This window comes from Anopheles stephensi, chromosome 3 (assembly GCF_013141755.1).
Source record: "Anopheles stephensi strain Indian chromosome 3, UCI_ANSTEP_V1.0, whole genome shotgun sequence".
NCBI classification, from domain to species: Eukaryota; Metazoa; Arthropoda; class Insecta; order Diptera; family Culicidae; genus Anopheles; species Anopheles stephensi.
In genome coordinates, this window is record NC_050203.1 from 69,290,940 (window position 1) to 69,419,084 (window position 128,145).

The 128,145-nt window shown below is 43.3% G+C and overlaps 6 protein-coding genes across 11 annotated transcripts; 1 reads left to right on the plus strand and 5 right to left on the minus strand.

The window, feature by feature from the left end:
* Nucleotides 1-16,076: 16,076 nt before the first annotated feature.
* LOC118512500 (apolipoprotein D-like) lies at nt 16,077-17,112 on the minus strand. Its single transcript, XM_036057009.1, has 5 exons — nt 16,945-17,112; nt 16,655-16,883; nt 16,492-16,587; nt 16,298-16,430; nt 16,077-16,217 (listed from the first exon to the last, which is right to left on the minus strand). The coding sequence occupies exons 1-5, from the start codon at nt 17,062-17,064 to the stop codon at nt 16,187-16,189; spliced, it is 609 nt and encodes a 202-aa protein (XP_035912902.1). The 5' UTR covers nt 17,065-17,112; the 3' UTR covers nt 16,077-16,186.
* Nucleotides 17,113-20,706: 3,594 nt separating this feature from the next.
* LOC118512501 (ubiquitin-conjugating enzyme E2Q-like protein CG4502) lies at nt 20,707-53,438 on the minus strand. Of its 3 annotated transcripts, XM_036057012.1 has the most exons (6): nt 51,969-52,939; nt 25,152-25,233; nt 23,470-24,478; nt 23,034-23,175; nt 22,578-22,927; nt 20,707-21,741 (listed from the first exon to the last, which is right to left on the minus strand). In XM_036057012.1, the coding sequence occupies exons 3-6, from the start codon at nt 23,856-23,858 to the stop codon at nt 21,657-21,659; spliced, it is 966 nt and encodes a 321-aa protein (XP_035912905.1). In that variant the 5' UTR covers nt 23,859-24,478; nt 25,152-25,233; nt 51,969-52,939; the 3' UTR covers nt 20,707-21,656. The 3 variants fall into 3 exon arrangements, with proteins under 3 accessions (XP_035912905.1, XP_035912904.1, XP_035912903.1); XM_036057011.1 differs by lacking the exons at nt 25,152-25,233; nt 51,969-52,939 and adding an exon at nt 53,264-53,438; XM_036057010.1 differs by lacking the exons at nt 25,152-25,233; nt 51,969-52,939 and adding an exon at nt 53,247-53,438.
* Nucleotides 53,439-54,527: 1,089 nt separating this feature from the next.
* On the minus strand, nt 54,528-81,409 carry LOC118512503 (solute carrier family 66 member 2). 2 transcript variants are annotated; one of them, XM_036057013.1, is made up of 6 exons: nt 79,412-81,409; nt 67,596-67,732; nt 65,851-66,105; nt 59,396-59,560; nt 59,163-59,317; nt 54,528-59,066 (listed from the first exon to the last, which is right to left on the minus strand). In XM_036057013.1, exons 1-6 carry the CDS (start codon nt 79,612-79,614, stop codon nt 58,983-58,985), a joined length of 999 nt encoding a protein of 332 aa, XP_035912906.1. In that variant the 5' UTR covers nt 79,615-81,409; the 3' UTR covers nt 54,528-58,982. The 2 variants fall into 2 exon arrangements, with proteins under 2 accessions (XP_035912906.1, XP_035912907.1); XM_036057014.1 differs by lacking the exon at nt 65,851-66,105 and having other exon boundaries at nt 58,716-59,066; nt 79,412-81,394.
* A 542-nt stretch (nt 81,410-81,951) lies between these two features.
* On the plus strand, nt 81,952-83,017 carry LOC118512506 (mitochondrial import inner membrane translocase subunit Tim21). 3 transcript variants are annotated; one of them, XM_036057018.1, is made up of 2 exons: nt 81,952-82,141; nt 82,275-83,017. In XM_036057018.1, exon 2 carries the CDS (start codon nt 82,276-82,278, stop codon nt 82,957-82,959), a length of 684 nt encoding a protein of 227 aa, XP_035912911.1. In that variant the 5' UTR covers nt 81,952-82,141; nt 82,275; the 3' UTR covers nt 82,960-83,017. The 3 variants fall into 3 exon arrangements, with proteins under 3 accessions (XP_035912911.1, XP_035912912.1, XP_035912913.1); XM_036057019.1 differs by having other exon boundaries at nt 81,965-82,111; XM_036057020.1 differs by having other exon boundaries at nt 81,965-82,107.
* Nucleotides 82,995-84,124, minus strand: LOC118512505. The gene is made up of 2 exons (XM_036057017.1): nt 83,602-84,124; nt 82,995-83,539 (listed from the first exon to the last, which is right to left on the minus strand). Exons 1-2 carry the CDS (start codon nt 84,055-84,057, stop codon nt 83,009-83,011), a joined length of 987 nt encoding a protein of 328 aa, XP_035912910.1. The 5' UTR covers nt 84,058-84,124; the 3' UTR covers nt 82,995-83,008.
* Nucleotides 84,125-84,251: 127 nt separating this feature from the next.
* Nucleotides 84,252-90,274, minus strand: LOC118512504 (inactive hydroxysteroid dehydrogenase-like protein 1). Its single transcript, XM_036057015.1, has 5 exons — nt 89,368-90,274; nt 89,005-89,238; nt 88,486-88,706; nt 88,307-88,402; nt 84,252-84,781 (listed from the first exon to the last, which is right to left on the minus strand). Exons 1-5 carry the CDS (start codon nt 89,543-89,545, stop codon nt 84,524-84,526), a joined length of 987 nt encoding a protein of 328 aa, XP_035912908.1. The 5' UTR covers nt 89,546-90,274; the 3' UTR covers nt 84,252-84,523.
* Nucleotides 90,275-128,145: the final 37,871 nt, after the last annotated feature.

The following is a 128,145-nucleotide window of genomic DNA, read 5'->3' on the forward strand; positions in this document are numbered from 1 at the left end:
TCTTGGTTGAACTGTTATACTGTTGATCACATATAGCCAACTACTGCAAGGCTATTAGAGTTAAAATAGAAGATTTTAGAGTCAGACACTTCTAAGGGCCTTATTAGCCTTCAACTATTCCTTGTTTGTGTGATTAGTTAAATATTTATTTGTCCCTTTCAATCTTGATTATATTAAGCTTTGATACCGCATCTCATCGTGACAATAAAGGTCAAATTTAACGTTGTGACAGCTGAACTATATTTCAATTTCCCTGAAAGCATTTAAACCATCCAGACTTCGAAGGACTGAGAGGACTGAGCCATCAGCGTGCTCGGAACGCGAAACACGGCCAAACCGCTGCTTACATTAGAAATTGCGCTGAAAAGTAGGTCACTTATGCAGCCCTTCTTCGAACAACGGACCGGGGACCGTAAAACAAGAAACAACAATAAAGATGTCGTTCCGCCGTCGAGACTGCATTGCATCACGATGGCAGCGTTTGCCCCCTTTTTCCCGTGGTCGCTTCGAGACGCCGAAACAACTGATGCACTGTGACGCTGAATAATGTATTGCATGTATATATTTTCCACGCCCTGGGGATGACGTAGGTTAGGCTGTAGCGTTCGCTACCAGCCTGCCTTGATTGCAAAAGCATTGCTCGCCGGGGTTCCTTATAGTGGTAGCCTGATTGCGTGGCACGATGTCGCGTAATAATGCAAGCAAGCGGATGCAATGAGATGCACCCTCACGACGAACGCGTTACGCGACCTGATTGATCCAATGATGATCGTTGAGTTAATGTTATAATAATTGTACATACATAACATGCTAATGAATTGGATGTGATTCGTAAAGCAAGAGATGCTATAATTCGAAGTTCCTCAAGTGCTACCAATTGAAGCAACTTTTCTTTGATGTAGGAAAATCCCTCAAGCATTCCTTAAATGATTTTGCTGAATTGCAAGGACTGTACTTAATAAAAGCAAAGTACGTGAATCACAGCCCTCTCAGGGGATAAATAAATTTAAAACAATATTTACCCTTTTTTCGCCGGCATTCTTCGGCACATCTTTATTCCTGCCAATCCATCAGCAACAAAAACACACACACACACATGATCTTTGTGCCTTATCTTTTTTGGTGACAATTTGATGGAAGAGTAAGGTTTCGTTCGCTGGTGTTTGTTTCATTTCATTTCACGTTCCCATTCGTAACCTTCTTCGCTAGAAGACCGTATGCGGTACGTGATTTATTTAGGGAACGTGTCATGAATTTATTTTTCGGCAAGTACCGTGTATAGACTCGCAATTTCAAAGGTTCGGTGGGATAATAAAGGTTAGACGAAACAGTCAAACAACAGCAGAGTAGCAGTACAGTATGGGGTTGTCAGAGCCTATCAACATCCACAACAACTGTCGGGAATGACGGGGTGGGCTTTCGCACATCTTTTCCCAGAACAATCGCCAAAAGACAGGATGCTTCCGGTACGTGCCGTTTCGTGCGTACATTATCTATCAATAAGACTTTTGGTTTGGTGTTTTAATTTACTAGGTGGTTGTATGATACCAAGTGGGATTTTCTAAATGCAATGTGTAGGGAGTACTTTTGACTGGTGTTCAGTATTGGTTAGACAATGTATAATTAGTTTCATGGATTAGCGTCCCTTACCAGAAATAATCCACATCACGCTGGTAGCTTCTTGTGTGTCGGAAAGTTTTATTGTGGTTTTTTACAACTAAAACTTCACTTGTGGGATTTTATGTATGTGTCAGAATGTGATGTGCGAATAATTTAATCTGGTTTTACCATGAAATGTTCAGGGAATCACAGTGAATGACAAGTTAATTTCTGTGCTGGTTTGAAGCTGGAGCTCAGTTTGCTCCAAAGAAAGCCATTCTATTTTAGCTCACAGAATTGGTCTACCAAATATTAATTTGGGTACTTATTCTGGCTATCACGAAGAATCTAACGAAATCCGGTCAGGCTTAATGGATGTTCGGTATCATTTTTATGATATGCCAAAAAATTCTACTCATAAAAATTCCTTTTTTGTAGAAAATAGCAAAACAGCTTTATACAAAACTTTACACAAAACCCCCAATGAGCCTATTTTATCGGCGACTTTACCAGCCTAACACACAAACATACATCAAACTAGGCTTTGCTCCTGGCTCTTCGGCTAAATGAAACAAACATTCGTCCGTGCAAAGGCAAAACTAAACAAATGTGCTCAACAAACGTTATCGTGCAGCGTAAAACAAAACAGCAACCGCCGCTGTATTTGTTGACTGGCCGAGTAATAAAGAAAAACGTAGTGGCAAAGAAAAACAGTCCGTCCGGATGGCTTTCGGACACAACGGCGAACACACACACACACAGAGAAAAGCTTTTTCTGCACGATGGCCACGATTCCGGTGGGAATTTGGCTGACCAGCACAGAAGAACCGTGTGTGTTCCGTGTGTGAGATTGTACTGTTTGCGTTGTTGGCTGGTGCGTATGATACGTACAAGCCGTACAGCCGAGCAAGGTGCCGGCAGATGGAGGCGCCCAGTACTTGGTGCGGAACGCGTGGATCCGCAGTGAGTTGCGGTTGTGACTGTTCAAATAAAAATGTGACGCACCACGTGTCTGGCGAGAATCTTGAGTAAGCGCCACTACTGGCATATGGCTGGCAATGATGGTGCTAATAAAACAACAGCACAGAAGGTTGCTAAAGTGACTGCGTCGCACAGGGTGACGCATCGTTTCGTTGCCTGCCCGCGACAAACCTTCATTAGACGAATTTGTTGAAGGTTCTTTCTATCAGTTGTTAGGCATTTGGGTGAGAAAAAAACATTGGCGTCCTCACTTTTGGGAGTTTGGGAATTTGTGTGAGGAAAAATTGTTGCTCTTCGGCCTATTTTTCGCCCAGCAAAGCCTGCTATTCAAGAAGCTGGTGCTTGCTTTCTCTGTGTAACAGACAAGGCTTCTGTTTCTTCGATCAAGATCGGTGCAGACCAGCTAAAGCTAAAACATACGGGAGCAGTCCGCATAGCTTGCAACCATGTCTTTGGAAGAAAAGAATAAATCAAACGAACCAGGGATCAGGGCTAATGATCGCTGTGCCACATCAACCCGGCACTGCCTTCTGGGAAAATTGTGGGCCCCCCAGTGACTGCCGGCTGTGAAATTGAATAACCAGCTTCTACGGGTTCGGTCGGCTGAATGGATTTCACGGGAAACACGACATTGTGTTGCCGTGTTTTCCACCGAATTGCTGGCGATCGACGTCTCGGGAGCAAAAAAAGGTTACCACTACTGTTTCCTCTTTACTGAGCCCTATCCTGGCTGGGGGGGGGGGGGGGGAATTATTGACATTGACAATTTGCGTGCGTCTTGGTAGAAAAAGTTGCTCCGTGGAAAATCACAACATCTCGTCTTTCTCGGTTTCTTGTGTTTCACCACTTCAGGCAAGGTAGCGCGTGCCTGATGCGTGCACGAGCGCATACAAATTTGCTACCCCTGTGATAAGGACGCTATGATGAAATCGAAGAAATACACACACACACACTCGGCTACAAATTTCCGGCAAGATATTTTGTTCGTCGCAGCGCCTCAGGTGTAGTCGGTGGGGAGGATGTGAATTAAGGATCAGCCAGGACACGTCGCACATCGTTGACGTCATGGTGCGTCATTCGGTGGAAATATGTTAATATACAAACATGACAATCATCGTCCGTTGCGTAAGGGAGAAAATCCGACACTCCATCGTATTCGGGGACCGCCCGGGATGCTGTCGACGGAAGCACGGAACGGGACGGTGATTTGTCCTTGTCTTCACGTATCCGGGCGGGAGAAAATGAGGAGAAAAATTGGAATAATCGACGGTGAGCGTTAGATGAAGTTGTGAGAACAATTTTACGAAAAGAAAATGGTGGCAGTTTGGTAGGGATGAGGATTAGTAGAATATGGAGAATCGTCTGAAAATTTGAACTTGTGAGGCATTCTTTGTAAGGAAATGCTTTCGAATTTCTGTTGATCTTTCACAAAAGCAGTGAAGCTCTTGTGATAACAATTTATTCCTTAATTAATTATTTGTACACTTTCTCGTAAGTTAAATTGAACTTTCCTGATTGGTTTTTATTCTCTGGAAATCATTTAAAAACACAATTCCAAAAACATCCCACCCAACGCTTCTAACCTTAAGCTCAGATTTTCACAGCACCTTTCAGCTTTAATTGGTTTGTTTACCATTTGATGAATGTTAGGGGATGAGGCAGCATGATCTTGATCGTCACTCATTTACACTCCATTCAGCGTACGTGCCGGCAGTGTTAATGAGAACTTTGATTGATACTTCTTCTAATCTCTTCTCCATTTTCATCAACACAGCACACACACACACACACACAGAAGTACACGTGACAAGGAAAAGCCCTTGCAGTTCGCTAAATTACGCACGAAGAAGCACTACCTTCGTTAGCATTCAAATCAAGTGCTATCAATTAAGTTTAGAGTTTCTCCCTGAGACGTACCACAAAGCCGGGCTTGGGAAGCCAGCCTTCTCTTTAGATACATTTTAATGGTTTTTCGATGAAATCTATCATCCATGATCGGGGTTAGAGCTGTGTTAGGGGTTCGAGGGAATCGCTGGAAACGGATTAAAGCGCTTGGTTGGCCAGAGTCGGGAGTTTGTTAAGCGATCAATAATAAGGTCAATCTCGATAGCTAAGTAGGAAATTATTGCCTGTGATTAATTTGATGACGCAGAATTGGAACTTCGATATGAAACTTTGCTATGTTGATCGTTAAGTCTCAAAAAAATAACTTTGAACGATAAAAACTTTCCTGCAATATTTTAGCAGATTTACAAAAGATTGTTGGAATAATTTAAAACAAATGAATACTTCATAAATTGCTTGTTAAACTATTCAATCAGCAGTGAAATTTGACGCATAAACTTTCTCACCTTTATCGAAAATGTTTCCAAATAGTGCCCGATGAATAATGTAACTCCCTTTTCCATCACCGCACGCTCGACTGACTGTTAAGCGTATTTCCACCACAAAGCCACACACACACCGTTAGCTAAGCGAAAGCAAAAACATTCAACTTTGCCACTTTGGTCGGCGTAACAACACCAATCCTTCCATGTTGGCATGTTGGCATCGCCGGCTCTCGCCTTCAACGACATCATCATCATCGACATCCCGGCGTCGTGCGGAATCACGTTTGATCTGCTGGGCAAATATTATTCTCCCTCCGCCTCAAAAGCTTACATTTCTCCACGCTTACGATTTCTCTTGGGGGAAAGTTTTTGCGTGCGCGCGTGTGTGTGTGTGAGTGAAGGCAAGAGCTAACCCTGTCCCTTTCATTTCGATATCCATTTGCCGCCCCTATTCAGTGTATTGCACAGTCGGTAATGATGAGGAGAAAACTGGTTCTGGCTGCCCTTTTTCGGTTTCAGACCATTTGTGGATGGAAATCGCGAATGACAAATCTGACATACACGCACACATACAGACACACACCAATGGCTGCTCCGTGCCGTGGCAGTGTTTGTATCGGATTTGTTGTTTTTGAAGTACGATGAAACGAACATCGAAATGAGTTCGTGGAAAAATCTCGCCCGAAGTTAAATGGTCCACCTGACAGGCGTATGACGCAAGGAACGTGAGTCGTTCTACTCATTTATTAAATATGTCGCAAACTTTGTCTTTTTGATGGATTGCAAATTGAATTATGACTTTTAATACTTTTTTTGGCTGAACATGTCTTCTAAACGGCTTTAAAAGTTGTTAAACAAATTATTTAAATGATAATGAGCACCTTTATTCTAATCTACGCTAATCCAATTTAGTCTGTAAAACAACATTCATTTCACTGCTGAGCCGTTAAATCAAACGAGCTTGTGACAATTATGCTACACGTCCAACAGCTTTTAAGAGCAATTCCCTGGTACATTCTTCTAATCTTATCATACCCGACCATCGCCATCCATACAGATGTGAGCCGTTTTGTGTTCAGGGCATTGTCGCCGGCAAAGCTGGTGACCACCTTCGGCATACGCTCAGTCCAGAACGCGCTCACGGGAGTATGGAACCGGGTACGATGATTCCTTAACCGCAGAACCGCACCCTGCTAACGAACGAGCAATTATTGCTGAGTTAATGTCTTCGCCCAACCTCAACTCGACTGCCCATCTCTTGTACCCCTTGCGTGTGTGTGTGCGTGGATTATATAGTCTAGCATATCGTCCCAACCGGCAGCTACTGCTTGCTAGCCCAACGCGCTGTGGAAAATCCACAAAGTTAGACGCGGTGGACGAGGACAGAGCCGGATTTGTGAACTCACACTAATTGAGATCAAACAATATTCCGACATGCGGGGTTACAGAACGTGGTAGGTTCATTTAATTGAAAATAGTGGAAGATGGCAGGACGGGCTTATATTTACTGTGACTTGACAAAGTCAAATCAGGAAACTATTAGGAAAGTGTAGAGTCAACATAAGCTTGAGAGAGCGGATACTTAACACGAATGAAATCAATGGAATGGTGTGATTGTAGTGCATGTGAGTGGTTGTCAATACAATCTACATTCCATATTTTTCATACGATAAAAGGAGCTTTTATTATGGATCGAAACAACCTATTATGACGATCATTCTTATTCGTCAGCTCTTCAGACTTTAAAATATTTAGAGCAAATTATTGCTGTCAGTGGCATCTCTGAGCCCCAACTCTCTTTCCTTTCTTTGACAGTCCAGAATTCTTGATTTTGTAGATTTATTTTGAAGTTACTTTCAGTTTTTTTGTCTGAGACACACGATAAATTCCTCAAGATGATCTTCCGACGACAAGCTATACTTGTTGATTTGTTGTTCCCAAAGAAGTTCATCATCAGAAATATTATTCTGAGCAGTGTAGGACGGTGCAGTTTGGTGACACTTCCTGAGTGACTCTGGGTTTTTATACACATCCTATCCTAGTCGAAAATATCGGATCGCTGGACCTAAAAGCTACGAGTAAATTGAAGTCATATAACTAAGCCCTTAATTATTGTAGAGCATGGGATGAAAACAGTTGAAGGAGAATTTATTCTATAAAGACTCATCGAACTGGACCCAAGATCATTTTAACAAAGTTGTAAAAAGCCACGATCACAAATCAATCTATTCGAAACTGTGAGTATTCCATGGTTTCACATAGAACTCTTTCGTGAAAGAATCTTAGAGAAAGGAGCGATCGCTCCAATGATTTCACCTATTGTAAATATTTGTTGGGACTAGAGACATATCAGTTAGAAAAAGCGAAAGTGACAGTGTCCCTGAGTCATTTTCAAATTGATTGAGGACATAGACTTGTTTGAGGAATTTATATTACAAGTCTTTATAGAATTGATATTTACGACTCATTACTATTAATAATGAAAACTATAAGTCTAGGACAGTAATAAAATCGTGTGATACGATATTCAAAACAATTTCTTCAAGTCCTACAGTTTAAGAACATTGTTATCTGTGATGATAAGAGTAAATGGCTGGTAAATTATTAGTGTTGGAACTTTTGCAGAAAATAAACGTTCGTCGTACGCCGATAGTGATCTACAGCTCAGCAGCACCTCCCATCCAAAACCATGTCCTGGGACAGGAAACGTACCAGACGGCCAACTTTATACACCATTTAATCAAGATGAAGCACATTCAAGGACGACAAGGAATCAGCGGTTTTCTTTGTTCTTCTCTTTCCTCCCCTTAACCAGTTTCGCACAGCAAAAGGATAACCTCGCAGCCTGGAGGTTGGAGCGTAGGCAAATTGCAAGAAACAACTAGCAGGAAGTGCAAACTTTCCTCAAGGGTTCATTAATTAACATTCGTGGCCGGCAGCGGGCGGCCTATGCCGAAAGTCCGAAGCACTTTCGCTACCGGAAGTACGACGGTGTACGAGCGCGTGTTTTGATGCCTCTCACTGCATTGTGTGAGAGTGTGCAGGGGGTTGCAGCCCGAGAACCGGAACCTCCTGATATCCGGCCTCCGTGAAGCCGTGATTAAAGTACGGTGCTCCAAAGTTTTGCCATCGCCAGGTCAGGGAGAGGTCATCGGTAACAATCGCGTAAGGACAACAACAGTGAAGCGATTTTCCTTCGTCACTTGCGGTAATTTGTCTCGCAGTAATTATTATCGATCCCTTCCTTCGAGCTCGGTGCAGAGTAAGGCCGCAGTAAGGACTTCTTCGAGCGCACGGTAGCTTACTGCAGCATCACGGCGATGATGGGCAAACGGCTGCGAAAAAGTGCTTTATTTTTAATGGTGGTAATTTACGAGCTGATTCATCCAACCGGGGCCACTATCGTATCGGGTTTATCTCCTTGCGAGTGTGTGTGTGTGTGTGCTGCTCGGTAGGGAAATATTTCAGCCCAGTTTTCCCAAAGTCTGCTGTATCGTTGGCAGGGTGACGCCATCTTTCGAGGACACCCATTCGAGGACACCCAGACACCGCAGAAGAGCGCCCTGATGATGAGCAACGGCTCGCAACGGTTTGTCGCAAGATGGAAAGTAATCAAATATTGGGTTTTCCACTGGCTTGCACGAGACGAGGGCGAAAGTCGCTTTTCCGAGTCGGTAAGTGAAACAGAAGCGAAAATTAATTGAACCTGTATTTATGTTCCACCATGTATGGGTGTGTGTGTGTGGGCGTTGGGTTGGTCCGTATTTTTGTGTGCCCGTGCTTCGGGTGTGTGTGTGAGTGTATATTTATGTGTCCATTTGTTTCAATCACCGTCCGTACGTATTATGGCGGATGATAAACGAGTACAAATCGAGCGGAAAATTAAACAAATGGTTTCGCAGGGCAGAAAAGCTAGAAAAGCGATAATGTCCACAACCATCACCATCACCACCGGAAACCACCACCACCACCATCCGGGATCGTGAAGCAGGAAGTGAAGTGAGTGACTGCGGAGCGTGTCTCTGTCCTTTGGGCTGATGGGTTTCTAATGTTATTCGTGCGCCATCCCTGACTGTCACGTTTTGATGGGTGTGGAAGGTTTTTTGTTCCCCGTATTGGGCTCCCCCAACGAATGATGGCATCGATATCGTCATCTTGGCGGCGTTGAAGGTGACCTTTGGTCGCAATTTATAGGCCGAACGAGTGGGAAAGAGAGAGAGTGAGAGAGAGATGGCGAGTGTTGCTTGTTACCGTGGGCTGCACTGGAAGTTTGTAATTTGTAAAAGTCAATTAATTTTCTGCTGCTGATGGTTTTCGTATCGGCTGGTCATTTAATCAGTTCATCGATCGTCCAGCGTGACTGATGTGTGTTGGAATCTCACCTGCAATCTTAATATTGATTACGGATTGTTTAATATGATTTAATAATATTTTTTCTATTGAAATATCGTTCTTTGACCATTGCTCTCCACAGTTCGTTCGTACTAAAGGAAGACTTTTAGGCTTATAATGTCTCTCGAATTTTTGTCTAGAATCTCTGATGGTTTATCTTACCTTCATTTTCTTCACCAATTACGCTGTAATTTAATCTTCACAGCGAGCCAAGCTTTCAAATTTCAAAGTATGCTAATGAGGCAAACATCTCTTACAGCACGCTGTACGCTGTCTACCTCTCCAAACATATGGCCAACGTCTGGCTAGAATCAGAGCTGACATGTTGCCAAATAAGTTAGCGGCTCCATGCCTCTAGTGACGGGGCTTTGAAAACCGGTAAAGACAGCTCGGCAAAAGTAGAGAAGCTTCGGTAAGCCGTTTGGTAAACGTGGCACGTTTTTCTTCGCCATCATGCATTAACATTTCATCGCGATTTTATTGCACTCCTGGCCTGGCACTAGATGGGAAGCGCGATGCTTCAACCGACGTGTGCTCAGCTTTACATAAGCGTAGTATCGGTGTAATGCTCGTTGACGAGTTTCGGTGGATATAAATTTTCCCGGAAAATAGTGACGTTAAATAAATGGGTTTGTTGGTGGATTTTCTTACTACCACTTGAAGAATGTTACTGATCTTTTCGTGGAACAAATTTTCATTATTTTCAACTTTTTATAGAAAAAGGGACACATTTTGAAGGTATTTATACAGCTTTGATGACTTCAAAATTAAAACACTATTAAGCCAGCTAGTAATAACTCATTTGGTCTTAAAAAATAATATCATTCACCCGCAAGTAAAGACTCGGAAACGTCCGCAATATAATACGCGCCTTCATCCTGCTTGAACGAAACCCGGTGAAGCGAAACAAAAGATCGCTGCCGAACCCGGCAAGTGGAAATGTGATCCGGACGAAATTGGAACGAATTTTCGATAATCATGCCCGAAAGTCGTTCAGGAAAATGAATCCATTTATCAAGCGAATTGACGGATCATAAATCCGGCGAACGCGGAAAGTCAGACCCACTGCGCCAGTGCTTCGGAAGGGATATCTGTTTCCGTTGGGTTCTGATTGTGGCAAGAATGTGACAGTTTTTTATTTTTGTGTTTTCAGAATTCATTTTAATCATTTGAAAGTCGGGTGGAATTGACAGTAGCTCGTGAGATTATGTTTTGGGGTGGATAATTTTACTGCAATTATTTTGATCAAAATATAATTTATCTTACTAAAGTTTAAATTTTACACTAACTTGTGTTTTACACTAACTTCTTTGAAGCCATTTTAATTCAATAGTAGCAGCCTTGAGTGTAATAAAATAATTGTCACACAAAACCAGATTAAAATCCCCCAAGAGACCATCATTTCCAGTGCAGCTGAGCTCTGTTCGTTTGGAGGATTCGTTTCATTGCTACTGATAAAACTGCCCAGTTCGCTTCAGTTTCGCAATGACACAACATCAAAGTATCAACACCGATCGAATAGTTAAATGCACACAAAATGACCAACGAGCTAGTGCATCAGTCGGTGTGGGAAATGGAAAATCCTGGGTGCAAAAAAAAGGCAAATAAAACCGTCCATAAATGTCACTGTCAGTGTTGATGCCCAGGGAAATGCATCGCATACATGGGAGTGTGTGGGAATGACGCACAACAGAAGCGAAAGGAAAAAAATGTACATCAGTTTTATTTCGATGAATGTATAAAACGAGATTGAATGAACAGGAAAAAAAGGGAAAGTGAAAAGCACAGAAAATGGCCGTGTGCTTGATAGAACCACATACACACACCGAAATGCTACACCATTATCCATTCACCACCATTTTGCCAAATGGAACTGATTTGATTGGAGATATTGCACGTTTGGTTGGTGAGTTATCTTTTTGTTTCCCCTTTTTTGGGACAGAACATTTTTATTCTGTCTCTGGCTGTCAGGCATTTCGTTATTGCTGGCGGAATGATATGGCGTGCAGAATTTTAGCCATAACGGTTGAATGTTCCGATCGAACAGGAATTCTCTGTATCATTTTCACGTACAGCCGTACGTTTGGGTTGGGTATTTTGTTTCATAATTGTGATGAATTCTTTAATGTTTGGATGTGATATTTTTGACTCACTGATTTTTGGCTCTAAAATTTTGCTTGTTTCAAATATTTACAGTCATAAATAATGCTTTTTGGAAACACAACATCAATTTATACATTTTTCAATAAAAAAAACAGAGACAGCTATGGGGTTCTTTTTACTTTTAGACATATTTGTTCAAATATTTGTCTGATTAATTTCTACATCCTCGAGAAGAATTGTATCGTTTAGAACACAAGAGTCATTTTACTAGTCATCGAAAATGAACAATTACCTGTTATTTAATATAGTTTGAAGCCATGAAAATGAAAAGCTCTACGAGCTGTAAGATTATCTCACAATTGTGCAGCGAATTGGAAGGCTCCATCTCACAAGGCTCCAGTGGGCTAGTCATGTCATGAGAATGGCACCGAACGACCCAGCCCGTAAAAACCAACCACGTAGACAGAGGAGGCATGATAGAACCGCAAATTGAAGTGACGGCGTTTCAACTATTTCAGTCATGGTCTAAACAAGTCCTGTTTGGGATGCAGTGCGCGGACTAGGAAACGGTTTGCATAATCTACAGTTTCATCAGAGGTTCCCGGCTAATATCTGATATATTTAGCACCAGTTTAATTTTAAATTCGTTAATGATTATACTGCGTTTAAGGGTTGTTAGATAAAAGACCAGAATGATGAATAACAGAGTCCTAGTCCTAGCCGCAAAGTCATACCAAGGAAATTTAAAGCAAAGGCGATAAAGAGCCTTTGTACCCCAAATATATTGGAAGACACCAAATTTTTACGATAGCAGTAGTGATAAGTAGAATCGGATTGTTGGAGATAGAGAGTTCAATCTGAAACTTCTGAGATCTCTCCAGGATTTCTAGACGAAGTATCTCCGGACGGTAAAGCAGAGTAATGTGTCAAAAAGATTTTCTCTAATAGACAGTAAATTGCCGATGCGACAGCGTCGCAGGCCGCTACACGATAGGACCGGGGCTCCAATCCCATCTGAGCCGTTCCCCCATAGTGAGGACTTGACTATCCAACTATGTGGTATCTATAAGTTTAGCAAGCCAGAAATGGCAGCCATGACCTAAGAGGCAAAGAAAGAGGAAGAAGACTTAATGAGAACTGCTGTCGTAATACCTGATGGAGAAATTGGGTAGATACTAGCTAGAGGTCCTCGAGCGTTCTGGCTTAGTAAATAGACAAATTAAACGATCTCCTAATATTTAATGTAATGGGTCACGATCAGGAGACAACCCTTATTTAGCTTCTCTTGAAACAATTACAGCTGAGAGTCCTCAGAGACTTGCACGACTTGATCATCGTTCTCGGTTGATGACCCTCGATCGCTCCCTTCAATTTCTCATAACTAATTGGGCAACTTATTTGTAGCAATTTAAATCCTACACTTTTATTATTAAAAATCTCACAGATTCAAATCCTTTCCTTCCGCTGTAATTACTTTCCTGTTTCTACAATACCATTGATATCACAACCGCTCGAAACTAAACCCCTCCGCATCACAATGTCTTTGGTGTCTTCGACGCGCGAACAAAGGTATAAACGATGATTATTTCATAAGTCTCTTTTCATTAGTGCTTACACCATTTAGCGGGCGCATTTAGTCATCAACGGCATCTAGGCAAACCATCACACGTCGTCAATTATCATTTTCCGCCGTGTGGTCGTCGGAGCGGTCGTCCCGGGTCAGGAAAATACTGCGCTCGCCCGAAAAGCACCGATCGTCCCCCGCTAATTAAAGCACCGCAACGCTAATGACTATTCTCGCGGACCAAACTGTGCCCTTAGCAAACCGGGCTAAAACCCGGCAGCTTTTTACACGCCGAAGTAAGGTAGAAAGCATTCAGTGTACCCCACCGAGCTATCCCTTCGCACAAACTAAAGAGACATTCTCGTCCCTTTTCGCGTTACCGGCGGCGTTCTTAAGCTTGGGTAAGTGCAAAACGGTGCCACAAAATGCTTCCTTACCGATGGTTGGGAAAAAGAGAGAGAATAAAAATAATAAAAAAAGAATGTAAAATGCGCCGAAAAGAATCTCCGATCAGAGTGGGACCGGAATGGGTGGGCAGTAAAAAAAAATGCCCCAAAAAACCCCAAAAAGTAATTAATCTTCTAGTGAGTTAATGCAAAATGGTGGTCCTTACTTAAGGAGAGTGAATCGGGGAAGAAATGTGGATATATAGCGTTTAATAACATTTTTTAATGTATAGTCCAAACCCCTCTAAGGCACCCAAGACCAATGGGGTTTTTTTTTGTCTTGAGAAGCACAAAGCAAACTGTCGTCCTATTCTATTATTTATGGCGTGGGTAATGTAGCAAAAAGCGCGGATGTGCCAAAAAGCTGTATCACGTCAAATCCTGGAAAAGAGCTGACAGCATTATTATCTCTTGTTATGCTTTTTACGTTAGTAACGTTCGCGTTTAGTACCTTTTTTCTTCAATTTAAATAGCCAGAACATTATCCTGGGCCATATTAAAAGTGACCAACAGAACATCAGGTAAAGGGTTTAGGATAGTGTTAAGGTTTTGACATGAAAGGTCATTCATTCTAAACCCTTTTCTTATTAAACCTTATTTATATTTAAAAAAATGTTATATAAATCCTACTGAAGCACTACTTCAACTGAGGAATCTCGACTAGTTCCTTGGAGTTCTTGGTACTGTTGAGTCTACTTGTTCCTGGGAGAACTTTGAGGGAAGAATTGCCTTTTTAACAGACTTAAATAAAATTTAAATTAAATGTTTTTAAATAACTCTTTAAGGTTTAAAATACGTAAGAAGTGTATTTAATAATTATTTATTAATTTCATCTTAAGCTGCAATAATCTTCAACTTAAAGTTCTTCTCAACGTCTGCCATATTCTTACCACCTATTACAATCAGGCGTTGTCCATACAGTGCAGTGCAAAAAAAAGACCCCCCTGACCAGTGCTGCAGTTGAAAAAACAAATTTCCTAACAATTAACCAATTCATTACCAACTCGCTACCATAAGCTTCTTTACGGTGTTATGCAAACTGCCGACCCGGAAAGGAACCATCACCAAACGTACGCCTAGACCAAAATTTCACCAGGGAAAACTTTCCCCATAAGCTGGCCACGTCTCGCCTCGGCCTCGACGAGGTCCACCATGCCCCATGGCAACAGGTAAGAGAGGTTCGTTTACGGGAAAAAAAAACTGTTTCCTCCCTCCCCAAAGTAGGCAAGTTCCGGGGCTCATTATAGTCGCGCGGACGCTCGAAGCTTTCGGGCAACGTAACCCGCTAACCTTTGGGCATTGTGATTCGTTCCTGGAACTTGGGACCGGTAACTGTTTTTCCCCGGTCGTAGGAAAAACGACCACAACGGTTAGTTTTGCGTGCTGCTCCCTGAGACTGATTACATCTAATTGCATGTTTTCGTACGGTTAGTGTGTATGTGTGTGTTTTTTTATTTAATTCTGAACACAGTAATGCTTCATACGGTTGCATATCGCGAACCGAGTGGAATGATTTATTCAAGCTAACATGCACGCCATTTTTTTTCGCTCCCAGTTCCTGGTTTTGTGCAACGGTTGCAAGTGCCGGGTGGAAAAACAGGCATACAGCACGAGTGTGTATGTGTGAGTATGGAGTTTATTAAATATTAGTGGCCTAGAGATGTTGAGCAGCTTGCAACGCGCAAGAAGCGTCCTGTGCTGTGCCTTCTGGAAATGGGGAGGAAAAAAAAGGTGCGATAATAGGAAGTAAGTAACAATAATTTGAAAGCTTAAGCGTTCCTTGCCGTGTATTCCGGCGGACGGACGGACGGATTTTTGGTACGAACGGTGTGAAGTGCGATTAGTAACTCATTAAAAAGGCATTTTCTTTTCCGGGGAAATTTGTGCAACATATCTTTCGGCTTGTGGATTTTGTTTTTTTTAGCTTGTACATCTCATTCAAATTTGAGCCCTTTTTCGCTGCAAATGTCTTCTTGGATTTTGTTTTATTCTTTCCCCAATTTTTGTGTTCGGTACTTGTATTCATTGGGGCGGTCCGGTGGCCGAGGCGATAACGGCGCCGGTCTTCACACGGCAGGGCCGGGGTTCAACTCCCATCCAGACCGCCTCCCCGTACGCAGGGCTGACTACTTTGCTACGGGTAAAATTAAGTCACAGAAAGCCAGAAATGGCAGGCCGAGACCTCTCGAGGTTGTAGTGCCAAGGAAGAAGAAGAAGAACTTGTATTCATTAATTTATTACTGGTATTATAAAGAACATATTTGTATAAATTGTGATAGATGTGATAGCGACGCCAGTGTTCACACGGCAGGATCGGGGTTCAAATTTCATCTGGCAGTCGTTCCGCCATAGTCAGGACTGACTAGTGACTTATTAGCGAGTCAGAAAAATCACATGGAGATTGACAGTTTATCTTTGATGCATATTCAAAAAGCAAAATACTTGAAATATTTTGTCCTTCAAGCATATATCACCATTAAATGATATGCCCTTCGCCCTTCACATATTTTCTATCACCATTAAAAGACACGTCCACTGTACCGAACGCTTTACGCCACTGTGCACCAACCGTGTAATGCGGATTGCATACTAGCGGGGGCTTAATTTGAATTTGAAATCATGTGTTTTGCCGCAACGAACGCTAGAATAGATTTTTAATTATTTTTTCTACACTTTAAAGTTATAAGTTGGAAACGAATAACTGTTTTTATTCACTTTTGGTAATAATTTTCATTTACTTATAGTTAAAACATTTTAGGCGTGACACTATTTTACAATAGACTGTGACGCTTGTTGTTGCATCTGTGGGAGGTTTAAAGCAGACAAAAAGACTTATTACACACACAAACAAAAGGAAAAATCAATTCCAACACCATCCTTACCCTTCGGCAAACTGTTCCGTAATGACGAGCTCATCATCAACGATTCCGTTCTGCTTCTTGAGCGTATCGATTGTTTTCCTCAGTTCGCCATCGTCCGGCAGGGATGGAGTGCGGGACAGTAGCCCGTAGGATTCTGTGGAGGAGAAAAATCAAACCATCAAATGTTATGTCACCATCGAAGGATCGTTCCTTACCGCGTGATCGTTCCTCGCCGATCGGTCGGCAGCTCCAGACAACCGCGTAATTCTCGTAATCCGTATCCAGCACCCAATAGTTAGATTCATCATTCGCTACTCAAAGGCGGAAAAGGTGAGATAAGTTATTGTTAGGCAGAAAACAAAGGTCATCACTACTCACGTGTTCCGTAGAACGACACGTTTAGCTTAGCCTCAAGGACCTGCGCTTCCGGATAGCTCAACAGGGCCACCCCGTCCACCGCGTACAGCAGTCCATCGGAGAGCCGGACGGCGGTATTAAACACCCGGATCGAACCGTCCTCATAGAGACTGTACTCGGCCGTTATGCAATCCGTGTTCTGCTCGAAGTTTGCCTCGTAGTGCTCGAGATCGTACCACAGACCGAGATACTGGAACGCATGCGTGAAGGGTGAATGTTTAGTTGGCAATCCGCACGGTTCAAACACTTACCTTCTCGACCTGGAAGTCTTGCACGACCGACACATCCGAACGGCACGGTCGCTCGAAGATCGTACCCTGGACCAGCGTGGCCAGGAAGAAGAGCGCACAGCACACCGATTGTTGCAACATTTTCACTCGCACTGTCGAACGCCCGTACTGTGTCGATGTTAACCCGCGAAAGCATCTCTTTTTATATCATTTGCATAGATAAGAAGAGTCGGTGGGTTTTTGGAAGACGAATCGAAGGTGATAAGAAGATTTTGTTCCAATCATTCGACCGGAAGCCACGTGTGACCATAGAGAGGAGGTTGAGGTGTTGCGAGGGCGAACGTTACATAAAATCAACAACAACCTTCCGTGTGGCCATCTTTATCTACTCACCCTCTGTGTGTGCCAAGGGTTCTTATCGATAGACGCCACGGTTTGGGGTTGGGTTGGGTTTGGGATCGCACCAACCGTGGGCATGGGTTGCTGTGTTTTCGTGACGCACGGTAGAATATGTGTTCGGTGTCATCGTATTTGTCCGTGCCTGTCCGACGTGAATCATGTCGTACTTCTCGGTCGAAAGCTATGTCGGGCAAGTGGTACGAGATCTAGCGCTATGACAGTTAGCTCGAGCTGAACTTTGACTGCGTTCAGATGCGCTACACGCTCAACGAAGTTCGTAAGCCAGAAATGGCAGGCATGACCTTATAGGTCGTTCGTTAAGCCAAAAAAGAAGAAGAAGTTTATAAATTAATAACAATTATTTACTTATAATTCCAATATGACGGCTTAACGCCGTATTATCAAATTAAAAAAATTAATGAAATAATTAATAACTACATAAATAACACAATTTATGAACGGAAAAAGGCACATGAAGCCCTCAAAGGCTTCAGCTTCATGATTTAATTGCAAAGGGTCTCAATCCCTTCTTCTTTTTCGTAGGCACTACAACCTCGAGAGGTCTTGTTATTACTGGCTTCCGGTGACTTGATTGTACCCGTTGCATGTCATGCATACGAGGAGGCGATTGGGATGGGATTAGAAACCCCATTCCTTTCTTCACAATTCCAGAAGTCACACAATCATTTAAACAGTTGTTAAAATCTTCCTTTATTACTACAGTCTTAGCACTGATAATATATTTTTTTTAAATAAGAATTTAATTTAAATAATTGATATGTTGGAATGGATCAAACTATTTGCGCCTAAAGCTAGGCAATACTCAACACAAAGAACATTTTGATCATTAGCGTTAAAATCAGATTATAATAAGCATTAGTATAATGCAAAAATCATATCCAAAAACTTTAAAAAATTGTAAGTAAATCTTAAAGTGAATCCCAGAATCAGAGTGAGAGATAAAGTGGAACAATAATAATTCTTGGAGCTTCTATGGAGCTGTTAGAGATAGCCGATTCGAAAGAAACCAAAACACAAAGTAATTTAATAAATTTTAATTTAATTTAATAAATTTTAAATAAACCCAGCTTTGAGAAAATTTCTTTAAAATATTTTTAAACAATTTCATGGTTAATCTTGGTATTTTTAAAACCATTTATAATCGGATGTTTCGAACATTTTCATGGACGAGTGTCAACATCCATATGTATCGGACTGTAACAGTATCGGGTCCGTAAACATAATTTAAAAATTTAACTATAATGCACTGATTTGGTCATTTCATTAATTTATCAATAAAATATATATTTTTAAATTTAAAAAAATTGCTGAAAGTTATATTTTTGACTTAAAACCCTTTTTGATCCGCAATATAAAAATGATGAAACCTGCTTAATTCGTTTTATATCTACTTTCGGAAATAAATAATGGATGACTTTCTCCCGAAACACAATAGCAAAACCCAGTGCTTGCGTCCGGTGATGTGATTCTACTCCAAAGAAAACACTGATTGAGATGTTGTTAGCGTGGTATCTCGACCACAATATCTAACAATGTCTGTAACATAATCAACCTTGTGTCTAGCCTGCAGCGAGGATATGCGAGATGCTTTGGAAAAATAAAATCTTCACCAAGCGCTCGCTGCCACATGTCAAACAAACTTTGCGATGGGCGCAAACGTTGCGTAGGAGATTTTTAACACCCACGCTGGCATTGCTGGCCATTGGCAGTAACAAAAGAGCATGCTGAGAAACTGTGCAAACAGTGGAAAAAAACGTGGTAACATTCACGATTGTAAGACTGAAATAGATTTCCAAAAAAAAGTCAAGTTTTATGTGCTAAATGATCGATGGAAGGAACAATCCCCAAGGTGGTCATTTGAATAATATTCAGACAAAAATAAATGCACATCCGATTTATCTTCGTACGATATGAAATTGTTCTTAAGCTTAGCACCTATTTCCCGTAGCTTGGTAAATGGAAGAATCACTAACTTGAATTCAAAATGTACACACTGTTCAAACTTGGTCTAGTATAACCGTGGTGAAAAGCGATGTGAAAACGTTACTAACGTTGCTTAAAGAACATGAAAACGAAACACGATACAAATCTGACATTGAAAAATCTTGCGTCTACCTGTACAACGAGCCGCATTCCTTCCACTACATGGTAAAATGAAGCTTATAGAAGGAGGAAGAATGAAAATTATGTCTTCCATGTACTGGCGAACCCGTAGCTTGTACGTAATTCGTGAAAATTAGGCATTCATTAAATACCACCCAGGCAAAACCGATCCTCCCATTTTCCTGCGATGCTGAGTATGCACCCGTACAGGCACGCTTTCCACTGGTACAATCCCCTTACGGTCCCAGCTTTTTTTTTTCTCGGAAAGATAGTGCACAATGTGTGTGCACCATACAAGCATGTTGGTTGGTGACTGAATTATGATGCGAGAATTAAACCATTTTCCAGGTAACATATTTTCCTGGAGCGCAAGCTCCATGCACTCGAAATTTCATAGAAAATCTTGCATTTGAGAGAACCCTTGTAGCTTGGATTCGAAGCGATTCGTCGTGGTGAAAAGACTGCTTGAAGGGCGAGCATAACGAGAAAAAGGATTTAACAGACCCGGAGCTTGTTCGTTTTCGTGCTCGGGGGGGTCTTTTTTCTTGGTTCAATACCTACTGACGTTACGTATCTAAATAGGTAAATTTCGCCGGTATAAAAAAGGGTTGTATGAACGGAGAAATACCGAGCCAATTGCAGCCGAGTCGCCTTTCTGCACTGGAAGATTGTTGGAGACAAATTTATGCTCGTAACGTAACGACTCGCTGCGGAACGAGGCGAAAACCGGAAATACTGGGAATTTACAGCAGTAGAGCTGTGAAATCTCTTCTGCAATTCGAAACGTTTGCAACGACCTGCGAAAGACTGCTGGGACCATATGCCACACGTACGGTGAGATTATTTCTCAACCGATGCAGCCTGGTAAGGAAGCGAACATTCGAAAAGAAAGCGTCATGCAACGGAATGAGCAGTAAGAGGATGAGTCCTTCCGATGTGGACGAGAATTTTATTCCCTCACAACTTATTACGCTTCGACGTGGGCTTGCTGTGGTGGGACAGCTGGGAAAACTGGTGCACATTTTGTGATATGCAATAATGTTGCAATCAGGCGAAACCGTGCCGTGCCGTCCCCATTTCCAATCGAATTATGCTAACAAAGGCAGCTGACAATGAGGTGTGACACACGGCGAGATGATTGTAAATTTAAATTAAGAAAGTAAAATAAGAATGTGAAATTGAACGAATAATTTCTTTCGATAACATCTTTTACGTTAAAGTAAAAACACTTATTTTGTCGATTTTTTCGAATACATCTCGTACCATTTAAAATATGCCGTTTATTTACAAAAATCTTATACCATTATACGTGTGGTGAACAATTTCATAAACAAAGCCACATTTTTTTTTCTCTTAGTTTAAAGTCGATTCCGCCGCGCTAAAGTCATCCAGCCACATAACACACAATACTAACTCATTCAATCACAAAAAGCGAAGAACGGGCTGTGTTCTGTAAAGGATCCGTTGCTGCTGCTGTTTGCATATGTGTATAGCACTAATACTTTGAGCACACGAGCCAGTAGTTGTTTGTCGTCGGTTTCACGTGCTTACCGTCAGAGTTTGGGAGGATGGGCGCAGCACGCGGTGTTGAGCACTCCAATTTGTTTACAATTTCCTGTTTCTAGGGCATATCTCGGTCGGTACGCTTGACACAGTTAAATACGTCCTGATCTGATTTTTCCGAACTAGTTTTATCTGCGTTTACGTTTTACTAATCTTTTGCTTTGTACATTGCTTCGGGAGGGAATAACGGTCTTTTGTTTGGAGGGGGGATTGGGCTTGTAAAATACGGACCCTACTGTCTCTCGAACGGAATCGGAAAAGCTCTGAAAACTTAACTTACTTTTTTGTATAACTCACTTTTCGATTACTTAGTTACTTATGGTAAGATATTCGGGATGTTGGCGTCATCGATATCTAAAGGGACAAAATTATCACCAGTGTTTTGATATAGGGATAGAATTTACGGCGATTCTATTCGGTCTGTTTTGCTCGTTTCTAAGCTTAAAGCATGGGTCAAGAGATGGAATTTGTTTAAGGAGTTGATGGAGCAATGTATGGGAGGTTTTAGGAGATCATCAGAAAAAACCGATACATTGAATTAGCTACGGGATGTACAAGGGTTTGTCACATGAAATGATACCGAGTTTCGGGAACTACACTGCCACGCGTTTCTCCTAATACATTTTCTTAAGGGGTAGCTTAGTGCTTTAACCATCGTTGAGGGCCGGCGTTACCCAACCATACTTTTCGTGCGTTTTCACCAGCGATCGGAAAGCTTCCTCGGCGGACCGTCTGTTTGGAGAGGGAAAGAAGATGAATATAGTTTATAAAATTATGAAATTGATTTTGAATTACTAAATCTTTGGTTAAAATGGTAAATGTCATAAAGAGTTCTAGATTTGTTATGAAATTTGGGCCTTATTCCAAGTTCTGGAGAAGGGTTATTGTCAAGTGGCTAGATATTTTCGGAAAGACTAGGGGATATCCAATCTTAATTATAGTTTTCTGGCATCAGAACAATTCTTGATCTTCTAAATGTGTTCTCCCAAATGTCTTCAATGTATCACATCACCAAAAAATTGGTACCAAGAATCTCCCTTTGACCAAAGAGAGCATCGACGTCTCCCTGATCTTCTGGAAGATTTATTCTACAGATTGTACAGAAGGTCTTACAGTTATAAATAAAACAAAGGATCGTCCAAGACCTCCTCAAGATTAAATCTTTCCTAGTCTGCTTTCCAAAACTCTTGATGAGGGTTTATGAAACCATTTATCCTCACTGATTGTATCGAGAGAGACGTATAATGTCAGGTTGCTCCTCGAGGCATGTGTTTCAAGTACATCTGTGTGCATAAGGCCTTCCAATCATACCATTTTTATCAAGCAGATTATACGTTGACGTATCTTCTGGAGTAGCTCTAAACGATGTTGCTTGACGATGTAAAGCCTAGCCCCCTTTTCATCTTGTGTCTAATGAAATTTCCATGTTTTAAGCTCCTACGCAATCTCCAAAATCTTTAATTTCATAGATAAAATGAAGCTTGAAAATCACCCCTGGCTCGAAATTATACTTAGTAAATTTAAACATCACGCAGTTCGAAAGCGAGTGATCGCCGAGTGACACTTACCGACTGAAATCCTTGGCCGATTTCGGTTTCCGCGACACGCGTCCCTGCCCCTTCACTAAGCTCGCCGCAAACTGCATCAGTATCGCTTCCACCGTGTAGGCACTCGCCCAACCGCGCGGCGTCAGCAGTTCCATACAGATCGCACCGCCCTCCATCACGAACCCCTTCTCGATCCGTGGCTCCACGACACGCATAAACGGTGGTGCGAACGGGAAATTTTCTGGAAACACCAGATGCAGCAGGATGAACGGTATGTTCAGCTCGACCAGATCTTCGGCCAACGGTGAGTCGGGATCGATCCGGAACAATCGGGCGTGCCACTCGTACAGATTATCGTTGATCAGCTCCACCTGGTGGAAGGCATTTGAAGGAGATATTTTTGTGGTAAATACATTCGGATGCGCACTCCGGATTGGAGTGTGAATTCCGATGCAGGGAATTATTATTTGTACTAACCGTAAAGCATGGATCCGTCCGGGAGTGTTGTAACCGTTCGATTTCCTTCAGCTCTTTCATGAGTCGCCTCGAACGGATGGTGGTGTCGAGGGGTTTGGAAGGAGGAACATTCACCATGGGAGTGGTAGTTGGGGCCACAACACTATAAATAGATGGAATAATGGAAGTTGTACCTTGTTGATATGAACCTTGTTAGACAAAATTATGAATTTGGAACCAAAGAATCCATCATCTTTTAACATTCGACAGGACTTCAGGATATCTGTTATTAATCTTGTGGATGTTTCAAGATCGATTTAAGTAAGACCAACACGATTCAATTCTTAGTATAATCATGGAAAAACATAAAGAAGGCAAAGATAAAAAAGCAAAATAAAACAACTCTCACAAACAAACATACTAAACTACTACAAGCGACCTTAAGCTAGCCACTCACCATCGTAATCGCCGCATGGGGCTATCGGTGGTAGCTTTACTGTTGCCACTGTTGCTCCCATTACTGCCACCGTTACCATTCGACACTGCGCTTCCGCACCCGTTCGTCCCGCTGCCCGCCACACCTCCCGCACTCGGCCCACCCGGTCCACTGGCGGCACTTGCTGCTGCCTGTCCGGTGTGAACCGTCCCCGCCGCAGACGAATGGTGCGGATGGTGGTGGTGGCCGTGGGGTAGGTGCAGGTGGTTCGAATCTGTAGCATCTGTCGGTCCCTGGACCGTGTGGGTGCCGTTACCATCCTTGTCCTTACTTTCCTTGCTCTTGCTTTCCGAGCTTTTGAAGAACTTCCTAATGGCGGCCGTTACTTTCTCCTTTGATCTGGACGACATTTTTCGTGCGACGACTTTTTCGGCCCCCGGAGTTTGGTGAACGGTTTTCGTCCGTTAGCGTTTTCTTTTATCTCCCCCTCCTCTCTAGCGTCTCAATTTTCTGTCGGTAGGCGTCGTTGTAATGCTACGGAGCAGTTCGACGTGCGGGCCCGTTTTCGCTGACGTGATGTTTGGATAGGGGGCGAGAAAATGGGCTGAAGCCGAAAGCCTGCCCACACCGGGACGTGACCGGCAAGATGAAAAGCGCTACCAGCGAGCAGGGGCAAAAACAGTCACCGCAAGACACAACGAAGCTTTACACTTTTCTTCTTTAAATGTTTCCTCAGCAGCTATGATGGCCGGTAAAAAGACGCCAAAGATCACCCGAACCGTTTGCGTGTGTTTGGCTCAGATCAAATATTGTTATAAACTTTTCGATTTTTCTTTTAGGGTGTAACGGTTTCGATCTTCGTGGGGCAGTTGAGCATCGAACTGAAGGAATCGTGCTTTCACTTCCTTCGACACTGGCACGGTTTGGAGCTTTTTGATTTGGTTATCTTTATTTCAACATTTCCCGCCGCCGCTCGTTCCTTCGTTGCTTCGAGCTTTCGTCACGGTGCTGCTTTTTTTTGCCGGATGTCCTGGTGAAGAGAAGACGTACCATAAAGTCCTACTGTCATGGATATTGATTTCACTTTAGAGTAAGGAAAGGATTGGAAAACATCAACCGACAAAGGTGCAAGACAAACAGAATGCTTATGTTTATGTTTTTCTCGATTCGGTTGGTTGCATGTGTGTCGTTTTATTCGCTTTTAGAAGGTTTCCTTTTGTGGTTAGTATTTTTACCATAAGAACCTGGCAGCTAAAGCGTCATTTCTGATAAAACAATAAAATAACGTGCATAGAGGTGAGCGGCCAGAAAGGGGCTTCGTCGTACAGGAGACTTTGGGAGGACTTTGTGGTAGAAGGTTTACTAAAAAACCTCACCAGCTGAAAGGTAGTTCAAGAATGAAACCTTAATGGAGGGACCTCATATTCTGGGTCATGGCGCTCCTTCCAAGAGGTCTCATAATCTAAGTTTTCACCATCAAGAGGCCTCACCTCTACGTCCAATGAGCCTCGTTTGCCAGGAGACCTCTACAGAGGCCCTTTCCAAAGAGCCTTGTATTGTAGACCAAAGGATCGTACAGTCTTCGAGACTCAAAAGGCATCACGAATCATTTTCAAAATATTTTCCTCTACAAGCCTCTTCAAAGTTGAAACTACCTCTGATAATATAAATTAGAAAAGGACTACAAAGACCCTCAAACCCACAAAGAGTAATAGAGACATCCGAGCCAGAGTATTGCATTTCTTCCATCGAAATAAATTTTTCCCGATTGCCGGATGAAAATGCCTGCAAATGAAAAGAGAAGAAAAAACAGGAAAATTTATTAGAACATATTTATTAGAATATTTGTAAACTATCATAAATCAATGGTGACTGTTCCTTTTCAACCAGTAGCCAAGCCAGTAGTAGCAAATTCCCTTCTTGCCAATTATCTTCTAACCATAACTCAACTAGCCCTGCTGCAATCATGCTAGGAAGGATTCCCGTATCCCGTGACGCAAAAGACAATGCCCAAGCCAAAGACAGGCGACCGAGAAGAGACCATTCCATTGGCGACCACTGACGTCGCTTCTGCCGTAAATTACGATTCCAATTAAGGCTTAATTCAATACATCTAAAGGTAGAGTAAATGTTGCAATCATAACGTGGATGGAACGTGGTATGCAAGCCTAGAATATATTATTCAGTGGCCACGTGACCCAGTTTGCGTGTGGCATCCGGGTCGGACGGTGGCGCTGTGGTACGGATGTTCCCTAGGCCTAGATTAAACATCAATTTAATCGGTTTTTGATTTAAATGAATAGTTGTAGAGATACCGTGTGGATTAGGTATTGAGATCGTGTGTGTGTGCGTCTGCAGTCTCTCGTTTGATGGAGGGTATGATTAGATTGTGATGTGGTTTTACATAAACATTATCGTACTGTGCTGTGGCTGATGGTTTTCATCCGTGATTTTAAGTGTCATGGTGATAGGGTAATTCTTATAAATTTATAAATCAATTATTTTGTTACGTTTGGCTTATGGAAACTATCTAATCCATATTATAGCATGATTCCCCCAGGAGACTTATTTATACGATCAATTACGATAAATATTTTCAATTGAAATACATTAAGAATCCTTTACTCAGCTCGTCAAGCTCGGAATTGAATTGTAAACAAAATTAATGCCCTAATATATGTCCTTCTAGTTCCCCACCGTGCGTGATTTACGGTGTGATAAAATTTATTTATAAAACAACAAACTACTCTTTAAGCGATCGCCAAGACACTTGCCCGTGACGGGAGCGGACAAATGCTGGCTCCCATTCGTACCGTGAGCGCGACAATGTGAAACTTTTTGCCGGATCATGATCACATTCATCACTCATCAGATTGACGTAGACAAATGCCGGCAAAACTTTATCCCAGCTCACAACCAAGCGAACCTAGTTGCAATGTTTTACCGTTTACCCTTAAAGTGTGTCCACAACAAAAAAGCAACAGCAGGGCACTGTGCAAGCCTGCAAGTATCGTTCCTGGGCAGGACCGGCTCCAGACCAAGCTGCCAGTTCTGCTAACGTTAGCAGAAACGCTGATGAACGTTATGTGGCAGCTGCAGTTGCTGCTGCGGATACGGGATGCGGCAAGAATAAAGCTATTTATGCAAAAACTAATAAACTGCAGGTAGCCATAGCTTCTGGAAAAAAGGAAGCAGGAGAAAACACAACCGGCGAATGGGAACGGCGCTCAAACACTAACTGAGCCGAACGAGAGCATGAAACACATCCTTCGCTCGGTTGTCGTTCATGTTTCATATCAAATTAGTGGGCTTCCCAGTGTCTGCCCCGGGACAAGGTTAACGAATGCGGTCAACCTTTGCGTCGCCACGGTGTAGACATTTTGGGATCGTTCTCTTTCCGTTGGAGTCACACACACACACACACAAAGAAAAAAAGTGTGCACTCAAATGTTTTTCGTTTGCAAATATACGTTCAAGCTGTTTGGTTTCTACTATTTATTCCGTCAACAAACGGCTCGTTTTTGTAAGGTTGGTTTTGAAGGGCTCGGTAAGCTTTGCGTGTTAGACACCACCAAAGAGAAACGATTTTTGACTTTCCGCTTTGCAGAGTCATAATAACAGCTTTAATATAAAATGATTAGAAACTTCCTTCACCATCATTATAGAAAGCTCCAAACACACGCACACACACAAATGGTAGACTCATCTCATTAGGGATTTTAATCGGACGCTTTAATATCCAATTTCGAAACAGATGCCCGTGCTAAACAGTGATAATGTGAAACTATTTTCTAACCATTAAGCACGCAACGCAGACCATCTGGGGATGTTTATCGAAGACGTTTAACGCAGCAGACAACAGCACCATGACCATTAAAGGTTTGTGTTTAAGGTTAGGCAGGCAGAAACAGAAGGCAAGATCGGCGATTCAGATGGATCGGCTGGCTGCCGGCAGGGTCAGAATTGCCATTTTTATTGCTCAATTTAGTGTTTCATTGGGCATGTTTATCTTTTCGCATTTGAAAACACGATAAAGTGAAAGTCCCGGTGGGCGTGAAAGCAAACTGGACGAACGATTAGCTTTTGATGCGCGTGGCATTATGGGAGATTATGGTTTAGCATTAATTTTTCAACTGTCATTTAAAGTTTTGTAAGAATGTTTTGGGGGAAAATCGATTACTTTAGAGAAAATTTTAGATTTTTTTGTAAGAAAATGTAAGGTAGTACTGTTTACTAAATGAGTTTTATTTAGTATAATATACTACTGTGCTTAGGTGATCATTTATGAAGGGCTAGCAGCTCATGGTTTGTGTGCACTTTCCAGTATTGCTCAAGTCATTTAGATGTTGTAAAAATCAATTCTTACAAAAAATATGGGAAGTGAGTACAATTTTACTGAAAAAATAAAAAAATACCACTAAATCCCATTAAATATAAAAAATAATAAAATAATTTTATATAAAGAAGGTTTAAATGCTCCAAAACTAGATAAAAACTGGAACAAAATAGAACCAATATAAGCTTACATCGCCGTTACATTAAAATCAACAAATCGACTAACCGGATTAAAAACAAACAAAGTAAAAACAGAGGATTTGTCATCTCCACTAGAAAACTTTAACCAATTTCCATTAGCAAATAAAATCACACACACTCACACAAACACCATCATCACATTCTCATTCGTATGATACAACTGTGATTCAATCCTGTGACATTTGCAGCAGCTTTATGCATGTCAGTGCAGCGGGAGGGATGACCCGTAAATTTAACTTTTTTGTTTTTGCTGCTGTACCACCATAAAAGCCTAGCTGTTCGCTGTCTAGCGTTTTCGCTGCTCACGCTTTTTCCATTTCCTCCCCTCCCTGTACCTGTGTTTGCTTTATGGGGTTTGATGCTGTGTTCATCTCGTTACAAAAAGCAAAAAAAAAACGCTCGCGAATATGGAACAAACCTTAAAAAATTGATTCAGACACTCGAAAGAAACGAGACACTCGACAGCTAATGGAAACCATCCATCATGGAACTTATACACCCGTGGGTGGAATGGGCAATGGCTGCAGCTGAAATAGGGCGCACAAACACACGCGCGTTTGCTTACTCAACGCATACGCAAAGGTCAGAAAGGAGTAGACAGTCTAATATCGCACGATGTGAGGACGATGGACAAATAAAAACAGGATTGCACCTAACGGGCGCTAGTGCAGGAACAAAGCAACAAAGCGTGCACCGTACAACATAGTGCATGGCGATTTTTTTCACGGTTTTCCTTTATCGCATGCACCCGATCAAGCTCAATTGAATGTGAGCATTGGTGCTTTTTTTTTCGAGCGCGCGTCTGTGCTAAGGAAAAGAGGCTAGGGCCATACCATTCAGTAGATCGATGACGTGAAGAATAATGGCAGCCGCTTCAACGCGGTTTATTGTGTAGCGAAAGGCTAAAGGAGCGCTTGTCTTCCTCGAAGGAAATTGGTACGGTTCGCCTGCTTTGAAAAGCTTTGTCAACGAGCCTCAATTCACGTGGCTGGGATGGTTGGTGGGGGTGCGCGTGCTGCCTGTCAATAGTGATGTAATAAATATTTAGATTAATGACTGCAGCTATACACTTGTACACAAGTGCCTTCGGTGTGTTGGGGACGATACAGCAAAACTTTATGCTTCATAAAATAAATCATTCCAGTCTGGGGAAGGGCGCACTTAAAAACGGTCACATGTGTGTGTGCGTGTTCTTGTTCGCGTCTATTGTTGTAGCGTATGTCGAAAATTGATTTAATGATCAGATATGCTACACAAACGCTATCACAAAAATGCTACAAACTGAAAGAAATGTGCTCAAATTTGCATATGAATGCCAAATAACGTCAAATCAGCTCAGACACACACGCGCAATAAAAAATGGAATGAAAAATGCACTTAATTATTCATCACTTTTATGTGGTGAATCTGTGGTTAGGAACAGTTTGTATAGTTTATGCCCTCGAAAGCATTGTCAGTGGCAGTATTTGTGGCTGCTTCAATTATTAGTGTTGGTGTGTTTTGTGGTTTTCTTTTAAATGGGTATATTTTTTACCTCATAATGAGATATTTTATATTGGATCAGTAGATGGACAAAGAAGAGTTGTCGAAATTCTCTCGTAAAGGTTGTCAAATAGTTCGTGAATTTAAATAATTACAGTCTTATGTCTTGTTTTATATTTTCATATATTTTAATATTGTCAAGGGCGAGGAATTGAAATAAATAATTTGATCTTCCAATAAGTTTTGACTGTGAGCGAAAAAGTATAGTATTTAGGAACGGTGTATCAATTGTTTAGGAAATTCATTCTTACGTCCATATTATCAGTCATAATCGCAAACATTTTTCTTTGTTACGTGACTGTCAACATTGATTGACAGAAATTGATGCAGAAATCAAAGCTTTACCGAAAGCTCACCTTTTAATCATGAGCCTCGGATTCAGTTGTCGGAGCATTAGTCTAAATATTTAATATTCAGAAATATTTCTTGGATATGAAAGACATCTTCTTCTTCTTCTTAGGCACTACAACCTCTAGAGGTCTCGGCCTGCCATTTCTGGCTTTCTGTGACTTAATTTTACCCGTAGTAAAGTAGTCAGCCTTACGTACGGGGAGGTGGTCTGGATGGGATTTGAACCCCGGTCCTGCCGTGTGAAGACCGGCGCCGCTGTAGCCCCGGCCACCGGACCGCCCCCATAGTTAGATATGAAAGATATGAAAGACATAGTTATCCAAAAATTCCGTCTGTGTTAAAGACGAAGCTGGCTGAGTAATTCTTCGAATAGATTTCCAACCAACCTCAGCAAACACAATAAAAAAAATTCGGTCAAAACTCTGTCAGTTATCAAAAAGCCATAAAAAATATGACTGGATGAACAATAAGAAGAGATAAAAATATAAAGATTTAAACCTATTCCATATCGATGGAGACGCCTGGTCGTTTTTGATACTCTGTGAAATTAATTTATTATCACTTACTTCATTATCAGTAAATATGAAACCATAATATAAAATTGGTGATTGATAAACTTCATGTTTTGTATACAATAAGGACTTTTCTTTTTTTTTTTTTTGGCAAAAGTTAAATAAATTTGGTTAAAAAGTTAGTTAAATTGGAGATAAAGTTTTCCACGATTGATTTTTGAATCTTCTGTTTATTTACACCGGATATTTACTTTCAAGTTCAAGTGACTTTAGTAAAACACAATCTTAGCAGAAAAAAATCTTTTTGAGCTGACAAAACGCATAGAGTCAGTTTTACAACCCGTTTCCGGTTTCCAAACGTTCCATCGCCCACCATCATGCGCTCACGTTTACGGAGCACTTAATCATTGTCATCGTGTCTATCTACGACAGGCGTCTATCAAGAAAATCTATCATTTCACACATACACACCCATTGTGCGGCCCATCCCTTACAGTGCCTTCTTATCGTGCTGGATCGATGGGGTTGAATGATTTTCCGAGCGAATTTTACGCACAGTTTCGTGCGTTCTGTTTCGCCCGTGTGTGTGTGTGTGTAGATGCGTAGGCTTTCCCGCGTAGGCTCCATTCTCATGACCCATTTATCGCTGAATGGTGAAAAACCGGTCGGTGCCTTTTGGTAGCCATCCGGCCCGCATCTACTTATGATCTGTCAAGGCCGTGTAACGTGATTTATTTTGGGAAACATTTCATGAATTCATGTATAAGCCAACGCTCGCACGCACGCCAACCGAGCCCCAGTACACCGTCAAGCTCTGCATCGCAAATAAATGTGCGACTACGAGATCTGCCAATTCTGCCCCATTTAGCGTTCCTTTCACTGAGACAGAAAAGCAACTAAAATGGGGAAATAACAAAAAAAGAACAAGTGGAGCAAAAAGTACCCGAAAAAGCGTGGTGCGTGTGTTTGTTGGTTTTTCCTTTCGCTTTCCTGGTACCATTTTGAATGGAACGCTTCGGAACGCCTTTTCCATCCGGACGATCCATCAACGATCAATGAATTTAGAACACTCGAGCGGACGTGAGTGTGTGTGTTTGTTTCTATGGGTGTATGTGTGTGGGGTGGTATATTTTAGGATCAGCTCGATGTACGAGGGCGATAGAGAAAAATTCCGCCCCGAAAAAGAAGCTCTCGACGATTCGTAACCTCACCTGATATGGGCGGAAGTGCCACGTTTCAAGTTTTCCTATCTATCCGCCGGATCGGAACGATGGAACAGACTGGCGCAGCTGGGGTGGACAGGGAGCCTTGTTGGATTACGACAAGCCTATATTGATTGGATTTTCAAATCGAAATGAAATTCTTTTGAAAATGCCACCCGACTCGCTCCTTACGAAGCCCGGCAGACCCATGGCTCGTCAGTATATTTGTTTGTTTGTTCGAGTGAATCCAATAAAACGGACGACCACATATAAAACTGTGTACACGCGGCCGTGAATTCCGGATGCCGGATTTGCTTCCGGTGGAGGTGGTCTCACTTTAAGCCCAGTTTTGATTACACCAAATGGCTCTTGAAAAGGAAGAGAGAGAGAGAGAGAGAGAGAGAGTGTAAGGAAAAGAACATGAACTTTATCGCACAATAAAGCTCTCGATGCTTATACCGGCCACCCAGGAGGCAATCGAAATCGAGTGGAAAGCTTAATCCATGCAGCTTTGCGTTTTATTTAAATCGTTTCCCACAACCGTAAGCCTGCCAATGGTCATCGAACTGCTCGCATTGTAATTGAAGCACATTCCGAGGCGTATGGTAAATGGCATTGGGAAGAAAAATCTTTCGTGAAAATTTATGCACAATGTAAGCCCTTGTAAAATCGATCGATCTTGATAGTGAGCCGAACGAACGGGCGATGTATGTGTCTTTTTTTTTGAGTTGTATTAATAAAAAGAGAGAAAAACATGCACCCATGTAGCTGCGCTACCTAGCTTGTCGGTACAATGCAGGCCCCACTTAAGCTATTCATTTTTCACTTCCCCAACTCGCTCGGTGCAGCTTTCGGAACAGAAAAAAAACACGAAAAGTTGTCGAAAGTTTAATGCCTCGCTTCAATCGGTGCATGATTTATGGTAAAACTTTTCCCTAAATCTACCAAAATCCGGAAAAAGCGCTCAGCCAGTCACGAGGTGAGCTGCATTCAAATTTTCTAGGAGCTACTTGGTGAGTTCGTGAGGATGAATGGATGTGCCGAAGAGTAAAAAGAAACCCGACAGCATGATGGCAGAAAAAATGCATTACCAACGTGCAGCTACGGCTGTACATGGCTGTAACATGCCTGCATAAGAGATCGTGGTAGGTGCTAGCCGATGAACGATGCTCTGGAATGAGTTGGCGGAAGATTTAAGTCGGCAGAGGTGAATCTAGAATGTTACAGCAGACCTTACAGACTTGTGTTTTTTAATCTAAAGTGTGGAAGATGTTTACGTAACCCGGTAAAAAATATTTGTTTCGTGGAGAATGTTCTAGCGCAATATTGATTGTATTGAAACAATGTTAGATCTATGAGCTTGAATAAAAAGCATCGATTGTCCCTGAAGTCCTTAGCTCGGTGGGTCAACCGAGCAACTAGATATTCCAACAGTGCGTAAATTAACTAAAATTAAACGATCTCTATTTTATGTTTCAAAATCACTAGCTATCGTTGCGCTCCCGTTATCGGATTCAATCCCAACGGAGGTGAATACGCATGGACCATCGGAAAAGTAGGTGATGAAGTTAAATGAGGAGCTTTATGGCTATTGCGTATGGAAGTAACGGAAATGAAATGCTTGTGGAGGTTTAGCTGGTACAGTTTTCAATTATTCGAAATCTAAAATCAATCGCAAATGTTTTGTGTTTTTGTGGTGCAATGGAAAGGATTGTCGGTAATTCAATATAACAATTCGATAGGACTTTATTGGAATAACAAACAGCTCTGCTAACATTCGATTCAAACATTCGCAATTGCTAGCGCGCTCTAATAAAAAGGGGTTGTTAGCGGTGCGAGAGAATTCGTTGAAAGTATGGAAAGTTTTTTATTAACTTGTTGATTTTTACTATTTTGAGAATCCATCTGAAACAAGAGAGGAGTGGGTCATTAAAACTTTACAAAGAATAACGCGTTTCTAAAGATAAAGGATCACGATGACGGAGGGAGCGGAAAGGAGCATATAAACAGACAAGGGAAAGCAGATCCGGAGCATCTGTAGACCCTCGAAACAGATCGAGAATCTAGTCCAAGGAGTCGATTCCGAGATTCGACGGGAGGTAATGATACATCGCCATTGATCCGTCTGAGTGCAACTGTTGTAAAATATTTTTGCAAGCTCTCAATACGGTTGCAACCCTCAGAAGTACTTCCGGGCTCCAAATAACGCAGGCATACTCTAAATGTAAGCGTTCTAAGCTACAATAGAGTGTGCGCAAACAAATTGGATCCCTGAACTCTACCGATAAACGAAGGATGAAAACAAATGTCCGGTTAGCTTTTAACAACAGATTGTCGACATGCTCCAAAAAGTTCAACCTGCTATCCAGTATAACCCCAAGGTCACGAATAGAGGAAACACGTGAAAGACGAGTATTAGACAAAGAGTAATGAAAAGAAACAGAAATACAAGAGCGAGTAAAGGAGATAAAAGAACATTTATCGAGACCTAGGCAGAGAAAATTTGACAAACACCAATCAGAAAATAGATTTAAAGAGTTCTGGAGAAGGAGACAATCAGCAGAGGTAGTGATAATACGAAATACAGTAGACTTCCATCAGGAGGTAATAGAAAGCATACATCATACATCAACAAACAGAGCAAACAAGACAAGGGACTAAGTACACTACCTTGAGGAACACCAGAGGAGCAAGGGAAACAACGAGAAACATGTGGACCAATTGTAAAACAGCAAATGCGACCCTTGAGGTAATCAGACATACAGGCTGGTGGAACTCATCCGCTTGTAATATCTGTCATGATGAATTGATTAAACATTAACATTACAGAATCAGTATTTAACAATGAATAAATTTTAAAGAAGTCTCGGCCTGCCATTTTTAGGCTTTCTGTGACTTACTTATACCCGTAGCAAAGTAGTCAGCCCTGCATACGGGATGTGATGGTCTGAATGGGATCTGAGCCCCGGTCCTGCCGTGTGAAGACATTCTTCGAATATATCTAGTTTAAATAACAAAATAAAAATTAGTGGCTGAGTATGAAATACTGGAGGACGTGAAATGAAACTCAACTAGACCACTCAACTAGGTCATCTCGCTTTGTTAGCAGCCTTAAAAAAGGTGTATGGCTCGTGAATAAGCTGCTTCCAGAAAGTACCAATTTAGAAATCAAGCCATCGTCAGGCAAGCCACTCGCTCACAAAAATTCAAATTCAAAGAAACATAATACGAATCTTCACTCACGAATACTTCATGTAAAACATTCAAATTTAAAATGCAATCCCACATTCTTCTTCCCGGTAGCCACCCAAGCACATTTATTGAAGCAATTTCGGACTGCACATTGCTTATTTACACATCAAATACAGCTTCACAGCAGCAAAAAGCAAAAAGCACCAAGGAACCAACAACAAAAAAAGGAGGAACGATAAAGTTAACACACTTTGGCCCAAGCATCGTTCGGCCAGCGTTATCTAAAGAGGGTGGTGCCCACTGCTACTTCAAAACCTCGAACCATAGTTTTGACCGTCCCGTTTGCAGCTGTTCGCTCTGAATCGCCAAGGCGTTTGGATGAGCGAAACTATAAATTTACACAAAACGCGGGATCGTTTGCTGGTGGAAAGCAGAAAAAAGGAACGGAACGGAAATTGTTCAAATACCTTCTCGTTCGGTGTTTATCGGCGAGTTGCAATGGATTGCAGGGTGGTATGTTCCCCTTCCTTTTTTTTTCTTTCCGCTTGCATTCTTCCCTACTTTATTGGTGTTTTTTCTTCTCTTTTGTATGGAACACTTGGGTGAGTCTCGATGGTCGCTTTTTCATGTGGGGTGATATAAGGAAGGATAATATTTAGGGAGAAGGAAGCACAGGATAAGTTTAAAATCTGCTTACTTGAAGTTTTGTTAGCCGATAGGATTTAAGAGCAACAGATAGCCGATAAATATGTCCATTTTATAGCAAAACACAATTGGAAACATTAGCGCTGAATCATTAAAGCTTCTCAATAATAAAACAATTCAATTATGTCAATAAGAAGCTTTTTCCTCCAATTGTGTTATAAGAGACAGAAATTTCCTAAGAAAATTTCTTTTCCTTCCGCCACTCAACGTGCTCCGGTGAAACGAACCGCATCTTTCAATACTTTTCTGGCGGCGGTGCTTAAGATGCTGTTGTGCTAGTTTTCGAATATTGCCAGCGAACAATCGCTTTTCCGCACACACACCGCACACTCAGCTCAGTAAGTGGCTGAATGTTTTTGAGAAAACGTTTTTCCACTGAATAGCGAAACTTTTCCTATTCCTTCTCAGCTTCGTACCGAGGTCTGCCAGCGTTTACCAACACGGGATCGTGTGCACTTGAATGCGAATGCAGTTGAAGAAAAGCGCTGTACGACTGGTGGCACTAAACACAAGGATAATGCTTACTCGCTGTGCGGGCGGAAAGTGCGCATTGGGTTGTTTAGATAAAAGCGGTCGGTGGATGGAGAAATGAAACGTTTGAGCAGCTCTTCTTATCACCGTTGTGCTGGGGGTTTCGTTGTGGAAAATAAGGAAGAGATGTCCGGAATGATGATGTGTTCAAAGCAGATAATTTCAGTCAATTATTGGCTCAATCGTGCCTTATCCCGTACGCGATGATGGGTTAAGTTTGAAAAGGGAACCGTTTCTTCTACTTAATTTTGGCATTACAACATCCAAAGGGTTCCTGTGGCTGAGTTCACGCTTAATCAGAAAAAGTTAAGCCTAATTTACGGGGAGTTGGTCCCAGATGGGATTCGATACTCAGTCCTGTCTTGTGGAGAAAGGTTCCTCTACAGCATTCGTCACAGGACCTTCTCGGTGCTTGGCAGTTAGCTCATCAGTAAGAAAATATGTTCTTTTAGGGAGATTACACTCTAAAACATAAAATACTATAAAAAAGCTCCTTATTTGCTGTCTAAAGAGCAAAAAGCGTCATGTTTACAGCTAGCCACTGTCCAAAAGCACGTTAATTAAAGTTATTCTAATTTTCCTATTTTCATCAGCGCTTGCAGCACATTGAAAAGTGAACAATCATTATCACGCTCGCGCGATGGCCGAATAGAGCTGAGTATCGCTTCAATTATAGCTATTAATGTTAACGATGGGGGTAATTGAAAGCATTTTGAGTTATTTATGGCCCGTATAATGTTACAGCTGCGAAATAACGCTGTGAGCGATTAATTTCCACCGCAAGTACGGTGTATCGTAATTGAAACGCATTTGCGTACACTTCCAACAGCTAGAGGAACAGGAAGCTAAATGTGTTTTGTAATACAAAAAAACAAACAGCAATACGGCCAGGACGTTCTTCATGAATAAAAAAAAAATACAAAAAAACAAACCAAAATCTCGCATTCAATGAGCAACTTAGAGACAATACGGTTCGCTCGTACTTATGCAGGGCATCATAAGAGTAATGCATCCTTCACACTAGCGTAAGCTGTGGTGTGGTGTCGTAGCTAATCCGCCCGAAAGCTCTCGCTTCCGTGTGTGGATTGCCATCAAATATGCAAAGACCCGAAACAGAACAATTCCCTACGAATCCCACAATTATCATACTTATTGCAAGCATCCACCAAGCCATTCTGAATGGCTCACAATAATCGACTCCCTTCGCCCAAGGATCTTTCGGTAATCCAATTTTATCGGGCATTCGAGAGCTCGAGGAACCATTTGCGTTTTCCAAAACCCACACACACACCATAGTCATTTCGTACCGGGGTTCATCGTAGGGGATGTTTCCTTCGGAGAGTTTCGGTCGGACGGCCGTTTCGTCTGGGTTGCTGGGTTCAATATTGCACACTTACTTCATAAATTATGCAACACATGAAACATATCCTTACCGGGAGAACCATTCGGAATCGGTACAGCGAATCGTTCCAAACAAAAGCCCGGTACCGGTCGAGTTCATTTTCGGACCGCTCGGTAAATGGCATTGTCTGACGAGTGTTGGTTGAAGTGAAGTGCCTGTTTTTTGTTTTTGTCCCGTGAAAGAGTGTATGTTTGATACGGTGATAAAGGATTGCAATGAGCTTTCATCGTGAAGAAAAACACACCCAAAGGGTATGGTTCCTGCACAGGGAAAGCACTTTAATTTTCCACCTCACGTTGTGAGATTGTTACCTTTCGTGTGCCGTTTCAGGGGACCCAACTCCCGCGGGACAGCGCACACACACACACACGCAAAGAAAACACAGACCTTTGTTGAATGGTTCAACCCTAACCTTGAAAGTTGCTGGCCAGGGTTGGCTAAGTAAACGTATACGCTACGCTTAAATTATCTCTCGCCCTCGCCGAACACCCAGTTCAAATGTTAGAAAATAAGCATTAATAACAGTCCTGCAGTGTCCTTTTTTTTTTGCTGTCGGCCCTTCTCCTCCTCCGGTATGTAAATTAGGCACCCGGTGGACTGGACTGCATGCCCCGTTTCAATTTGCCAGCAGTGGAGCCGGTCGCATGCACCGTTGTTGTTCTTGCTCCCTTCTGTTCCGTCATGACGTCAGTCGTAAATGAATGTTTTACTATGGCCGACGTCAGAGGCACGTTTGTGGCGTGCTTAACCTTTGGTATGGTCATCATCGGCAGGGTACTATTACAGTAAATAAAACAGCACCTAGCTCGACCATTACGGGGGCAACAAAACTAACAAAATGGCATTAATTTGCATCGTTACGGATCGAACCGGTTCACGCGATTGTATGATTTGGGAGAAGATAAAAATATATATAAACAAAAACAATGTTCTGGCTTCGAGATATTGCTGCTAACATTTTTAACGACAGCAACGGCTTGCTGAAAGCTTGAATTTTCTTCAGAACGCAAAGGAACGCTAGGAAGTTCGTTGAACCGATGTCTAAAATTATTTCTAGCCTTTTGATTGACCTCAAAGTATTTTACTCTCTCTCTCTCTCCGTACCGCCCGGGTATTTTTGCTCCACAGGAAGGAATTCTCCAGCGGTCCGTTCCTTGTTATCGGTTACTCGAGTCCTGAGCAAAGTGAAAACAAAACGCTAATGTAGAGGTAGCAGCGGCAAACCGAAGCAAATACGCTGGAACGTGGCAACGAAATTAGCCTCTATTTATAGCTGCCTTATTGATCATCATCATTCGCGTAGGTTTTTCCAGCCTTTTTTTTCATTGCGAAGGTTGTTGGCTAAAAACAAGCGGAGCAACGAAAACACGACCCGGTAGGAATGCCACCACCGGCGGCGGTTGGGCATTGGTTATTGCTTTCAAATTACTTTCAAATGGCTTAGGGAGGGGGGTCTAAGGGCTGTGTAAGCCATGCTACGGGGCCGCGAAGGTAGGGTCGAGGCTATCGATGAAATGGATGCGATGTGTTTAAACATGGTAAATTAGTAAATTGGCATCGATCGTGGCGCGTTATTTTTAGGCTGATTTAAATAAGAAAAACTGTTCTGTGGAATACTTCATGAGAAATAGAATGGGAAACATTGGAAAGTTGTTATGCCAAAAGCTTTTAAATTGAAACTTTAAAGAATAATAGAAAGAAATTCAAAATATTAAACAAACTGCAGAGCTCAAATTTTAATATTACTATCGAATATATTAAACAGCTAAAAGGCCAATCAAGTAACAGATAGAAGGGATAAATGCTAAAGATGTCAGCAATACAAGTAATACAGAAAAAAAGATAACAAAGCCTGTAGTATGAATTGTAATACAAATGAACTGATGAAATAAAAACAAATGAGTAAAAGGACATAATAGAATAAGACTTTCTCAATAACATAAAAAATCTAAATGAATATAAAAGAAAATGAAAATCGATGTAAAAGAGCTTAAGAAGAACAAAAGTTTAAAAAATATAAAAATAAAATTAAAAAAATACAATTACATAAAAAAATTAATTAAAATGAAATTTACATAAACATAAAAGATAATAAGAAAAATACATGAAAACTAGCAAATCTGTAACGAAATTAAATCAGGAAAACAAAAAAAAGTTTATAACTTCAAACAATCTAAGAGAAAGACATTGATTTTATAAGAGAAAATTCAAAATTCAGAGTAAAAAATTAAAACAGTTGAAGAAAACAAAATAAATTTTAATGAAACTGATTTAAATTAAAAAAAAATCAAAACATAAATATTACAAACAATAAAGAAAATAAAACCAAATCACACATGATAAGATTGCAATACTTACTTAAAAATAATCAAATAAACAATTTATTTTCAACATCGATTAGGTTTTAAGTTAATCAATAACAATCAATATATTTTCAAAATACATAAAGACATGTTTAGTGATACAAATAAAGCTGACGTTATTTAAGTTGTTGCTTTTGGAGCGTCAAACAAAGCCTTAAGAGCCCTGAATCCTTTTGCAACCAACAGAAGAAAAACTGCGAGCTGTGTTGTTTCTTAGAAAGCGAGTATTTCCGGTTAAATGTATTAGTCCTTCCTGTTGCTTGTGTCTGTTTTGTCCCATCGGGAATCATAAATTATACTTTATCCTTCAGTTTTGATTATCTCGGGCGAATCGGTCGAGATTTGTTTCATTGCAATGGGGAATTGTGCGGCAAAGGAAGGCACATAGAATATGGATCCTTCCCAAAAGCCTCTCAGCCCAGCCCAACCCTAAACTCTTCGTAGAAAAACATGGACGAAAAAAAGAAAGAGAAATAATAGCAACGACAACGACTCTGGTACACCATTGGTAGCAAAAATTGAATCAGTTTTCCTTTCGAAGTGATAAGTTTCCGAGAAAATTGTGAAAACCCCATATCCCCCCGGATACCGAATAAGCGGTGGCCCGGTAAAAGGACAACCGTTTGCGCATAGGAAAAGCGTGGGTAGAAAACCCCCCTCTTTTTGTTGTTTGCTGTTGTTGTACCGAAGGTTTTTCAACAGTACAAAAAAAAACAGCATCAGCATTGAAGGACACACCTTTCTGCCGAGGGTGTCGTCTTCGTGCGAACGGTGTGCCGGAGTGAAACGGAGCGATAGATAAGAAACCGTGACACTAGAAAGATATGTTTGCTCTTCACTTTTGCTTACTGCCAACATAAAACCCCCACGTATATGCCAGAGACCCGTGAAGGCCCCGGCAAGGACATCTCGAGAATCGAGAACGTCCGGGGAGACGGCGATGGTGCTTCATCGTTCTATTTATGCTCTCGCACCGAGCGCCCCGGTGTAGCATTAATTCTAATGCTCAACCACCGTAATGGAAGCGCTTCACATTCTATAACTTGGGTGGAAAACATTCACCCGAAAGTGGGATGGTACTCGTACGCTTAGGCACGCGTCTGTATGGCATGGCCTGGCGGTGCATTGAAGCCGAAAGCATGAAGTGTTTGTATGGGGCTTTTCTTTAAATACTCGAATCATATAATCTTTTCCATGTTTAGTGTATGCGTGTGTGCTTTTATTTAAATTTTTATTGAAGCAAGAGTGGAAAAAAAACTGGGGTAGTTCTCGGTTGCAAATGTGGAAAAGTTGCAGTGAAAAGCTGAGCTGTGTCGCGATAGTTCTTATCTTCTTATCTCGGGGACAAGAACCGGAAACGGTTGCAAACACTATAAAACCTTGTTTGAAATTATTTTTGACAGCAAAAAAAGGGAGGTAGAGGGACTTAAAACGTAATCCTCGAGTTGGAGCATAAAATCTTAAGAACTGCATAAAACTGTAAACTTTACTTGTGCATGTACACAAGGTATTTGCGTATTTGCAATTTGAGAAGCTTCCCATCTTGTTTGTGTCCTCGCAATTAAAGGGAATATATCACTGCACTCGCTCGCACAAGAAAGAAGCTCATTAATCTTCTTTACACGCAGGCAAATTTATGTTGCGCTTCTAAGACAACGGCTCGCCACTCCGCACATAGCTCAGCGCATACTTCACCGATGAGACCGACATTGCCCTGGCGCCGGTACAACAATGTACGACCGTCCTCTTATCACTCAACTTTAAACCGATAACGAGGTCTCTGACGATGCATTCAGGTCACATTATCTGCTACGACAAGCCCTCTCGAGTGTTGCACGCCACGCCAGTGTTTCGGTAGTGGTGTTGCTTTCACTGCAAGAACATCTCATCCCTTGGAATGCACCACATTCACTGACATTCCGTAGGTACCGAAGCACGCCGAACCGTGTGCGTGTGTGTGCCTTTATGGTGGAATGAAATTTTACCATTTCGCCTTGAGCGATAACAGTGTCTCTCTGTTCGTTCTGGCGCAGAGTGTCTGTAATTAAATCCATCAACGGATGCCGTCCCAGTCAAACCGATAAAGCGTCCGCGGTCCAATTTCTTCCCCGGGGCGGAAGCAACCCGGAAGCTTCCCGTAACGCATCCGACAGTTCTGTGATGTTGCAGCAATGTGTCCACAAATGTGGGCGACCGAGCTCCGGCACATAAGTTTCATCTCGGGTTACAGTAATCGAAACTGGCTACCAGCGCTGCTACTGAGATGTGCTGAGCACGGTAATGAAAAGCTAACTTTAATTAGGATCATATTCATTACCCACTTATTATCGTACATCCATCGGGGATTTTGGTGAAATCGGGAGACCGGTGAGTCATTACGGGAAGGTAGTGGCAGAATGGCCTGGGTTGGAAGTGAGGTGTCTTCCCATTGGGGAGCAATAGAGTGCTTAATTATGACATAGCAGGATGAGTAAATCACTTCTAGGTGTCCCCGAGCGAGGGTGTGAAATCTATATCGGTGAATCAGTTAAAGATTCTCATTAGTTTGGTGTTTGTGTGTCGATGATTATCGCTAGTTGCTGGATAATGCACTGTGCTCGTTGCATTAAGGAATGATTTATCGATTCACCGGAGTTCAGTTTCATATTGTGGATGTGCCAGACTAGTGGAACACTTTAGCTGTAACCACATCATTTAAAGTTCAATGATGTAGATCCTTCCCGTACGTAAGGCTGACTACTTTACTACGGGTAACTCTCGAGGTTGTAGTGCCAAGGAATAAGAATATGTTGATCTTTTCAATGTTAATTTGGGTATTGACTCTTCTATTTATTATTTAAAAAAACATCTTCTGAATAAAAATATATGACAACGACACCAACTTAAAGAGAAAATGTTGAGTATGGGGTTGAATTTTTACATGTAAAATATTTTTTTTTGTCGGTGTGAGACAAGAAAGTCTAAAGTCACACTTGACTTTTGTTTATTGACAGCATTCTTTGAAAGTTGTATCAACTTGCTCGATGACACATCCCCCTTTTTTATCGAAGAGTCGTTGGCCACACACAAGCATCACTACCGACGGGTGACTGGTACGATCATGCACGGAAGTCGTCCAGACATAGGATACTTATGTTTTTCTTCCGGCATTTTACGATTGGCACAACATGGCAGCATCAAACGGTCGCCATAGGTTCAGAAACGGAAGAGCGACCCTGGACGTTCGGACGAAGTCTTCGTGGGAGCGTCACCGAAGCATCACCGAATGGCAACACCGAGAAGAACCGTGTTAGATCAAACGAAAACGTTCGAATTGTTGTAGCAATATTGGTACGATCAAGCTATTGCTAGGGAACGAGCAAGCAGTCTGCAGTAGCTGGTTAAAATAATCTTCATCCTCAGAAGATCTTTACCGGACAATTTTGACTTCCCTATCATGATTTAACCATAGCTCGATAGTCCGTTCTGTGTAAGAAAAGACGGTCCTGATAGGAGCGAACGATCGAATCGTTCAAAAGGTATTTATTTGCTTACTCCACACCATAGAGACACACGACGAACGTGATGGGCGATCGACGAGCTCATTGAAGATCATCTAGTAAATGAGACTTGTGAGCCATATGTGAGCGACACGTGACCTGATCATTCAGTATACGTTTGAAAACAAGTCAGTTTCATATGTAACAGATTTGTATAGATTAGGGGAACTTGACAATACTATGTGTATATCAAGATATGACATGAGGCCTTCAATACAGGAACAAGCCAGGAAGGCAGGAAGTCACTGAAGACAATGTAGCGTTTTGCGAACTCATAAAATAACAACTTCTCATGGTCTTACAGATCGTACAAATATTATCACTTGCTGTCGCACATTTGTCACTTCGTTTCGTTTTCAATTCGCTTCATTTCTTTTCCCCCATTTACGCCCCATTTTATGAACCATCTGTTCTCGCCCGAACGCAATCCACCGTATAAAGGCGCGAATAAATATAGCATCGAACAAAGATCGATTTGCACAACGCGAATCGCCACCCCGACCCCGGCGACGGCGTGAATGTTGCTGGCTCGAAACACAACGAAACAAAAAAAAAAAATGAAAGTCTTAAAAGGCTGAGAAACCACAACAAAGCGCACGTAGCACCCGACGAACGCTTTGCACGAGACACGAAGCGATTTATGCACGCGCGTACGATACGCCTCGCGACCAGTCGAGCGGTCAGTCAGCGTGTCGTAAATGGTTTCGCCCACCGCCAACTCTCTCGCCCCTGCTCTTCGGTGGGGCGTTGTGTCTGTATGCCATTTTTTTTTTTGCTGTTGCAATACGATTTGAACGCCCAGCCCGCTGGATCTTCCTGTTTTACGGTCATTCCGTTACGTTCACCTTCGAAGTGGCGATCGCCACGGCCAGACGCACTGCAGACGCGGCTCGCGCATAGTAACCAATCCATCCCGGTCGGATTATCCGATTTATCCATTTTATCGACTCGTGTACCACCGCCGTACACTGCCCGTTGATTGTTAATAGCGTTCTGATTGAACAAAAGAAATCCGAAAAAAAAAGAACAGCACCAACTTTACCAGTTCAGAGGGATTAGTGTGGGGTGTAGGGGAAGCAGAAAAGCTCATACCAACACCGGCGCAAGATGAATGCTGGATCACCGAGTGTGGCGTTGAGCGTCCGACGACCGCAAATGGCATTCGGCGAAGGCTCAAGGACGCACGATGGCAAATAACTTGAAATGGTTCGCGGTGACGCTGTGCCGGAACTTGCTAGCGATTTCTTTGCGCATTTAACCCTTAGATGTACGATGGAGTGAGCGAAGTTGGGAGCAACCACAACTCAACACAGATGCTGGTAGTTGGTGATTACGATCGATAAAATATTATCTATCCCAGAAAATGAATGGAGAGAAGTTGGAAGGGGGGAAGGGGAGAAACTTATTAGTCTATGTTCTAGACTGTAATTCTGGGTGATTATTGAGCAGCGTATGAAAGGTTCCGGGTTTGATGTGATCTGTCCAGCGAAATAATGCTATTTCCTAGTTTCTCGCACTGCAATATTCTGAACTAGTAGAATGAGGAAATGATAGGAATCTAGACAATCGTATTCTTATTCCCATAGAATTTTAGCGACGGCAAACGTAGAAAACTAGTCAATCAATTAAATTGGACTTTAGGAACGGATCACAAGATAAGCTTCTGTTGAGGTAATTGCAATAAGTGAAGTAGGATTATAGCAACCATTTTGAGACTTTAAAAGATTTATAAGATTAAATTATTTGTCTGCTAAATTTAACAATAAATTGCCCTAAGTAAAAACACGCGGCCCGGTCCGGTGGCCGAGGCGATAACGGCTTCTGTGACTTAATTTTATCTGTAGTAGAGTAGTCAGCCCTACGTACGAGGAGGTGGTCCGGATGGGATTTGAGCCTCGGGCCTGCCGTATGAAGACCGGCGCCATTATCCTCCCACCACCGGGCCGCAACGGTTTATTTATTATACTTAATTTAGCTGCTCGTTTACCGAATGAAGCATTCATTCAATATTTGGCTGAAACAAGATATTTATTTTCTATTTCTATTAATATTATGGTTATTCTATTAAGCATACTATTTTATCAGAAACGCCTATTGTACTTAAAAAAAAAACAAGATGTTCTTAATAACTATGAAAAGAAAATTATTATGTTGCAAAAAGATAAGGATGCATAACTTTAACTAAAATCTACAAAATAACAAAAGAATTAGTTAAAAATTTAAGAGGAACTGATCAAATCACGTAAGAATGATGATAATGGAAATAAGGCAAGAGATAAGAGTTGGGAAATAATACAGAATGTCTCCCAATAACAATAGAAAGTTAACAAAAAAGTAATTAAATAAATGCAAAGATAAATCATAAGAGTAAAGATAACAGGTAAAGCTCAAAAGAGATAATTATTATGCCCAATAAAAAATGTAAATCTAGCACCATAGATATTTAGAGATCTGCATGCTAATTCCTGCTACACTAAACTAAGAGACACTAAGAGGCTGACCAATGGTTCTCAATTAAATGATAACAGTTTTTCATCCAATACCAGCTTTCTTCATTACTTCGGGCTCTTTGTGCATAAAAAGGGAGTCAACTGTAGCGTAATTATCCCACCAGGACTCATTACCGTACTTGCCCATTTTATTACAAATTCCCATAGCCAGGAGGTCGTTTCGTCCGATACGCTCCTAGCCTGTACAGTCATTTAATTGAGAAGAAAGGTACTTTAAAATCTTGTCATTTCTTTTCCTCGAGTTGCTCTTTACAGTGTTCAGTTTTCCCTCGCGACGAGGAGCCGTTGCCCGTTTCATTATTCATTGAAAAACACTTTCCACCGGCTCGATGGCTCTGCTCGACATTCGGCTAACCACCGAAAGCTCGTTAAAAATGTAATCCCGCAAACTGTGTTCGAACCCCCCCCCCCGTCTGTGCTGCTACTGCTCCAGCAGCAAAAAAGATGGTTGACAGCACCAACAAAAACGCTCCCGACCAGATCCATAACGAAGGGATCTTTTCTCATTCGGGCTGTCGTAGTTCATTTACCGGTTTCGCACACATCGTCTTGGTGGTGCGTGTATCACCACCACCGTTTCACGCAGAGGTTCAAGGTTCTAGATACAAAAATGCGGAGACCACCACCTCACCAAAGAAGCGACCCTCGCCTCTCCCCTTTTCCCTTGCTCCACCACAGCAACCAACCGCACCCGCCGTCCTGGTTGTCGTTTCGAAATGCGGAACACCAACTCTTAAAACCTCGATGCAATGAGCTCGGGGGATGCAGAATTACGATGCAACCCGAGTGTGCGCGGGGGAGTGTACGCGTGCTTGTGTGTGTGTGGGAGAGTCTGTGTCAGATGGGGCATGAAAAACCAGTTTCAAAAACCTACTCCGCCAACAGTTGCTGTGTTGTCGTTTTGGCGTGCCGCACTCGAGCCGGTCTCGGGGTGCAAATGTGCACTCACGGACAAAGAACGCTTGGGTGCAGTTGCAACCATTCCCCACCGGCCAGGCCCCACCCCACAGACGGCTGGGTTGGTCTGGTAAGCTAGGAGGTGCCTCCGAGCACTCGGTTTCGAGTTCTTTGACTTAAGTCGCTTGGTTTGGGGTCTGATGGATTCAGCTGTTTTGATGAAGGTGATGAAGCGTACGAATTTCGTTGCACACGTACGTGTGTGCAGCACAGAGAGAGGGAGAGAGAGAGAGAGAGTGAGAGCACAGTAGGGTTCTTTATCGGGGGACATAAAACAAAAACTAGTCTCCAACAGCGAGAACGGATGGCAATGACACAACCGATAAAACTGCTTCAGGAAATGGTACCGGAGAGCAAGGTCCGAGGGCATGCATCGATAAGTTCCCGGAACTGGAAACCATTATGGGCGTCAGTGATAAACTACGGTCTGATAGCGTGTTAGGTACACGCTTGGATTTTGAGCAACTATTATTAACAATGAAGAAGTTCACCCCATGTGTAAACCCTCAAATGGAGATCCTAATAAAAACTAAAGCTGTATAGTGATGAATCCATATAAACAGCATAAATCAATCAATTCCGTATCACAAGGCTCGACAGAAAACCTAATAAAAACGATAATGAGTCCCGGACCATCTGTGCGTTTCGGGCGTCACTCTGCAATCGGCAGAGTGTCATCATCAGAACCCATCTCGATCGTCATTATCATAATCAATATCCATCTCGCTAAACCGATGATGCTGAGATGCTTTCTGCCGGATGGAAACGGGAGGTAGCGACCCCCGAAAGGATCGGTACCGTAAGACTACCAAGTGGATGTAAATCCAGTTCCATCTTTCCATTCCCTTAAGAAGGAGGATGGTTCGTCGTTGTTGACCACAGAAAAGCCCAACAAAAAATTTCTTCCTCCACCAAGATAGCACTTTTGGCAACCACAGAACGACAACGATAGGCAAAGAAAATTGCGGAACGCCCAATTCGCACCGCCGTCGTGTTGCTTAAGTAATCTAATCTTTTTTTCTGCCTCTGACGCCCAAATTTTTCCTTTTGGTAAGCCCATCGCAACTAGACGCCCTTCCGAAAATGAGCGCCACCAAAGCAAATGGTCCAACGCTTTCTTGGTGACTTTGCTGTGGAAGCTGGGGTTGGAAATTTTGCAGTGCGTAACACGGATTTCTTTACGCTTTACGCCAAGCGTGCTACTGAGCGAAATCCTTTTGCTTCTCGGGTAAAGTACGATTCGCGTTCGTACGCGTTACAGTAAATCCCACCCCCAGTAGTCGTCACGCGGGCTGAGTGTCCCGGGTGCGAAATGCTAGCAGGAAGCTCGGAAACTTTAATGCAGGAAGTGGAACAAAAACCGTGAGGAGTGAATTAAAGCAGGACTGGTGAGAGACTTGCAGCGGGAAAGCTGCCTGCGCTAATGAAAAGCAGGGACAAGGACAACGAGAAAAAGCTAGAGTTGAGTAGTGTGCTGTGTTAAACGGTTCTTGTGTCGTCCACCCATCGGCATGAAGGACAAAGTACACAAGCAGAAGTTAACAGCAGCTATGTGTGTGTGAGTTGTTGGCATGTCGTTGACGTGGTTCTGCTTTTCGCCAGATCTCCCCAATCCTCGCAACGGTGGGATGGAGCGCTACGTAATCCAGTGATAATGACCGGATGGTGGTGATAATGTTGGTTTGGTTTAAGCACACCCCCATCAACGGACGACGCAAAGGGAATCGCTTCGTCAAGGATAGCAAGTTTTTACGCCTGGCTAGGTACCAGTTTTCCTGATGACGGGGGGGGGGGGGGGGGCCCTCACAAAGTCACCCTCTGACAAGTGAGTGAGGCGCAAAAGGGGAAACGTTTGCAGAGCAAAACCAGACCCTTAGCAGATGGGATGAAGAAGTTTGGTTTTTGTTTTTCGCGATGGGTAGTTGAAAAAGAAATTTATGTTTAAGCTGTATTGGATGTTTTAATTAAATTTAATATTGAGTACGATTAGTATGCTGCTCTGTTTATTTGATTCTTTACAGTGACCGTCAAAATAAGTTCGTCGTTCAAGTCTTTACTTCAAACTTCTATCATGCCCCAGCAAGTCATAGGAGCCTGTGAGTTTGGATGACTTTTGGACATCCTATTCGGTTCCATCCTATTCGATCATTGAAATATATGACTCAGATAAGCTCCAGAGCTCCCATCAACCAGAAAAATCTTGTCTGTTCGCTAGAATCAGAAAATCACAGGACCTGGCGACTTTTTTATCGTGCTCCCTGCATGCGGAGATCTACATAGTCACAGAAGTAGAAAATCCTGGAGAGATAAACAGAAGCCCCAAATCAAAATCAACCATTTCTAAGTATTAGACACAAGCCTCACAGGGAGGTATTCATTATGAAATAAGATGATGAAATTCTTCACATTAGATGGGATCCACTAGCAGGTGTTCTACTAAGGAGGTAAGCGTTTGGATCTAAACTATCTCACTCGTGAAGTTTCACGAGAGAGAGAGAGAGAGAGAGAGAGAGAGAGAGAGAGAGAGAGTCCTGCCGTGCCAATTCTTCACCTCGGGGGTTTCCGTTAAACAAGTACATATTAAGCCCAGAATGCGTCCTGAAAGAAGCTGGTTTCATCAAGAAATATCTTGTGGAGTAGGATGTGCCCCTCTTCCCAAACTACCTCAAAATACCATAATTTCTTCTGGACGAAGGCAAACCACAAACTATGTCCACTGATTAAGGTATTACGGCCGATGATCCAACCTAAGACGTGGGTTAGTCTTCTGGCTTGGGTTCGATACCCGACTAGACGAGAGGCCTTCAGAGAATCGTTGTCGATCAAAGCGAGAAGAATAAGTTTGTATTGATCAATACAAAAACATTGTTAAACTCAGTGAGGTAACTTTTGCAAACACAAACCGAGCCTTGCATACTAGGTACACGCGTGATGCAAGTGCAATTTAGCCATAAAGAAGGATATAAAACGATTTCTAGTTGAGCAACGCGTTCAGTCGGTGAATCACTGGTTGTGACGCAAACGGTGTATGTTCAATATAATCTATAACGACAATGTTTTTAGCTGATTTATTAAACACCCAAATAAACAACGCGATACCAGCACCTCACCCAAGGTGTCGATGCGCTATGTGTAATTGGTAGATTTTCAGCATCATAACCATGATCAAATTAAACATCCAAGACAAACCGGGGACAGCTATCCGCTTGCAAACGGATGCGGTTGTTCCAATTGATTGTGTGACTTCCGCGCAGTGGCTTGCAGGCGTATCAGAAGAGGGTCGTTAAATAAATGCGTGCGTGCGCCACTTGTCTGTGCCTCATATGTGATGCGTGTGTGCGCCAAACCGCCCCCCCCCCCCACACATTGGTGATGGTGGTCATTAACGCTTCGAGAGTCGCGCGATCGGTTTTGATACGTCACGTCCAACCGCCACTTGGTGTTCAGTGAACTCGACACAGCGCTGGCCGGCACGATGGATCGGCCCCACCACCATGCACGGGCCGCGTGCGGTTACTTATCGGCGAATATGTTACTGGCCCGTTCGCTTCGGTGGTAGAAATCGGAGCACTCGGTCGGAACGAGCTTTTGACAGCCTAAGCTTTAATCTTCACGACCTTGTGCGACCTGAAGCGTTCACACTTCGGGTCGCTCAAAAACCCACCCCAAGAAATACGCAGCTGCAAAGGTGATTTCCTGAACGAAACCACCAAGAGCTGATCAACAATAACAAACCGAAAACGAACGCGTAAAACATCTCGCTCATGATTCCCCGGTGACTATTGGCGCGTTTTGTAAATGCCGGAAATTAAGGCTAGGCTTTGCGTGTGGTTCGAGACTTCTGGGGATGTCGTGCGCTGTTGGGGTTGTTTTTTTTCTATAGAACTCCAAACAACAAGGAGAGTAGTAGTAGCTGCTCCTTCATTTTTGTCCAAAACAAAACCCTCTCCAACATTGTAGAATATTGCTCATCGTTTTATGCGCAGTGGTGCGAATTTATGGTTTGTGCTTTGTTTTCCGGATGACAGAAGGAGAAGAAGAAGAAGAAGGCTATAGTTAAAGGCTGATGTTTAATTTATTAGACGCAGTAGCGAGACACCAGATGCCGTGGTGGAGAGTTCATGGCAATAATGCTGCGGAAATATAAATCAACCCTGCCCGGTGAAGTTAATGGGTTGAGGGATTTTTTTTCTTACGGTGCGTTTTTATTAATTTTTCAATTCAAGTTGAAAGAAGAAGTATGAAATAAAATAATTGCCTGGTTATCTATCACCGCTCCGTAATTGGAGCGATTTCCATAAAGAGGGTTTAAGGTTTTGAGCCATGTTGTGCCATCTTTTATCTACAATTTCGGAGCTATTTTTGGGCTCGATCTGGTTCCGGTTGTCACTCATTAAAACGACCTAAAGACCTCTTAGGGTCATGCTTGTCATTTCTGGCTTACTAGACTTATTGAGACTTAAGACGACGGCGCTGAACCGCGAGCGGTATCGAGGATTGTTGCAGCAGGCCATGACCGCAAAGCGGTTGTAGCGCCGGATAAGGAAGTAAGTAAGTAAGTAAGACTTATTGATACCGCATAGTTGGAGAGTCATTCCTCACTACGGGGGAACGGCCCAGATGGGATTTGAATTCCTCCGGGCCTGCCGTGTTCCTCCTGAAACGATCAAATCAATGTTCCAGATATTCCTACGAGTACGCTCCTATTATTTCTTTATCCTATTTCTTTAATAAACTCCCGGAGTGCATGACCTCAACGGAAAATCGGCTTTAATATCGAAACCATTTAGCCACGCTATCTATCCCACATTTGTGACCGATCTGACCTATTTGATGATCCACTGACAACCTTCATAAATCAATTGCTCGCATTCGCTCCCCACAAATTGACCAGCACCAATCAATAGACCTTACTTGCACTCGGACAGGTCATAGCCTCGGGTCATAAAACCCGCGCGCAGCCCGTAGACTGCACGCTGTCCTCTTATTGATCAGTTTTTATTAATCACTTGACTGCACTTGCTCTGGGGTGGAAACTTTCATCATCATCATCAGCATCACCATCATTTTTTTTCTCTTAAAGCTATGGAGGTCACTGTATAACCAGCACCGGCAAACACATTTCGAAACGGTAGATTTCTTCTTCAAACCAACCAGATAAACGTATGCAAATCTTACCTTGCGCCTTGGCCGGCTCCTCTCGGTGGAAGAAATGGCATAAAATAGCAGTCGCCCCGAGCGTATCGGAGAGCTCGCACCACACTATCCCAGGCGCACCGAGAGCGAACCGGTGCAAACAAACCGGCTGAGGCTGAGAATTATTGCAGCTGCTTATTATCCGTTCCAGTCGCCGGCTGGGCGAACTAAACCCGGGGCACCACCGACTACTTCCGGCCCCGTTCGGCGACGGCGTGATAAGCGACGTGAACCAACCAAGCCCACGGGATGGGGTTTTAGGTATTTTATTTTATTTGCATTCTGCCGAGATGCACCACTAACGACAATTGCACCTGTAGCCGCAGCAGCAGCAGCAGCAGTTGATGCTGGTAGGGATTTTCATACTGTTTACACTGAACCACCGTTGCACCGAGATTCCGGTTCGAGAGCAAAGGCTGCGTGTTGTTTTTGCAGGCACCACACCACAGATAACCCGGGCTAAGGAACGGATTTTAGGTCACTGAACGGACGAAACACTTTGTCGACGGTTGGGCACGGAGGGCGCTTGGACGGACGGATCGATTCCATTTCGGTGTCCTTGTGACGGTTTTTGCCGATGATTCACTCACGCGATCGAAACGTACCAAAATAGAGCCCACCCCGCAAAAAACAACGACCTAATCCTTAACCTTGCTGCCATCGTTAGTCAGCACCCGAATCAGCTGTCAAACTTTCGCGACATGATTACGCTGCAGCTGATAAAGCGAGCTTTTTGCTGACCTTCGTTCTATTTTTTCGCCCGACTGTGTAGCTCATTGACCCGTCATCAATTCACGGGATGGAAACGTTATTTTAATCACTGGAAACTTTTTCGAATAGACATCAACGAGGGTTTGGTGAGGTAAACATTTTGAACGCTATTTCTCAAAATTCCTTTCAAAGCTCGCTGTTCCTCTAAACGATTTCTTTTTATCATTAATAGTCTTTCAGAACTTATTAAAAATATAAAATATCATTATACACAAAACATTTTCCACATTAATATCTCAAACATGCTTAATTTATCTTAACACATTCACACACGAACCAACACGCTCTTCACTAAAAGGATTTTTAGTTTGCACAACAACGCAACGATCGCACAACAGCACAATAAATTACATTACAGTACGGTGGGGGGGATGCCGCTAAAACCGGTGCCTAGGGGACGACAACAGCCAGCATTACACACCGGCGCTGTGTCAATTTTGGCATCATAATTTCTTCCTTCCACACAAAAACACACACTCAAGCACTCACGTTGTAATTTCTGCTACCTTCTTCCCGATGCACTCCGTTCCGTTCCTGCAAACCAGCATGAAACCAGCGCGTTACGGCTTCGAATGCTCTGTATATCCACCCGCCTGCGTTGTGATCCGATCCGCGGCAGCGCGACGATCCATACACGACCACAGTTCGACACAAACTTGTGCGCTCGTGGTGGATGCACACTGGCCGTACCCACTGCTGCGCTCGGTGCGTGGAGCATGCGAACACACGCGCGCTTCCCACTTCGTATCGTATGGCGGCCCGAGCGACAGCATGGCACGAACGCGCAGTTTATCGATCCGTTTGTTTACCATTGCCACAGTGGGTGCGACAGCATATAGAGTGGTGGCAAAAATGTGCAACTGGAATTTTTAATATTTTATGGAAAAGTCTAAAATATGTCACAATTTTATCTGATAATGAGTAATTGTTATATCTATAATAGTTTTGAAACGAATTCATCTGCAAGATAAAAAAAATCAAATTTAAAATAGCAAATAATTGTGGATTTTTCTGGAATAGAATCCGTGGAATAGTTAAGAAAAAAATAACACAATTAATTGTTTTACGATAACGTTAAAACAGCTAAAAAGTAAATCAATTAAACAGTTACTTGGGTTTCGTTTATCTCCCAAGCATGGCTTTAGCGTTTTGTTGAAGCTTTTTCAAAGCTTTAGGTTGAAAGCTTCAAAAGCACCACGTGTGCTAATACGTTTCAACACCAGGCGCCTCCATCAGGATAAATCCAAGAATTCATCTTGACGTACTGTTATATTATGATAATTGTGTTCAAAACTGATTTATATATTTTTTTAATTTCTAATTAGTAAAATAAGCGGATAACTGAAATCATATTAATTAGATGGTAAAATTACTATGTTACTTACGTGTTCGATTCTATAACCGTTGAAGTCCTTTTAACAGCTGTTCGAGCTATGTTTTCTTGGACGGATCAATACAATTATTATATTTTACTAGAAGGTGGATGGCCTAAAAGATCCTTCCCAGTTCACCGGAGCCTGGCGAGTCTAAGAAGCTGTATAACAGTGAAATACAGATCATCTCTATGATTTATAGTAAATTGTTCTCATAGATTCAATAACAGAGTCACATAGTCTCAAATAGAAGGCAGTAACGGTAGGTTTAAGAGAAGGCAATTCCGCTTCCTTGACGCGTAATGGCAAGTGCTCTAGAGGTTATGAAATTTAGAAAATTTAATAAATGTCAGTAAATTTAAAATTTCTTTCAGAGTAAAACTCACCACATACAGTATTCGATAATACTCATCCGCTTTTCCGTTTATTACGATTCTTACATTCCCATCTTCTCATCTCTTTCGTCCAGCTCCTTGCTCATCTTCTCATCTAGTTTCATCCACTGCTATCACTATGCATTTCTGGTAATGTGCATTTTCATTCTACACATGCATTTGAGATGAGGTTTACGGGGAGGAAGTAAAAAAAATAGATCAATTTGGTCTGGTTAATCAACTCGCGTGATGGTCAGAACACTTTAGCTTGCTATTTTTGCAACAGCCAACAGAACAGTGACGTCTCAAAGGGAAAATTAATGTTGTATGAATTTTGCTACAAGGATTCTTTTTGAATTTGCAAAACCGAAAAAAAATTTGCTTCACTTGATTACATTTAAACGGAAATGCATTTCATCGGGCCATCGGGGGTAACCTGTACCTTAAAACGTTTTCCCTCCAATCGAGATGATTTGTAGCTAGTTACAGTTTAGTGTAGATAGTTGGTTTTGTTTAGCATAGCTTCATCATCATCATCATCATCACACTCAAGTCTCTTCCTAGTATCGTTTCAGTTTTAAAAGGCAATAGAATGTAATCAGTTACATTGCAGTGGTTTTTAAGTGTAATTAGTTCCATCCCACTTTCCCGCGTTCGCGCTTTCGAAACAACATTTCACGCTTCTCCCCACCACTTGGACCACTTGGTTTGAAATTAAACGCACGCGAAATGGAAACAATAGTACAATTAAAACAGATGGCACTTGACTGGTTTGCTTACAATGCAATGTAACATTCATCGATAGTAGTATGAGTGTCGATTATGTTTTTGATAGTACAGTTTGTTTTTCTTAATCATTATATCCAAATGACGATTGCTTATTCTTTGTCTTGTAAGTCCTTTCGCGCGTATGGTTATTTGCACGATACGCTTGCGGGGGGCCATTCTCAATAGAAGAAACTCTCTCTCTCTCTCCACAGTCCACTATCACGACACATAAAAATGGGTGCAAAACGATTCCAGCGACCAGATAAAGGGGAAAGAATATTTTCGTTTTAATATAGAAACGTTGGTATCCGTTGCATTTCGTACAGCGAGGGAAGATTTTAGATTACACGCACCGCTCTACTCTCTCTCTCTCTCACTCGCCGCTTGATAAATTTCCACCTCATTTCGATGCAACGTACCCGTGTGATTATGTTCTGTTCTTCCCTTATTTAGTGTTCGAGTTTTCAATTAATATTTGCTATGTCTTCTTTCCTTTCTTATTGCCCATCGTATGGAAGTAGCGTTAAGTGTACCGCGAAGTATTGATTAATGGTGCAGTATGGTTTTCATTTGTGTGATTGTTGCCTTTAATTCGCTTTCCTACCTGTCTAAATGGTTTTTAGCCGCATTTTTTTAATCAATTTACAAAATCAAACCAAAAAAAAATTGTACTCAAATTATGACCATTTTGAAGCATTCTTCAAGTCAACAATTCAAACCAAAAAAAAACCGTTGATGAGAAGGGAGCAAACCAAAAATAAACGAAAACGAACACAATTATTAACATAATTTCATTAGGTTTTTTGCTATTAAGCTACGTAATTAATTCCGATTCTTACTTCATACAACTAAGCGAAAAATGCTTCCAGTATTAACTCACGTCAATCGTTTCAGCGCGCTGAAGCTACATACATTGCTTCCGAATTGGGGCAGTACATAGGAGTAACTTCACTACTAAATTTAGTCCGATGTTTTACACCGTCCTCCATCCCTTTTACAAGCTGTACACAATTAGAGAAAAGAAACGGATAGTCCATCTAAAGGAAAAAAAAAATGCTTCACCACATGGAAAGAACACTTTTTGTCATACGCGCGGAAGCAATAATGATTCGGCTGATTGTTGGAGCTAATTTTTCGTTCTTCTTCTTCGTTTTTTGTTTTTGGTAAATGTTGGTAAGGAAACCCAGAAACAGTAACTTATTTTCTCGCTCGCTTTTTTTTATCATGATGCACGCATGATTGCACAGATTAAACCTAATGACTATAATGATACAGTGTTTGCCGTGTTTGAAAAACTAGTTTACTACAAAAATAAAGTCTCTGTCTTTGCTAATATGTTTTTTACAATCTCTTAACCGGCCTAGTTTACCGCTACACACGTTTCGATAAATAATGCTACTTGCGCCACACACAGCCGAGTTCAAGCTTCTTTCCGTGGAGAGAAGAGGATGAAATCAACGAGCGTGGCAGCGGGCTGTATTGAACCGTGTGTTTTGTTTTTTTTTTGCTTAAAAACCCCCCAAAAATATTATTCTATTCAAGTTGCAGTTGCACGATGTTTTTGGGGCCTTTTTTGTTTTGCGTTCGTCAACACCCCCGATTCGATTTGTTTTTGTTCTTTTGTTCACTATTCAGTAAGTAAGCATCTCCATTGCATGTGAGTTTTTCTCTTCTACATTTGTTTTTCTTTGGTCGATTCTTCTGCTCTATAAGGCCATCGAAGTTAGACGCAGGAAGCTAAACGCCGGCGGCCACTGCTATAAAATTACTTCCGGACTTTCCTGAATGAAAATTGCATCCAGAGAATCGAGCCGCGCTCCGAACCCTTTCACACCGGACGATGGTGGCGGCGGTTGCGCAGGACCTTTCGCGCCTTCTTCACGATGCTTCAATTGCTCGTTAGCGCTGGCAGCTGCTGCGAACGCGTCGTCAACCGCAACGGTAGCCTCGTGTTCGCACAGATTACGATTGCTGTCGCTCATGCTGGTGCCACCGCCGGACGATGAACGGAGTAGCGTAGGAACGGTGATGTTGGCACGTTGGCTACCCCCTTCACTGCTACCGCTAGCGGAACAGGAACGTTCGTTTAGAATTTCGAGCTTGTTAAAGTTGAACATGTTGTTCGCCGCGACAAGACGCACCCGCCGCGAACGTTCCACAGCTTCCTCGTCCTGTTCCATCATTTCATCCTCGTCTTCCTCCTCGTCAGGGTTTAGCTGCGCCGAGATTGATTTCAGCTCCGATTCACAGCGAATCTTTATCGAATCATCTGCCCGACCACTTCCATTCACCGCCGGAACCCGGTCACCATCCTGAAGGGCTTCCTCTCCATTACGCAGCGACCAATTCTCACTTTCACTAGTGCGTCCTCGGCCGTCCTCATCGTCGTGACCCAGTTCCGGCACCAGCCCGGACACACTGGCCGCATCGTCCCCGCAACAGCAGCCACCGACGCCATCCAGCTGATCGGTTTGCGTTTCGACTGACCTCATCGTGCGAGATTCATTGTTTGTAGTGGATATGGTCGAGGCGGTAGACTGTGGCCACCACTGCTGCTCCAGCCGTCGTATTTGATCTACATTCATCACTGGCCAGAAGGCCAGTGATGCGTGTCGTCATAAGATGTCCTCGAGCGATTTGGCGTTGGTCGGATAGTGGTGCGTCTTCGGCTGTACGGTCGCAATCTTCTCATCCTCCTGCTTTTCGCACCGTTCAGGTTCCGGCTGCTTGCAGGTGGAGGATGCGTTTGCATGCTGCTCCTTTCGCTCGCCAAATTCTACCATCGCTAAGGCATCGACGTTGTCGTCCTTTGGCCGATCGGTCACAACACAACCACCACCGGCCAACAGTGCATCGTAATGCTTCAGATTGCTCCGATAGTGACCACAGCCTAGTATGTATTGTTCTTTGTAGCTGTTGCTGTTGAGCGTGCAGCTAGAATCGCGGGCCTGGTGAGGACCGCACAGCCCGGAAGTTGCCGTATCGAAGGAACAATTGTCACCGGCCAAAGAGCACCCGTTGAACGTTTCTTCCGTTGGGATGTTCACGTGGGAAGAAGGTTGTTGATCGTCGCTGATATGGTGGTGATCGTTGCTGCCTTCCTCTAGCCCCAGAGTGGTAGTTTCATGCGCGCTCAAACTGAGTTGCCTTCGTTTGGGCAGTGGTAAGGAAGCCGTTTTCTGACGATCACTAAACTTGTCCGATCCACCACGTACACTTATTACGGCCGAATTTCGTACCGGTGTCGTTTCCCGGGGAGAGGACGAAATGGAGTGTGATTTGGAGTGCTGGAAACGGGTGGCCAACCTGCCGCTCTTGCCAACCGCCGTCTGACTGTTACGCCCCGGTGTTAGCGAGCTACGATCACGCGAACGCAACGAAACGGAGCATTCTGCTCCGAGTATGCTATTGTAGAAGGAAGACGCGGCTGATGACGAGCACGCCGTGGCCAACGGAGCAAGCCCCAGCAGTCGATTACAGCCGACCCCAACATCACGACGGCCCGGAAGAATGGGCGCCGTGTCGTTCGAATCTGGTGAAGAGAGTAGCGTACAGCCATTGCCTGGACTGCTCAACGGTTGGTGCTGGCTGTCGACAGCCCTGCTGGTGCTACGAATTGACGAGTGGTGTCGATGCGAATGGATACTGTTCTTGTTACTGTTGTTGTTGTTGACGCTGCCTTGAATAGTTATATTTTGGGGGGCAAACTGCTAATCGCCGCGATGCGCATTACGTGGCGCCGGATTCTTACGGTAAATGTAGACCTGCAACAAAATTGCAAGATCTAGGCTGACCTAATGGGGCGATGGAAACAAAAAAAAACGACTTCCGGTTAGTACTTTCTTCTTTAATAATGGAACGAGCATCCAAAAACTACACTGTAAGCTTACCTGCAGCGTACCGCAGATCCAGAATTGTGTAGGTGCATGTCTTAAAATAAAGTAACCAGTCTTAAACATATCACCAGCAGTCCACATGATCACCATGCAGATGCTCATCCCATGGGTAGATTTATTTTTATAGTTTCTTACAAACTGTGGAAGGCCTGCAAGAGTTCAAGTAAAACAAAGTTAATGAAACCTTTCACTGTATGGCTTCGTCCAATCTCGTTCGGTGTACTCACCTAACATTGCCTCGGTAAAGACGGCTAGGAAGCCGATTGTCTCCATGAACCAGGTAACGGACAGCATCAGATACGTGATGGCAGCACCAACTGCCCATACGACGAGCATAAAATCGACGTACGACTGGAAATCCGTCCACTGCCAGAAGTAGCGCGAGTCGAAATCTGTTTGCATCCAACAGGTACAGTGGCACAGCACAGAAGGAAGCGTAAAGGCAGAAGATAAAATAATTTATTCAGGATTATGACAAAAATTACTATATGTTGGCAAAACACAAGCGTTGGTTAGACTTAAACGTATATACATGACACCTTGCTGATGAGCGAACAAGTGGGGACAAAGGACATATGGGCTTGTAACATTGTAACGAACGGAATGGAGCAAATGGAATGTACATCGTGTAATGAGCATCTCAAGAAAACTCCTAGAAATTGAAACAAAAAACATTAACATAATTAAAGACACACAAACACACACAGACAGACAGAGTTGTTGACCAATAATGGCTAATGGACGTCGAAGGTCTTTCAGAGCAATGAACAATAATGAAACGGAAAACATGCAAACTAGCATCGTAAAATTATGTTTTTCCTGGCGAGCCACGCGCCAACCATTTACGCGCCCACAAATGAAGCCAATTTTTAATCACGGCAAAAGCACGTCAATGCGTTGGGTTGATACTTTGCCCCGTTTTCTTGGTGGGTTATTTGTACATAAGTGAGGAAAAAAGGGAACCATCAACACAACCTCACGCAATAGACAAGCGCACAACAAATGGGATTATTTTTTCGCCCCCCTCCCGTGTCTGGTGCTTCTCTTTTCGCGGACGAACCCAACGGCCATAACTTTACTGTCGGCGTCCTGATGGAGATCGTAACTTGCGCGTTAGAACACATCGTAACGGAGGTGTGGCACAGCCGGAGGACATTACGATTATTTGCTTTACGATGAATTCCACGACGAATGAACAAGCGTTTCGATCTGAACCACACTCGGAGAACGCAATTTCGAAGACTGTATAGCGGGTTAGCTTTAGTCATATTACGCATCCGCCATCGAAGCTGCATGGTGAGCATCAACGCTGAGGTTGCAGAGAATTGATGGTCCTTATGGTGAATGGGCTGAATGCCGTTCATAACAGCGAGCTTTATTTCGCTGTGAAAATAAAACTGTAATCATAGCACTGTTGCTGCCATTACACGTACTTTGCTTGTTGATACAGTAAAGTTCCCTTTTTCTATTTCCACTTGCAGAGAAATAAGGCAGAATTGCGTTCGGGTTAATGCAAGAGCGTCCTCGATTGACTTATTCCCAACAAATCAATTCTCTGTACTGGTTGAAGCATTCCGTTACCGTAAACAACGATACTAGAGGTGAGACGGACAACAAACTAAGAATTTCAATTTACTATCGCTAATCGAAACTGATCCCAACAAGATCACATCAAATTACGTTCCAACGGAAAACGACAATACTTTCTAGGAACTCCTCTCGACCCGGTACTCCCTCCTAACCGGCGGCTCGATAAGGGATGGGGGCACCAGTGCTCGCTTTTCAGTAAAGCATGAAATAGAATTGACCTTTGAAAGCTTTCCCAAGAAGTAGGACACGACCGTGCCAAACCCAAATCCAATGCTATTAATTTTATCAAGCTGTCAATATGTTTTATGCCGGCGAGAAAGTGAAAAGCATTATAAGGGGATACACCCCCAAGTCGAAGTAGAACCGATTGACCGGTTTATCCCACCCATTTTCAGCCCATCATTAGGGATTTCATGATTTTTCCCACCCTTCTTCAAGTGTTCCCCCTGGCAACTTGCGGCTTGCGGTGACATCAGTAAACGAATGCTTGATTGATGGCGCTAACGCTAACATGCGTTTGGGTTTTATCTGGTCTGTTTATGGCGTTTGGTCATGTTGTAAATGGAAATATTCAACTCCACCTCACCTAACAAGGTTTATCGCACTCCCAAACCCTGACTCAATAATACTAATAAGGATTTCAGCGTGAAAGCCCGTTGAAGCTCCACTTCCTGCTTTATGTCAGTGCGCTCGGGAAAAACTGATTGACGTGATTGTTGGAAAGCTCGCTATAAAAAAACCTCCCAAGCCTCAAATATAACACCGTAACCACGTAACAGGCGAAACATCGTTAAAGCGTGTTAGCAACATGTCCAGCCATTTTGACGGAACACTTTGATTGAAGCTCGGTATAATGCTTCCAAAGTTCTACACAGCAACACCTGCGCGCTTACCGTGCATAATCCCAAACTGCCTTGACTTATGGAAGGATTAGCAGCAGCAAAAAAAAAATGGACGCATAATGATTTACTTTGACGGGGGCCCATAAACAGGCACACATTTTACAGATGATTTCTTGTGCCAACAAGCCGCAAACTTTCTTACACGCGGGAGTGACGCTCTTCTTCCGAGGTTCAATCGATTTAGCCAACAACATTTTGTTGTCTCAGCGAATGGATCGAAATTTCCGGGTCGGTCCACGCCAACCCTTCAACCCAAACCAAAGCTTTTCGCGACCTTCTGACGAACCGGCGGCGGCGGCTTGTTTTTTTTTTGTTAGGTTATCCACATCCGTTTCATTATTCGGGACATACTGTTCCGGCCCGTCTTGTGCAGTCCCTTTCTTACAAGGATTCTAGTACGGGTTCTCGGTGACGTTCGCTTCCTGCAATGATCGATGGTTGTTGCTTTTGTCGTACGGGGAAGGGCGTGTACTGTTTGTATATTGATCTTGATTTTTATTGTGAAAAGTGACCTTTTACTGTCAAAGCTATTCGAGGCAAGTTCAAGGCGCAACCAGTTTTTGATGGTGATTTTGTTTATTCTGTGAGATGAAAAATGTATTTTTGTCTAGCGTTTGACTCATTCCACAGATTCTAATACATTTCTTAATATGACGAAGAAAAAGTTGAAAAAAACAAAGACACACTGTTCAAAACGAATAAAAATATAACAAAAAAAAATTAAAAAAAGAATACTAAATAAGTGTACAAAAGCAAAAGTCTATAAAAACAAAACACAAAAAAGTAAAAACAAAACAACAAAATAGAGACGACAAAAAAATGGAAACATGGAAAAACATAACAAAAAAACAAATAGAAAAAAATTGAATAAAATGAGAAGAAAGAATAAAATGAATAAATAACATTTAAATAAGAAAGAATAAAATGAGTAATAAAAAAAGAAATAAAAAATGAAAAATTAAGTAAAAAAAATCAAACACAAAAACACAACAATTACAACAAATTTCACTTCTTCTAACGAATACTAAAAAGATCGTTAAGAATGGGAATGACATAAGATTTTCCACAATCAAACCAACACAAAGCTAACAATACAAAAGAACAAACTAAAGTTGTGCATTTTAAAACAGTTCCCAGTCTGAAAGGAAGAAAAGCCCATCAAAATGAAACGATTGTACTGTTCTGACGCGACGTTGTTGCATCCACTAGAACAAACAACAAACAGCTGCTGAGCAACCTAGTTCTTTCTAATTCTATCGCGAAGCGTATAGCAGTGTTCGGGTTTGTATGCAACCCTGAAAGCGACCGTACTGGAACCGTTCGAAATAAAGTCACTCTATTTATGGCATGCAGCATGCAAGGTACCAGCGCCCCAATCAAATATTGTTGCTTTCGCATTGCTTTGCCGGTGGTTGACCACTGCTGCCAACTTGTGAAAGCTTGTAAAAATTCTATCCTCTCAACAAGAGGGTAAAGCAAAGTATTCGCGGAGAAAAGGAGCGACTTACCACCGGAGGCCATCGAGGGCGTCTTACAAAAGAAACTGTTGATATTCACTTAGTGTAACGGCGTGAGGACTTTTCCGTTCGAGCTTGCCGTATCCTTCCACGGCGATATGCCGCAATCGCCTCGAACAAAACAGCACACTTAACGGTGCGCATGCAAAGCTTACACACACACAGAGTTTTCTGTGGGAAACACTTTAACATTTAGCCAGCGCACGGGAGTTGCTTTCCTGAGATCGTAAATTTATTCAATCATTCCACCCTGTTGGGCATCGTTTGCTGAAACATTGCAATGTTTGTAGCTTAGCAATATTCTGCGGCAACAACAACTAGTGCCGCCCAGAGTTAGCACACAATCTACGCCAACAAGCCAGCAGACAGCTGGTGATTATGGCGTAGCGAGCAGTGGGACATATACCACATGAACTTTTACCACGAATTATGTATCCATAGTCACCATAGAATAAAAATAGGAGAGAGAAAAACAAAAAGCTAAACATTACCACCGACAAAGCAAAACAAACACTTGTGTACATAACTCTTTACAATTTATGCGAAGCTCAACCTGGATATACAAGGACACGGGTTGTCAGTTTCGCGTTTGCATGCGAACCAAACCTTAAAAAAAGGGACTGTTTGTCCTATCCTAAATGTCACGCTCAAAGATCAACTCTTCACCGGCTAGACACCTGATTCTGGTGCAATTTCAAACATACGGTAAAAGGATACAACTTGCAAATGTTAAACAGGATATATCGTTCAAGGCACACATAGCAAGCGAGCACGATGAGCTTTGAAAGTTTCGGCCACATTTACTTGGAGTCTCCGGACACCGGTTCGTTATGTACGGCAACACTACAATGTTGTGGATTGCTGAACCTTGGACGATGGCCAACGAAGGTTGAATAACTGATGAAGGTACGCCGAGCTTCATCTATTGGAATATTCCCCGGTGCACTTTAAAGGGTATACGCAGTCGTGTGAAGCAATAAATATCATCCAGGGAGACGAAACCGTACCCGTGAAAAGTTCATCATGACCTTCAACTATACCAGACTCTGGTTTGCTCCAGACTTTCGAAAGGGGGAAGTTTCACGAACATTTCGCCCGAGCAGCGGATAGAACGTAATTAGGTAATGTACGTACCGAACGCTTTACCGAAAACGTAGAAAGCGGACAACCCCGGCTATCCGGTTACTCAGTTAAGAAACAGTTAAGTAACATGAAACGACAATTAATCAACAGTTTGTGGAGCTAATGCACTCAATTGGCTACCAAATTTGGCAATTTTAGCCACCGAACGTATACGAGCGGTCTCAACCGGAATGGTCCTTCGTATATTCTTAGCCCTCCAAACGCGTACACAGTCGATGACGTCAGAATGTTTTGTTTATAGATACTTGTTTGATAACCATTCGCCCAACCGGGTAACCAGAACTAGAAGCTATGTTCCCCTGTCGACCAGGGAACCAAAGGCAGGACGACAACGGGGGGAGAACTGTTGGGAATTAATATTCCCACTGTACACGCAACGCGAAAATGCGTCAAACCGTGCCACAGATTCCCGAGGGGGCAAGGCAATGGGATCCCATTCACCACCGTTCGAGAAGGCCATTCGGCTGTTTCCAAGAATAGCGGGAGAGAGAGAGCTTCCGAAAGGACCTTTAACTATGCGCTGGTAAGCCCTTGAGAACCGCCGAAACACTTAAATTAGTGAAAGGAAGGACTCGATAAGGAAAATACGCTTTCACACACACACAGACACACAGTTGTTCGTTTCGATTTGGGAGCGTGAAGTCATTCGCCGGGAAAAAAAACTCCTGTTTGAATAAAGGTAACTAAGGGAAAGAAAACTGAGCGCAGCTGATTGGAAATCTTTGTAAACTTCGGTCTATCGAGTACGGTGGGAGGCTAATCGAACAAAAACCTTTCCTTCCCATCTTGGAGACGTCAATGGGAGCACTTCAGCTGCTGAAGGATGGCTAGAAGGACGCCTTGGGGGAATATTACAGCTGTGTCAGCTGTTTTCAGCGAATGCCACGCAACAATGAAACCATAGAAGCTTCGACCGCAAATTCATCACCATATGCTCAGTTCCGTGAAAATGGGTTCCTGGTTCCTAGAACTCTTAGGAAGTCCTTAGGATCGAGACAACAGTACTGATGGAACAGCTGTTTCCGATATTCCTAATAATACGTCTTCGATGTTGGAAATTAATTATAGTATTGGTGTTGATGAAATGATATACTGCATGAACGATTAAGTACGAGAAATCAGAATCTGATGCGCGTGACCTTTCAACCTCACATTATATAATCTTGGACGTTGTGAATCCCCACTTCCAAAAATATTGTTAATTTCTTCACACAAACACTGAAGCCAACATAATTCCATAAAAATGTAGATGATTAGATTGCGTTCCCATATTCTCTCCTTCACTCCCACACACACACACACGCAGTGTCGGAGAATGACGGTTACATCTAGCATGAAGCGAGTGCGGTACTCTATCTACTATGTCCAATATTAGTAGTGAATGGTGTTCTGTACAGTAGCTTGGCACTACCTACAAAACGATATGGATGAAGGGCGAGCGAAAGTTTGAACACATCGAAATGGCGTGGCGGGGTAGTACGGTAGTACAACGATCAAGCCTATGGTTCTTCTTCATCCCCCCGGACGTACCCAGGATATAGTGACGCGATCGTGATTTCTTCAGCGGTCTGGGCTGCCCACCGGCGTCCGACGGTTGCGTTACCAGGGCCGATCCGATACCGATGCTGGTGGTGTTGTTGAGATTGGCCGTGACCGTTGTCGAGGTCGTTGCATTAGCACCGGCCGCCGTCGCAGTGAGATTGGTGCTCGATGATCGGCGAATGTTAATTACACCACCACCGTCATCACCTTTGCCGTGTACCGCGCTAATCACCCCGTCCGTTCCTGTTGACAGTTGGTTGAAATACCGTGTTTGTAATGGGTGGAGGGGGAAAAAGATATATCAACGGTTTTGGAGAACTCGCAAAAAAAAGCACTCGTGGATTTATCGAAGCATTTACGTAGGGAAGTGCTATACTACAGCTTTAGTAAAGCACGGACTCAAGGGGGGGGAGGAGGGTAATGTGCGAGTGCGAAGTTGAGTGCGAACCATACAGGATGTGTTGGAGCGTTCAAGTGGCTCGGGCTGTACTACGAACGGGCGTGGAAATAATGAACTTCCTCATACTCTTGTTCAAAACGGATTTCCTAACAAGCCATGGGTAGAGATCGTTGAGCTAAGGGATGCGGAAAGCTTAACAAAAAAAAACGCTGATTGATGAGATTTTGCGCAAGTTAGTAAAGCGCAAACCATGGGGCGCTAGATAAATTGGTGGCATGAGTGCAGCCTCCATAATGCACGCTTGGGATGACTGCTTCCGTATCGCTCAAGTACGCGCTATTGTTCAAGACTCTGTCACTTGAGAGCATATCTGATAGGTATTAACAACGCTGTCATGGAAGAATTTTATTGCATACACTTTTTCTATAGCACGTCCTGCCTTTGCCCAAAGCAAAAGTTGTACTTCAATTTTGTCATAACCGCCCTACAAGAAGAAAGGTGGAGGTCTTGAAAACAGTACAATATCTGCACCAGTTGCAATTTGGGAAGCAAAACACTACTAACCTAGTTCTATCTACTGACGTAAAAATCATTCCATCGTTCCAAGCACAAGAAGATTGAACTGATTGTAAAACAAAAACCACAAACATGAATTCGTTTCTCACAAGGACGGGCTAGCCGAACTCAACAGCAAACACATTGAACCTCTCTAGAATACGGCTAACCTTGTGTGCTACAGAGAAGCGTCGTGCAGCTAAAGCTGGTGCAAAATTATGCTGGTCGATGCAAATGTGCTACTACTACTACTGCTACGAAATGCTACTTTCTACTGTGACTTGCAACAGGAGTTAGTCTACAGGGGGTGCTGCCTGTGCAAAAGCTGCAATTGGAAACCGTTTTCTGTCAAGCTGTTTGGGGGTGGAAAACTAGACCAAAAGAAGTGCCGAACGGTTCGAGCACACAACCACCGCTGTGTGCTCGTCCTAACAAGATATTCCAACGGAACGACGACGGTGAAGATGGTGGCGAGTTAGCGCTTCTGCTCATCAGGGATCTGGGTAGGTCGGTCTTTGTGCCGCGATAGGTTATGTGCATGGAGAGCACACATTTTGCTGCGTGTAATGCGGTAGCACACCACTGAAGCGAAAAACCACCTTGGGATACAGCTGGTGGGGAAGGTGATCCATCCGCAGCAGAATGCGGAACCGAACCGAATAGCAGCGGCGGAAGGAGTTCGGAAGTAAAGGAAAAGTGAAGCGTATTGCCTGCGTTCGACTGCCCTTGCAGCGATGCAGAAGGTGCGATGCATTGCAACAGGCGCTGCACTACTGACCTGAAAAGACACGCTCCCGCATATGCATGATCGCATTGTTCCGGCGCACCCTCACGCACAGGTGTATCATCAGGAACATGGTTATGTTCATCACCACACTCTGCACCAGCAGCGGAAGCTCGTAGCGGCTGGAAAACCTGTAGCCGGAAAGAAAAGACGATGGAAACAAACATAATTAATTACCATTCGTTAGTTTTCGGTGCCTAGAAAAGCGTTTTTATACATTACAAATGATTCTAATAATTAATAAAATCTCCACAGAGATTAATTATCTGTTCGTGTCCTGTGTTACTTTATCTTTGGAAAGATACTGGAAAGGCGAAGGGATTCATTAATTATGGGCATTTTACACTTGGTCCCATTTCTTGATTCATTAGTATAAATTCATTAGTGTTGATTCATTAGTATAAATAGCAAATTATAGCAAGACGCAAATTTAGGCTCAGTATCCAACAATGTCCTGAATATATAAAGAAAGATTGGCGTTAAATGTCTTTGAAAACACGGGTTTAAGAAGTACAAAGGTATATGATAGTGGATTGTTGTTCGTTAACTTATCCTTTTTCATCATATCTGAAGGATTCTTCCCAATCTCGCTCTCGAATCTTACAAATAGTAGCGGCTGATTGTGCAACGTTAAACTCTCTCCACAATATTTCGTGGTGCTTGCCGCGGTTTGACAAGATTTACACGAGGCAATGTTACAGGATATTCGAGAAGAATTCATCAAGTTCCAGGTAGTTTTCACACTCTTCAGGACAAAATTTAGCATTTTAAAGTTGAGCTGGAATCACTTGCAGTTTGTTGACAAGCCTCAAGGTGGAGTAGAACCTATCCAGCTATTCCTGGATTGAACTGAATATTTGTAAAAATAATCTTTTAAACTGTGAAAAGAGTTCTGGAAACTGGACTACGATCCGTAAGACTACAAACTCCTAATCGTCCAACAAACTGAAGATTTACTTGAAAATGTTCAACTTCATTCTGAATAAGGTCAATAAATTGTTTGGGGTCCGAAAGCTTATCTAGAGCATTATTCACTATCCAGAACTAGCTTTACAAATGTAAATTATGGCTCATAGTCAAATAAATAGACGAATGAAGTCAAATAACTCAAAGCCTCTATATACAAACAAACCAACTATTAGTCATAAATGGAATTAAAATATTGCAGAATACAACATCGATTGATTTTATCGTTCTGTTTGTAAAAAGTGTAATCCGAAACACGATGTACTTAACATATCACCAATGAACACAGTGCTAAAAACCTAAAGCCTGGACTCACAAAAACCTAATAAATGGAAAAAAACGATCAAAACCATCTTTCCAAACTCAACAAACATACGTGCTGAAGCGAAATACAATCCTGCTGATTCCAAAAATATCCCATGGTAAGTGCATCTCAACCCCTTGCATGACGTGAACATACAAAATGCATTACGTTACACTGACAAGTGGAAAATGTAAAGTGACTACCGGTAGCTTCACTAATTTACCAGAACATCACATCCACAAAAGCAACACGAATCGATCCACATCTCTAGCGCGCTTCATTCATCCTACGGAACCAGGTTACCAGAAGCAAAAATTAAAAAAAGCGGCAAATCTGTCTCTCAAAATATTCTGACGGCCGTTTCAAGAACGCTTGTAACTGAAACATAGTACAAATTTAATGACTTTCATGTTTTTCGTGGCTTCACGATGAAGAAACGAAAAAAAAAACGCAGAAAACAGATTGGCACCGGACCTGTGCACCGTCCTCCATACGTTTATGATTTGTAGATGTTTTATTTTTAGGTCAGGGAAGGAAGCAAAACAAACAACGAAAAGTCTAAATCAGGCCGGCCCCACCCGGTGCTGCGAGAGAAAATGCGCTGCAAAGTGGAAGTCAAACACCAGAAAACACTTCATACATTTTGCACACATACTTGCGCTTCCGATTCCTTGTGCGGTTTTCTTGGTGACACTCGCGCTACAGTTCGCTTCGGGGGACACAGGTACCTTTTTGGCAAGCGGCAGGCCTGCCATATGATGATGGTGTCACCCGCAAGGCCTATACTACACCGGTGACACTGTGAATTCTAACCTTGTTTTGGTTTTGATGGGCGTTTGGCCGACTCTTCAACTCCATGCGGTTGATTTTTAGCTCAGTTATTTATATCGATTTTCGACCGTCCACAGCATGCTGACACGGAACCGTTTTGGGACGGGAGAGTTAAAAGCGATGGATAATTGGAGCAACACTATCTTAATTCACCCAAAACGTCAGCGTTACTTGATTGCTGACTGCAGAGAGCGGTGTAAAAAAATAATACAGTAATCGCTTTTTGTTTATTTAAACTCTTGATAGAGTGGATATTGTTCAAAAAACGCCGACGATGAAGTGATTCAGTCGAACGCTTTTGTAAACAATTTTAAAAGCATTCGCCTTAAAGGCATCCCTAGTAACTCCTCGAGTCCCCTCTCGAATCCCTAACTCATGTATGTGGCCCAAAAGAAGTATGTAGGTGAACGATAACGCACGCCTTCATTTTGCAAATGAAACCGAAAATGAAGCAAATGAAACGAAATGAAATTGTGCAAAACCACGTAGCTGATTAAAGTAAAATTATTCACGTAAACTTCCTAAGCGACACGCTCATAAACCAGGCTTGTGCAATGGACAGAGGGAGGCCCTAACGCTCCGCTGACGAAGTAAACATTCGCCATTATGTGCTTGCAATCGGCTGTACGGCCGGCGTGGACATTCTTCACAAATCCTAGCAAAAGCGACTGTTTGTAGCTGCTTATCACTGACAACGGATTCGTCCGTGATGGGCGACCGTTCGAGGTTGAGCAAACAATCAATAATAAATCTTGATGACTTGAGCAAATCAACGGGCAGTGAGCTGCGACTAGACGATAAGCAGCCGTAGGCAGCACTTGTGAAGAGGCTGACCGGCCTTCTTGTCGTCCGCTACTGGTCGTTTTTGCTGGTCAGTTTTAGCTTCCAAAAATGGGTGACGAAACCATATCGTACACCATCGAGCAGATCACAGAATCGTCCACTTGCAGAAATAGATTCGAACTCTGCCTTTGCTCCGTCGTTCAATTTTTATGTAGGTCAAGTCCATCCAACAGATGGGCAAAAGCAATCAGCATCTCGGCACACAGGACTTACTCAGTTATGAACGCAACAGGCCAATGGCGGACAGGTACCAGAGATAACTTCATCTCCGGATCTCCGATCGAAAGTGAAGATTCCCCCGGCGTACGACGCCGAGAGTACCAATGAAGAAACTTTATGGTCAACTATCCACAAACACACACACAAACCGTTTATCAACTTGCAAGAAGAAAGTTCATCAGAAATAAGCCCATTTGAGTTTTGAACTACTGCCACACTTGACAACTAAAGTCAACTTCAAAAACTTGATGATGACATCCCGAAACGAAACTTTCATGCCGAGCAAACTTCCACCACAAACGAAAACTTCCACATTGACGATAATAGTTCGTTATCTTGCTTCAGCAGCTAGTAGTAGCGTCGTTTCCAGCATTCTAAACTAACGAGAACGAGAAGGGCAAAAAACACACAGTAAACCAGCTTCTCCAGCATTCTAAACTGAGGTGCTCCTGTTATCCAATTGAGCCGAATTACTGCGAGGCCATGTTATGTTTTTATGATTTAATTCCGTGACCTCCGTCGTCGTCATACGCTTCGGCCTTCCTCGTCCAGAGGATTAGTCGGGTAAGCCACACACACACACACTCTGTAACCCACTCCAATGGAGAAAGAGAAAGAAAGATGGACGGCGTCGTGGTGCGAACAGGGCGATCGAGACACTTTGCCAAGCAATAATGATATGTAAGGATTTCTAGTCGCAACGGCTGGTACAACCGTCTAAACGAACCACCAAGCGAATGTGCACGCACGAACAAGCTGTTGATTCGCGGTCAATGTCGCATCGAGGCGTTGCAATGTTGGCTGTGTGCCGTGCCAATAGAGAGTGTTGTTGGGGGAAAAGAAGGACAACGACTAGACGATTGTGTTTGTCCCTTGGAGAGAAAGAACAGTGGTTAAGCCCTTGCGATCGAAGGAGTTAAAAGAATGCACTTGAGTGTAGTCATATAATATTTAAAGACAAAACTGTTTCATTGTTGTTCGAATGTGTGGTATTCAACTGGAGTCATTTCAACAAAATTCCATAATATATCACTTATCTTCACAAATACAAATTAATTCATTCATGACACACGAAACTCGGTCTTCCCGAATAGAACTTACTGGTTCCTATCAATTGAACGATGATTCTGCACGAGAATATTATTGCCAAAATTGGTTAATTCATTTAAGAATGAACCCAAACGAATGAATCACCATCGGTGAATCAACATCGATCGCTCAATTCACAGACAATTGAATTTGGGAATCGAATTAGCAATTCGCCGAACTTCAAAGCATCTTCGAGCTTCGCATGCACCCCGAGGCTGGCACTTTTTTATTAACGACATTATTCACTGCTATCATACCAACGAGCAATAAAATTTAACCCACCACACTAAACAAACCGAGTTAATCATTGCTAAACGGTTCGGATGGAGTTTGCCTTGTGGGACTCGGTTGTTCCACCAGCCCCATCTTGACAGACTCTACGGAGAATATATTAAGCGCAGTGAGACGAGCGAGATATACACAGCCCAAAACGAATGAATAATAAAGTAGCAGCGAAGGCGGCTACATTCATGTTACACAGTTACGTACGAGGGTGGCCGGCATTATGGTTGGAGGTGTCTTACTTTTCGAAACAGACAGCTGCGCCTACAGCAGCCTTGGTAGTACATTTTGGCTTAAGCGAATCTCTGATAAGTAAGACTGTTTTGAACGATTTATGAGCGTACACTGCAATGAAGTTCAGAAAATGGGAGGATGGTATTTTATCAGCTCCAATCTTACCGGGTGTCACCATCATACGTTACCATCATGATGATGATATTACAGAATAAAAAACAATAGCACTGTACGCTAATTTGAATGTGTGCTGGCGCGTATGCGGCAAAAGTTTACCCATGCGTTGCTACAGTTTGCTGGGAATTAACTCATCAGGCAGTTCTGGCAAACATCAGAGCTGCTGTAATGGATGTATTTTTTAGCAAAAGTTTCGTAATTTACATTTTTGTCAAATGTCAACTCCTCGTCACCTGTAATTGACACCTAACTGTGTCCATTGCGCTCGATGGACCAACCACCCCATACACGAACCCTTTGGCTCGACCAAAGCTTCTAATTGGTTCATCTGTACAGTTGCAATCTAACTGGCCACTTTATCCATCATGCTGCTGCAGCTCGTGCATCATCATGTTACTCGCCTGTAACCGCCGGACCCGTCATCGGACATCCCTCGGACACTACCGGCAAAACCAGTAACGTTAAACTGCAGCACGCTCCAATAAACTGTTTGTGGGCGTCTCTCCACAATTTTTAACTCCCATCCTCTGTTTCCGCAATACAAATCATCTAAACGACAAATTGCTTTGGCACCGGGCACGAATATTGCATTCGGCGGGGGTTGCAAATCGATGGATCTCTGTAGCGAAAACCGGGGGGAGTTCTGATCGTGGCCAGCTGCTTCGGTATGTAGGTTGCAATTTTTTTTTCCTCTCTGTTCACCCAATTTACAGCGCCTTTAGCATGTCACGTTGTGTGGTGAAACTGAAATTGAATTTACTTTCGACCGGTCGCTCTCTGTGGCTAAATTCAATTCCGAGCGAAACTATGTAAATCACTAATGAACTTTGTGTCACGGGAGCCGTCGTCGGTGAGTATTTTGGGATGGGAAAAGAAAACTCAAACGGTGAGTTTGTATGCCCGGGTTGGTAAGCACCGTAATATGATTTTCGGAACAAATTGTCCACAATTCTCCACAGAAACAAAGTCACAAAACAATGGCGATAAATACTGCTCACAACTTCGAAATTGCTTTTAGCGATCAAATGTCAAAAACACCTTCTCAAGAGAGACGTCCTTCCGATCATGGTGATGACTCTCACCACAAAGAGATTTTTGTATCTTGATAGTAGTTGAAGTAAATTTTCTACAAAGTTTATATTTTATAGTAAAGTTGTCAGAGATCTTTGCGAAGTAGGAAACTGCCAACCTTTCTGCAAAGTATTGTGCACCTCAACGCATCCACCTCCAATAAATTTATCATTTTGCCCACAGTCGTTTATTATGACAACTGGCATCAAACGATGATGACAACAGCCGGTAAATAAACAAGAAACAAAAAAGTAACAACATCCACATCTTTAAAAGGACACAGTGTTGGAATCGGGTTCTCTTTGGTGACGACGCCGGCTTGTTCGAAGAGTTCATCACAATCTTGACTGTGGCCATGAATTCTGCCGCATGGCTGATCGCAGTAAAGAGGCACACGCTGGTTGATGAGATCACGAAAACTGGTTTGACTGGCGTGTGGTCGAGGTTGTTCTAACCATTAGTTCAGTCTTGCTCAACTAATAAGCGTAGGGTGGTGTGAGTTTTATCCTGCCATAACACACAGATGTTTCAGGTCATCGGTCTGATTGCTGAGGAAAGCTAAATAAAACTGTTTCCTTGTCAGATTATCCCGCAAACATCACTGAACAAACATAAAGTTTAATAGTAATATTGACAGCATCTTATTGGGACAGACACTGAAGAGTTCTACCTACCGATATATCTTATTATGGCATATGCTTGAAAGTTTTATCTAAAATTTAATTTCTATGCTTTTTGTAAGACTGCTAGAGACTACTATACCCATTGATGAAACTATAGCCTTGAGTCAGCGAATTCGGTAGAAATAAATTAATTTATGCGATGGTCTTTAGGAAAGGCGTCTAGGAATTTCATAATCTAGATAACCTCGGCGATCCGATGATCACACATCACAGATGCCAAGTCCAGCTCCTAGTATACTATCCGGATAGGTACATCCTAATCCGGACACAAAACTATCCAGAACAATCTCAGGATCTATCTAGGAGCTCAGAACTATCCATGAAGATAGGCCGAGATCGTACGCGTTTCTAGTACCAAAGAAAAGGAGTAAGAGGAAAGATTGCCTATCTGCTGTTAAAGCAACGAAACAATTGGTTTAATAGTCATAAAATATCTAACAAATATAATCACTTTATTACCTTGTTAGGACTACAATAATCGATAAAGCAACAGGTCAACATCATTCATCCACGCGTACCACACACAGCAATTGCGCATTCGCATAAGTGACATAAAAATTACATATACATATAGATCTTCCCAATTAACGGCCAGCAGCTCCGCAAGCACATTGGGTTATGAGGAAGAGGTATACTTAACACCTACCACAATTGACACCTGTGACGTTTCATTAGCAGCCTCCTTTAACCCTTCATTAGACGCTAATCAAGAAGGGTTTTGATTAAAAAAACTCTTGCACGGAATCAAATACCGTAATATTTACTAACAAACTTCCATTATAATCATCAACCATCGACCACAAAGCAATGCAATTCCTTTGCTTATCTACTCTACCGTCTGGAAGATGTATGCCCGTGTCCTATTCCTTGGCTTCAAACAGCCAAGCCTCTAATGCCATTAGCGTAAAGAAGGTGCGCTTTTTATCCTTTTTCTACAAACGCATTTCCACCGCGTGCCGAGGTTCGTCTGCTATTCTAACACACCTTCTTTTTGAATCCGGACGAACAACACCACGTTCCCGACCTGCCCCCGACCGGAGAAAGAGCGATAGTTTATCGGTCTTGCTCGTGCAAAAGGCACGTCCTCCAGTGGCGCACCGTCTAGAACTTTGCAAACTTTCAGGTAAGTTGAACGGCGGAAGGACGGCCACAGTAAGAGGCAAAAATAAATCAATACATATTAAAGAAAGCCCAAGCTCGGTGTACAAAATAGAACCAACCCATAGGAAACACCGTGGAAAAGGTAAGATTTTTGCAAAAGCACTACACGTTGAGCGTCCCTTGAAGACGATGATGGAGGACGTACAGCAAAACTGGAAGCAACAAAAAAAAAACTATCGGCTCGTAATGGCGGTGGCCCATCGAGCATTAGCAATTCACGCATTAGCACGTGCAATGCACTTACCTTTCCGCCTTCTATTTCGAACCCCCCGGCATACCTTGAAGCTTTTCAACCATCGTTCAAGCTTACTGTTTAGAATCGTCCATACACAAGCACACAGTACAGAGTATAGGGAAGAAAAATATTAAACATGCCTAATTCGCTTTGTTTTTGCGTGGATAAGTAGCAGCGAAAATGGTCTGGCAAGAGACAGAGAGTTGAACATTTTATCACGTTTCTCGTCCACCCATCGCATATCTTGCTGTTCCGCACCCCCAGCGCTATCCTCGCCACAAGCTCATTGCTATTCGAGGCCAGCCAGGCAGGGGAAGCGATCAAAAATCAAACCAAATCCGGCAAAACGGCTACGGATGGGGTGGTGTGTATTATCGATTGGCCACAAGTTCGTCTGCCTTCGTCTGGTAGCAGCAGATTGCAGTCGAAATTTTCGAATCAGCTGTTGCCGGGCGGTCGTTGGGCAACTATTGCAAGCGAAATGTGTATCCATCGACGGATGGATGGGGGCGTACATTTCATGCAATTCATTACCGGTTATCATCAACGTCAGCTGGATTGTCAGTGAAATTAGGAGAACTTTTATTAAATAGATGTCAGGAGAGCTATCGTACCGGGGCAGGAAATTATCATTTCAATTGAGTTTGCGTTAAATTGCTTCAACAGGGAGATGCTTAAAAGTATTGAAGTTAATTATATGATTTTGAAGATTTATGCCACTAACAACTTCTTCTTGATTAAAAAAAATCCTGAGAAAATTAATAAGAAAGAGGTTTACAAAGTGAAGGTATTGTGGCAAAATATGTTAAGAAATATAAAAAAAGTATTCCAGACTTATACAGAGGATTGTCTCTTCAAATTCGTCCGAAACTTAAAAGAAACAGATGAAGCTGACATCATATGATCCCCTAGACATACTTGTCTAGAACAATTATAGTCCCGGTACTTATATATGCCTCAGAGACATGCACTCTGTCCAAAAACTAACGGAGTCCTTCGAGCTCAGGAGATCCGAAGGAAGAGGAGGATCAAGTTCAGGGGTTGAGGATACTCAGAACTACTAAAGAACTCACATGCGTAGAAAGACAATGGTGGAGCAACCATAGCAACGAGTTTTATCTCTCTATTGAGAAGCAGATCAAAAGGTTAGTCAGATCATTAGAGTGACACCAGAAGAAGGCTTTTTAGGCAGAGAAGGTTCGTCCGGCCGAAATTGAGAGGGAGTAATGGCGTTGATGCGCCCGCAAGAATGTCTGGGATATCGGATTTATAGACGACGATGATCAAACGATTGCGATATCATCTGCGGCATCTGCAGCAGGTCGAGACCAGGTTAATAATTGTTCCAAAATATTTAGAGTTACATTACAGATTGAAGTGAGAAATCAAAGAGGTTTAATCGTAATAAGCCTCCTTATTCAATTGATTAGGATCATTCAACTGAATAATTGATACACAACTTTGGCCTGAATAAAGCAACGTATTCTTCGACTTCCAACTGTCACAACCTCAAAGTATGATTCATATAGAAGTATTATTGAATCTAATTTCTTCTATTGTCAAACTTCTACAACAGTCTGTAAGTTCTCAGTTTAAAATTAGTTTAATGAAACACCATTTATCAGGGCAAATTGTTACGATGAAGAAGCAAACGCTCTTTGAATATTCATATCAGTACATCGATGATAAATATTGATGCCTGGAACACCCACAGACTAACAATAACAGTAACAATAACTGCAGAATATTTATGACAACTTATTTTTAATTACGTTGCCGAGTGAGCTTACTTTCGGCAGAGTTTCATCCGAATGTGCCGCAGCGAGAGTCCCATTACTCCACACGTCCAAAGTCTCAGGTCAGGTTATCGCCCGACACTACCAAACAATCGATTTCATCCCCGGTTCCGGTCGCAGGAGGTTGAACTTAAAGCACGGTTCCCCCCCGGTAATGCTCCAACCGGTATGCAAATTTGCACCGCCACGTTTTGCACGTTGCAGGCGCGTTGGCTACTCCACTATTACTTGCATCATGTGCCGATCCGGCGCGCGAGAGGCATCCGCACTTACATACGCGTCCATTGCTTGGGATGTGGAGGTGCGCGCAATTGTGCTTATTGCGTTTGTTTCCATTTGTTTTGGCACCTCCCCCCAAAGGCCTCACACCCTTTATGATCGCACTCCGTCGGCATTGCCGCAACGTTCGATCATCGTGCTACTCGGCTACTTCCACCGCCAACTGCTGGTACGGTGGGTGATGTGCTTTGTACATCTAATGAATATTTTCTTGCGCTTGTATTCATGCATGCGGTGGGATTGCGGAAGGAATTGTGTGCCTTTTTTGCCATTTCCCATCCAGCATGGTACGCGGTCTGGTCGGCGAGCGCGAATAGTTGGACTAGTTTCTGTGGTCCGGTCTCTCTTGTCTTATCGCGTCATTTTCAACTTATCGTTTCGCTATCGAGTGCCTATCTCCCGCCCGGGTTCGGAGCACGAAATGCGATAAAGTATGAGTAAGCATATTCGATGATCAATCAGTTGATTCATAGGTGCGAAGGAAAATATATTAATTCTGTAGTTTCCCCCGCTTTAACGCAAACAACACATTCTGTAGGCTGTTTATGAGTAGATAAAACTAAAATTGCTTAGCCAAAACAGTTTAAAAAAATCGCCTAATATTTGTTGGTCTAGCAACTTCCAATCTGATGGTCTTCGTTGTGTCAACAAGAGTGTTGAAGTTGTGCTCAGTAAACACAAGCTCCAGATTGTGCAAAATACTATGATTCAGTTATGAAACATAAATGAGTAACCAAAACCGTATACTTTCCGTTCGACTTCCCTCGACAGACTCATACTCAGGGTATGGGATGGTGTGATTACGGTTCCAGTGAGCATCGAGCTCGATTTCACTCTACCTTTGCACGCATTTAGTTAAGCGATAAACAATCGATTCCGCCTGGCACAATAACCATATACCATTTTGATCATTCTGTCGGTTCTAATACGCGGGACCAACCCCGAAAACCCTGAAATGCCTATGATAAGACGGTCAAGCGTTGGGCCAGCCGGCCAGCCAGCCAGAATGTAAGATCCCACCGACATAGACCGGTTTGTTTCGACCACCGATGGGTTGGGCTGCTACTATTGTTATCTGATGCTATATGTTTTCGCTTTTCCTTCCAAACCCTAACCGAATTGCCAACCGCATACCGAGTGCCGGACCTATACCGGACATCCGGACACTTTCCGGGGAGGAATAGTAGAAAAAGGAATTCTACCTTTCTAATTTTAATACACCAGTAAAAAAAAAACACCCAGACCCGGACATATTTTTCAACCGAACAGTCTCCGCCTGCCTTCCGCCATCGAAAAGGTCAAACATTCCGATACCGAGAAGCAAATGGGGACTACAAATTTTGTCCTTGCAAAGGTTAAAGAAATATTATTCTTCCGTCTCTGGCCAAGCGAGGAAGCGGATTAGTTCGATCGATTTGTCGAGAGCTCCAAAACCGCGAAGAAGGATTATAAAGCAGCCATCGGCCTAAACGTGGAATGTTTTCCCGTTCTAGTGGTAGTACTTCATTCTTCCTTTTCCCCGTAATAAAAAAAATCCCACGAGTGACATAAAGCTGTAGTAGCTACAAAAGTTATGAAAAAGTTGAAGATTAACGAAAGAGCTAACGAAAAAAAAAATCCATGATGATACGGTTACTTACCAGAACAGTATTCGGAGTGTGTTGGCCACCAGCAGGGCAAGGCAAACGTGTAACGAGAACCCTTCCGGATCCTGCGTCTGTTTGATCTGTCGGTACTGGGGAATGTACGGCAATACGCCACCGACCACCATAAACGAGGCGGACGTCCATCCGACCAGATGGCCCACCGTCAGCCCCAGCTCATCGTTGATAATCCAATCCATCGTGAGGCGATACTTCGGCTTTTCTTTCGACCTACCGCACCCGGACACCCCGGGGATGCTGGTGTTTTGTGTCTTTGCTGCTGTCTTAAACACTATCTTTCCGTCTTTCCGGATTGTCCGTCCGATGGATGGGGAAGTTTCACGGTGCTGAACAAGTGGCGTGTGGCGGTTATTCTAATATCGCACATCGGTTCCGGTTACCATCCGCTTCGCGTGTTCCATCGAGCAGCCGAATATGGGTCGTTTGTGGTGAAAAAATTGCACATCCGGGGCAATTTTTTTTCGCCGGCCACCCCGGACATTTGCATCATCTGATCGAGGTTTCCGTGGAGTGTGATGATGATGTTCGATGCTTTGTCCCTTTCTTGTCCAACAAAGAAAGATATCAGGCCCTTGTTCCGCTTTTGTTTCCGTCCAACGGGACGGTTGTTTGATCTTGCGGGCTGGGGATCTATATTCTACCCGTTTCTGCAACAAAACCAACCACCAATTCGATGATTACTTTGTTCGTTTCGCTGATGGTCGCTGGTGTCGGTCGTCTTCTATCGCCTTGGAGATAGTGGTACGATAATCCGAGCCTGCCTTGACACGCTTGCTTGACGACGCACACTATCACTTCCCGTGACTTCTCATGTGACAGATGCTGTGTCCTAGCGTGAAGCGCTCCGGATGCCTCTCAGAATTTCAACGACACACTTTTCCGGGTTTTAGTTAGCTTCGCAATTTACAACACACGATTACAGTTGCTTCCCGAAGCGCACTGATAACACGTGAGCGCTGGGCGAGAATGTGAGTCCGGGACGTGGAAAGTGTAAACACGCGAGATTAATTCCACATCGTCTCCGGTTGCCCTTTAACCCGGAGACACCTCGGCTAGATTCTAGCACCCCTTTACGCGCGAGATATCAGACAGTTTTCCAACCATCGAAGCCGGCACTTTCGCACACAAGTGTTGTGCCGACCTTGTTTCGCAGATCTTTTCCGCAAGTGGAACCCTCCGAACCCTACTCGGCCGGCCCGCTTCTCGCTCGTTCGCTCTCTGTCCCTCCCGTTCGGCGAGTGCTGACTTTCTTTGGCCTCGTTTTTCCCTTTGGTCGATTTGCACCAAGTGGCTTGATCGGTTTCAAGCGCCGGGCTGTGATGCGGTGGCGACTGGAAGGAAAAGCGAGTCCATCACCCTGCGGAATTGCAGTGCAGTCGCGGCGGCTTTCACGGAGCGAAAATCACACTCACTACGGTGGAACGCGAACACATCGAAGAAGAAAACCGGGGGGAAATAAAAATCACTCACAAATTTTCGGGGAAAGGGAACGTATTTTTAGCACACCCAACACGGCACACACACACGCGCGAGACGCGGACGACGGCTTTTCCGACGACCGTGTTTCTACCTTTAACTTTATTGCTTTCTGTACACCACCTTACTACAAACTGCTCCTTTTTCGGGTAAAGGAAATTAGAGGAAAATTCGTAAACATTACCCTACACACGCACACACACGCTCGTAAGCACACTGCAAAAGTTTGGGCTCTTCGTTCAGCCGTCTCCCGATGCACTGAAGATCACCGCAGCACGAAACATTCTGGTGAAGCACACTTGTGAAATTCTGTATTCACGGCACTACACGACGACACCGGATCGGATGCGTGGACCGAGGACAAAGAGCCCGCTGATAACGAATGCTGATCCGTGGGCCAATACGCGCGATTGGCGAGCCTCGTCTCGTTTTTACTGGCCTTTGCGCGAGCGACGACGGCACACAACGACGACCGTGTACGATTTGGCTTGCTGTATTTTACTGCCTTCTTCTTCTTCGCACTGCCGCACTATGACAACAAACAACGGGCTCAAGTGTTGCTTTGACGGCATCAAAGCGGTCAGCTGTCAAGAGGGTTTTGAATTTTGACCAGCAGTTTGATACGGACATTCCATAGTTTCCCGAAAAATAGGGAAGGAATAGAAAAACAAATCAACGAAAGATAGAAAGTATATGCTAATAAAGCGGTTTTCTATAAATCCACAGAATACATAGGTTAAACTTAATTAAAATCACCCGTTGTCGGTAGAATGTAACGTTATTGCAGATGAAAATAATTCTGACGGAGTGCGTGCCCATAGTTGTACAAATGTTTTGTTTACAGCACGCGTCTGCACAAGACAAATATATTAAAACAACATTATTGATAATCTTTGAGCATGAAAAACTTTGGAAGATTCAATAAAATAAGTAAAATATGATTTGTTTTTGCAGCATTTCCTCTCGCATTTGAACACCAATCTTATCTAAACCAACTGCAATAATGGCATTACGTTTTTGACATTCGCTGCCCTTTGTTTGTCACTTGAGAACTCCTCTTTGTTGACAGAATAAACGTAAACAAGGCTGGAGGAAAACTTTTGCCGGTTAAAGTTATTATCAATAGTCATAAATTTTAAAGTTTTCAGGGTTTCCTAGCCCTTTTTTGAGAATTTTTTAGGCAGTTTAAGTTGCACGTAGGTAAAGTCTATAAACATCACACATCGGAAGGTAACTGAGTCCCTTCAGCATGATCCATGTGCTTAAGAAAAACATGCTAATTCCTGCACTGTTTACATAATTATCCAACACTGTGAGAGGATTTACAATTTGCCAGTATCTGATTTCTTACTTTTACTTTCAGAATGTCGCTCCTAGCGCTTCGTCCTCTTCTAGTCAAGCAACGCGTCCTTTCACACGCTCTGTTCCGATGCTCAGCATCACTTCCGACCCTGATCCAACACTACTCCACCAGCAATGCATCGAAACAAACGACACCCTCCAAATCCCTGTCGGCCGGAAGCGATAGAACAGACGTATCGACCGACGTCCGGCCAATCGGTGAACGGGTGAAGGAAAACACGAAAACCGCCAGCTACATGGGTGTGATCCTGCTCGGCGTTGGAGTGACCGGCATTCTGTTCTACGTCGTGTTTTGGGAGCTGTTTTCATCGGACAGCCCTAACAACATCTACTCAGAGGCTCTGGAACGGGTGAAGGAAGAACCGAGGGTAAAGGATGCACTCGGCGCACCGATCAAGGGCTACGGGGAGGAAAGTCGACGTGGTCGACGGACGCGCGTTGCACACACCAAATACGTGAAGGATGGTGTGGAATTCATTCGCATGCAGTTTCACGTTCAGGGGTTCCGCAATAGAGGTACGGTCCATCTGGAGAAACGTAAGACGGAATCGGGCGGATATGAGTATCGTTATCTGTTTGTGCAGCTAGATTACAACCCGCACAGCCCCATCATACTGGAGGACAATAGACTGCAGCAGGATGCGATGAGATCCCAGGCGGGCGCATTGCCACAACCTTTCCTATGAAAACTATCGAATGAAATACAACGAGCAGTGGTAAAGGACTACTGGCGGATTAATTGTATTTATCCTTCCATGGCTTCACTTCTACCGCACGGAGATAGAAGTTTTCGAACAGGTATTGCTTGATCTTTACAGTTACCCATAGTGAGACGAATAGCAGTGGGAAATAGCTGCCCCAGAACTGGCACAACTTCCACCAAAGAGAGGTTTTGTATAGGAATGCTAGCTCCCGACTATCGGCACCTCCGATGGAGACATCTATTTGTAGGCTTATCGATCCCGAATCATCCATCGTCCAATCTGTCCGTTCAGGGTGATATTCATAGTACGCCGGATTGGTTTTCCGTATCTTCGAGCGAATAGCTCCCGGTTGAAATCCGTCTAGCGTTGTGTTTTCGTTCGGGTAGTACCGATTACTGAAGTGAGATTTTTGATGTCGCATAAAGAACGGACACTGGAGAGTGGTTGTCTGTTTCGCTTCCAAGTATCCGTGATGCTTGATTCTGCCGGATTCGAAGCTGCGGCTAGGTGATGCTACTTTTTCCAACGAAACAAATGCCGGTACGGTGAATAGACATTGCGACTAGAATTAATTAGAAATAAGCCGTTAAATTCGGTTTAAATGTAAGCTTCTTACTATCCTACCGATACAGTAGCTTCCAGGAAGAAGTAGATCGTGTAAAACGATAATCGAGCCCCAAGGTTTGGAGGATTGAAACTGATCCCGAGCGAAAGATGATCCAGCGCTTGGTCGTGATCCGCATCGGTGGGAACCACCTGCACGTCACTGCACGGATGCAACTGTTCCGTGAGCGTGTTGTAGGCCTCAAACGAACTGCACGTCACCACGGACGTTACACGATCGTCGGGATTTTCCAGTTCAGCCAGAAATAAGTATTGGTACAGAAATTTCACTCTTGGCTGCTCGTACACGGCCCGCTGATGATCCCAAAGTTCTCCCGGTTTGATGGACGACAGCAAGTAGTATGGTGCGATAAAGGCGGCCACCGTCAGTGCACAGACCACGATGGTAGTCGTGGAGCATAGTTGATTGCGATATTGTATGTAAACCGATTTGCTGTAGAAACTGAACAGTTTCATGATAGTTTGTGTAATGTTTGTGGAACAGTTTCTCACTTCGTTTACAAACGTCTACCTTGTTTGTTATGGATGGTTGCCATGGGAACAATTAAATTTGAATTCGCCAGTAGCGCCATCTAGCGGCAAATTATTTTTTAGGTTTTCTTTCAACAGAAAATGTTCCATAAATTTAAAAATTGAATCATTAGACAAGATTAATGTGATTTCTTCTCCTTTTTTTTTGATCCTGGAAATCAACACCAACAATACAACAGTACCTCCAGATACCTCAGTCTGTTTTGGGAGGGGGTCGGGGATGGAGAAGCCTTATAATACTCACTTAAGCATATTCTAACAAACACAACAACTTCCTTCCAATAGCTTAGCATAAGGACACAACAATCTAAAAATGCATCAACACGTACACACTGCAGGTCCAACAGGGCGCACCATGGCTCGAAGAACGCCACAAGCCTTCCAGCTCTCCCTAGCTGGCCTGCGCGGGTACGGCGTTGGGTTTCTGCTGGTCGTAGTACTCCTTGCGAAACTGCTTGTTCATCACGCCGCCGATCACGGTGCGGACCCACTCCGGGACTAGCTTCATCACGCCGTACTGGATACCGTGCGACCAGTAGCCAGTAGTTTGCTTCGTTTTACCGAGCGTAAATGTGGCAAACTTGGCATACATTTCTGCGTTTGGTATGAACAGTCCACCCTCCATAATTGTCGTAGAGAAGTTGTTCATCTGGAAGTGCGAGGGATGATCAGACTGTTAGCCAGGGTAGAATTTTTTGTTTTGTAGCTAAAAATATGTGATGAAATTGAAATACTAGGTTCGAATAGCATATATTAGCCACTGCAACTACTTCAAGGCGAACAGGTATGCGAAGTAAACATTTTCTCCCCCCTGCATTCTGTTGGCTGTTGCAACATGAAGAACGTTTTAATGTATAATGCTCAGCGGCTAGAATTCGCAGCCAGCTTTAAAGGTTAACTTCTCTTCTCTCGGTGACAGGCGTAGCTGCCGGGCCTTAGCCTGAAGATGTGTTGTACGTGCTACCGTGCAATTGCCTACGGGGCTGGCTGGTAGTGCTTTAAGAATTTAAACCTGAAGGCATATACCGGACCGCTTATGCGCTGCTGGACGGATCGGACCATTCCCAGGCATAGGAAAACCTGTTTTGGAGGCGATTGCTTGCAGCTGTGAAGTTTTCCATGCTTCAAGTTAACCAGATGTCCAGATTAAGTGGTGGAGGCGATTGGTGAGCAATTTAAATAGAAAATTGATTTTTTTTTGTGTTGCCTCAAACCAGTGATCAGCGAGGATCACGAATGAAATCTGAGGACCCAACAAGGGCTCTGTATGGCTGATGACATATATTTAAAAAATAACGATCTGCATCAAACAGCCACTCGAGGATCAAGCCCTGCATTTTTTCTCGATCTCTGCTGCCCTTTAACCAAAATCGTGATCGCAAGGGCACAACACACGTTAACAATTGTGAGGCAATTTTATCCACTTATCGATATTGAAGGGTGCAACAGCCTGTCGCAGTAGCAACATCTCATCGATCAACATCTTGCAGACTTGTTCAGACGACGAGACCTCCCCGAAAATAACCCCTCGCGAAATGATGTAACTTTCAACTTCACGGTCGTCCCGCCAGCTTCTTGCGCGCGCGCTGGAATGGGTGCGGGTGTATATGGCGGTTCGTTTGCATTAAAAATTACCACCACCGTGGCAAATATTGTGCAAGCCGTCGGTGTGAAACAAAAACAAAACCCCGAATTCAACTCAAGACGTCCTTCAGTGCCGGACATATGCTGTGGAAAATATGAGTGGAGATGAAATATTTTCGAGTTTATCGGAGAGCCTTCACTGAGCCTTCAGCACGAACCGGTTCGCGTGGCGTCTGGGCTTTTAAACGGGTTTCTTTAATAGACGAAGTTCAAAACAAAGAATCAAAGCATAATTTACGACTCAGAATTTGTTCAAATTTGTCTAGACTAACTGGCCAGCTGAGGGTAAACAAACAGTCAAGAATGCCAGCAATGGCGGGCGAAGATCTGTAGAGATTCCAAACCCTCCAGAGATTTCTAGCGATTCCAAGAATCTAGAGTACCAAGAAGATCTTTTGGATTTTGTTTGATTATAGTCCCCAACATAGACGAAACGCAAAATTCTTATACGCCATTTTCTGGGAGTGAGTGTTCGACCTTTCAAAAACAACATTAATCTCCAACGATTGTAGAAAAGCTACAGAAATGCTCAAGGCTAACACTACCCATTACTCATGTACGTTAGCGAGTCTTCGGTCGACCTTTACCAGCGCAAGCGGGTGTGAGTTTATCGTGAAACTCCTCAGCCTCAGCAGGTGGAACAGATTGTCCGATCAAATCAGCAGCACGCGACTAGCATTATAATGCTATCCGAGTCACGCTCTCTCACTGCCATTATCCAGATCCAGCCGATACTGTTCCACAGATCATTACTGTAAATTAACAATTTATTGTTAACCAAACATTTAGCTGCGCTAGTTGCCGTGTCGCATCACTGAGCCTAAAGGCACTTGTTATTGCACGGCGATAAACTTGATTGTCTACATTGTAGTAACAATATTTTTTATGATCTCTTTGGGGCCATTTATTTAGCAAGGTGAAGTAAAAAACCACACTGACGATGTTTTAATTATTTCCCTTCCTTTGCCTAGGTGCATCAGCAAAATGTGTGCCTTTCGGCGTTTTCCAAACAAGATTACAGACCTCCTATGTCCACCAAGTTAAGTCCAAGTCTTTTTGCCTACGGACGGTTCTATCCGACCGGTTTGGAAATCGTGTTACTTCATCGCGTTGGAATACCTGTCACGAACCAGTCCTACCCGTTTGGTGGCCTTGAGCAGATTCGTTACGATCGAACGGGATCATGGATACTTGGGAAATGGGAAAAATTGAAACTGATCCGGTTATGTCCCGGACCTACCATAAACGTCGTGATCGTTCTGCTACCAGTGGGCGAAAGGGGTTCTGACAAGTTGCAGATGATCAACAGTGAGTTTGCCTGTGTGAGGCTGAAGGCAACAACCCGAATTGAAGAAGATCACCGATGCAACAAGCTTTCGAATGTTCCTTGAAGATGCCTGACCTAATTTTACATATCAAAAAGCCTATAAAAAGGCAGCTGATCGAATTGAAGAAGATCCCCGATCCAACAGCTTTCGAGCTTCTTCTTGTTTGGCACTACAAAACCTCGAGAGTTCTCGGCCTGCCATTTCTGGCTTTCAGTGTCTTGATTTTACCAGTAGCAAAGTAGTCAGCCCTGCGTACGGGGAGGCGGACTGATTGGGAATAGAACTCCGATCCTGCGTGTGAGGATCGGCGCCATTATCGCCTCTGCCACCGGACCGCCCCGTTCATTGACGCTGACTGACCTAATTTCGCTCACTAAAAGGCTATAAAAGGCATCAACACAACCTTGGCTCAAGATGTCAGCATCTTATGGCCTTCGAATTCTGAGGTAGTTATATCTTGGTGGATCTTTGACTTCAGAAAAACATGGAGAAGAGTCCATAGCGCTCATCACAGAGGTAATGTTTTAGCAAATTATCGCTTATCCCGTAACGTCTCTCGCTGTTTATCGACAGTAGTCACAAAAAACACAGCATCGCTCGGACAAGCACACAACAATGTTAAACACACGCGCGATGACCGATCACTGGTTGCCTTCTGTTAGCTTACTGTTAATGGACAATGTTTGCTCTCGTTTCTTTGGCAAACATTTGCCACCATTAAAAGGGCTGTCGTAGCTTCCTGCCCAGCACTTTTGCAGCTGTCCCTTCTCTTGTCCGCCATTTCACAACCTTCCAATTTTCTCCACACTTTGTACGGATCGATGCTCACTTTCAACCGATCACCGAGAGTGTTTCATCTTGCGCAACACTTAATCATATGCTTAGCCGAACTGTGGCACCGAGCATAGTCACCAATCATCGGAAATTGGTTCACCAAACTACTAGCACCGTCTGCAAGGTGGCTTCAAGCCACACGCAGCACCACTGTTGCACCAGCATCGCCGGCAAAGTTCACGACTTTTACAAGTGGTTCCACTTGACACTTTAAAGCTCGCCCAGACTGGTGCGGCGGCGCTCGTAAGCCTCATGCTTAGAACTTGACACTCGATACTTGCACGGCAAATCCTCGCGGGTGAAGGTACTCCCTGCCCTGGGGGACATTCACTCCGGACGCACCAGCACCCACCGCACGAATGGCTTACCTTGGTCGTTACAAACATGGGGCTCACCAGCTGGCAGGTGATACCGAACGGTTCCAGCTCGTGCTGCATTGCGAGGGTGAAGTTGTGGATGTAAGCCTGCAAAAACGAGAATCCACGTTAGATGGTGCTGGTAATGACATTTGAGCCATCGGACGCCACCGAAGCCGAAGGAGCCGTACCTTCGTTGCCGCATAAACCGTCATGTAGGGTAGTGGTTGAAGCTCGCTACCGGACGAGATGTTAACGATCGCACCCTGGCCGCGTTTTTTCATGCCCGGCAAGACGGTGCGCGTAAGCATCGTTACCGCACCGACGTTGATGTTGATCAGCTGCCACAGCTTGTCCTCGGGAATGTGATCAAGATCGTCCGGGTAGTCCACATTCGCGCCAACGTTGTTTACTGTAAGCGTCGTGCGAACGAGAAATTCAGTTAGACGAGATTCTGAGCTTAGAATTGCTCAGCAGTCCCCACTTAACCTTGCGTTATTCGATATCGAATTGCTAGGCCGATCGTTGAGCGGTCTGAAGCCGGTGCTCACTAAACCAAATGTTCTTAATATGCAACAGAATAGTACCCGCCGGACTGATGGTTAGATTTGCATTCAACTGCTCGCTATTCACATTTAATATTCTCCCCTGCTTACGAACGTGTCTGGCGATTTGAATCGCACCAGTCACTCTGGTCGCACCCCGCTTACCTAGAATGCCAACGGGGACGGAATCGAGCTCCTTTCGCAGGTGATCGTAAATCTCCCGGCCGCTGCTAAAATCGACCGCTATCCATTTGGTCTTCACCGAGTACTTGGACTCGATTTCGTGCGCCACCGCGACTAGCTTGTCGGTGGAGCGTGAGACAAGCACCACGTTGAGGCCACGGCTAGCCAGCTGGAAAGCGTACTGCTTACCGATGCCATCCGTCGAGCCGGTAATTACTGCACCATCGCGAAGGGGGGGGGGGGAGCGATTCGGAAAGTGAAAAAGTTGCCATTAGTGTACCGAACGGACACGCACGTCGGGGAAGGTCAAGAACGGCTTGCTGTCGCTCTTCCGGTCATACGTACCGGCCCATTTGCCGAACCGTTCGGTGAGAGTTTTGTGTTCGGTCGGGGCGAAGTAGGGCGCCAGCAGGGCAATGCCGATTTGTGCCAACGATTTGAGATTGTCGTACATCCACCACGCCAACGCCCAGACGCCAATCAACGCTAGGGCCCAGAGGGCAAGCTGTGCCGGTATCAGCATTGTGGTCGGTTGTGATAAGAAGATAGCAGCAGCAGCCTGGCCCAGCGGCAGTAGGATTATCCAATTGAGTTCACTAAATCCGTGACACTGTTAACGCACGCTACGCCAACGTGGACCAATGCGGTCACCGTTCGTTCGATGTCCGGAACGTCATGGACGTTCACGAATGCACCTCAAGCAACCACCACGCACAGAAACACTCACAAGCTAGAGGGGTTTGCTCTAGAAACTGAAAAAAAACCAAACGCACCGCACAGAATTATTTGCCCTCGGCTATAGGGACATTCGAGGTTCACTGGTACGCGAGCGTTCGGGGTTTGAAGTGCGCTGACACAGCACGAGCGCGGACCACGACCGTTTCCGTTCGAAGTTTAGCGTAGAACTAAAGTCGGCGGCGGTTGGGACTGCCACGATCGTGTGGTGCGTTGTCGGAGTTCGGTTTCAGTGTGCGCGTTCGAAGCGACAGTCCACGTTCGGTTCGATGCGTATCTTTGATGTGGTCTGGAGGTGGTGGTGGGTGGTGCGGATAGAGAGCTTCGTGCTCGATGAGTCGGCTTACTCTGCTGGGAAGCCTAGCTCGAGCCCCCCTTGTGATGATGCTTTTCGGCTGCGAGTGCCTCACATCTCGTGACCTTTGCGGCGTTTTTGGAGATGGGATGGAATTTAATCAGAGAAGGGCTTTTGATGCTGAAGTTGTAGTGATGAGATCATAATATGGACTTTGGAGGATTCCTTGAGCTATTGGTCATTTAACTTCAAGAGTTGGCCAAGTCCTGACATCTTTTCTCTGGTGTCTGGTGTTTGCATCTTTTTCTCCTATATCTTTTTCTTTATTAAATAAGCAACTTAAACTTGTTGGACTTCACTAGGAGTCGTTGGATTATACGGATAAAAAAGCATTCAGGAGATATCCAAATCTACTACCCGGTACAATCAATTCCCGATCAAGTAACTTCAAAAGTTGATCAAGACTTAATATATACATTTTCTCCTACTTGTTGATGGCATCTGAAATAAAATTACTAGCTGTATAACTCAACAGAAACTCTTTAATCTTTTATTCAAGTTCCTTTTTTCCTTCGTCAGCATTGCCTCGCCATCCTTTCACCTTATCCATGCGGCCTTGTAACCGCGGCTGCTAAGCCAAACTTCGGGCTAAAGAAGCGTGTAACGACGGTGGGCCCCGGTTGCTCCACGCTGGAAGCTTTTGACAAACGGTGTCAACATCTCGGGTGTCCCTCAACGAAGAAAACTACATCAACAAAACCAAAAACACAGCCACTTGGCTGAGATAACTCGCCAACTGGTGGAAGACGCCGACCGATGTTGCAACGACCGCGTTTCGGGGGCTACTTAAATGGTTTCGCATTCATCCGCTCGATGCATTTCTTCGAGGGGGGACGGGGAGGCTTGTACCGGTATGCTCGGACGACTGCCCTCCGAATCATCGAGCTAATCGAGCGTCCAGCAGCAAAACCGTGAAAAGAGAATTTCTAATTAAAACCTCCCCCCCGCTTACATAAAGCGATGAATAGAGGAGCTGTCGCTGGAAAGTTGGACTGCAACACGTTCCGCTGATGTCAGCCAGATTTCGCATGACAAAACTGCATCACCAAAGAAACGGGGCGGGGGGGGGGTTTGGGGGGGTTGGGTTTAACTTCTGGAGACCTTCAATTTGGAGGTTTTAACCTCAGATCAAATTGTTGCATTGTGCTTCGGGGTGCTCCAACAACCTGCCAACTGTTTTCAAGCGTCTGATAATTGCTTTCTTTCGGGGTGCGTACCACCCGGGACATTACATTCTGGCTACAATGCACAATCGCCCAAATCGTGTGAATCGCTTGAATGAATGGTGTGGCTTCCAAAATTTTGGTCAAATAAGAGGTTTTCAGAATGCAGGCACGCATGACCGAGCTCAAGTTGGAAGTTGAGGAAGTTCTCTCCATGCCTAGCTAAGCGCCTAACGCGATAAAGGCCAGGCTAATGCATACTAATTAATTAATTATTTTTTTCCCACGCGTTTGGGGAAGTAGGTGGGGATGGTGGTGGTGGAGAAGCATGTTGGTGGTATATGTTATTACTATTAATTATTCAACAATAGGTACCATTTAATTGTACAGCATTGTGAGCAGGGCAAATTTCGTTGTTAGGACGCTAGAGACATCGTGTGACGTTACTAGCAATGGAGGAAGGAGCTTCATACTTCAACTTTGGAAAAGTTTTGCAAATAAATTTTTGTTACATCACACTGCCATTATTGCTTGTTACATGTGCCGAATCATAAATTGTGCCCGATCAGCTTCGGTTCGATATTCGAAATAAAAACAAAGCAGTTCTTCAGATCTGAAACAGCTCAATCTGAGGTCCATAGGTGTTTCGGAGCGTTCGGAAAATCAATTAAGCCCGATTGCGACCCAAGGATTACGTTCGCTCTGCGCTACTCCCCTTTTCGGACCGCTCGAATCGCGTTAAGAGGTTGCAGCTTCGATGAGGCAACACTCATAGGCCGCACAAAAACAAAAGCAATCCGTTCGAACTGCCCGCAACAAGTCCAAGAAGCTGCGAGAAGTGATCTCCTCTCGTATGGACCACCTGCGTCCCTACTCGTATAAGTCCGTGCTAAATGGATATCAGATGCAAACAGTGTTTCTTCAGGTACTTTGAAGTGAACCCAGCTGAAGCAACCGAACGAACGGAGAAGCTTTACATTGGGTGTATAATCTGTTTAATTACCATCTGCACCGACGGGCGAACACCCATTAAATGGTGCGCGGGGTGAAGGTTAGGTTTTCGTGTTGTGATAGAGTGCACGAACGGGTGGAAACAAATCGAGCAGCATGAATATGTTTGTCGTATGTGGTCGGCCTAGTCACAAGCGGTTGATCGTCATGGTACGATCACCCTTGTAACTGTGGTGCCACAAACACTTTGTTGCGATCGAGTGTTTTCCCCCCCTTATTTGGTCGAAGCCCAAGGTCGATCGTAGTACAAAACGACGACATTAACGATGATTGTTTCGGTAGGAAAAGATGAGTTAGGGGAGAAACTTCCGAAATCAGAACACGCGTTTAAAAGATCTATCTCACCAATGGCATCATAATTAAAAATGATTTAGCCTCATTTCGGAATCCGCCACTGAGAACATGACGCACGCCAGATCTTCAAGATTAGTACGATTTTCCGGAGCTTCTTCTTGGGGTGCGGGGGCAATATTGGGGAACCTTGAATCGATTAATGGGTTCCCAATTCTTCTTAATGAGCCAATTCTGACAGCTTTACAGACGTCAGTATCAGGCCGATTGCGTAATATTGTGTGGATGTTATTCCGAGTTCGCACCTGCTCATCTTTAATAATATCTATAATGAGTATCATTATTTCTCGGATCACTTCCTTACTGTTTCTCGCCGCTCACGATAGCTACAACATGCAATGCGATGTTCTTTGTTTTAATGCCACTCATATTGGAGCTTTTTTTCCAAATGGAACATCCAGGATTGAAGGTTCTCTTGGACGGTGGAACTAGCCAAGCTAGTTTAACGCACCACAACGCATTCCGACAAGTCTTAAGAATCGGTAGTTTGTTTTTTTCCTCGCTATCACCCAGCTCCTGGCTGCATATGCGTGATGGTCTACTGCTCGCGCACGTAGAACGCTCGTCGTCATGCCACCAGCATGCGGACACGGAAGAGTTCCAAGGGATCACCACCAACTGCATACACACGCCCAAGGTCAAGTTCATCAGTTTACTTTTTTCGCCCGTTTCCGTACTTGATCATTTTGGCTTTGTTTGGTTCGCGAAATGTTGTTTCTTGATGTCTTCTGATGGGTGTTTTTTGAAGTACGGCTCCAGCTGTTCAACCCGGCCCGATGCCTCTCGATCTCGGCGCAAACCACCGACATGTAGGAACAGAAAATAGTAAAATGGGCAATAAATTGGCTCGTTATTAGGCGTAAGGTCTAAAGGCAAATGTCTACGTTCGGTGGACCTGCTGGGGTGGAACTAATGTGATCATCTGCAGGCTGCCATGACAGTGAAGCCGCCGGCTTGAGCTGTTCGCGCACCGAGCAGCAGCTAGGTGAAGTCGATGGAGTTTTGTTCATGAGCGAACCTTGAGAAATGAACCTCCTCCCCTAAAGAGCTGGCTGGCTGTGTATGGAGCCAACCGAATTCAAAACAACACACTTACACAATAATGCAACCACTCGTTTGTGTTGTTCGACGCACGGTCGGTTACGTGAATGCATTTTCACTCTCGTTTGCCATTGATCTTCAAACCGGACGAAAAGCAACGCAAACGACCCTCGGCAAGCCAGCACGGAACGATGGGGCCTAGTAGGGTACAGTTGTCGATGGCTTCAAGGCCGTCCTAGGTGGGGGCCGTCCTTGCCCGGAGTCAGTGTGTCACGGGTGATGATGGCCGGCTGAGTATTACACACGCTGGGCCATGCTTTTCGCTTTTGATTTGCAGTGTGGAACCTGTACTTCCTAAAATGACGAACGTTCGTTAGTCTCGTTCGTTCGATGAAAGAATGGTGACTTGCACACAGCATGCGTGCAAGACGCAATTGGAGCAAATAAGGGCGTTTGATGGTTTTTTTTTCCTTGTGAGGTTTATGGCTGGTGAAGCTTTGAAGCTGTGGGGAGAAAAAAAAGATGGAATGCTTCGGCTTAGATCTTATCACGTTCGAGAAGGGGATTGTAATTAACGCCATCAGCTAGAGTGGGTTCGAGAAGAATGGAGCATGCTAATAAAATGTTTTATTTATAAGCGTTTGATTGAAAGATGTATTTTAAAGCGGTCACTTGAAATAGCGCTCTTTAAATGAATACTAATGTTTTCAACAAAGGTTTTGTTGGACGTATGTTCCGTTTGAATATGTTAAGTTAAAAGCAATGAAATTATATAAAGCGCAATAGAAATCCTGAATTTTTATAATATTTTAAAAATATAAAATTATTTATTCCAATTTTGATTATCCTTATTGTTTCATAATTATGGCTAAACTGTAGATACTTTAAAGTAATAAAAAAATACAGCATTCAAATAAATATACAAATAAAACAAATTTGGGCATGAAAATTTTTATATTGCAAATTAACAAAAAATAAAACTTTATTAAAATCGCGAAAACAAAAACTAAATTGTTAAAAAAAATTAATATAAACCATGAATTTATTAAAATGATCGCTATGTTTATTCCCCATTGTGCACGTGCCTTTAAAAGAAATATTTCAATTCTCGCAGGCGAAACGTTTCGTTCGCTTTTGAAATAATTCACACGTGTTTCGAATACAATGAAATTTTGGGTCACAATGTTTGAAATGATTCATTTGAAATAATTCATGGCCGTTTCGGGTGGTTTTCGAACCAGCTTTATTTTTATTTTTTTTTAAGTTATTTGTTCAATTAGTATGAATACTACGTAGTAAAATAAAACAAAAAATATACATAAATTTCCTCTGAAAGAATCATTTACAAGCATAAGAAAATTCTTTTGGAACCATTTATATAGAACGAATACAATTTGGCTTCCTTGTGCAGGTTGATATCAGGATTGTTTTATGAAAATCTTCTAACTTTGTAAACAAAACCTGATCCTTGCTGTGATCTAATTCAATCTCCGATTGTATATTAAATTCCGAAAGAAACCAACGAATGGCATCAATAATGCGATACATGAGCAACGAGAACCGTCCCGCACTGTTGTACCCCACCAAAGGAAGGGACAATGTTTCCACATAAACAGTTTTTCTCCAGCCCCCAAAAAAAAGGTCAATTTTTCAGGATTTTCAATTTCACCACCACCGAACCACCATCCCTGTGTTTTGCCAACTCATCTCAAAATTCAAAACAAACCAAACCGACCCGAAGGACCCGAAATGTGCTGGACAGGACACAATTTATGCATACATTATTGGCATGAATGTTTTATCTTCAGATTCACGGATTTCTTCTCCACTCTCGCTCGAGGTTTTCGGCGGCTACGACTTTTCGTATCGAAACAGATTGCATGGAACGGGCGAAAAGATTGACCACAGCGAACGGGTCGACCACACTCCACATTCAAATAAAAGGTGAATGATGATGAAGAAGATATCGGATCTTTTGGAGATTTGCTGGATGCTGTACGGGGGGTTGTTAGGTATCTCCATCTCACTCTTTCTTCCTGCCTTTGTTCATGTGTGTGTGTTTTTATTTATTTATTTAGAAAAGGGTTTTCCATGGGAATGATGGTCAACCGGGCATGTACTGTTGTGGATATTTTTGCAAATTAAGCTGGACATTCTTGGGGTTTCATGAGTGGGATCCCCCACCATTACACTCACATACTCGGTCGATCCTCGCTGTCTGGGTGTATTTATTCATATATCATTGGGTGCCTTTTTCCTTTTTTTTTTGGTTTACTTTTTTATGAGCTGCTGGTCGACAAAACGGAAAACGGACCAATCGGGATGGTCATTGTTGGTCCCGTTTTCGGGATAAAGCAGATATGGTCGAAGAATAGCCTGGGTCGCCATTTTGGTTATCGCATATCTGGATGATGAAAAATACGATTAGACTTGTAAAATTTATGCTAATTTCGTTAAGCGATTTCGATGTTTGGCAATCGGAACTGGAACCGCACTCGCTGAAACTTTGGTGAGTAAGCAAAACTGGCGGTTGATATGGGGTTTCTAAATATAACTGACGATTGAAAGGGATCCGCCAAGGGGAGGCGCGTTACGCAAAAGGAAAAATGGGAAAATCTTCGTTTGATGTTTTTTTTTGTTTTTGTTAAGAGTGGTACCGAATGGGGGATAATAAATGAATTTGGCTTTGCCTGGGAGAACGGAAAAAGGGATGCAAATTTTTAACCAAATTTATTTATAAGAAAGATGGATTACTGTATGAAATCATGCATATGTAAAGCAAAATTCCCCTCCTTCACCATAGCATTCTTCAGATTAGAGGGAAATGTTGGTTGTTGGTATCAAGCAAATGGATCAAGCTCAATAAGTGTGGAGTAATGATGACGGCAAAGGAACGTTGCATATGTAGATGTTCAAAGCTAAATTTATGCAATTTATGTTGTATAAAGGAAGTAGAATTGAAGCTTTGAAAGTCTAAACGATTCGTTTGAATTAAGGTAGAATTTAAAATGAATCCTACTCCTCCAGCCCTGTGGTCTTGGCGATAATGGTGCCGGTCTGCGCACGGTAGGACCGGAGATCAAGTCTCATCAACGTCGCCTGCCTATACGCTGGACTTGACTTTCCAGCTACGGGTAAAATCAAGGAAAGCTACAGTTGGCAAACCAAGAGCTCTCGCGTGGCGTAGAGCGACGTATGAAGGAGAATCCTACTACTCCTCAAGCCGGCTGAAAGGCTCGTAATGAAAGACAGCTAAATTAATTTAACTCTTTCAGAGATTTGACTTCACCGAAGTCGTCGAAAGTCTTCTTCGAGAACTAGGGGAAATGTTGAGACACGCTTAAGAGTCCTAGATATTGACTGACCTAAAACCTGGGGAAACATCTCCAGCCAAAGCACCAGTCTGGACGAAAGAAGCGCGACAAGAACTCTATCAAAACCTGACGAAAAACCCTTTCCCGAGATTGAGAGGACAAATTTTAACACTATCATGGGATCCAATTATGAAGAAGGAGAAGATTATGAGGAGTTCTCTCACTATTGTGCAGAGAATTTAACTCGCTGGACTTGATTAGAAATCATGCAAGTTGAACAAAACGACTTTATTAGCAAAGTTTTATCTGCACGAGGCATAGCATAGTTTAGATTTTGTCTTGGTAGACGCTCGTCAGATAATGATCTTGAGGACTTCTACAGCAGTCCCAATTGAGAGATCTAAGATTTTAGAGAAAGTATCTCAAGAGTTCAGAAAGAACTTAAGACAAAAAGAAACAATGAAGTAAGGCAAATAATCGAGACGCTGCGGTCACAAGCAATTAGCCTGGATTTTCTTGGTACTTGGGTTTGCTCATGCATACAAGCCCCATGAAATACGAACTTGACAGCCATCAAAACTCATATCAAATAACAAACAAATTAAATCTTTTATGTCATTTTCTTTCCATCAGCCTCGTTAAAAGCTTGCAGGTCACTGGCCGTGCCCTGCTAGCAAACAAAAAAGCATTTTGCGAGATCGGTGTATCACCGGTCTCTTAGTTCGGATAGAAAATTGATGCACTTTCATGTCTAAATCGAGCCCCCCACCCCCTCCCTCCCGTCCGGAGAGTTTGGATACTCCCGGTGGAATAATCACAGGAACAACGGTTCGGTGCGTGTTCTTTTAAAAATGGCCACTTTTCTTTCACGCATTGTCCCTGGAATTCTCCTCGGGATTGGATTAGAGCTCCCTGGTCGGGACTGGAGCACCCGTGGTCAAACCACAAAATGGGAGCATTAGTCCGTCGGGGCTAACAGGCACCCGGTGGCCACCGAATCGTTGGACCGGTAAGAACGAGCGCCAAAGATGGAGACGCCTAGCCTAGCCACCACACCTGAAGCCCCGGCGTGTTATCCTCGAGGTGAGGCTTTTATGATGATTGGAGTTGCGTTTCATGCATTGCTCCGATTTCTGACCCGCTTTGGGAGTTTGGCTTTTGTTTAGCATCTAGGTGGTTGTTTTTATTTGGCTGCCGTTCCTTTCACTTCCGTTTACTCTTCGCTGATCGCTAATAACATCGAAACACAAAAATGCTCCCATTCGTACGCACGCTATAGAAAAGCCATGGTGGATAGTCACTCGGTGGGATCGGTTTTCTTGCGCCCCCGGAAGGACCGGAAAGAGAGAAGAAATTATCGAATTAATTCGCTTGATGAAATTGTTCCGAAGCGTAAACAAAACCGTCCACCATTGCGATCCGGCATTCGATGCGTGTCATTCGCCCAGGACCAATTACTGTGTGCCCGAGGTGAACCTTTTTGTGGTTTTTTTGCTTTCCCGTTGTTGTTGGTTCCCCTTTATGTCCTACTTTTTTTTTGTTCTTGGGAGGTATATTTTGCAAAGTCTATTTCATTAGCTCTCTCGGTTACGGTGTGGCGCGCGCATCTTACAACGGCAGTCGTCCATCTTCCAGGAAAGTCATCGATCCAATCAAAAAGGACCGGTGGCGGTAGAGGGTCCCGCTATAGGGACCACCCGGGACGAGCGTAGAGTGTCAAACAAACCGGAAACGATCGAACCGGATCAGCAAACCCACCGGCCGTAGCTAACGACATCCAGAGGCGCTAATTTTAAAGCTTTTCGGGCAGATCGCTAATGATATGTGTGTGTGTGTGTGGAAAGCATGGTGCGCGCTTTAGCCGTTTCGAGCAAGCTTGACCGTTCATTAGCATATATGCGCCGGGTTGGTGGCGTGCAATCTCGCCAGCAGGCAGCAGGCTCGAACGCACGCCTCGAGAACTGCGTGCCGGAGGTTTTGCAATTGGTGTAAATTAAGAAAACAGAACGGGCCGAAGAAGACAGACTACTGACCGAAGGCCTACAAAAAAGGACATTTCTTTTCCTTCACGATTGCCCATTAAATACGGACAAGTGTTGCCATATGTAAAGCGGACGACTCTTTGCACAACTCCCCCCCCCCCCCCCCCCCCCCCTGAAGCTTTTCGTTTGCGGTGTTAAGCATGTTAAGCGATAAGAACACAAAACAACATGAGCATAATAATCATCATTAAAGGACACTCTTTTCAATTGCGTAAAGTTGAGTTTGCTTACCATGCTGATGAAGTGCCATGAACAAGTGGTAAGCGTTTTTTTCAGCCACAGAGAATTCAATTGCACTCTGCTGCTTAATCAATAAGCTGGCCCACATTACAATTGTGGCAAGTGACAACAGGTGACGGCTATTGATTGTCGATTGTCCCCAGGGATGCAGGTTGCACGGTGTGTAAGCCCACGATGGAAGGAAGATTGTTACACAGTGTCTAGGTTGGAGTTGCGTTCGTGTCAATTGATTGGTTGCTAATTTTCGATGGCAAGGAACTGGGACACTTTGGACGAGGTATCCGAATGATAGAACAGCTGGGAAATGGAAGGTTTGGATGTGGGATGTTTCTTACTTGAAGAAAGACCCTTCAATACAGCTGAAGGGAGCAAGTAATTAGAATTGGTTTCGAAATTTTCAATTACTCCAGCTCAAATGATAATTTAGCTAGGTCGTATGGTATCTTTAGGCTGTTCCTCATATCGTTTAATACATTCTTTGAGCTCTAAACAATACTTCGTATCTAAGTATTTAATAAAAAACAATGAGACTTTTTTTCATAAGGACAGCAAAAGGCCAATGTAGTGAAGACCTACAGAGGATTTGCAATAAATATTCAAGGATTCATCATTGTAGGTCTTACAGCTCTTATGAGTCCTTTATAGGTGTAAGGAGACTTCTTCTTTTTCTTCCTTGGCACTACAACCTCGAGAGGTCTCGACCTATCAAACACAGGCAAGCTTAAGCGGACACATTAGATTATTGTGCAAATGCAGTCCAGATATATGCTTTCTGCCGGTCAGTACGGGGAGGCGGTCTAGATGGGATTTGAACCCCGATCCTGCCGTGAGAAGACTGGCGCCGCTGTCGCCTCGGTCGGTCTGGTGGCCCATGTAAATTGAAGATCTTGATGCAAGGAGACTATAATATCTAATTTATAATGCTCCAAGGACTAAAATGCTCCCTGAAGCATATTGCAAATCTAAGCTCCAGAGTCTCTTAGGGGAACTAGCCTAAGCTTGACATGAGGAACTGTGATAAGCGCCTAATGTAAAGATGATTCCTGAGAAGAAAAGAGGCAGTGATGGCTGACATGTTTTCGGAGCTAATCGCCAGTCTATGGAAGGAGTCTGGTTTGAGTCTGGATGCTTTTTTACCCATCATTGATAACCTTCGAAACAAGAACTAGCCGAGCTGTTTGGCGATGCAGGATAAGGATACCAGACTCCTGCCCTACCAGGAAGCTGTTTGCCAGCGACCCGTTCGGCGCGAGGCGTAGAGAAGCACAGGGAGCTCATTGGCTGGAGCAAGAGGAGTCGGACCCGAGGGAGATCGGATGCATCCGGAGGTGAAGGAATGTAGTCATGGATCGTGTTTCCTGGAGACGGATTGGACACCAGCCCATGTCTTTTAGAAGTACTTCATAGGAGAAGACCAAGAAAGAAGAAGAAGAACCTTCGACACACATCGTATGAGAATTACTTTTCTACAGGATCATCATCGTCAAAACCGGACGGAAAGAGTCATGTAAGAAGAAAAAGAAGAATTGGTTGTCGCTACTGGTCCTATGTCCAAAGGACTTTAGCGTACGAGAGTTGAACTTCAAGATTCAGTATTGCGGACTTGGAGGTGAAGAATTACATTAGGAGAGCTAGGATTTCACTTTAATGTTTTATATTTAAACACTTTTTGAATTATTTTCTAAAAATGTGTGGTAAAACCTTATAAATGTTGTAGCAATGCGAATTTCAAAGCATGCTTTTCAAAGTGAGTTCAAAAAATTTCAAAAGCCATGAAATGATTAAAGATCCTCCTTAGGTGGTGAGTAGGTGAGCTTAGAAGTAAATCTGAATAACATTTTGATACCACTATGAATTTCACTTAAAATAGTTGCAAAAACAAGTCATCAAAAATTCCCACAACTGCCGCGCACTAGCGCTTTTCGGCAGCATTCGATTAAACAGAAAACTATGTACGATCCGCTGATCCTTGAACCTACCAAAACATTAACGATCGTTTTGGGATGTCGAATTAGCGATACATGGCAGCATGGCATCGGCCGAAAATTGCCCATTTGTTCGAATGCTTCCTGCGCCAGCCAAACATCGCGTGTCCAATTACGCGCACCAAAACGTGGTAATTGAGCTGTAACCTGTGCAACCGTCCACACACACGCTCATCCTTTCATCCTTCGCCGCCGGTCACACACAAGAGCCTTGGACAGCAAAACAAAAATACAAACAAGTCAAACATACAATGCTCCCATCCTTAATCCGGCTGTCGTTCTGACCGGCACCATGCATACATATCCGCCATATTCTAATGCGTCCACTTCTGCTGCGCCAGTGTTTGACAGCAAAAGGTGGCTCATTTCGCAGGCCAAACTTCAAAAGGAATCGCATCGCTCTTAATTTGCTATCGTAAATTAATGCCTCCAGTTTTGCCGACTGGCTTGCAACCGATTCCAGGCATTAGTCAATTGCACAACTGTTGCACATTTGCCGCATCGGAATCGGCCCCGTCGGAAGTAAAACTCGGGTAGCAATTGGGCTGCCTTCAGATGTTCCGGTTCTGATGCGGTGTGTACGGTGGAATGTGGCAGCAGACGTTTGCTAAATAGCTACCACTTAGGCCACACGTTCCCGATGCTCGGATTAACATTATGTCTACAAAGTGTACTGCAGGTTAGGTGTGTGTTTGGGTGCCGTTTGTTTCCAGCTTTCGAGTTTCCTGTTATCCTAATTCTCTCACGCCACATTATCCGGTTCTCCGATGGAGGATAAAAAAAACACACAAGCACCAGATGTGTGCATCAGCGCTACAAAGGTGCGACCAGGAACTTATTAAAGGAGCATCAGTATAAAGATCTTCCAAATGAATCCACATGCCTTTGAAGCCATCCTCGCGCGGTACAAAACAACTTCCCCAAGTCATGTGCTTCTCTTTCTTGCTCTTTCAACTTGAAAAGTCTGTTTTCTTTTTCTTGAATTGAATCCAAAAATCTTTGGTGTGCCCGAAAAGAACCGGAGCGGACTACAAATAAAGCGAAACGTGCGAAAGATAAGAGCGCACCGGGCTTGCGTATGCGCAAGCGCAAAGCCCGCGGTCCCCGTGGGCCGGCTTGTAATAAAGGAGAAATCCATCTTGATAATGAGGGTAATCAGCGTTTCGCAAACCTACCATTAGCGGTCGGCCCGGCCATAGCCGTCGGTCAGCTCAAAGGGAATTCAGAACGCGCGCGCTCGCGAAAAATCGCGACCGCCGCTGGAAGCTGGAGTGGAGTTTTTCCCGCGATCGAAGGTGAAAGGGTGAAGGGAAGTGTGTCTGCCTCCGGGTGCGAAAGGATCGATTCGGAATCGAACACTCGGGATGGATACGAAATGGGCGTTCGATTTCGGTGCGCTCCGGACGAGACCAGTGAGGTCCTCACAGGGAAGACTTGAGCTGAGGCGCAGAACAACTCAAATCGTAATACATACGAATGGTGGTGGTCGGTGATGCAGTGTGAGGTCCTTGCACGATGGTTTCACACCACTGGACCGGTACAGTGTGTGCCAAAAAAGTGGGCGATATTAGTTTTTGGTTGGAAAGAGTAAGTTTACCTGGTGAGAACTGAGAATATCCTTGAAGACTTTTTTTTAGATAATGATCTTTGAAGATGTTTAGTACCAGCTCCTATTTCAAAATTCTTCGTATTCTCAAATTTTATTGACCCATCTAGAAATATCCGAAGATCTATTTTCTCCAGAGATCTCTTGAACCTCCAGAGACACCAAGACGACAAGATCTGCCAGAAAGATATCTTTCTCCAGAGTTTTTGGCTATTCCGTGTGATGCTCTAAGCGTATATTTTATTTCTTTACTGATGTACTAAGGTCTGATTTGCATACTAGTACAACTCCCGACTGAATATTCTGCCTAAAAATGAACATCTTGTCCAGAATCTCTGAGCTCAGAAATTTGAATCGATGGGACCTTCCAGTGTTCAGAAGCTTCAAGATCTTCAATTTTCCACCCAAGTTTCACGCTCCCAGTTCTGTTTTGTGCAGCACTGTATTCCCACTTATTTTCCAGTGTCAACGTATTCCCACTCTCTCCCCAACAGCTACAACGAAACATTGGTGGAAAACCGATATCTTCACACCGTCCGACAGGACCGACCACCTCACCGATCGATGCAGCGGGATTGATTTATTGTTTCGTGAGAAGTGCTAATTAAATTATAAAACCTAAAACCACCCCACCTAACGAGAAACGAGGGACCTGAAGAAAGGGGGAGAAACACAGAATCCCCCCCTCATCGTCCCATCCGCAACCCGTCTGTCTCCCTGGCAGGATGGGACAAAATCACAAGCTTGCAGCTCGCAGCTCGCATAAATAAAACATAAGCCAAAACAGCTCGCGATGGGGCCACGATGCAGCGATTTCTGCTGATTTCGTGGCGCACCGCGTCGTCCCCGGTCGATCGTTCTGTTAGCGAGGCGCGATCATAATTCGATCATGAGACGATCGTGGCCCCGAAACGCTGGCAAAAACGGGTTCTTGGCCCTTTGCTGCTTTTCCCGCGACGCGCGACGCTCGCAAGTGTTAAGTAAATAACTGCCCGGGACAGGGCGCGTTGGTTTTGTACGTCTCTTGCTCGCGATCGTATCCGGTGACCAATCATAATGCTGGCCGTCCGGCGCGTAAGAAGCGATTAGCGAACGAAGACCGCTGTGAATCGGGCAGGCCTTCAGGGGTGGCTTTGCGCCCAGTTTCTGTATTGCGTGATTTATGGCGAACAGGATTGGAAGTGTCCCGCCGTTTCCTGTGGACAACGATCGGCTGTGTAGCGAAAGGTGATGGAAAATGGGGATAGGATTCAGCGGGACAGTCACTCGCGGGCTAATAACGGAGCACGGCCGGTTATGGATGGGTATAAGAAGTTCGTTCCTGGTCTCGATCAAAGACTGCGAGAGGTGTAGCATTTGTAGATCAGTTGGGCAATCACCATGCAAAGGATGTTTGATGCTCTATTAAATCAATCCGTTCGCATTCTGCGGGCGGGCTGTTAATGACAATAACGATTTAATCTATGGGTATGAGGTGTGATGGGTATGATTTAATATTTTACACTTTGTTTTAGCTATTTTCTGATGGGGCTGATGGATAGATAAGTATTGGATGCAATACTCTTTATCGTCAGTAATAAAAATAGGACATTGCTGAAGCCTTCAGACTCTCAAAATCAGGGATGTGAAAAGCAATATTGAGATATTGCACGTATGAACCTATCGAGATCCTTCCAGAATCCTGCGAATGCTATAGCATGTCTTCGTCATAATTAGTTTTACAAACTATAGATGAACTTCCAAGGGGCGGTCTTCACATGACAGGATCAAGGGTCAAATCCTATCCAGTACCGTGGTTTGACTATTCAGCTACGGGTAAAATCAAGTGACGGAGTGTCAGTAATGGCCGAAACGAGACGAGTCCTCTAGAGGTTGTTCTACCAAAGAAGAAGAAAAAGAAGAAGAGAAAGCGGAAGTTGGTCTATATCTTGATGATATCGGTAATCGTCTAGCGTAAAATGACGCCATGAGCTTAGGCATGAGCCTAGAGCTAATGATAAAGACTTCAGCCTTCAGAAGACTCTCCGAACCAGGAATGTGATAAACAATGACGAGATATCACACATTGGAGATATCATTGGAGAAACTGAGGATAGGTCTGTCGTACTAAACATCATTGGATTTGCAATCAATTTCAGATGATTTAAGGGCTCTAAACGCTAAGACTAAGATATCAATTTAAAGTAAACCACTTTGTGTTAATGATGAGTCTAGTTACAAACGGTCTGGGTACGTCTCTTTTGCTTTTGATATTTTTAAAATGGCGCCATTTAGACAGAACCAATTTTGGACTGTATCCTTGTCCAAGACGATGTATATTTTCTGCTTCAATTTCAATCCCAAAATAATGAAACAAAGCCTTCAAATTGTTTGCTAAATAAACTCATAAACAACCAGGATTATTCTTCGCGTTAATTATAATCTTGAAATAGCCCGTTTCTTCCACACCGCTTGCATGCTCATCAGTTATGCTTGAGCACCGCAATTCCAACCCAGGACATAATAATTCCGACCACCCACGAATTATCGTCTCGGCAAAGTGTTTTTTTTTCCTCGCTTCCTTCAGTCGCTCAAGATGACAGTAAAGTAGCATTTCAGGTGGCTTAACCGAAGCCGAAAGCTAGAAACAAATTATTCCCAGATAAATCAGCCTCACCAGGACCAACGGTGGTGGTATGATTACAAAAAAAAAACTTCAAAAAATCCTCCCCATTGGCCAGCGGTATCTTGTAGCACAAGCATTGCTTTCCACTTCAACCCGACGGAACCGTACCGTACCGCAAGGGAAATACCGCGATCGAGATAATCGAGCTGCTGGGCAGAATCGAGATAAGGATCGAGAGGCTGCAAGTTTTCCCGCCCGATAATAGACCTCAATTAATCAGCTGTCGTTTTGTAAACATTCACCAACCTAATCCTCTCCTTCCTATCACAGCTGAGGGGAAAGTGACACAAAAAAAGAACCCAAGAACTGGGAACGGTACAGCACCCCAAAGGGACTCGCCGAGAGAAAAATGAGCTACGCCCTACCATCCCAGCCCGAAGGGACTAAACGGACAACTGGGCCCGAAAGAAATCCTTTTACCGAGGGAGGCTGTTGTGTGTTGTGTGGTTGTGTTGTACGAGCAGAAGAACAAAAAAGTCAATTCTCGGACATTGGACCGCAGGTGTAAAAAGGATTTCCAACCTGACGCGAACGAACCTGACAATGAAACGCATGGAAAGGGGGTAAAGGTAAGAACCGTTTAAGAAAGGATTTCCTCGGCTCCGCGGTGTCCGGGACTTGAAAACTTCCGAAACTCATTCCCGTGGCCCGTGTCGTGGCCATGGTTGGTGAAGGACACTTCGAAGCGCGAAGGTGGGCTTAGGTTTGGATTTATTCGAGATTCATTCTTTTTCACCGTTCACAGGCTCGAGGCTGAAAGGAACACCTCGGGATAAGGTGGCCAGGACATGACAGTTAATGAGATTTTCTGCCTTTCTGCCATCTTCCTGCCATGAAGTCCTGCCAATGTCCTCGGCGTGTACACCGTCGCAAGACATGCAATGGTAATGGGTAGGAGAAGAGAGAAAACAGGCTGTCCTTAATCTCGTGTCTGGTTCATTCTGTCTTCGTGGGGACGGTTGTCTTTCCCTGGGTGAGGCCTTACCAAGTCAAGCACACAACCACACCCGGGATATGTTTTGGGTTGGTGTTGTGGGCTTTTCCTTTTTTCCTTCGGCAAACCATTACCAAGCGCATTGTTGGTGACGGTTTGTTGTGGCAACAATTGGTTGGCATTATCCCGATTGCTCGCATGTAAATAAATGTAAATAGTGTGTCTCTTTTCTTGTGTGCTGTGGTCCTGTTTCTTAGGTCTTTTTCGGCGTCAATGCCTGTGTGCTTTTTTTTTGCAATATCACTAAGGCCGAAAGGAAAGGCAACTAATGCGCCCTTTTGAATATTGGAGGATTAAGCAGCCGGCCAGTACGCTTCGCCAGATACCTCCTACAGGTGTGAAATTGAGCTCCGGGAAAAGCGACTTCTCCGGACGGATGTTTTCTAGTTGGCGTGCTGTGTCACGCATCGATCGCGCCCCAGGAGTCTGACGTCGGCTTTGTTCCTGGAGCAATCCTTGTTCTTCGGCACGGGGTTTCAAGGATTTATGGTGATTTGGAAGTTGATTTTGGAAGACAAAAAAATGGAGGCGAACAACAACAAAACATGGTGAGTTTTTCAATGTTCCGATGCCGGCAGTACGCTGTTGTAGTTGTCATCAGAAGGCAGCGGGTGATGGAGAAGGATCGGGTTCTGTAAGCTTCGTGGTCTTTAAGCCGGTGTACACAAGGGAGTAAAATGGTGTTAACAGGATTTCTCTTTTATTGCTTAAATGTTGAGCTTTGAGAGCTATTATTCCGAAAAAAATATATTGCATACAACAAATTTAGTAGGAAAAATCGCTCTAGAATCCTACCAACTGCTTATTGATAATATTTAAAAATCTTAGAGTTGATGTACGAGATTTGGTTAACGAAAACCCGAAGCCAAATAATAAAATATTTTGAGTGCTAAAGATAAACCTTGAAACGAACTGAAGAACAACTTGTTTAATGAGTAGAAACAACTGTGTAAATCTTTTATATGTGTCTTTCAACCATGCCATACCAACCTCTACCTCGCTTGTTTGTGTCCAACAAACCACCTTTTAAGTGGAAACATGTCAGAAATGGGGTTTCAATCCCACCAACCAACTGTTTGAGTGCTACATATGGTTAGCAGAAAAAAAAAACTAAACAAATAGATAATATAAACACTTGGTTTGACAGGTGAACGACTTAACATCACACTTGTGGTTCAAGGTTAGTGCCAGGAAAAAAAACAGTATAAAAGTACTATTGTGCGGAAAAACTAAGCATAGTCCATAATTCCACATCAGCCATGAAGTTCGTCTGCGTCATATTCGCGTTGTTGGCAGTTTTCTGTATCTGCCAAGCGTTACCACAGCCTCAACAGGAAGAAGCCACCGATGGCAATCAAGGTGACAATGGAAACGGTAGTGACCAGCAAGCAAAGCAAAGCGGAAGACAATACGTTGCAGGTAGATGGGATGGTGGTTGGGGGCGCACGCGTTATGGGGTGTACACTTGGGGATAATTGTTTTTAACGTCCAAATATTGTGTTAATATAGACCCCAAATCTATAGAACACCTTTTGTACAATAAAGAATGTTTTATCTGATGTGAGACGTATCGTTCAATACTCGTGTTTTTTTTTACAACCAGGTTGTACTTTACTCGACTGTGTTTTCTCGATTGATTATCGGTAGTATAAGTAGGGATGAGATTCACATTTCCTCCTATAGAGAAATCGTGCTTGTATTGAAGATACACCTTCTTATCTCCGTACTGAGTATTCGTAAATGAATACTGAGGATCACTTCGTCAGGGTTATCTTACAATTTTTAAGTGGATTGCGATCTAAACTTTTTGTAGGTAAGTAGCATAAGCATGCAGTAAGTAGGATGTAGGTAAGTAGGAACCTTGGTGATGTTTCGATATGGATAATGATAAACTATCACCTAACGATAAGGTGTGCGAGGCGTACACCCGACTGAAATGTGAGTACGGCAGACCGGATAGAGCACGACATGGAAGCAGAATATTAGTTAACGGGGATGTTCTTGAGGTAGTAGATGAGTTCTGCTATCTGGCACGATTGTAACTTTGGACAACAACGTAAGCAGCGAAATCCGGAGGCGCATTGTTCAGGTGAAAACGAGCTCCAAAGACTCCTGAGATTCAGAAGACTCCCACAACGCACGAAATGCGTCATATATCCCACACTGATACGTTCGGAAGTTCTCAACGGGCACGAGCCCTGGCTACTGCACTCGCCATTCTCAAGCGGCGGGTGCGAGCAGTGTCTGTGAAGCACGAGCTAGCTGAGCTGTTTGGCGATACAGACATCCTGACCGTTGATAAAGCCGGAAGGATATGCTGGGGATAGATGAACTTTTTGCCTACCAGGAAGATGCTCGAATGCGACTCGTTCGGCACGAGGCGTAGAGGAGCACAGCGAGCTCGTTGGATGGATCAAGTGCGGAAGCAGCTGGAAGTTATGGAGTACGGCCATGAACCGTGTTTTCTCCAGACGGATTGGACACAAGGCTATGTCTTTTAAACGTGATCCTATAAGCAAACGTTGACGTGAATTCTGTAAGCAAAATTTCTTCCAGAAATGAGATTGAAGAAGTTAATAGGTCTTTCACTTAATGCCTATCCAACTGACCCTTATGATGTAAAATCGACTATACAGGAAAGCATTTGCGGAATATCAGTTGAGGCCCCTCTAATTGTGATATTAGAGAGAAACAACAGTTGCCCTCACCGATGAGGCCCCTTTTAACTGACGAGGCCCTGAGTGGCCGCTCCTTCCGCTCCTAGGTTGATCCGCCAATGCTACCAATTTAAAACTCTTCAGTATCTAACAGGAAGTAACAGGAAGCAAACAAAATAAAAGCTGGATTGTTTTAAATGACCAGGCATGGTTTATCTTTTCGCATCGGTCATGAAGATCGTGTACGTCCTATTTACCTTGTAAGCGGTGCTCTATATCTGTCAAATGTGCCAGGCCCAGATGGGATTTAAACCCCGGTCCTTCCGTATGAAGAACGGCTGTCACATCTATCACCGGGCCGCCCCCGGCATATGATTATTGGTCTTACTATACAAGGAGATGGGGATAAGAAAACACCTTTAGGGCTAATGGAAGCCAAGCGGTTAAGTTTGTTGCTGTAAAATAAAGCTACAATTACTGTTATTGGTTTGACTTCCTGGAGAGTTCATCTTTCAGGGAGTTTGTTTAAGTGGAGAATGGTATATTTTTAAATTCGTTGAAACCACCACACTTTAGATAGCTAGAAAATGTAATAAGCATAGAAAATGTAAGAATAGACAAACTATACAAGGACACCTTCATTTTTCCGCTCCTAATGTATGTGGAAAACGCTTCGACATGTGTAGCACATTTGGTGGAGGATTTCCATGATATCCAGCTTGTAGTTCCGTTTTAATCGCCCAAAGTTCGCCTTCCAGCTGCATCGCTTATTATACCCGTAAGGATGCAATAAAAACTAAAAAACCGAAAAAAAAACTTCCACGCGCATGTAGTGCAAATAAAACCCACCACCACCATGCTTAAAATAATATCAGCGAAAGCAGCAAGTGTAAAGTTTGAAACATTAGTGGGCCGCTGGAAAAAAAAAGTTTCGCCCCAACTGCAGCGCGCAGGAACATAAATTCGCCCGAAAGCAAATAAATCATAAAACTTTGCTCTTGTACCGGATTCGCATTGGGTGGCTAGGCGTTTGGTTGGGCTAGCGTGTTCCAGCCGGGGAGTTTTGTACACCAACATGGGCCGGCGCAAACTCGATATAAATCGTTCATATGTCGCCATTCTCGCTTGGTTGGGAGGGGGAGGGTTTCCCGCTCGGTTACAATTTAATTCCCTTCGTCGAGCTGTCTGCGGGTGTCGGTCACCGGTTTTTTGATTTGCGTGCACCAGTGTTCGCAAACTTTTGTGTTTCGTGACAATCCGCGCTGCAAAGTTTCCCCGCAGAAGGTAAGCTCGTCTAAGCTACACAGACTCATGCATTCTAATAAGCATCGGTGAATCGTTTGCTTCTAATTGGCGTGAGAGTTTGAGCGCTGTGGCGTACATTGGAAGAAGTTACTGCAGTAAGCATCGGAGCTGGATGGAACTTTTCTTATTGATAAACATTTGTAGTATGATGAATAATTACCCGGAATGGTTTGGAGTGGTAGAAAAAAGAATGGGAAAATAATGGTAAAATAGAGATGGAATGATTTTTTATTGGCTTTGGGGAATCATTTATGATGTTGCGTGTGTGTGTTTGTGTGAGGAATAGATAAGAGTTGGAATTGTATATGTAATTTGTTTGCAATTAATTGGTGAAGTTTTGCCTGAAATGTGTAGCTATATATGGCGTGACGTTAGTGAATCGCGACTCCTGTGTGTGTTCATAGTTATAAAACAATTAAATTCTATGATTTACTGTCACCGTTTTAGTGACTTTTGCTAAAATGAACCACTTTTTACGATACGAAATTTTGAATCATTAAGCTAGTACAGCAAAAAGAGCTCGAACCCATGTAAAGATAGTTTCAGTATAAATTTGAGTTCTAAAACTCTAACAACCATGTTATCCAGTCCTTCTGGAAGTCTAGGACTGCATAAGGACTCTGTTGTGGTCTCTTCTACAATAAGCAAATTTAAACGTGATTTTCATAACATGTAGGCTTTGTTATCATCTCCTAGAGCCTGATATCCGTATGACTGTGAATCCAATATTTCGACCATCCTAGCAGACGCATCAACGCAATCACTCCATCTCAACGTGCTACCATGTAAACTGGAATATAGTCACCTCTACGAGACAAATATCCAGTCTCCTGAACAGGTACAGGTCTAGGAGCATAGAAGTTCCTCATAAATGCCCTATCAAGAAGGAAGGAACATAATTGGGCATACTTCTTATTCTTACTTGGAACTATAACCTCGAGAGGTCTCGACCTGTCATTTCTGGCTTTCTGTGACTTGGTTTTATCCGTATCAAACTAGTCAGCCCTACCGTACGGGGAGGCGGTCTGGATGGGATTTGATCCTCGGTCCTGCCGTGTGAAGACCGGTGCAGTTATTGCCGCTGCCACCAGACCCCTCCGGATCGTTCATAATTGGGTACAATACGGGAATATATCAAGACAAAAGGTTGGTGAGAATCCCGTGTCTCCTCTTCGTGTTAGTGAGCGGTCAAGAAGATGCAAGGCTTGGTCGATTGGTCTCAAGACATGACTTGTCCAACCGAACTGAAGAATCTATAGCATCTGTATACGAATCAAACTTATCAAACTTATTTTGAATACTCGCTTCACCGGATAGCAGATTTCAATTACATGATTCTCACTGAAGATAAACTGATCGCTCATTGATCGCATGCAGTGAAAGAAGAACAATAAAAAGCTCATTTAATGGGTGATGAGTTGAAGCCACCAGCTCGTAGTCTCAGTTAGTTAGTTAAATTAATTTTCCTGTTCATAAATTCCACGGCTCAACTGAAATTCGGATATAAGGCCTGACAGTATAGACCTCTGGATATAAGGCTAAAAAATTAGCCTTTTGCACGCATCACCGCTCGCGAAGATCCGAAAGCGCTTGCCCCTTATTGCCGACACAATTGATCGACCAGATGACAGACGTCACATCTCTGCCCGATGCTTGATTTCGGTGCATTGTTCCTTTGCGCCCTGTTTGGTACGGGTTTAATTTGAACGTCAAACATCGGTGATCGGTGTGTGTATGTGTGTGGTCCTGTCCGTGTGCGTGATGAATTGTTAACTTGAGACATTGTTAACTACCACAGCTCAGGAGGGATTCGCCATCACTTCGCCAGATTCGCCCTTTTCTCACCTAACCGATCTGACAGCTCTCATTGACGAGTCCAGTGTGTGTGTAGAGACGAAGTCAAAAAAAAAAAACACTGCATCACGGCCCTCGCGTTGACTATTCGTGTTGAGTCGAAAGGGATTTTTCACACACAATCCTCCTGAAATCGGAACAGACCGGCAAACAATAGGGCTAATGGATGTCTCAGCTTCGTGACCGGAGAAGGTTTCTTCTCCCGCTTCAATCGTGGTGTTTTGACATCCCAGATGACGTATGACGGGCACGGCAATCTTGCGAGCGGCTAAGAATAGAGGTTGGCCCGGACCATGCAGGACCAACACAATAGGAGCAAGGATCAACGAAAACAGACGTCCTTTTTTGGTTGGCCGGGTAGGGGTTTTCTTTAAGACATACGCTGCGAGGGTAACTTTTGCGTAATTAAGAACGTATTTAACAAGAACCTCAGTCCGGGTTGATCGTACCGTAGAATCTTTTATGCCGTTCGGATATTTGCCCCCGTTTCCGGTCGTTATGTCCTCGGTTTGCCGATTTCTGCATTGTGGAAACCTTATTTATGACAGGCATTGTTTATTTACCGGTTTCGAGTGACCCATAACTGTAGCAAGCTGCAATGAGCCTGTTGCGCCAAGCGGCATCTGAGCAACACCTTTTTGTGTTGTTGGCTTGTTATGTGGCTTGGAGGATGTGGATTGTAATGAAACGTGTTCCGCATTTTAATGCAGCCCTTAATTTAACGGCACTTTAGAAGAATGAATGGCTAGTGATAAGCGTGAAATAGAAATTGACATGTAGCTCTTGATGCTTGGAGGAATTCAGTTTTTTTGCCTGCAGGGTTTATGTGGTTAGTTGGATATTTTTTAAACATCTTGGAACTCTCAGTTATAAGACGTTAAGGCAAATCGGATAGCATTGATCTGTACTACTTACGATCTCCAAAGATCGTATTACCATGGGCGATCTTCAGGAGGCCTCTCTGTTAATCAAGGGGTTTTCAACTATTTTACCTCCAAGAGACGTTATGGTCATCACCAAGAGACCTTGTAATCCAACACATATGGTACTCTACGATAATGTGACCTCGTTGATCATCTTCGTCTATCAAGGAAACTCTTTATCCAAGGAACTCTTGGTATCAAGATACCTTATCGTCCTTAGGTTCTTGCTGTCCGAAAGACTTATTTGTCTAAGAGATCTCATAGCTCCATCGGAGATTTTGCTTGCTTGCATATGTGATTTAATTATCTAAGTAATTATTTCTTGACAAGCCACATATTAAAAACCAAATGAGTACGTCTCAGTTTAATGCATCCCTCTGTCTCAGTTCTCACAATGTACCTGCCTACCTGCACATCTTCTAGTCATCCGCAAAAGCAAGTAACCTCTTTCAATTATGTAGCCGATAATGTATCGTTAACGTTCTCACTACACACACACACACACACACTCCACTCTACATGTTCGGAAATCGTACATTCGATTGAAAAGTTAAAAAATGGCGTCATTTGGGTCTGCTCGCACGGGTGGCCGAACCCCGGGCATCAGGTTGAAGTCTCAATTTTCCCTCTTTAGCGATCCACACTCTGTCATTAGGCCAATGCAGACATGATAATTTCCTATATTCAAAAAACACAGCCGGGACGCACCTTATTCTTACTAGGCGGCCAAACTAGGCAAGAATGGCTAGTAGGAGATTGGACGAAAAAACAAGGATGTAATCAAACGGAGACTCCACCCGCGATTCCGAAAAGGGGAAACGCAGATACACTGCCTGCTCGGGTGGTTAGTCTAATGATACGGTTGTTCGTCGACGGGGTACGGTTCCAAAACAAACAACGAAGCGGCCCGGAAACGAGACCGAACCGTACGCGGACCACCATTTTCTGAGACCCATTGCAGGTGGTGCCACGCTATTCGGGCGCATGGGGGTTGACGGAGGTGCCTGAAACCCGGGAAAAGATGTTCCTTTTTCGGGACGGCATGTCCATGCGGCTGGCAAATCAACAGTGTGACACAGTAATTTCGCGAAAGACGTGTAGAATCCGTCCGGCGGTGTGGTCCCGGGGCAGGGGCTTCACTAGCTGTCTAATAACTTAATCAGACAGCTATCGATGGGAAATGGGAAGGTGGCCGGACCGGGCCGGGTTCCGGACGCCATTTGCCGCGTGCACTGACGACTGTGACTCGGTTGTTTGGCTAGTACGCTAGATTGCTTTTGTTAGGAGGTCACACAAAAAAAAAAAACTGCAAACACCAATTGTATGGCCCGTGTTTGGTTACTTACCAGTAGAAGATTCGCTTGGTTTCGCGCGTCTTGCAAAAGTGGGCTAGAATTAAATGTAATTAAATGACCTGCTAATTGCCAGGTGGTAAAGGTTCAGACAATTTCAAGCGGTAATTGTTAATTCATTGGTTGGGAAGGAGTTGAGTGAGGTGAGTTCTAGCGAGGGTTGGAATTGATTTACGTTTTTAGCTGAAATAATAGGCGAAGTTTAAAGCTATTAAGACATTAAAAAAGTATATAGTAGTAAGAGGTTGATAACGTTCAATCAATGAGTCTTCGAGGAGCTTTATGCTTATTTCAGTGAATCCTTAAAGTCTTGCAAATTCTAGCTTTTGCCCTAAATTTATGGAAAACGTTTATGTGGACCACGTGAAGGTCCAAAAAGTGGTAAATTATCACCTACAAGCTTTACTCAGACAGGTGAAGTTGGTTTCTTGGAGATCTAGTCTCGATCTTTCAAGATCTTTTTTAAGACTCTAACTTGATAGGTGGAGAAATAGATTAACTTGATCCTGAGATACTGTCTGAGCACCAGGCCTATGGCTATAGGTATGGCTGCTGTTAGGTCTTTTTCTTCTTTTTCGTTGGCATTACAACCTCAAAAGGTCTTGGCTGGATATTCAGAGTCCTGCGTACGGGGAGACGGTCTGGATTGGATTTGAACCTCGGTCGTGCCTTTTGAAGACTGGGGCCGTTATCGCATCGGCGATCAGAACACCCTTCTTGAAGACCCAATCTAGCTCTTTTAAGCAGAGACTCTAAATCAAGGCATGGAGCTTTAGATTAATTTGATCCTGAGGAACTGCCTGATCGTCAGGTCAAATGTTTGGCCTCTGTGAGGTCAGCAGCGCAAAATATTACACAAAATAGTCTTTGAGCACCTTTGACGTTTTGGACATGCTTCCTCTTTGCCTACCATTAGCCAATTGCAAGGTAATTAGAAAGTCTTGCAGTAATGAATGTAATGTTTTACCCCGTGGAAGTTTATCTGTAAATACCACAATTAAGGCAATTGAAATTAGAGTTGGCCACGGTTTATTTTTTTCGCACTAAGGTGAATTTCACAGTATGGTAGCGATCTAAAGTGAACTTTTAATCTGACAACTATTTAACAGCGATAAGCCAGTTTCGTATGGCATAAATTAGAGCGTTTGGAAGGTACCTCACCCGAAGCAATTGCATTAATTTTTGAACTAAAAGAAAAAAGCTTTATTAACTGGATATCGTGTGCTATCATAATGGGTTCATTCTCAGGTGCATTCGGCTAATAAGTGGCATTCGGTGCATATCTAATCCCTTTCTCAGCTCTACACTTCGATCCTCAGCCGAAGAAAAACGGTAGCTGATAACGAGCCGGTAAAGGTGCATTGCATGCCCATCTTCAAAATGGCGTTTCGCGCCAAATGGCGCCTATGCATGCGCCCAGTTGCTATCCGATCTCGATTAGCCCGCGCGGCTGGCTAATGCAATTGTGGCTCACTTGCCACGATGCCACCCTAACCCCTTGTTTTGTGCGTTTTGTGGTCGTGACGGATCGCGTTGCAGGGAAGCTGATGCCGTCCAGCCATGATGGCTCCGGAAAGAGTAGGTTTGCAATTTCGATAAATTGTTCGTAATTAATAGTTTGGCGAGTGCAGCATTATTTATGCGTTTTTCGTGCCGGCAAGTTGCGTGGATGGTGGTGGGTTGTTGAGAGAGAGAGAGAAAAAAAAACAGTAACATGAACCAATCAACGTCCATAGGGCCCACGCGATGGAAATGGGCCGTCTCGTTGAGGTTTCCGTTTTTGTTTTTTGTAGTAGACAGGTTTCCGATAAGTGGTTTTGTTGCTGTTTTTTTGTTTCTGTTTTCTTTATCGGCTACTTAAGCTGTGCAATGTATAGCAGCAGGATGATGAGGATTTTTTTTGTCCGTTAATGACACAATCACAGGTGGGTGCTACTGGTTTATTTTTTTAGCGAAAATGTTGTATAAAGGGTAAAATATCGATTAAATTGCGCGAGGTATGCGTTAAGAGCATAGGATACTCAAGCCAAATGCCGTCATCGGTGGCATGATAAAGTCATTTCCAAAACAATTAACTTTGAAGGCGTCGGCTGAGATCTGTGAGTATGTTTACAGGTTAAATTTAAATTTAGCTAAATGTTTGCTAATACAAATAATGGAAACCACAACTAACATCCTATTTTTAATACTTCTCTTGTTGGTCAGGAAACAGATCTCAACGAACCTCCTCAAGGATAACCTCCTCAAGTTTCTGTCGTCCAAAGTTCTCCATTCTCTTTGAACAAAATGTACCTTAATTAGGTTAACGGTTTGTTGGCTGCGGTTCGCCAAAACGAGATTTGATTTTTATTTCCGGCACAGAAAAAGGGCATGACCGTTGGTAAACAATCGTACGAAACCAATCGCAAAAGAAAACCCCTAGGAAAAAGGGACCCATAGGAGCATAATTACATTATTTTCCTTTTATTCTACGCACAATAGCCTGTGGGTCAGTCGGTTTTGTTTTTTTTTTTTTAGTTTAAGGACATTTTTAATGCTTTTGTGCTTTTGTGTACAAAAAAAGGCCCATCAAAGCCCAACCGAAAGGACAGCTGAAGATGAAACTATCCTCGTGCCATCCTGGCCTTTGGTATCCGATTGTTCACGTGCAGCGCGACATTCCGGTGGACCGAAAAACCGCACGACACGCACACACAACAGAAAGCAAAACAACAACAAAAAAGTGGATCGTTTGAATTTGTTTTTCGTGTTGAAATTGAAGAGAAACGAAATTGACGGAAGGTTTACTGAACTGCTTTCTTTGATGGCCGTTGTTTAATTGTCAAGAAGAGCACAGAAAAAACCAGTTCATGTGCGTTCCTTTTCTTAAACACATCGTCTTTACCGGAGCGGTCGACCTTATAATCAGTACGTTTGTCCGATGGTGCTCGTGGACCGAAAGTGAATACTGTGTTAAAAAATTACAAAAAGATCACTTGAATCTTCCATGCGATCAAAGGCAAGAAACAAAACAGAAAGTGTTTTCTAACGGCTACTTCAGAGAGGGAGAGATTTCCTCATTGTTGACCAACTTTCCAATTTCCTGATGTGCTGCGCTCGGGCTGGGTCTATTGTGGCGGCACCACTGTGCCCTGTAATTTGTGGGCAAGGTGTCCACAGTGGCACCTTAGACGATTATGGAGCCGTTTCCTAGTTCTTTGATTTCCAATTTCCGTCGTTTGCGTGGAAGAAACGTTGGGATCAGTCGTTTGCTGTGGAAATGCCGCCGTGGTGGTTTTTTTTAATAATATTTAATCAGTTTGCTTCCGGGATGGACCACACGCAGTGATCGGTACCTCGATCGGTCGAGCGGTTTCCTGATACTCTTTATCGGCTTATACGTGTAAATTGGTTTACGGCGGGGTTCTCAATATAAAGTCTGTCGAGATAATTCGTTTATGTGTTTAATAATGTGCTTCGTTTTTGTATAAAGCCCTCAGAAAAAAAGCTTGTTTAGCTCTTATTTATTTTACATATTTAGATTAATGAGTAAATTTTAATAAGTTTATTTCAGCTCTGGCCATAGATGTTAGTGGGATGCTAACATGGCTTTTCAATATATTTCTCAACTCTCAATATCTTTCTTCAGGACTTCTAATCTTGTCATCTACATTCTTCTGCCTTTTTATTCTGTTTTCTTTCAGTTTTTCAGTACCATTTGAATCGTTTAAATTTATGTTATTTTATCCTATTTCATCAAGGATTTCGTTTACTCAACTGTTAGATTTACAAAACTGCATTAAATGACATTAGATGACATTGGAAGGGCTTCAGAACGCAGTGGAATCCATTGTCTTTTATTGTTACGTTACCAGATGATACTGGAATCGCAGCAGATGATATTGTACACGGCCCGTTCGGGTTAGTTCGTATCATTTAGGTATAAACGAGAGTGAGATTGTCACAAACTCTTGTTTTGAAGTTCGTTTTGTTGGGAAAGTGAAAAACAAGTATCAAATCCAAATACTGGTTATTTGAACTTAAAATTACTCTTCTTACGCCATCGATTTTCGGCAAGACGTTTAAGAGTCAAGTCGTAAACTTTATATGGGATGTGGTCGGTTGACAGTTTGATTGCACGACCTCATCCGTCAAATCGGCTACAACTAAATTATCATCTGGTAATTTCACAATAAAACTAATAGATTTCCCTGTAAAATTAATAGATTTGAAGTCCTTCCTTCCTTCCTTTGTTTACGATTTCAGGTAAAGAGTTTACAAAAAGGTTCGATGCTTTTACATTATCAATTGACCCTGTAAGGACAAATACTCCTACACTAAGTACTTACTACACAAATACTTCTTATACTAAGTTTAGTATCTCCCAGACTAGAATAAATAGAAAGAAGTTTGTCTACGCATACATTATGCCACTCTTCTTGCAATTCTTAACCGCAGAATGTAAAATGCTATACACTTCTGCAAAACAATCAAGCCTTCAATTGCGGTTGCACCCTAATTGCATGAATAATGTTAATGAAGTGCACGATTGCCGTAGCATGAACGCTAATGGCACTCAAACCCGCTGATTACTATTTCACACTTCGCATACTTCCTCCCGGGGGGGGCAGTGTGCTAAAAACTGATCAAAAGAGACGTTGGCAAATTAGCTTGGCAGGCATAGCGACAATCAAAACTGTACGAACGATTGCGCGCTTTGCCAAGATGCCGCCAAGTAGCTGGAAGGATCATATGCTATCCCTCCACATTAAGGTAGGAAGGATATAGATCGCACAAAGAACATGCGTCAATTGATTAGGATACATGGTCGGGACCGCACAGGAAGCCGGCTCTCGTCGTGAAAGCGAAAGCGGCTTATCATCAGATAACGCGACCCCAACGCTGCCCGGTAATCGAGGAAAAACGAACGAAACGTAACTCTTCCCGTGAGATGGCTAATGAAGGTTAAATGCGAAAACATGATAAATTACCCGGGCAAGAAATTGCATCTTTCGCAGCCAATCGAAAGGGAATCGATACCGCAGCCAGGGGAAACCTATCGGAAACGGTGCGCGTCGATTGAGTTTACGCATTTTCGCACCAGTTGCAGTGGACGTGAACTGACGCGAACGGGGCACAAGTTGAAAGGAAACCGACTTAGTTGGCCGGCCGGGACTTCCTGTGCTCAATAACGATGTGCCCTGCTGCTCATTACTTTCCTCGTAAGTCATCCGGACGCCCGGCGGTCCCCCGCGGTCGTAATTAGTTGGCAGCGTCGTCGGTCCTTTCCTTCGGGAGGTCAGTCAGCGCGCGGTTTGAAGGTCCTGAGGTGCTTTTTCCTGACATGAGTGGACCTGGGGCTGTTGTGGAAGAGCAACAGAGAGAGGAAGAGAGAGAGAGAGAGAGAGAGATAGAGAGCACATAGTTTCAATTTCTGGAACGTAACCTAATCGATTGCCTTTTATTGAGCTGGCATGTCATATTACACGCCGTATTGATGGGATCATGAAAAGGAAAAGCCACATTACACGGCGATCGGGGAAGATGTTTGCCAATTTTCCCTCTTCGGCTTCCCGGTTCGCCTGCAGCCCATCCTGTAAAAGTGTTTAAAGCGTTAGGTTCAATGTTATCGCCGGTCTTTCATCTTCGTGCCGGCACTCTTCAAAGGAGTTGAGCCGCGGTGTCGATCGAGATGAGGTCATGCAGAGTAAAACTCGATCGCGGGTAGATCGTGCGGTGTGGTGGCACGGGGGGAAAATTAAAGATTCGCCAACGCTTGCATTAAAGTTTGCGTTTGCTAACTGAGTGGCAACGGCTGGAATTGCTCATCAGGCAAATCATTAAAAACGGTTGTCGGAATTGAAATGGACGAGGGTGATTTGAACAGATTGAATGGGATTCCTTTTATTGGAATGTAATAAAACTTTCAATAACTGTCCTAGGCTTTTACTTCTCCAGGTGTTTAGCAATCTTAATACAAAAAACTATAAAAAAATTTAAAGAAAGATTGCATTGTTTTTTTTGGTAAATAATGCAGAGCTAGACCTAATTATCCGAACATCCTAAAAAAACATTTAGGGAAAAAAAACAAAATATTTAAGAGATAAAATAAATTATTGTCTATTAAGTGATATGATCGGTTAACATGAATAGAGAAAAAACTGTAATTTGCATAGTGAAATAATTATTTATTTAGCAATATGGAACGGGCCGACAGTTCCATATGAATATGAACTTACATTACAGTGCGTAACACAACAATAAGACCACTAGTTTTTTTTTTTTGAGAATAACTAGAAAATTTTGAAGACTTTAGTTAAAAAGATGTTCTGCTCAGTTGTATAGAATAAAGAAATAAGTTTTTCTACATTTTTAATATATTTTAAGGCACACCAATACATATTTTTTCAATGATAGTTTGCTTCATGAGTCATAACTTATAAGGTCGCTTACGAACATTTATCATTTTTGATGCAAATCATAATATAAAAATTATTTTAAAACTATAGGTAGTAAGAAAGATTATTAAGGAAAGAATAATGTAAATAGAATTTATAACATTTTGAAAAATGTCTAGTAAACGCTGATTGGGGCAGTCCAATTGCCGAGGCGATAGCGAAGGTCCTGTATATTTGTTAAACAATGACAACGATAGTTTGCTACATTAATTTAACACTTCAAAGTTATGATGGTAAAAACATAGATATTGTAAACATCGTTCAAAATCTTATCAGCGATTCAACGAGATATCACGAGATTCAACAAGCTATTTTTTAACATAATTTGAAATACTTTTTGAACTGTTATGAGTTTTCGTATGAGGTCGAATAAGATATTTTATGAGGAAACAAATAGTTTATAAGTAAGTCTAGTATTTTTTAATGTATAAAACAGCCTGATAAAAACGAAGTGTTTAACGACCAATAAATTATGCCAGAGCATAAAATATGAACAGAAGATCTTACTTACTTGCTTAACAGGCGCTACAACCGCTTTGCGGTCTTGGCCTGCTCCAACAAACCTCGATACCGCTCACGGTTTAGCGCCGTAGTCTGTCCGTTATCCCGGCCGTTCTGGCGAACGCATGAACGCCATCACTCCATCTCAATTTGGACCTACCACGCCTCCTCTGTCCTTGTGGAAGCTAAGGACTTTACGGGCTGGGTCGTCCGGTGTCATTCTCATGACGTGACTAACCCACCAGAGCCTGGCGAGTCTAAATGAGCCTGGCACGATGGTGAGATCATCGTACAGCTCGTCACTGTAGCTGCTCCGTCAAAAACTTAAAAAAAAAAACTTTAAAAAAGACAGTTTGCCGAATTACTTGAATATGACCAATTTAAGCAGTAAACAACAAAGGCCGTAAAAAATTTCATTCATTTATGCAAACACTAGATGCAAAATTTTAACAACGCACGATCATTTTGAACGGCATGATTGCTCCATTCTCCACTAAACGGAGATAATGAATTTCTTATCGCTCTCCCTCTCCCTATTCGTATCCCCTCGGTGGCGTTAAAGCGTTAAGTTGCGGCGTTTCTATTTTTTATGGCAGCCTTTATGATACCAGTGCTGCGTTTACTGGTGCTGCTACTAGAGTATTTATTTTTTCGTAATCGATTAAACAGCCTCCCGTCCACTAGCATGATCCCGCAGGCACGGTGTATGGTGAGTTGAGCAGCAGCACGGCATCAACTCAAGTTTTTGCGCGTCAGATTTGGGGTTCCCTGGTTCGTGTCAGGGCTGGTAATCATCTGGAGATTGAAGTGTTCACGCCGCCCAAGAGGTACACGAGCTCCGAACCGCGGTCAGCGGCTGCTTATGGGGCGAAACACAAACCAACGCATTTGCGGATACGTGAATCCGTAAGTGGAGATCACGAGCCGAACGTGGAGTGTTCTTCTTGAGAAACGGTTCGATTGCAATGGCCGGCCAAAGTCGGGCCGTCGGGTACGGGAAAAAAGGCCGTCAGATAAAAAGATCCAAAAAAAGGGGGAAGTTTTCGAGCGGAAAAGATGCAACGCCGGGAACTGTTTCTGGTAAGCAAATCCAGCTTCACGCCGCTGAAACGAGAAGTGCACCAGCAGGGTTGAAGAAAAGAAATCACGTCTGGATCGGGATTCGTGGCCAGGTTTAGTGGCCATGTCGTTACCGATAAGCAGCTGCTGCTGCTGATGGTGTGCTGCTGGTGCTTATTTATTTTCTCCCATTTTCCGGCTCGGCCCATTGGTGGCCTGCGGTTTGCTGGACTTTATTGATATTGCACCAAGAGCGCATTTAGCGGCGGCCTACAATCTCGAGTCGGCATCACAACCGACCGTGCGCACGGTGTCGTTCGCCCGCTCGGAGTGTAGCAAACAAGCGGTAAGGAGTCACTAATGGGTTGAGAGAAGAAATGTCCTATAACGGGCCGGTGCCGCTGATGCTGTTGTCGATTTTCGGAGCTCATAGTCCCAAAAGTAGCTCGAGGAATCATGCCATCCGTATTTATTGGTACAACACACACACACGCAAGCTATCCGCCCTGCTCACAAGATCAGATGATCCCGGAGCGTCTACCAAATGGTGCGCTTCTTCTGTGTTCAGTATTTTCCGACTTTTTTTAAGGGAGGTTTTTTTTTGGGTAGGGGAAAATGATGAGTGTATTTAACGGCTGGAGTGGCGTTGGCGAGTTGGAGCATTTTTTTTTTACTTCCACCATCTGGACTCTGGTTTTGGAAAATGAATTCTTTGCCTATTGTGGATGATCGCTTGGGTTACGGGGTAGGGATGTCGGTCTGATGCCTGGGAGTAGTGAGTCGCTATAAGAAAATGTATAAATTATGTGAAAACAGATAAGCACAATATTGGAAGCGGTCGTAATACCGTTTGAAATGGGTTTTCTTCCTTTTTGCAGAAATGGTTTTTTTTATGGACTATGGATTCTGAGATACAGTTCAAATGTTGAATGAGCATAGAATGTAGAGGAAATTCTTTACAGTTTTGAGAAGAATTTTATTTGAAACTGTCCAAAATTAGTTAGTTAGTCCAGTGTAATCCGGTCCTGTCCTATGAAGGCAGGCGCCATAACCGTGTCTGCTACCGGATCACCCCAATCATTAGTACATCCTGATTTAGGCGTATGTAGAAAACATATAATCTAAAGCAATGATCAAGAATACATAATTAAAGATAAATAACATATTTTTTTTAGCTAAGTTAGAACTCCTTCAAAAGTCTGTTAAAATTTTATATGAGAAATTTTCCACAAGCTGCAGCGTATCAAAATGAAATGAAAATCAGTAGATGAAATAAAAAATATATGAGAACGCGTCAAAAAAATTTGGAAGAAGAACGAAAAACAAATATGAAAAAGCTTCAAATAATTTCGGGACAAGAACAAAAATATCTGAGAATGTGTTAAAATTTGTAGGATGAGAAGAAAAACATACAGGAACGCGCAAGAAAGTAAGGGCTACCCTGCAATAAGCTTGTGTTCAAATAGAACGTTATGATCGTATTGCTACATGAGTTAAGTTGATTGCTTTTAAAAATTATTATTAAAGACCTATTAGATTTCAGAATCAAATAAATGTCTTGAACATTATTGAGGCTATTAGCGAATCAAAAAACTCGCTCGCTAAGAAGGACATGGAAACTAATGATACTATGGAGCGTACTTGGGTAAAACATTAATTAAAGCTAAGTTTAATTATTCAAATCCTCTTGATCTTGTTCTTGCCAAAACAAGACATTATTTCTGATATTTTTTAATTAAATCTAGGTTACTGGATTGGCCTATGACGGGACTAGACCTTTTTAGGATTCCTATAATCGAAAAAGACCGCGAAAGTACCTTGATTTTGTAGCGGCCAAAAATAAACAGAAGTATCATGCATTCTAAGGATTCTTATATCCTATTTTAGAGAAGGTTTTCTATTAAATTTGACATTCCTAACATGCCACACGTCGTCGATGATTTTATTAGATTCAAGGCAATGTCTGAGTACACTTTTCCCTTTTGCCATTGCGCATTTTCAAGCTCTTTGATTTGAAGCGAACAAACTTGCAAGTCGTCATTCGAGGCACAATAAACCATTCATGGGTTCTTGGTTCTTGGGACTGCCGTCGTTATTTCTATTTGCTCACGTATTTATTACTACCCACCGGAAAGAAGGCATAAACTCATAAATAGTTTAATTCAATCGTTCATTGTACATTTAGAAGACGGCAAACGCTCTGGGTACGCATAGTTTAACGGAGCCACAAAGTTTGCTTGCCCCTGCTGCTCTGCCCATTTTGCCCTCAGCCTAGAAGGAAGGGAGCCGGGAATCGCTTCCCTACGCTCGACGACAAAATGGATTCCGCGGGACGTGCCGGGTTCTTACGCATACGCGTCTTACTCTGCCGTCTGGAGTGTGAATCGGTCACAAGAAAACGTCCAAAAGCTGAAAATCTGTAGCTTAGAGAAATCACGAACGATCGCGCTGTGAAGCTGTGAAACAAAAACGACATTTACAAACACCACGCCACTCGGGAGCCACCCCGAGAAGGAAGTGGTCGTAAATTTTTCCGGTGAGTGGTTTATGGTCTGAAGTGTAAATAAAGGCAACCCCGACCCCGACCGATCGGGCGGGCAACAAAAGAAGCAGCAGTGGCCGCAGAAGGAGATCACACCTTTTTTTTCGGGGATTGTTATGCTCGGTAGGCTCGACGGTTTGCTACACGGTGCCACGGGTGTAAGTCTTGGCCGGTTGGCTCACCGGTTGGTATTCTTGCGTTGCTATTCTTTGCCCGCTGTCAAAGATCTTTACAAAGCAATCGCAAACCGGATGCTGTGGGCTTGAGGAGAAAAGAGCACACTGGTTCCTGCGCGCAGTTGGTATCTTGTTATGTCCACAAACAAACAAAACCGAACAGGCCACATCTTAGGTGCGTTCAATGTGCAAGCTTTCAAGATGCCAGTCAGCTCACAGGACTCGCAGGGCGTCGTAGGGCTCTCTTCACACTTACGCCCGTCGCATCTGGTATCGGGCGGAAGCGGGTCCCCGGCCGCTTGGGGGATGGGATTGTTAATTTGATGAAAATGGGCTTGGTAAGTTGTCACCCGGAGGAGTGACTTGTGGTTGACTGACGGGTTTTTGCTGCCGCCAGGGCTAACGAGACTCCACCCGTTGACAGATATTAATGGATCTCATTGGGTGCTTGCGTTGCGCCCGGGAAGAGGAAGTTCGATAAAGCGCATAGATTACTTTGTTGAATGGTTGGTTAGGTGGGTAAGCAAAGGTGCAATGTTGTATTTAGAGGTATGCTGTACAGTAGCATCTTGAAGTTGATGGAATACAGTAGGGTAGGCATTCAAAAGTGGGCTTTTTCGGAAGCGGTTTGACTCTTTTTTTCTATTATATCAACAGAACTAATGTTCTTTGACTCTAGTAACAGCTGGGAAGTTTTACTGATGTATTTGTAGAATCAAAAGATATGACCAATTATAAGATTGGCTGCTCTTCAACTTTTTGCTCGAAAATATGTTTAACAGATTCTGCGTATCAGCTTCGCCCAACATGTCTCGAACGAATCTCATCAATAGGACATCTTCAGGTGATATTTATTTCTGAAGACGGATACTTCGTACTCTATATGTCCTAAATCACTCCAAACTCCAAAAGCAATAGGAGCACCAAAATCACTCGTCGGATCTTGTCGGAAAGAAATTTGAAAGATCTCCTTATTATGATCATGTTGTGAACTGCTGAAAATTTGAAGAGCCCTTCAATCCAAGATGCGACTCAACTAGGCTCTCGATATCCTTCAACTGTCAAGTGACATCATGGTCAAACAAACGCTCTCAGGTTAGTATAATTAGGTCTCAAATTCTAAATCTCCAGTATGCAGAAAATTTCAAATAAACAACATTATTTGAGGACTTCACGACATCTTGGCATGAAGCGGAAGTACAGATCCAAATGATGTCCTTAAAATATTAGTTGATATTTTGCATCTGGTTTTGGGCACTATAGGTTAATCATTAATGTAGTATTCACTGAGGTTCAAATTACGTCTCTAGGCGTATTTTATTTATGTCGATCCTCAAAGAAAAAAACTTTAAATTATTCCTTCCCTATTAAATTATTCTTTCAATATCCGCCCCACAAAATTGGATTAAAACAGAGCCAACGCACGGAAGAGGATGAAATTTTCGGTATCTCAAACTCAGAAAAACCCACCCCGAAAGCTTCCACTCCACGAAATCTCTCCACTCGCGGCCGTGCGCCAATCGCCAATGTTTCGCACCGTTGCGCCATCACCTCATCGTTTCGCTTGATGTGGCTCGATTTTATCCAGAAAGCTTGTTCACTTTGGTGTTTATTTGCCAATGGTCCTCTGCCGTTCCGCACACCATCTCCGCACCGTCAAGAGCGTGTGATGCTTATAATGTTCTACTTCTTTCGCCACCTACAGCGGACCTGTTGTAGCTGGCGCGAGAACCATGGTGTCGCTGTGTTCCGAGCTGCTTCAGCAAGTTGAAAATACTTAGCCGAATGAAGAAATCAGCGCTCAAAACAGCAGTCACTGGCACCAGGACGCTTGTTAAATGCCGCCTCATCTTCGCACCTCGAAATGAGTTTCGGAGCCGAAGTGACAACCGACTGACGCCATGTTATTTGTTCACCTCGCCTGAGCGCGTGTGTGCGTTCGTTTTCATTTTCGCAAAAATGTGATCATTAATATTCCGCACCTCTCCCGCATGTTGTCACTCCGCGGGGGTAAGAAGTATCGTTTAAACATTTTTTTTTTGTTTTGTTTCGTTGCCTAGCCCAATACTAGCCAAGAAGACATCAGTTCACCTCAGCGCTGGCGGGTCGTTAAAAAGTGTAAAATGTCGATCGAGGCGCTGGCCGTGGCTCGGGTGTCGAGCATTTCGGGCACGTACCGGCAGTAAATGAACACAGCACCAGTGCGAACCGCGAATCCTTCCCGAGCTTGTTCTGGTGTGCGTTTCGCCGTGGTAATGGCCGCGAAATGTGAATGTTAATTTTACGAGACGTGAAGACACATTAAAAATGGGGTTCACCCGCCGAATTTCTCGCACAAATGCTCGTTTGGACGAAATAATGGGGTGTTAGGCGAAGAGCAGCAGCCGGCCGACGTTTAAGTTTTGGGTGGCAATGGTGGTGAAAAACGGGGTTTTCATAAGCTATGGAAGCGGTCTGGGAGGGGGTTAGAGAAATTACCGAAAGTTGACACTATTCAAATGTTACATACAAATCAAAGCAAGGAGTTGTTGGTTCCGGGCAAAGGATGAGGGCTAGAAGGGGTATCGAAAAAGGGATGTGAGAGGAATCGTTTTGTAGAGAGATCCCAATGAGGTTTTTATAACCCAATGAGGTTCTAAGAAAATATAAGACACAGAACTGAATAGGCAAGAAATACAAAATTGTGAAAATTCATGTGAAATTCATAATTATTTACATTCATTTTTCAAGTTCAAATCCTGATGTTCAAGGTTCAAGGTCCAATTGCTCAAATATTTTAACATTCAAACAAATCTTAACCAACAAACAGCACGAA

Coding starts and splice junctions, on each gene's coding strand:
- LOC118512500 (XM_036057009.1), bottom strand. CDS start 17,064: ATGTTGCAACAATCGGTGTGCTGTGCGCTCTTCTTCCTGGCCACGCTG. Junction 16,431..16,491: donor CGGCGAGGAACGATCACGCG/GTAAGGAACGAT, acceptor TCTCCTCCACAG/AATCCTACGGGCTACTGTCC. Junction 16,218..16,297: donor ACGGAACAGTTTGCCGAAGG/GTAAGGATGGTG, acceptor AACCTCCCACAG/ATGCAACAACAAGCGTCACA.
- LOC118512501 (XM_036057011.1), bottom strand. CDS start 23,858: ATGTCGTCCAGATCAAAGGAGAAAGTAACGGCCGCCATTAGGAAGTTC. Junction 23,176..23,469: donor CCCATGCGGCGATTACGATG/GTGAGTGGCTAG, acceptor ATCTATTTATAG/TGTTGTGGCCCCAACTACCA. Junction 21,742..22,577: donor TCGGCCAAGGATTTCAGTCG/GTAAGTGTCACT, acceptor CTCTCCAAACAG/ACGGTCCGCCGAGGAAGCTT.
- LOC118512503 (XM_036057013.1), bottom strand. CDS start 79,614: ATGGATTGGATTATCAACGATGAGCTGGGGCTGACGGTGGGCCATCTG. Junction 66,106..67,595: donor GCGGGAGCGTGTCTTTTCAG/GTCAGTAGTGCA, acceptor AACTGTCAACAG/GAACGGACGGGGTGATTAGC. Junction 59,067..59,162: donor GGATCTGCGGTACGCTGCAG/GTAAGCTTACAG, acceptor TCGCCCCATTAG/GTCAGCCTAGATCTTGCAAT.
- LOC118512506 (XM_036057018.1), top strand. CDS start 82,276: ATGTCGCTCCTAGCGCTTCGTCCTCTTCTAGTCAAGCAACGCGTCCTT.
- LOC118512505 (XM_036057017.1), bottom strand. CDS start 84,057: ATGAAACTGTTCAGTTTCTACAGCAAATCGGTTTACATACAATATCGC. Junction 83,540..83,601: donor TCCTGGAAGCTACTGTATCG/GTAGGATAGTAA, acceptor AATTAATTCTAG/TCGCAATGTCTATTCACCGT.
- LOC118512504 (XM_036057015.1), bottom strand. CDS start 89,545: ATGCTGATACCGGCACAGCTTGCCCTCTGGGCCCTAGCGTTGATTGGC. Junction 88,707..89,004: donor CGTCCCCGTTGGCATTCTAG/GTAAGCGGGGTG, acceptor CGACGCTTACAG/TAAACAACGTTGGCGCGAAT. Junction 88,403..88,485: donor CGGTTTATGCGGCAACGAAG/GTACGGCTCCTT, acceptor TCGTTTTTGCAG/GCTTACATCCACAACTTCAC.